Source organism: Microcebus murinus, chromosome 6 (genome assembly GCF_040939455.1).
Source record: "Microcebus murinus isolate Inina chromosome 6, M.murinus_Inina_mat1.0, whole genome shotgun sequence".
Lineage (NCBI taxonomy): Eukaryota > Metazoa > Chordata > Mammalia > Primates > Cheirogaleidae > Microcebus > Microcebus murinus.
Genome location: NC_134109.1, coordinates 83,677,974 through 83,816,617, shown reverse-complemented (window position 1 = coordinate 83,816,617; position 138,644 = coordinate 83,677,974). Strand labels below are relative to the sequence as shown.

The window sequence follows — 138,644 nt, the reverse complement described above, 5'->3', positions numbered from 1 at the left end:
CCAATTAATTTCTTTCTATTTTTAGTAGAGATAGGTCTCACTCTTGCTCAGGCTGGTTTCGAACTCCTGACTTTGAGTGATCCTCCCGCCTCGGCCTCCCAGAGTGCTAGGATTATAGGCGTGAGCCACCTCGCCCAGCCAATTCCTTATTGATTTATAGTTGGCTAATTATTTTATTTTCCATGACTAATTGTGAGGTGGGCAAAGTCTAAGAGTGTTGGCACTGGTCTGTTGGCTCGTGACCCTCCCCCAGATGCCCTAACCATATAGCGTTGGTGAAAGTCTACCCTTGTTTGGAAAACAAGCTATAAGGAAGTAATCTTTGGCCAAACTATTTGTTATTAAGCATTTCATGGCTTAATCTCTCTTGGGCTTTTTTTTTTTTTTTATCTTTAAGGCAGGAATGGAAAGATTTGGAGTCAGAAGCTCTGTGGACAAAGTTGCCTTATAACTTTGGGAAAAGAATTTAACTTCCAGACGGGCGTGGTGGCTCACTCCTATAATCCTAGCACTTTGGGAGGCCGAGGCGGAAGGATTGCTTGAGCTCAGGAGTTTGAGACCAGCCTGAGCAAGAGTGAGATCCTGTCTCTACTATAAATAGAAATAAATTAGCCAAACAACTAAAAATAGAAAAAATTAGCCGGGCATGGTGGCACATGCCTGTAGTCCCAGCTACTCGGGTTGCTGTGAGCTAGGCTGATGCCACGGCACTCTAGCCCAGGCAACCGAGTAAGACTCTGTCTCAAAAAAAAAAAAAAAAGAATTTAACTTCTTTGAGCTTTCATTTCCACATCTGCAAGAGGGAGGTGATGATAGTCATATCTGCCTATGAGATTGGTAGAGACATTAAATGAGAACAAAAAGAAAAGGAAAAGACCATTTGTATAAATTGTAAGGTACTCCAAAAATATTATTTTAATAACTAGTTAAAGTGTAAAGATCCTAATATAGATCCTTGGCTTTTGTTTTTCCTTAAGCTAGATTGTTTAGGCATGACTCAAAGAGTTTTACATGCAATTTCTCATTTAATCCTGACTACACACTTTTGAGGAAGGTACGACTGCTATCTCAGTCATCCAGATGCAGAAACTCGGGCTTAGAGAGGTGATATAATTTGCCAAAGTTACAAAGTGAGAAAAGGACAGAGCTGGGCTCGAGCCCAGAGTCCTTGCTGTTAACCATGACTGTCTTGCCATCCTGCCCTGGCCTTCCGTGCCTTCACCCTCTCTTCTGTTCCTGCACTACTCATCCTTTACGATCCAACCCAGGACATCCCTCTTCCCCTTTCCTGAAAGCCTTTGGACTCTAGTTCGGCTCCCAGTGAACTCACTGTCCTCTGTTATTCCCTGAGCTACTCATGTGTCAGTGCTGTGGCATCTTCAGTATTCCTCTAGAACATCGCTGTTTGTCATAATGTTGTCCTATATGGCAGCCTGGAGAAAAAAAAAAGTTTGTATAAAACTGACAATATAATTCCTCATCAAGAATTGCATTTAGCAAATTATCTTGATTGGCTCTTCGGTTATGAACCTTCATGGGAGCAGAGGCCCCAGGATCTAGTGTACGGAAGTTGTATAAAAATTATTTATTGAAAAGATAGAAGCTCCTGGGATATGTGCCTGGATCGTGTGGAGCAAAGGAAAGTGGGAATGTCCATTATTTGAGAGGTGTAAAGTACTTAGCATAGCGCCGGGTACAAAGTAAGCATTCACTGCATGGTGGCTGTGTGATCCTGCATAAGTAACACAGCAGGAGTTGTTGGAGCACCTTGGGTAGCAGGTAGAGAGGGCAGGAGGGAGAAATGGAGCAGCATAGTGGGGCCTCACGTGGAGGGCGGGCCAGTGAGTTCTTTTCAAAGGTATTAATGGCTTCGGGACGATGAAGGCAAGGGACCTCTAACATTTGCTGTGCTGAGCTACAACTTTAACCTCCTTCCCTGAAGTTTTCAGTAAAATCTGCTACACACACAGCTAGTTGTCAGTGGTATTTGGAGAGTTCAGGGTGCCAACTGGTATTTTACAGGGAGCCGGGGGGCATGTGGAAGGGAGACCAGGGGGATGACATTGAAAAAGGCAGCCCAGGCTGGCCGAGGTGGCTCACGCCTATAATCCTAGCACTCCGGGAGGCTGAGGCAGGCGGATCGCTCAAGGTCAGGAGTTCGAAACCAACCTTAGCAAGATCGAGACCCCCGTCTCTACCAAAAAATAGAAAGAAATTAATTGGTAGGCCGGGCGCGGTGGCTCACGCCTGTAATCCTAGCTCTCTGGGAGGCCGAGGCGGGAGGATTGCTCGAGGTCAGGAGTTCGAAACCAGCCTGAGCAAGAGCGAGACCCCGTCTCTACTATAAATAGAAAGAAATTAATTGGCCAACTAATATATATACAAAAAATTAGCCAGGCATGGTGGCGCATGCCTGTAGTCCCAGCTACTTGGGAGGCTGAGGCAGGAGGATTGCTTGAGCCAGGAGTTTGAGGTTGCTGTGAGCTAGGCTGACGCCATGGCACTCACTCTAGCCTAGGCAACAAAGCGAGACACTGTCTCAAAAAAAAAAATTAATTGGTCAACTAAAAATATATAGAAAAAAATTAGCCAGGCATGGTGGCGCATGCCTGTAGTCCCAGCTACTTGGGAGGCTGAGGCAGCAGGATTGCTTGAGACCAGGAGTTTGAGGTTGCTATGAGCTAGGCTGACGCCATGGCACTCTAGCCCAGGCAACAGATTGAGACTCTGTCTCAAAAAAGAAAAAAAAAGAAAAAGAAAAAGGCAGCCCACGTGGCACAGTTAGAGGATTCCGCAGAAACAAGCAGACAGAACGAGAGACGGCAAGGAGAGGGCCCACAAGGACCCTCAGCAATATTGGGAGTGATGGTGATATTTCTCATTATACAGGAGAGGAGAGTTCAAGAGAATTTATTTATTTTTATTTATTTATTTATTTTTTAAATGACATTAAGATATTCATACAGAATCAAGACGAATTTATTTAAATATTAAAGATGAGGTTTCCCCAGAAGGCCAGAGGACTTTGGGGACATCTAGCTGGCTAACACTTCAGTCACATGTGTACTGCTATCACTTGGGTTATGTTATGACCCCAAGCTATATTGCAATCTCCTTGGGATAGGAACCAAGACAAGGCGTTAAACTGAATTTGTATGGCTTTTTTGCCCCGCATGTATTTCATTCCCACACATTGACACACCAGATCCTTAGCTAACCCCCTAACGTGGTGTGGCATGCCATTTCGGGAGTGCCAGGTAAGGGAGGGCATCTGCGGCAGTCAGGCCGGAGGGGAGTGGAAAGATCCATTGGAGCATGAGCACTTGAGCCTCCACCCTTTTACCCTTGATTTCAAAATGCATCATGATTTCCTGTCCATTGGACTCTAAAGTTTATATAAGTAATCTTGAAAACAACGGCAACAAGACTGAATTGGAATGGACTTTTGGCTATTTATGGACCACTCTGAAGTGTGGGGGTTGCTAGAAACCCTCCCGGCTTTGCTTTGGTTGAATTTGAAGATCTCAGAGAAGCAGGTGATGCTGTGTGAGAGCTAGATGGAAGAACATCATGTGGCTGCCGTGTAAGAGTGGAACTGTCAAATGGTGAAAAAAGAAGTTGAAATTGTGGCCCACCACCCTCTTGGGGTCATCACGCTCAAGGTGATTATCATAGAAAGAGTCCTCCAACTCGCTACAGATCTCCGAGAAGGAGAAGCTTCTCTCGCAGCCAGGACAAGTCCCCTCCTAGAGATAGGAAAAGAGAGAGATCACTGTCTCAGGAAGGAATCACAAGCTGTCCAGATCTTTCTCTAGGTCAAATTAAAAGAAATAGAAGACTAGTTTGCAAAAGAAGTGGTATACAGGAAATAACTTCATTTGACAGGAGTATGTACAAAAAATTCAAGTTTTGTTTAAGACTTCATAACCTTGGTGCATTTTTAAGATATTTAAGCTGTTCAAATTTGTTTGTTTCTTGGAACAGGACACAAAAGGTATAATTCTCTGTGGTTTGAAATGGATCTTATGAAACATGTAATACCAAGAATTGTTACTTTACAATATTCCCTTAAGCAAAATTGAATTTGCTTTGAACTTTCGTTTTGCATGGACTGAAAATTAACCTCTAAATCCTGCCCAGCTAAAGTGTGATGTTTTTAAATATAGAAACAAAACTGGCAAAATTTGAACTAAGATTTACCGTTTTTTCCATATCTGGGATATAGTATGTAGCTATAGTTGAACAAGCAGACTTTAAAAGTTGCTGTGGGCAGGGCGTGGTAGCTCACGCCTGTAATCCTACCACTCCAGGAGGCCGAGGCAGGCAGATCACTCAAGGTCAGGAGTTTGAAACCAGCCTGAGCAAGAGTGAGACCCCGTCTCTACCAAAAAATAGAAAGAAATTAATTGACCAACTAAAAATGTATAGAAAAAAATTAGCCGGGCATGGTGGCACATGCCTGTAATCCCAGGTACTCGGGAGGCTGAGGCAGGAAGATCTCTTGAGCCCAGGAGTTTGAGGTTGCTGTGAGCTAGGCTGATGCCACAGCACTCTAGCCCAGGCAGCAGAGTAAGACTCTGCCTCAAAAAAAAAAAAAAAAGAGGCCGGGCATGGTGGCTCACGCCGGTAATCCTAGCACTCTGGGAGGCTGAGGTGGGCGGATTGCTCGAGGTCAGGAGTTCGAAACCAGCCTGACCCCGTCTCTACCATATGTCGCGCCCGCCTCGCCAGCAAAGAAGACGCGGCAACCGGAGTTCTTCTGACAGCGCTTTATTGGGGAATCTGAAGGTGACTAAAGCGGAAGACCCCGAGGAGCTCTCAGAGCGGGCTTATATAGGCACTAAGTACATTAGGCAGAATCTGATTGGCTCACGCAAGAGCCCTCATTAGCATACTTGATGAGAGACAGGAAAAAGCCCCTACACCTGCGCGGTTCACCCTGTTTATCAGTCTTGTGGTATGGGTGTGACCAGGAGGTCGGCGCCATCTTGCAATGGCGTTAACACCGCGCCCCACAACCATAAATAGAAAGAAATTAATTGGCCAACTAATATGTATAGAAAAAATTAGCCGGGCATGGTGGTGCATGCCTGTAGTCCCAGCTACTTGGGAGGCTGAGGCAGAAGGATCACTTGAGCCCAGGAGTGTGAGGTTGCTGTGAGCTAGGCTGACGCCACGGCACTCACTCTAGCCTGGGCAACAAAGTGAGACTCTGTCTCAAAAAAAAAAAAGAAAGTTGCTGTGATATAGAAGCCAGCAGGCAAAAATAAAAACTTTGCTTTTGTACTAAATTAGAGGTTTTTGAAAAATCCAACTAGTTTTTACCCTGGGCAGACTTTGCTAGTTGGTATAGAATCTGATAAATTCTAAGAAAGTTTACCTTTGCTTTAGGTCCTAAGGTAAGTTCCTTATGTGATTGCCATACATGAATAGATACCTGTTTGTAACATTCTTTATGTGGAAATTTGAGATATCAAAATACAAATGTCCTGCCAGTTTAAGGAAGGGTACATTGTAGAGGTGAACTTCGAGTTATTGTGCAAGATTTTTTTTTTTATGCTGTCATTTGTAATAAGTTTTATGAGAATCCTTGGAATTAAAGTTTTGGTTATAAAATAAAATAAAATAAAATAAAATAGTGTGGCAAGTATTCATGTGCTCCTCCATTTTCAAGATGTAGAAATGCAGCCTCAGATTGGTGAAGTCCTAGTCCCTGGGTTGTAGCACTAACAATTAGCCAAGCTGGCCTGGGACAGTGGCAAGAACCTAGGTGCAGGAGGTTCTTCATCATCAAGGTGAAACCTAGCTTTTCATGCCTATATCCTCTATGGCCCCATAGAGGTATTTGTCTTTCTTCAGAGAATCTCATATTTACCACTCAGGACAAAACCTTTGGACAAGCTATTTAACATTTAAAAGGGAGAAAACAATGTCATCTTCACGGAGCTGTGGGAATTAAATAAACTAAATGTGTTCAATAAATGTTCTTTCTGTTTTCTCTCCTCCTTTCTGTGGCTCTCCCTTCCTTCTCTATCCTTAAATTTAGCTTCCATGTTCATCCTACTGTGCCATGTTCCCTGTTTCTTTGTACTGTGTAGGCTCCTGACATATATGTGATCATCTAACCCTTTACGTGGGGGGCCAAAAGCAAACCCCGCAGTGTGAGACCAGGGATTGGGCTGGGCTTGGGCTGAGGGAACCGGAAAAGGAAACCCAAGGCCATGTTTAAGGCACAATGACAGAGGTCCAAACTGGTGGGGCCAAATCTGTTCTCAGTTCCAAGAGGGGACCTCTGAGCCAAGAACAAATGGGCAGTGTCAGCAAAATGACCATGAGATCTACAGAGGAAGGAAAAAAGGAGAAAACTTTATTTTCAGAGTAACAATCTGCAGATCCAGGAACAAAGCCTCCAGGGGAAGTGTAAGCACCTGCTCCGCAGAAGGGGAGGAAACAGTGGCATTTCAGCTTTCCAGGGTTTGTTTTACATGGATATTCTTCAGGTTTGGGGAAATCCCAGTGTATGCATAGTGAGTTAACATATATGTAACTTACATTCCATGTTCACTTTGGGGTAAGGTTTTAACATTAAAATGAGGCAGAATTCAGCTCTTTACATCAAAAGGTGAATTATAGGGTACAAAGGCGTTTTGTGTACAGTCTCTGTGAGCTGGCTGGAATTGGCTTAGGATCTGGAGCTGCTTATCAGGGAAGAATGTTTGTAAGGCTGGTCTGCTGTCCAATCAGTGGTACTGGCAAGACCCTCCAGGCAGGGGCATCCCAGTCAGCTGGCATCAAGCAGTCCACCCAGGTCAGCTGGGCCATGTTTCTCTGGAACAGGTTTCTGCCTAATTGCAGGAGGAAAACTTTATGGCAGTTGACTAACCTTATAGCAGTTACCAATGTAGGGGTATGCGACCAAGCCCTTTTCCCTGCTATGGCCACTTAATTTTCTCTTGAGGGTCACATCTTAGCCTCAGAGAATCCATCTTGTCTGTCAGCCAGGGGTATAGTGTTGAAAGCAGTCAGGTAATAGGATTTCAACACAAATACTATAATAATCACATATGAAAACATCTGCCAACAAAAGAGAAATGTAGTTTGGAAATTTTACTGATGTATTAATCTTCTCAGGCTGCCATATCAAAAGACTGAGTGGTTTAAACAACAAAAATTTATTTTCTTACAGTTCTGGAGGCTGGAAGTCTGGGATCAGGGTGCCACCTGGGTCAGGTTCTGGTGAGGGCTCTCTTCCTAGCTTTTAGAGGGCCCCCTTTTGACTGTGGCCTCACATGGTGGCAGAGAGAGCAAGCTCTCTGGTGTCTCCTCCTATACAGGCACACAATCCCATCATGGGGGCCTCACCTCGTGACCTCATCTAAACCTAATTACCTCCACTCCTAATGGAGGTAATTAGGAGTGGGGGTAAGGCCCTCACTCCTAATACCCTCACATTGGGAGTTAGGGATTCAACATATGTATTTTGGAGGGACACAAACATTCAGTACTTATTATAATAATTAATAACTACCATAGTATAGCTTTCATCTTATAATTTTAATTCATCTTATAATTTCATCTGTATAATTTTGACCATTAGCAACAGATCTTTTAGAAAATCAACTTTGTTCCCTAGCAAGTGAAATGTATACTTCACACACAGCAAAAAGTTCACCTTTTCACTTACACAAGGCTCTAGGACACTTCACTCATCAATTTATAGATTCCCATGGCTATATATATATATCCTCTCATGTATTTGATTTAGGAATTAAAATAGAATATTACATCCATTTTTTAGCAAATTTGGAGCAGCAAGTTCTTTGCTAAAACCATATTTCTTCTTGGCAAGAGCTGTTGTTTCCTCAAGGGGAGTGAACATTATGTCTGTGACATCGACTGTCTTAGAAAGAGAAATTAGAAAGAGCCCCTTCTTCCAAATGACAAGTCTCAGGTTTGAAGTCTTTGTCAAAACAAGATCTCTTTGTGACTGACAATAGTCACAGGATGGTATGGCACATTTTCCATGGAAAATTGCTGTTCAGATTTATTACATATAATACATTATATGCATTCAATAAAGTATATATTACATAATGAATTAATGGGGGCGTTTGGAGGCAAATTTATTGGCTATAAGTAACAAATAATCCTTTTGTCACATGACTGTAAACTTCAGACCAAAAAAATTACCAATTTATTCTTTAAGAATTACCCAGCCAGGCCGGGCGCTGTGGCTCACGCCTGTAATCCTAGCTCTTGGGAGGCCGAGGCGGGCGGATTGCTCAAGGTCAGGAGTTCGAAACCAGCCTGAGCAAGAGCGAGACCCCGTCTCTACTATAAATAGAAAGAAATCAATTGGCCAACTGATATATATATAAAAAAAAATTAGCCGGGCATGGTGGCGCATGCCTGTAGTCCCAGCTACCAGGGAGGCTGAGGCAGAAGGATCGCTCGAGCCCAGGAGTTTGAGGTTGCTGTGAGCTAGGCTGACACCACGGCACTCACTCTAGCCTGGGCAACAAAGCGAGACTCTGTCTCAAAAAAAAAAAAAAAAAAAAAAAAAAGAATTACCCAGCCAAATTAAAGGCTACATTTCCCCCACTTAAGATAACTAGGCTTTTTAAAAGAAAATTCATCTTCCAAAGATCTTGTACCTTTAAAAAGTTCTGCAGCACAAAGTAACCCTTAATAAGGGTTAAACTTATTAAAGGTTAACCCTTAATAAGTGTTAGATATTATTACTGTCTTTTAGGAACTCTGCTGGAGATGAGAAAGAAATGCTAGACAAAGAATAGCACCCTGAGAAGTTATGTTTTTGCAAAAAAAGAAAAAAACAGTCTGTGCACGGGCAGCTGGACGTTGCCTGCCTGGGAGGCCTGGTGCATGAGCTTGGCAGCCTGTGCACCATGGCCCAGCCCAGAGACCTGATGTGACAGCGAGATGCTGTCAAGCTCGGCAGCAGAGTACTGAATGGGCTCAGTGGAACTTGACAAGGCCTGTGGGAGGAGGGAGAAAACGCTCACAGAAACCATGTCTTAACATGATCACCCAAAACCTCAATTATGATCAATAATAACAGTCAACCTTCATTGAGAGCTCACTAGGTGCCAAGCTCTGAGCCAAGGGCCTTTCATGCAGTATCTTACTGAATCTTTCCAACTCCTGATGAAGTAGTTACTGCTTTTTTAAACCCCTATTTACAAAAACTGGGGCTTAGAGAGGTAAAGCAACTCGCCCAACTGCCGTTGTGTGGAAATCTTAGATATGAATCCAGACAGTCATTTTCTCAACTAGAGTCCCAAGCTCCAAGTGGGTAGGTTCCAGACTTGCCCCACACTCCTGATGCCCCAGCGGACAGTGGTAGGGGCCTGGCAGGTGGGGAACTGATTCCATCCCTTACTTCACAGCTCAGGAAGCTGCTCCAGTTCCTGAAAAAGCCTTGCACAAGCAGTGTTGTAATCAAGATAAGTGTCATTCGAAATTCTCCTGAAATGAATTAAGATAACTTTAATAATAGGCAAGGGCCACCAAGCTGCCGTGACCTTTGAAGTCTGCAAGTTCCACAGGCTGAATTCTCCAGAACTTCTCCGGGAGGCAGGTCTGCTGACTCTGGTATTTGAGACGGGAAAGCTGCCTGCGAGGAGATGGAATGGATGGTTGCTGCCATCTCCTCGCTTCATTCTTCTCCCCTCCACCTCTGCGAGCAGTCCCAACCCAATCCTTTCCACGGGAAACCACTGTCCAGAGGGAAGGAGGGAAAGGGCCCCATCTGGGTGGAATGGGGCACGGGGAGGAGGCGCCGAGCTGAGACGGCATCTGTAAAGGAGGAGGGTGGCACAGACAATTGGGAAGGCAACGCAGGGTTCTGAGCTACAGCTCCCTCTCTCTTTTCCCTTTGCTCTATCCTCTGTCTTTGTCTCTCCAGCCTGACCAACACCTATCCTTGAGAAAGAATCTGGGGGGCAGGCAAGGAGGGATCAAAAACTACCTCTAGGGTTACAATGTACACTCTTTGGGTGATGGGTACACTAAAAGCCCTGACTTCACTACTATACAATTCATTCATGCAACAACAAAAAAAACTGTACCCCCTAAATCGGTTGAAATGTTTTTAGAAAAGGATCTGATTCAAGCCTCACTTGAAACATCAAAAAAAAAGAGCGAGAGAGAGAAAAGAAAGAAAATAAAGGAAGAAAAGAAAGAAGAGAAAAAAAAGAAAGAGAAAAAAGAAAGAGAGAAAGAAAGAGAAGGGATCTGAGATTGGCTGTCTCACTGGAAACCAAATCAGAAAGTAGCCCATGTGGTTTCTGTACCCTGGTAAAGCACTTTTAAAAATCACAGAGCAAGTGTGGGAAGTAGACTTTGTCTTGTTCAAGATTGTTTCCCTAGCTCCTAGAGGGATCAGTGCCTGCCTCCTTAAAATTTATAGAATCAATGAATTTTGGCAGCCAGCAAGTCCTTCTAAGGACCCTAAAATTGTACGACGTATTGGCCTGGGCTGTTGACCAATGGGCCACAGGTGTTGGACAGAGCTTCTGGGGTGGGACTTCACGTGCTAAAAGATTTCAGGCCTGCGTGGGCCTTAGGCAGCAGAATGTATGAGGCCAACACTAGACACCACATCATGTTCTCAGGGCTCCCTCATAGCTCCTAGCAGTGATTCATAAGCCTTACCCCAACCTCCAACCCAGGTTCCAGAACAATAGAATTCTGGCTCTACCATTGGAGGGCATGCCTCCACTTTGTGGGCCACAGAGCAAGGGGTCTGGATTAAGCCTTCCCTGTTGCTAAGAACTGAATTTTGTCCCCCCAAAATTCATATGTTGAAGTCCTAACTCCCGATGTCACTGTATTTGGAATAAGAAAATGTTTAATATTAAATGAAGTCAAAAGGGCAGGACCCTAATCAGATAGGATTAATGTCTCTATAAGAGACATCAGAGAGCTTGTTCACTCTAGCTGTCTCTCTCAGCCATCTGAGGACACAGTGAGAAGGTGACCATCTGCAAGCCAGGAAGAGAGCCCTCACCAGAAGATGAATGGGCTGGCACCTTGATCTTTGACTTCCAGCCTCCAGAGCTATGAGAAACTAAATTTTGGTTGTTTAAGCCACCCAGTCTATGGTATTTTCTTATGGCAGCCTAAGCAGACTAAGGCATCTGCCTCCTCTCTGATGTTTCAGGATTTATACGTGGAGAGGTCAAATGAGTGGACATACCACCTAGGCCCACTCTTACTCAAGCCAAATTTTCTCCTGTTATATATCTTTTATTCGACACAATGGACACAACACTTCTTTTTCCCCATACTCTACTGCTCCTTTGCCATGTCTTGGATATGTTATGTCCAAATGAAACAGATTCTGTGTGACAAGAATATTTCAAAGATCTGGGTTCACCATGAGGCCTTGACGATTCCAGAGAATCTTCTTTTTTGATCAAACTTGGCCTCATCGTAAAGGAGGTTGGCTTGAGGGATCTCCATGAAAATGATCATGTTACTTTGGGGTCAGAGGATAATATTTTAACACCTTTCAACAAATTAGCAGGTTATCTGGCTGCCTCTGGGGAGAACTAGATAAAGAGATATATTAATATTTAAAGAGGGGAAAGAAGATTCAAGACACCTGGGTAGAACGGCTTGGGAGAAGAGCTGGTCTCTACAAGTAGACTGTGAAGCTGAGACCAGCAAACCAGGCTGGCTGACTTGACAGCTTTTCCTTATCTCCCCAAAGGTAGGAAACTACAAGGAAGTACTTGATGCTGGCACAGCATAAACCTTAGTAAGGTTAATAAACAATTATAAAAGCATTTAAGATAAAACCTTAAATGATTAACGGATCATCTTGGAAATTAAAGAACAAACCCCCAGGGTATGGGACCTGATGAGTTAAGTTATATATGTGTGAGGTGGGGCCAGATGGGGAGAGTTGCAGAAAGAGGCCATTGCAGGAGGGCACCCTGTGAGAATCTTCTGGGCACCAGAGGGTGGGTTTGGGGGGAGCGAGTGGCCAGGGATGGGAGGCTGGAGAACTCTGTCAATTGACAGCTGTACCTATATCACTGCCATGCCTTGGGGTGGCCATGGTGCCAGACATTAATTACAAAGACTATTTCCAAACTGGTACACAATCAGCTGCTTAGAAGAGGAGGCTAGAAAGAGACAATTGGAAACATAAGGGTCATTCTCTGAAACTGTTATGCAGTGTTATCAGATTGATTTTCCGTGTATTGTCCAATCTTAACCTTCTGCCTCATTAAAATGTTGGGAGTTTGGGAATATTTTAAGGAGGGTCACCATCTGTTCAGTAGAATTACAGATGGCTTTGTTGTCTAGTGGTTGAGACTTCATTGCCTTGGTGCTTTCCTACATCACTCAGCATAGATACAACAACTTTTTCTTTAGAGCCTACTGAAAATTGATAGGTTTTCCCCTGCCAAAAACAGCTATTCATATATATCTGAAAAACTTATGAATAAAGCATCCCAGTACATTTTATTTATTTTGAGACTCACTCTGTTGCCCAGGTTAGAGTGCCATGGTGTCAGCCTAGCTCACAGAAACCTCAGACTCCTGGGTTCCAGGGATCCTCCTGGCCTCAGCCTCCCTGAGTAGCTGGGACTACAGGCACATGCCACCACGCCCAGCTAATTTTTTCTGTTTTGTAAAGACGGGGTCTCACTCTTGCTCAGGCTGGTCTCAAACTCCTGATCTCAAGCGATTCTCCCACCTCAGCCTCTCAGAGTGCTAGGTTTACTGGCATAAGCCACCACGCCTGGCCTCCTTTCGAGAGGAATGAAATTTGCCCTGCGGCCTTTTGAGACCGAAACAAGTTAAAGGTAATAGGATGACACTGGCAATAAACACAAGGGCAGAGATTTGCAAAAGCCTTTGTTAAAGGATCAGAAATCCCTACTTCTTAGTGGGCATGTGGTTGTGAGCTGCTGAAGCAGAAATTAGATGCCTGTTAAAGTTACAGCCAATTTCATTTCCCTGAGCATGGAGCCAAGACTGCAGTTATGTTTATAAACACAGCACAATAGTCAGTAGCAGGACCTCTTATCTGTTATGGTGCTATGACATGAGGAACGATACAGTGATCAATTGTTCGTTGTCTCTTATAACTACTTTGTTTAGGGTGACATTATTTATATAAACTTGATTAGATGAAGTTAAAGATTAAGAGACTTTTAAAATATTTAGAGATTCATCCAGTCCAATCCTTTTATTTTACAGATGGGAAAACTGAGGCTCAGGGAAGGATGTGATTTAATGCGCCTGTAATGCGTTGAACAGTGCCCCCAAAAAGATATGTCCAAGTTCTAAGCCCTGGTACCTTGAACATGATATTATTTCAAAAAAGAGTCTTTGCAGATGTAAATTAAGCTAAGTATTTCATGATAAGATCATCCTAGATTTAGGATGGATCCTAAATCCAATGGCAAGGCTGGGCGCAGTGGCTCACGCCTGTAATCCTAACACTCTGGGAGGTCGAGGCAGGCGGATTACTCGAGGTCAGGAGTTTGAAACCAGCCTCAGCAAGAGCGAGACCCTGTCTCTACTATAAATAGAAAGAAATTAATTGGCCAATTAATACATATAGAAAAAATTGGCCAGGCATGGTGGCGCATGCCTGTAGTCCCAGCTACTTGGAGGCTGAGGCAGAAGGATTGCTTGAGCCCAGGAGTTTGAGGTTGCTGTGAGCTAGACTAACGCCACGGCACTCACTCTAGCCTGGGCAACAAAGCAAGACTCTGTCTCAAGAAAAAAACAAATATATAAATAAAAAATAATAAATCCAACGGCAGATGTCTTTGTAAGAGAAAGGCAAAGGGATATTGGCAATGCAGAGACACAGAAGAGGCAAAGTGATGTGAAGATGGAAGTGGAGATGGAATTAAGTAAGCCACACACCAAAGAATGCCTGGAGCCATGAGAAGCTAAAAGAGGCAGGAAAGGACTGCCTCCTAGAGCATTTGGAAGGAGGGTGACTCTGCTAACACCTTTATTTCAGACTTTTACCTTCCCGGACTGTTAGAGAACAAATTTTTGTTGTTCTGATACCTGTTCATGGAAATTTGTTACAGTAGCCCTAGGAAACTAATCTAGTGCACAAAGGACCAGAACCAGGCTAGACCCAAATCTCTGGACTCCCTCAGCCTTGTGTTTGTTTCCCCGCCACCATTTCATATCCTTTGAATTCAGATCTTGTCAGAGACATTACACGTTCACACTCCTCACTGCTAAGAATTCAACTGCTGAGACGGAAGCAAGGAAGAACACTGCAGATGCTGCTGCTTCCATGAGTTGATGCCTGGCGCATCCGACAACTAAGCTTTCTGGGCTTGGAAGTAATAAATCATTCTAAGATCTGGAAGAGAAAACAGATAAAATGTAGCCAAAAAGGTTAGCCAGTTGATTCCAACAAAATAGACAGAAAGCAGATAATACCCACCTCATAAGGTGTTCAAGCAGTCAGCAAGTATTTATTGAGCGCACACTAAGTGCCAGGCATTCTTCTGGGCTCCTTGATCTCAATGGGATCTCTAAGTAGCAGAAGCTAAATGGCAGCATATAAATGCCAGACAGCATGGTCATGATTATAGAAATGAGAATGTTTTGAGCTGCAGGCATCCTTGTCATTGGCATTTCTTAATTGAAAAAGGTCTAGGTCTGTGAGCAGAGATATTACTGGAGCCACTACAATGGAGAGAACACTGGGTAGCTTTGTTTCCTCCCCCAGATCCCGTCTGCATTGTTCTCCATCCTGCACTGACCCATGTGGACTGCATCACTGAGGCTGCCTTGCCCTCTGGCTTCTGAATGGGTTTAGCCAATGGGAAGCACTGGCAGGAGACTGGATGTCTTTCAGCCTATTCCCCTAGCTATCCCAGGGCTTATTCAATGGATTTATAAATGAAGTGGCCACGGTGGCAGGGGTGGAAGTATGCATGGGCTCTACAATAGGAACTTCTCACCAAGGCTAATCTGGCTAGTCCCGCTGGGGATTGCTGAATCTACCGGTAGCAAAGACCAATGATGAGTCCCTAATATGGCACCATTCCTCAGCAGCATCCAACAGCCAGGTGGATTACACTGCCCCAGCATGGAGGGGGCAGGAATTCCTCAGTGGACTTAACCCTTATTCTGGATATGGTGCTTCTTAGTACTCCAATGTTCCACGTCAAAAGGTAAAGGAAGACTATAGCAATACGGTTCAGTCAGGACCATTAAATAGTTCACACGTTTAAGAGTGAAGGTTTAAGTCATGCCATCAGGTAAAGAACCACAAGGAGCTGAATCCCTGGCTGAGAATGCAGAGAATGTGAAATGGGCAGGGGAAGAAGAAAATTATAAATCCCAACTACTGCCTCATCACCAATTAAGAAATGAGACTTTAGTAGATAAGCATATTTTTTCCTTGGTTTATTTTATATATATATATATATATATATATATATATATATGCCTATATTTTTAGTTAATTTCTCCTTCTCTTTCATAGAAGTTGAATTGATGGTAGTTAATCCTAATTTAGTTTTTAGGTTACAGGATATCAAAGGAATATTATGACTAAAAAAGAAAAAGAATGCCCATCATAAAGAGGAAGATAAATGACTGATAGGACTTTGGGTCTCGCCTTCTGAGAGAAGATGGTAAGGGCATTTTTATTTGTATGAGAGATAGTCACAGAACTTATGTTGATGCTATCGTTGTTTGGAAATAAGTGTGGGTAAAATGAATGGCATGTATAGATGCTGAGTACCTAAAGCAATGCACTGCACCAGACTATCTACTGGCAACTCAAGATCCCTCTTCTGTGTTCCTCCAAGAGTTAGGAAGTCTAGGAGAACTTTTTAGAATCGTTTGCTAGCCATTTTCTATGTTAGATTCCATAAATTAGAAGCATTTGTATGAAATTTAGAGAATGGGCCGGGCGTGGTGGCTCACGCCTGTAATCCTAGCACTCTGGGAGGTCGAGGCAGGCAGATTGCTCGAGGTCAGGAGTTTGAAACCAGCCTGAGCAAGAGCAAGACCCTGTCTCTACTATAAATAGAAAGAAATTAATTGGCCAACTAATATATATAGAAAAACTTAGCCGGGCATGGTGGCACACGCCTGTAGTCCCAGCTACTTGGGAGGCTGAGGCAGCAGGATTGCTTGAGGCCAGGAGTTTGAGGTTGCTGTGAGCTAGGCTGATGCCACGGCACTCATACTCTAGCCTGGGCAACAAAGCAAGACTCTGTCTCAAAAAAAAAAAAAAAAAAAAAAAAAAAAAAAGGCCGGGCGCTGTGGCTCACGCCTGTAATCCTAGCTCTTGGGAGGCCGAGGCGGGCGGATTGCTCAAGGTCAGGAGTTCAAAACCAGCCTGAGCGAGACCCCGTCTCTACTATAAATAGAAAGAAATTAATTGGCCAACTGATATATATATATAAAAAATTAGCCGGGCATGGTGGCGCATGCCTGTAGTCCCAGCTACCCGGGAGGCTGAGGCAGAAGGATCACTCGAGCCCAGGAGTTTGAGGTTGCTGTGAGCTAGGCTGATGCCACGGCACTCACTCTAGCCCGGGCAACAAAGCGAGACTCTGTCTCAAAAAAAAAAAAAAAAAAAAAAAAAAAAAAAAAAATGAAATTTAGAGAATGGAAAAGAGGCAGAGTATCATATTTCACCCCTGATAGCAGTGGGCAGATAGACAGGCTTAGGCAGATAGGAATAAAAATAGGAGCATAGCTATAGATAAAGCAGAGATTTAAAAGTTAATAAGATAAATTATATCAACAGTATTTAAAAGCGTGAAGAAAAAGACAAATTTCTAGGAAAATATATTAATAATTTAAAAAAATGGTTCTAAAAGAAACAGAAAGCCCCCCAAATCCTTTACCATTAATTAAATTAAAGAAATCATGAAAAATTGTCCCACAGACTTCTGTTTCTACCTGTGAAAAATAAGCTGTTATAATAATTTTCTTCCTGGAAAAAATATATGGAACAATGGTTTTCAGACACTGGACAACAGGCAACATATAGCTATGGTCCCTGAGAGAAAGAGAACAAATGAGGTGAGCCCTATGACTGCTCAGTTTACACACAGAGAGAACCCCAGAAATATGCAGAGGAATCTTTTTGAGTCTTTGGCTGAGTAATAATCTGTGCATGCATTGGGTAAAACACCATGAGGACAGGTGAAAAACCACCAGAATGTAGTAAGCCAAGCAATTTCTGGACCTCACACAGGACTGTGAATAGTTTGTGTTGTTATTAACCAGAGGATGATGCTTTAGAAGTAAGGATAAACTAGTCGTAGAGTACTGCGCTAGACTTGACTTAATGAAACTGAAAAGTAAAGCCTTGAACATATCAAACTAACTCCAAGTAATTTAACCACATGCCAGAATAATGTCAACACTGTAAAGAAATACAACAAAACCAACACCTAATGACATAAAATTAACAGAGTCTGGCATCCAATAAAAAATTACCAGATATGTAAAGAAGTAGAAAATATAACCCAAAACCAGAAGGAAAAAATCAATCAATAGAAGTGGATCTGAAAACTATAGGAAGATGGACTTAACAGACAAGAATCTTAAGAGAGCTAATATAATATAAATATAAATATTCTCAAGAATGTAAAAGAGGCCGGGCGTGGTGGCTCACGCCTGTAATCCTAGCTCTCTGGGAGGCCGAGGTGGGCGGATTGCTCAAGGTCAGGAGTTCAAAAAAACCAACCTGAGCAAGAGCGAGACCCCATCTCTACTATAAATAGAAAGAAATTAATTGGCCAACTAAAAATATATACAAAAAAAAATTAGCCGGGCATGGTGGCGCATGCCTGTAGTCCCAGCTACTCGGGAGGCTGAGGCAGTAGGATTGCTTGAGCCCAGGAGTTTGAGGTTGCTGTGAGCTAGGCTGACGCCATGGCATTCACTCTAGCCTGGACAACAAAGTGAGACTCTCTCAAAAAAAAAAAGGAATGTAAAAGAAAACATGAACATAACATAAGAAGGAGAGAAAGACAACATAAAAATGTACAAATGGAACTTCTAGAGATTAAAAATATAATATCTGGGCCAGGTGCGGTGGCTCACGCCTGTAATCCTAGCACTCTGGGAGGCCGAGGCGGGTGGATTGCTCGAGGTTGGGAGTTCGAAACCATCCTGAGCGAGACCCTGTCTCTACTAAAAATAGAAAGAACTTAATTGACCAACTAAAAATATATATACAAAAAATTAGCCGGGCATGGTGGCACATGCCTGTAGTCCCAGCTACTTGGGAGGCTGAGGCAGGAGGATTGCTTGAGCCCAGGAGTTTGAGGTTGCTGTGAGCTAGGCTGACGCCATGGCACTCACTCTAGCCTGGGCAACAAAAGTGAGACTCTGTCTCAAAAAAAAAAAAAAAAAATATATATATATATATGTATATATATAATATCTGATATGATAAACGGACTGGGTGGGATTAACAGTAAATCAGCCAGTTGCAGAACAAAATATCAGTGAACTTGAAGATAAAAGCAATATAAACTATCCTAAATGCAGCATAGAGAGAAAAATGACTTGAAAAAAATGACCTGCAGGACAATAACCTGCAGGACAATATCAAGCAGTGTAACATACATGTAGTATAGTCCAGAAGAAAAGGAGTGATAAGCTGGACAGGAAAAATATTTCAACAAATAACAGTATATAATTCCCCAAATTTAGTGGGGAAAAAAAAGGATACGAGAATCTCAACTAATCCCAGCAGAATAAACATACTGAAAACATGCACAGAGGTATATCACAATCAAATTGCAGGAAACAAGTGACAAAGAGAAAATTATCAAAGCAGCCTGAGGAAAAAGACATATTACATATAAAGGAACAAAGATAAGAATTACAGCAGGTTGTCACCTTTATGCTGCTCCATTACAACATCAGAAATTCATTACATTAAAAATGTGAAAATTTAAAAAAAAAAAAAGAATTACAGCAGACATTGATTATTTCACAGTTTCTTAACTCAGGAATTAGGAAGTGACTTAGCTGAGCAGTTCTGGTTTCAGGGTCTTCCATAAGGATGCTGCCAAGATGTTGGCCAAGGCCACAGTCATCTGAAGGTCTGACGTGAGGCTAAATGGTCTGCTTCCAAGATGGCTCCCTCACATAGCTATTAGCCAAAGATCTCATTTCCTTGACAATTGTTGGCAGGAAGCCTGTTTCTCAGCACATAGGTCTTAACCCCATGGGGTTGCTTGCGTCTCCTTGTGACATGGTGGCTGGCTTCCCCCAGAGCTAGTGATCCAAGAGAGTGAGCAAAGAGGAAGCTACAATGTCATTTATGATTTCCTCTCAGAGGTGACACATCATTATAATACTTCCACTTTATTTTTTTCCACATTTCCACATTATTTCCACATATAATACTTCCACATTACTTTTATAATACATCCACATTATTTTTTTCATTCAAAGAAGTCACTAAGTACAGTCTCACTTCAGTAAAGGAAATTAAGCTCTACTTATTTATTTATTTTTAAGAGACCAAGTCTTGCTGTGTTGCTCAGGCTGGAGTGCAGTGGCTATTCACAGGTGTGAACATAGTACATTACAGCCTTGAACTCATAGCCTCAAGCAATCCCTCCTACCTCAGCTTCTCCAGTAGCTGGACTGCAAGGGGCTACTCCTTGAAGTGGGGAGTATCAGAGAATTTGTGAACATATGAACTTGTGAATCACTACAAGTTCTCTTGGAGCATTTGACCTGAAGAGAATTAAGAGAGAAAGGAGTTCTTAGCAGCTTTAATTATAATATATAGTTAAAAAAGAAAAATGTATCAGCTGGGCATGGTAGCTCATGCCTATAATCCTAGCACTTTTGAAGGCCGAGGCAGGAGGACTGCTTGAGACTACATGTTTTTTTTTTTTTTGAGACAGAGTCTCGCTTTGTTGTCCAGGCTAGAGTGAGTGCCGTGGCGTCAGCCTAGCTCACAGCAACCTCAAACTCCTGGGCTTGAGCGATCCTTCTGCCTCAGCCTCCCGAGTAGCTGGGACTACAGTCATGTGCCACCATGCCCGGCTAATTTTATATATATATATCAGTTGGCCAATTAATTTCTTTCTATTTATAGTAGAGACGGGGTCTTGCTCTTGCTCAGGCTGGTTTTGAACTCCTGACCTTGAGCAATCCGCCCGCCTCGGCCTCCCAGAGAGCTAGGATTACAGGCGTGAGCCACCACGCCCGGCCGAGACTACATGTTTAAGACCAGCCTGAGCAACATAGCAGGACCCTCGCTTCCCATTTCTGCAAAAAAATAGAAAAATTAGCCAGGAGTGGTGGTGTGCACCTATAGTCCCAGCTACTCAGGAGAATGAGGCAGGAGGATCCCTTGAGCCCATGAGTTTGAGGTTGCAGTGAGCTAGACCTGCCTTAAAAAAAAAAAAAAAGGTATCTAGCAGGATGAAGCCAGTTAACCAGAATAGTGATGACACAGGAATAGTTTGACTCTGAAATTTAGAAGAAAGTTTGGAAACGTAAAAAAATCACGTTTGTCAATTTTTGAGCATGTATCTCCCTTTTAACTTAAAATTATGTTTGAAATTTGCACATTCTGCCATCATGTCATACTCCCAATACTAACAGTGATATCAGTGTAACGCGGATACATCTATTTTCGTGCTGTTTTGGCTCTAGGAAACATTTCACTCTTGATATTAGAGCTTCCTCTGAAGCCTCATATCCATTTCTTTCTTCCAATATGTTCATCCTTCCACCTCTGAGCTAAAGAGGAAACACCAGTGGGTGTGATTTGAGGGAAGAGTCCTTCCTCCTCCCCCAGATTAGTTCCCAATCCCCAACCTCAACAACTAAACCAGGGGGCTGAAATTCTCTTCTGCCTCTCCTTTCATTGAAGACTGTTATCAAAATATATTTATCCATTTACACCTCACTTTTCTAAAATATGTGACTATGTCCCTCTTCTGCTTAAAAATGGAGACAGGCTGGGCCTGGTGGCTCACGCCTGTAATCCTAGCACTCTGGGAGGCTGAGGCGGGTGTATCCTTTGAGCTCAGGAGTTTGAGACCAGCCTGAGCAAGAGCAAGACCCTATCTCTACTAAAAATAGAAAGAAATTAGCTGCACAACTAAAAATATATATATGAAAAAAATTAGCCGGGCATAGTGGCGCATGACTGTAGTCCCAGCTACTCGGGAGGCTGAGGCAGCAGGATTGCTTGAGCCCAGGTGTGTGAGGTTGTTGCAAGCTAGGCTGATGCTATGGCACTCACTCTAGCCTGGGCAACAAAGTGAGACTCTTTCTCAAAAATAAATAAATAAATAAAGTTTTTCCAAGTAAAGATGTTTTTAAAAATTATAAATTATCACCTACTTTTTTCATCATTTTATAAGAGAAAAGTCATTTTAACACCTCAAAAGTAAGAAGGACACAGTTTCAGCCTACAGGAGTCCTTTGAATTAAATGCATTTAGCATTTTGAAAAGCTTACCACATTGACCTTATTTTTTCATTCCATGATGAAAATTTCATTCTAGTTTATCAGTTCTAGAATGTTTGGAAACCATAAACTGATTTAGACCCTTTGCTTCTGAGAGGCAGCTCCTGTATTCTTCCTGACTCAGAAATCAGTTTCAGGACTCATGACCAGAATAAAGTCCTGCAGTCCCATGGTTTCTTTTGTGGGTATGGAGAGAAGCACCTAAAAACAAGAGACCAACTAATGCCTATTGAGCAGTCTGTGCTAGTCGCTGGCCATGTGTATGAGGTGCAAATCTCAGTTGACAAACTCAGCTAGAAAATAAAATACTTTGGGCAGGAAGTATCTTACACAGCTTTGTAGCTCCCCATGATATAAGAGCTAAAAGATGCTAATTTACAGAATGAAGAAATGAATGAGCAGATGGATAGATGAATAGACAATTGGGTGGATGGAACTTGAGCCCTGAGGAGTCCAGAGAATCCCTGTGGAATTGGCTCACTCACCTCAGGAGTGGTTTCCTACAAATTAAAGGAGTCTTTTCCAGCCTCAGTTTTTCACACCTACTTCCCGGTGTGCAGCGCCTCCTAGTGGAAATCCAAGTGTGCTGCCTCCTCCCTAGCCACCCCCAAACAGAGACTCTTTGGTGACTCCCTTTGGTGACAGTGAGAAGATCACTATATTCTCACTGTCAAAACCTTGATGTCATCCCCATTGATGAGGCTCAGTAGATTAGGGCAGATCCCTTCTAGTAACCACCCACAAGGTGAACAATGAAGGGCTCCATTAGAGTTCTAGACTACAGCAGCACTTCTCAAACTTTCAGGTACAAAAGAATCACATGGAGGAGATCTTGATAAAATGAAGATTTTGATTCAGTAATTCTAGGTTGTGGACCAAAATTCTGAATTTTAAGCAAGATTCCAGGTGATATGGAGGCTGCTGGTCCAGTAGCAGCCAGCTGCTACTGCAGCTGCTTGATACTGCACCCCTGTGGGCGCTGGCAGCTGCAGTAGCAGCTCCCAGATAAGTTAGGTGTAACCATGAAGCCATGGGGTTGTTTAGGCAAAGTATCTGAAGCTTATAAATTACTGTTTTCCCCTTCAAGATTTGCCCCTTGAAGTGTATACACTTATACCAAAAGAAAAATTTTCTGGAATCTTGCTTAAAATATTTTTGGAATTGTCACTGAAACTTTTTGCACATTAAAAGACTCAGTAGGCTGGGCGCGGTGGCTCACGCTTGTAATCCTAGCACTCTGGGAGGCCAAGGCGGGCGGATTGCTCAAGGTCAGGAGTTCAAAACCAGCCTGAGCGAGACCCCGTCTCTACTATAAAAATAGAAAGAAATTAATTGGCCATCTAATATATATATATATAAAAAATTAGCCGGGCATGGTGGCTCGTGCCTGTAGTCCCAGCAACTCGGGAGGCTGAGGCAGTAGGATTGCTTAAAGCCCAGGAGTTTGAGGTTGCTGTGAGCTAGGCTGACGCCACGGCACTCACTCTAGCCTAGGCAAGAAAGCGAGACTCTGTCTCAAAAAAAAAAAAAAAAAAAAAAGACTCAGTAGTGAGCGGCTTGAAAAGGCCGCTTGAAAAGCAGTCAAAAATATTTCAAAATAGAATGTGATTATAAATATTGAGGTGGATTTATTCATATAGCTTATAAATGAGTCCTGAAGATAATACCCAAACAAGAATTCCAAAAATATTTTGGCAGCTGATTGGAGAAAGTGGAATGCCTACTTTGAAACACAACACTCATTTGGATGCTTAAGGTCCACTGTGTTCATTTTTAAGGAGTTGATTTCATTATGTCATATTCCCACCTACTATTTTATTCAAGTAAAACTTCAATAGGGCTTAGTAAGTCCCAGGCACTATTGCTTTGCAAACATTAACTCTTTTCAGCCTAATAACAAGCCTGCTTCCCCACACCTCGCTCCATTTTACAAATGAGAAAATTGAGGCACAGAGACATGTTGCTTGCTCAAGGCCACCCAGCTTGTAAACTGAATAGTTAGGATTCAAACCCTTGGCAGCCTACTTCCTGGTGCCAGAGGCTTCATTACTAAGCTATGCTACCCCCTTAATTAGAGTTAGGATTAACCTAGAGGAAGGGTATCAGCTACTGTACCTCTGAATCTATCAGACAGAAGGAAAAAAAAGTTCAAGTGACTTAGAATGGAGGCCAGAAACCTGCAGGAAGTAACAAATCCAACCAAGATGGGAACAGCTGGAGCTGGAATGTGAGCAAAGAGCTCTTACATTGCCTCCCTCTCTTCCTAGCGCTGAGACCTAGAGAGACTTCAGACCTCAGGCTGGAAAGGGAGGAGGGAAAGACCACATCCCCAGAATCAGAAATCATAAAGAGTTTTATAAGCAACAGGCCAAGGGGAAGAGGGTGTTGACTGATTGCTCAGAGAGAGTGTCCCAGGGCAGCAGGATCTTGGTGAGGTCATCCCAGGCTAGGTTTTCCAGCTCTCAGCTTTGCCAGCCCAGAAACTCCATTTTGTCAGTGCACCTAGAGATAAGTAGGCTTAAGGGAGATGAATTATACCAACCAGACTCTTAAGAGTCTAAACCAAAGTACTCACAGTCAGGAGAACAAGTGCCAACAAATCAGAAGCTTGTACAAAGCAATGCTCTTTCCTGTAGGAAAGTCTAATGGGCAGTTAAATCATTATCAGTCTGTTTTGAGAGTCTGAAATCAGAGTAAGGGGAATTGACGGGGTGACCCCAGAAGAGGATTTCACGCAATGTTGATAGATGGATGTATCCATCTCTATGCAGTCTGGATGACTGCATAGCTGCCAAGAAGGCCAGCAGTTGAAAGTGCAAGAGAGCATCCTCCCTTCCTGTCATTCTTCCTGCAACCAGGTGACAACACGTTCAGTTCAGCTTGCTTTAGCATTCCTGGCCTCAGATAGGTGAGACATGAGTTGTCTCAGATGCTTGAATCTGTGGGTTTTATTTTCTTGGTTGACTCTTTTTTCCTTGTAATACTCTAAAAGAGTAACCACTCCTGACTTTCTCTCCAGGGTGTGGGAGCAGCTCATTGCCCACAGGAGCATCTGCAGGAGCGGGTGGGGCGATGTGGCCAGGGCCAACAGGGAAAAAGCCAGAGCTTTCCTTTCTTCCCACCCGAATATCTTATTCCAGCCCACAGATTTAAGAACCTTCAGTATAGTTATTTGGTGAGCGGTCTGAGGAATAGAAGTCATCATACTCTTATAGGCTGGTTCTTTTTTTTTTTTGTTGGTGGTAGTGATGTTGATTTTCTATATATATAAGTCTTTTTTTTAATTTCAGCATATCATGGGGGTACAAATGTTAAGGTTACGTATTTGCCCATACCCTGCCCTCAAGACAGAGCTTCAAGCGTGACCACCCCCCAAATGTTGCACATCTCACTCATTATGTTTGTATATACCCATCACTTCCCACCCGACCTACACTCGATTGATTTTCTATATATATAACTCTTAAAACAGTCATGGTAATTTCTCAGACTCACCTTCCCCCATTCTGTTCTGGTCAGAACACTTTTGCAGTCTGAGCCATCCTGTCATGTGGCTTTAAACTGGCCAAATTTAGGGAACTGGAAGCCAGGATACCCCAGGGAAATTACAGCCCACAGCAGCATCTGGCTTTTAAGCTTGTTGGGTCAATTTTGTTACAGATTATGGGTAAAGGGGGCCACCCCATTGCAATGTCCATCTCTCCCAGGAATTCTCCCAGACATGCTTTGCCACCCCCAGGTCCCCTGGGAGGAGCTGGAGAGGCTTATTACTTGCTGAGCCCTCTCTCATTTCCTCCATGACAGTAACACAGCCACCACTAGCCACCTGAAAGCCAAATCCAAAACTCCCATTTTGCCTAATGCCAAAGGACAGACCTGAATTTGTTGAGTTTGGGTTTTTTAGGTGCACATAAAACAAACTTGACAAAATTTGCTTTAAACTAGAGGTAGATTAGGAAAATAAAAACCCTCAGGAGAAAATACCCTCTCACCTAGGAGGCTATGGATATGGAGGTCACAAACCCCTCAGTAGCACCCTCATACTGGCTACAGGAACTAGCGTCCCTAAAGCAGTCATATTTTTCACTTGTCACAGAATCCAAACCAAGAATGGTTCAGTGTATTGTCTAATTTGCATTCTTCTTACCCTTAATCAATGTTTGCACACTGTTCCTATAAACCCCTACGCCCCCAAGGTATTGAAGTTTGAGCTAGTGTGAGGCTTTTTAGAGGAACCAATATATGATTTGAACATTGATAAGAGCCAAATAAGGAAACAGAAAGAATACCACATAGGGTATATACAAAAATAAAATAATCACACACTGGGGAAGATAAGGGGTGGGTGGCTGATTAATTGGCAGATTAAGAATTAAAAACAGAAAGGAAGGCTCCAGAGCGTACACAGAATTTTTTGTGCACACTTGACTGCTCTGTTATGATTTCTGCCCTGACCTAATCATATGTAGCAGCTCTCACAATTAGCCACGGAGAAGAACGGGGCTTCCCAAGTCTAAAAAGGCGCCCTTGCCGTGCCATTGTTCCCACAATGCCGTGACTCGGATTCGAACCGAGGTTGCTGCGGCCACAACGCAGAGTACTAACCACTATACGATCACGGCGAGCTACCGGGACGCCACATGAGCTGCGTGACCGAGTGTCGTCCTTCTTGTCTAGATGGCCCGGGTTCCAGCCTTCCTGAACTTCCCCTCCGGCACTCGCGCTCGCCCAGGAAAAGAACGCGGGCGCCGTGGACTCCCCAGCCGGGTTTCCGCTTGGCGCGCCGCACGGAGCGCAGGGGATGTGCAAGTGCTTTGCAGGCTAAAGGATTCCTGTGAGGCGCGTACTGAAGCGAAGCCCCAGAGTCTCCCTACGCCCGCTGCCACGCTATCTGAACGGACTCTGGTTGGGACTGGAGCTGTCTCTTAAATTCCACAAGAAGGAAACTCAAGTTTCCTCACGCTCACAACTTCCTTGAGGAGCAGAGGAAGGGGGGCCCCAGAGCGCAGCCTTCACGGTGGAGAAACCGGGGTGTCTGGCCCGCAGTCAAGAGAGGAACAAAAATCCAGAAAGTAGAGGAGACCAGTGCGCCTGCGTGGACGCAGAGCGCGGCTCGGTGGAAGATAGGCGGGAACAAACAATGACAAAATCAATGACATTGCAAAGGGGCGGGGCTTTCAACAGAGAAGAGTTCAGGCGAGGAAGTCAAACTCCAGGTCCCCAGTAGCTCGCCGTGATCGTATAGTGGTTAGTACTCTGCGTTGTGGCCGCAGCAACCTCGGTTCGAATCCGAGTCACGGCATTGTGAGGACAATGGCACGGCAGGGGAGCTCAATTTTGTCACACTCTCCCATTTTTATCCTGAGTTTGTAACATTCTGGGAAATGGATCCCGGTTCTCTAGTGACAGTTAGGAAGAACATTTATGCCAGCTCTGGCTAAATTGGACCTTCGAAAGATGGAGCCTTCAGGTTTCTCCGGGGCCAGGGGAGTTGTTGGAGACAAAGCGCAGAGCGCTCGGCAGGCTGAAAGGTGCTGTCACAGACTTAGGTGCCAACTTCCACAGAATCCCTGGGAGCGGACTCCTAACGATGGGAAGAGCAGGCTTCGCAGACGAAATGACCTCTGAGGTAGCTCTTAAAAGCAGAAGGGGAATTTGTCGAGCGGCCAGGGTAATTGCGTGTGCAAAGGCTTGAAGGAAGACTTGAAAAAGAAAGATCGTAATTCCTCTTTCTAAGTCTTCAGTCTCCTTTGTACGTCCCCTCCACCACAACGCCCAGAAGCTCTGGCCTGACAGTAGGCGCTTCTCAAGGACCAACGTTGACTGAACGAGTGCAAGTGATTAGGGAATGGGGAACGACACGAGGGAGGGCCAAGAGGTGAGCAGGAAAAGGCAGGCGAATTTCCTGCAGTCTGCGGGTGAAGCTGAGCGACGCCGGCGTGAAAGGATACAATTAGTGTTTAGCAGGATCCCTCTGGAGGCTCTGCGGAGGGTTGTTTGGAGTGGGTGACACTGGCGAGACTGGTCACTCTGGATACACTTCCCAGATACCAATGGCACGTTCTCAATTTAGCAAATAGCCATGGCCTACTGTGTACTCGGCCCGGTTCTAGGCGCCCTGGGGGCGGGAGCACTGATGGACGAGAAGAAAAACCGGAGCTGGTTCGGGCTGCCGCCCAGGGACACAACAGAGGTGGGCTCCTGGCCCAGCGGGAGCATAGCGGAGGGAGTGAGGGCTGTGGGGGGACTATGAGAGGCTGGAAGGAAGCGGGTGTTGGGAAGACAGAGGACCAGGAGGGTGAGATGCGTTCATTGAGTATCTTCTACATGGGAATCCGGTTCTGGGGGCGTCTACACCGTCCGCAAAGGCAGCGTTACGTCACTGCTGGAAGATCCAGCGGGGAGGGGAACACATGAGGAGCGCCCCCTGCAGGCTTGGGAACCCTGGAGGGTTCGCTGCAGGGGTCTCCAGGGCACAGGACATGGGCGACTCCAAGGACAGTCTGAGCTCCAGCCAGCCCCGTTCCTGGATGCCCAAGCGGTCTCCCCCAACTCCCACTGCGCTCACAGGGAGCCCACTTCATCGTCACCACTGCCCATGCCTAACAGCCCAAAACACAAGAGAGAACCCAAGACACTGGCGAGAATGCAATGCGCCTGCGCGTTCTCAGACTCAGCGTCAGGCCGGAACCCCGCCCCATAGGTGGGCCATTTAATGACGCGTAGACTGGGAAGGCCTATGACTGCTGAAGAGGACTACCAGAGAGGAAACTTGACAGGTCCCCGGTAGCTCGCCGTGATCGTATAGTGGTTAGTACTCTGCGTTGTGGCCGCAGCAACCTCGGTTCGAATCCGAGTCACGGCATTGTGGGAACAATGGCACGGCAAGGGGTACGCCTTACATTTTTCTCCTTCCAAGTCTGTAACATTTTGTGTAAATCATAACTCAATTTGTTGAAACGAACCGCTGCTTTTCTCTCTCTTGAAAATTGAGCCACCCCAAAGATCGGTGGCTCCAGTAATTCTCATTTAACGCCTCGAATACAGCTACAGATGAAAGAGTTGAAATGCCTTTCCTTTCAATATCAGTGTCTATATCATTCCACACCAGCAAAACAGCGCGCCCACGACCTTGGATTTTTCCCCGTTTTCATCTATTTTTTAAAATTAGAACGTTTATTTTTAAATAGAGAATACATGCACAGAAGTCTAGTGAAAAATGTCTCCTTCTCATTCTTCACCTTATCCACAATTATTGACAGTTTCCAGTCATACCTATCCGTGACAGTCCTTGTATAAACAAATAGTTGTGTAAGTATATATATGTATGTAAATATATTCCTCCTTGCTCCTTTCATAAAACTCAAATATTCCCTTCCTTGTACCCCTAAGTACTCCCCCTCCACCCCAAGGGATGGGATATGAACAGAACATGAGGCAATAGATTTGCATAAAGGGAGATTTGCACAAACTCTCTTTCTAGGGAAGAATTCGCCTACTCCAAAGCAACCTCTACTCATCTCCAGTTCTGTCCTTTTTCTCCCCAGGCCCTTCCTCCAGGCTAGGAAGGTGGAAGTCCTTAAGATAGAGGAAAGGGATTCTTTACTGTACCTATTAAAACCTCTGGATGGGAGCCTGGGAGGGAGACCAGCCCTATTTTGGTTTCACATTGGAAGGGCAGGAAAGCATCTTGAATTTGGAGTAAGGTAGAGGGACTTAACTTGGCAATCCCTTTGGAGACCCTCCACTCCCATCTCTCCCTTCTCTTATTGTCAGGATTCAACTTCAAAATTGCAAACCATTAAAGTTAGAAAATTCAAGTTTGTTGAAGGCAGGACTGAGTCTTATGCATGTTTGTGTTCCAAGCACACAGGCTCTCCATCAATATTTGAACAGAGGTTTCCTATGAAATCCATAAAAGTAAAGTAGCCAGGTTTTTGCTTTGTGGTTGCATCTTAAGTGGTGTTCTTTCAACACAAAACCATGTTATTTTCATATCAAATAGAAATAGCATGTGCTTCCACTAAAAAGAAAAATGTGTTCTCCCACCCATTTTTCTAGTAATTTGTAGCCCTTTTAGGTCTTTCTTCCTTTTTTCTTTTTTTCCTTTTCTTATCCTTGACAAGAACATGACCTGGAGAGATATTGCACTTTTCTCTTAACTCTACAATAAGAAAAAAAAGGGGAAAGTTGGTGGTAAAAGCAACAGACTTGGGGCTTCAATGAAATCCTAGAGCATAAGATGGTCTTTGGAGATGTGGCCTTATCTAAGGTCCTCCAGGCTACTTATCTTGCACCCTTGGTGCTTGATGAGGGTATAAGCCCAATGAACCAGATCTGATGTTTCAGGAGAAGCCAGCAGTCAGGAATTTTGCGTGAGAGCTTGCAAATTTTTAAATATTGGTAACTAATTCAATTATTTTTTAACACTGAGTTGACAGAAACTATATAGACCAAACAAAATTTGGCCCAGATGAAGCTCGATTTCAATATCCAGAATCCCAAAGAACAAAGTGCATATGTGACAGTATTAGGATGTGGTTGTCCTGTCAAGGTTATGGACATATATGAACCCAAGACAAGGGTGCAGACAAAAGGCAAAGAGCAGATTTAGAAGAGGGCAAAACTGGCTGGGCATAGTGGCTCACACCTGTGTTGGGAGGATCACTTAAGGCCAGGAGTTTGAGGTTGCAGTGAGCTGTGATCAGTCCACTGCACTCGAGCCTGGGCACACAGCAAGACTCTGTCAAAAAAAAATTAAAAAAAAAAATTTTAAATGAAGGCGAAAGAGATCAAAGTTCAGGACAGAAGTGGGCACCCAAAGTCAAGCAAACAGGAGGTAGGACACTGTACACAGTACCCTGTGGAAAAAGTGAGGGTTAAGGACTAGGCCTTGGGACATGCATGACTTTAGGAGGTTAAGGGCAGAATGTGGCCTAAGAGGAAAGAGAAAACCAGGAGATTGTCACTTAAATGAAAGTGTGGGGGAGGTTAGCTGGGGAGGTCAGCAGACTCAGGAGCTGCAAAGAAGTGAAGGTGAAAAAAAGACAAAATTATTGGGTTTGACACTTAGAAGTCATTGTAGACTTTTAAAATCTTCCATTTATACTTTGCCCCAATAATTCTACTTTTGAGAATCTCACCAAAGGAAATAATCCTAAACTAGGAAAAGTTATCCACATGAAGATGCTCATTATAGTGGTTTAGAAAAAGGAAGATTGGAAATAGCCTAAGTGCTCAACAAATAAGACAATGTTGAACTAAACTTAAGTGTGTTCATTTGATGATATATTAAATAAGCATTTTAAAGCAAAAAGTCATTTTTTAAATACCATTTCCAACTAAAAGGAGTAAGATTCCCTTAAAGAAATGACTGATTCTAGGTCTGCAGCAGGGGGGTACAAGGTGAATCTGGAACATCTTGTGTGAGAGAGTAAGTGCTTAAAAATTAATGGGACCAAGTCAAAAGGATGCAGTAGCCTCTTGAAAAGGCTCCCATTGGCCAAATTTGGGACAATTTGAGCATCAAAAGCAATAATAATATAATAATGGTAATGGATTATATCATGTTTAGTAAAAAAAGAAAAGAACTTTTCCCTCCATGGTGATGTGAGGTGTAGGGTGGGGAGGGAAGTAGAGGTGAGAAAGTTCTTTTTTTACAGAAGAATGCCAGCTAATAAATGCAGAAGGAATAATAGAATTAGAGAGTTCCTATTTTGCAATTCCCAGTGTAAGCATAGATGATAAATGGAGGCTAAAACCAACGGGTAAAACGGCTGCTGGAAACAGATAGCTAAAAAGTACTCAGGACATCACCCCACAGCTTATGTTAAATTGTAAAGTGGAGAGAGATCTGGTGAACTCCAACTTAACCAAGTCCTCAAGCCTAGCATCACTAATAAAGGGACAATTAGGCTTTATGGACCTGCTGATGTGACACACTATAAAGTCCATAATGTCTCCTAGATAGTGTTCTCTTCAGAAATGTTTAACCTGAATCTAATCATGAAGAAACTATGGAAGAATCCAGAATGCAGGACATTCTACATGTCAATTGGCCTGGACATTTCAAAACGATAAATGTCATGAAAAACAAACTAGCAACAAAAGTCGGGGGGACTGTTCAAAATTAAAATAGACTAAAGAAATTTAATAAATAAATGCAATGATTGAATCTAGAACCAGGAAAAAACCATAAAAGACATTTTTAGGAAAAATGGAAAAATCTAATGAGGATTGTATAATAGACAATATTATTAAATAAATGTTAAATTTCCAAAGTATGATAATGATCTTGTGGCCCTATAGAAGAATTCCTTATTGTTAGAAAATGCCTGCTGAAGTATTTACAGCTGAGTTGTCATGATATTTGCAATTTTCACCGAAAGAAAGGCAGGAAGGGAAAGGATAGAGCAAATATGGCAAAATGTTAAAAAGTAGTGAATCTAGGTGAAGGATATACAGGTTTCAGTATACTTTCTTTGAACTTTCCATGGGTTTGAATTTTTTCCTGAAGAAGTTGGAAAAAAATAAAGCCTATGTAACAAAAATGGGGAAATTATCATACAATGTTAAGTAAAAAATATAAGGATGTAAAATTGTTTGTAGACCACAATTATAGCTACACAAACTAAGGAGTAAGAGAAATTATCTTTATTCATTTCAACATTTGTTAAGCTGTTGTTTGGTGACAGGCTCTGCAGTAGATGATGGGAACACCCCTATTACCCTACAGAATCTTGATTCTATGCTGAAAAGACTAACATGCTGTGATGACCTCACTTCTGTATCCTTGGTTCCCATCAAGCTGCCTGGCCCCCTTGAGGTGATTGAGGTGATTAACACTGCCTGCTTCCAGGAGCAGCTCATACTCTGGTGAGGGAGGAAAGTACATTAACAGATCATTTAAAATAAGAGTAGGCCAGGTGAGGCCTATAATACTAACACTCTTGGAGGCTGAGGCAGGAGGGTCACTCAAGGTCAGGAGTTTGAAACCAGTCTGAGCAAGAGCGAGACACCATCTCTACTAAAAATAGAAAGCAATTAATCGGCCAACTAAAAATATATAGAAAAAATTAATCGGGCATGGTGGCACATGCCTGTAGTCCCAGCTACTCGGGAGGCTGAGGCAGAAGGATTGGTTGAGCCCAGGAGTTTGAGGTTGCTGTGAGCTAGGCTGACACCACGGCACTCTAGCCCGGGCAACAAAGTAAGACTCTGTCTCAAAATAAATAAATAAATAATAAAATAAGAGTAAATGCATGGTGCACACAAGGAATGATAATTTTTATTTCATTTTATTATTTTTTTATTTATTTATTTATTTATTTTTTTTTTGAGACAGAGTCTCGCTTTGTTGCCCAGGCTAGAGTGAGTGCCGTGGCATCAGCCTAGCTCACAGCAACCTCAAACTCCTGGGCTCGAGTGATCCATCTGCCTCAGCCTCCCGGGTAGCTGGGACTACAGGCATGCGCCACCATGCCCGGCTAATTTTTTATATATATATCAGTTGGCCAATTAATTTCTTTCTATTTATAGTAGAGACGGGGTCTCGCTCTTGCTCAGGCTGGTTTTGAACTCCTGACCTGGAGCAATCCGCCCGCCTCGGCCTCCCAAGAGCTAGGATTACAGGCGTGAGCCACAGCGCCCGGCCTATTTATTTTTTTTAATATATATATATATATATATTAGTTGGCCAATTAATTTCTTTCTATTTATAGTAGAGACGGGGTCTTGCTCTTGCTCAGGCTGGTTTCGAACTCCTGACCTCGAGCAATCGGCCCGCCTCGGCCTCCCAGAGTGCTAGGATTACAGGCTTGAGCCACCTCGCCCGGCCTATTATTTTTTTTAAATAAAGATAGGGTCTATCCTCTCTCTTTGGCCTGCCAAAGTTCTGGGATTACAGGCATGAGCCACCATGCCTGGCCCAGGAATTGTCATTTTAAAATTATCATTTAAACCCTACTTTCATGAGATCCTCCCTTCTTCCCACCTAACTTTATTCTTACTTTTTCCTGCCATGAATATTCCCCTTCTTTATGGTGTGCCAGTTCCAGTTCCCATCTCTGTGCCTTTGCCCAGCTCCTGCTGTCCTCCTGGCTTGGAATGACTTTTGCTTCATCTGTCCAAACCCTACCTGGCTCAGATCTACAGCCTGCATGAAGGGTGCAGACTTGATTGATTTCATTCCTCTGAGTTGTCAGCAGCTTCACTCCATACTTTTTGACCATGTGGCCTCTCATGTGACACCTTTCACTGTAAGCATTTTACAGGTTTCAAAACGTGTTCATATTCATCATCTCCCTTAATCCTCACACAATGATCACCATGCCCTTTCCAGAGATAAGGAAAGCAAGGATCAGTGGCATTGGAGTATCTTCCCCAAATATCTAGATAGAGCCCACAACCATTGGGCTCCTAGCCAGTGATCTTCCCACGGCCTCACACTTGGTTATTGTGGAGACCCTACCATATGGATTAACTGGACTGTTCTTTTTGTATTTATCACCTCTATGTCCAGCTTTGCACTGTTAGTCAATTTTTTAAATTACACATTTTAAAAATGTGCACGTGTTATGTTCTCTATTCTACTTCACAAAACCAGGCACAATATCAGATTTGTCAGTATCTCTTGCAGTCCTGTTACCCAAAGTAAGGTGGAGGGCCAGCAGCCCCTATCACCTGAGAGCCGGTCTGGGTCTAACCTCTAGGGAACAGGGCCTGAAAAAAGTGAAAAACTAAAAAGAACGAGAGAGTCTGGGACCCCACCTCGCTAGACCTACAGAATCAGAACCTGCAATTTAACAAGATCTCCAAAACCTTCTTGTTCACACTAAAGTTTGAAAAGCACTGTCCCATATATAACACTCACTAACATTTGTGCCAAGCAGGAATTCAACAATATTTTGAGACCTGGAGCCCTGGGAATCCTAGGAGATTCACAGTTTGGCCATCACATCCTCCTCTACTCCCCCAGCTTTGAACTCCCTTCCCTTTGGGGCCTCATTCCTCTCTTTGCTCCCTCAAAAGGCAGGTATAAGCCTGGGAGTAGGGAGGCACTAAAGCAGTCAGGGAGGGGAGGTGGTGGGGTGAGGCTGCTACCTTCCCAGCAGAGCCAAAAGTAAACGTTGGCCTTGGCTTCAGGGCTACAACATTTCTGGCGAGGGATTAGCTTTGTTTCTTAGACAAAAATGCCTAGCACTTGAGCATCCGAGCCTGGGGAGGATAAGGAGTGTGTGATAGACAACATTGGAACTGTTTCTAGACTTGATTTATTGACTTGTCTGTTTCCATTCTGTCACAAATCTGATTGACAATGAAACCCGGGCTGTGACTTGAAGGGATCTCTGCGTGTGTGCGTGCTGCCGTCAGGGCCGGGTGCGCCCGTGGGTGGGAGGTGTTTTCGCGAGAGCTGTTTGCGTATGAGGACAGCGTGTGTGAAAACGCCACGGGAGAAGTGGGTGTCTCCAGGGAGTTGTGTGTGATGTGAGATGTATTTGCATGGATTGGGAAGCAATGTAGGTTCGGGTATGTGCGGTGCACAGTTGGATGGGAGGAGGTAGGTGGGGTGGTAACACGGGGATGGGGTGGGCTGTTACAGACACATCTTCTTATAGAACAGCCCCTTCTTTTGCCCTCTCTAGATTTTTCTCCTAGAATATTGTTCCCCGGTTTTGAGGCCTTGGAGGAGGGGAGAGGAGAGGCGGACGGCGCGCCAGACCCAGGAATCTGGGAGCTACTCTCTCCGCGCCTCGCACGAGCTGAGAGACAGGGAACAGGAACAGATGGGGACTGGTGTGCGCCCCATAGGGGCACGCGTGGCGACACGTGGAGGATTCACCCTTCGTCCAGGAGTCGCATTCCCTGCCCCGGGGTCACCCACTTCACTTCGCGCGCGTCCACAAGGGCTGGGAGCCCTCGCCCCTTCTTCTCCTCCCGGGCGGGGGGCGGGAAGACCCGGTTAGGGAGCGGAGCCCCGCCCCTCCCTTGTTACCGACGAGCCCCGCCCCCTCCCGCCGCCCGGCGGAGATCCGCCCCCGCCCCCGCCCCCCACCGGGCCACTGCGCTCCCCTCGCTCAGTCTGGCGGGCCCCATGTTACTGAGCGGAGCTCCTCCGGCCGGCTCCCGCCCCGGGCCGCGGGCGCAGGGGAGTGCCGGGGGCGGCCCGGGGGGGTCCCGCCGGGGCACCGGGGGTGCGGGAGCCGGCCCCGGAGGAGGCGGCAGCGGTGGAGTAGCCAAGTGGCTCCGGGAGCACCTGGGCTTCCGCGGGGGGGGCGGCGGCGGAGGGGGCAGCAAGCCGACGCCCCCGGAGCCCGACTACCGCGCCCCCGCGCCCTCTCCGGCAGCGCCCCCCGCGCCGCCCCCAGACATCCTGGCAGCCTACAGGCTGCAGCGGGAGCGCGACTTCGAAGACCCCTACTCCGGGGGGTCGTCCGGCTCCTCAGCCCTCGCCACCCCTGCCGCCCCCGGCCCCACGCCGCCCCCGCGCCACGGCTCGCCCCCCCACCGCCTTATTCGGGTCGAGACCCCTGGGCCCCCGGCGCCCCCTGCCGACGAGCGGATCTCCGGACCCCCGGCCAGTAGCGACAGGGTGAGTGCCGCGCCGGGCGGGGGTGGCCAAGACGGGAGGTGGTCAGGGGTCTGGAGGTTGCAAGAGGGACAAAGGTGGCCTGGCCTTGGTGTCACGGCTACAGGCGGACACGAGCCCCTGACCCCAGGGCTGCGAGTCTTCATCCACCTTTGTTCAGATTCTCGACCAATCTCGGACAGGAGCCCCAAACTCTGCCCCTGTCCCCTGTTATGGCCTCAGGACTGATGACCCTCCCTCTCCCAGGTTCCGCTCTCCACTTCTTAGCCCCAGAGCCAGATCCGAGAGCCTTTTTCTAATGGGAATTGTGGCTCCCCCGGAGTTTTCCCCCCACCCCATTGGTTTATGGCCTTTCTGCTCTTCAGGGAGCTGCAGCTCACTGCCCTTTGATCTCTGACCCTTCCCCCAGGCCAAAGCCAGCACAAAGCTCTCCCTGCTGCTGCTGCTCTCCTCCCCTTCCCCTTCCTCCTCCTCCTCCTCGTCCTCCTCCTCTGAGAGCCCAAGCATCCTTTCAGGTGCTGAAGCCCCAGAAAGGAGGTGAAGGCTGGGGTTTCTCCCTGTGAGCACAGCAAGAGCTGGCCTTTGCCCTGCCCAGGGGGGCTGGAGCAGGGTGGGCTGTTGTTCTCAGGAGGCCAGGGCAGGCGGCTGGCAGCTCTTGCTGAGGATGCTGACCACTAGGGTCCAGGCCCACTCCTCACTCCTTCCCTTGTTCCCAGGTGTGAGGACAGTCAGTGCTCAGGACCTGTTGCCCAGATGGTGCTAAGTGACAGTCCATTCCACCTCTCCTCTTGGTGTCCTCCTCCCCAGTTCCATTCTGAGGGCAGCTGGGGCCTCTCCGGCGTCGGCAGGCACTGGGATAGGAAGGCGAGCAGGGCATTGACAGTGTACAGGACATCCAGTCAGCCTCATCCCTCTCTGACAGAGTGGCAGCTGAAAGCCATCCCTAGGCCCCCATAGCCCTAGATTCTATGATGACGATTCTGTGGACCACTCTGACTCTGTTGTCCTTCTTCCCTCACCCCTGGGAGCTCAGCTCTAGGGCTTACTACCCTCTCCTCAGCAAAGGAGAACATTTCTATTTGCTTGGAGAGCAAAGTTGCTGTCCGAATCTGTTGTCTGCAGGATCGAGGCTTTTAGCTGAGAGAGCGTGCTGTTTTGCCTGATTTCCTGGATGGGAGAGATGTCAGGGTCAGAGCAGAAGCCTCAGGAATGTGAATTATTTTTCTTAGTTCTTGCCATGGGGCATGGCTGCCCGTCCTGGGCCAGGATCCTTAGTCTGCAGAGGAAGGTTCAAGGGCATCTCTCCTAGATTGTGCTCTTCTGCTTCCTAACTGTCCCCTGCTATTGTGTGATATGATGGAGGTGGTGGCAGTGAGGCGGAGGGGAGTGCTTGGCCTGGTTCTCACCACTGACCAGTTAGTCTCCTCCTCTCTGACCACTGCCTGTTTGGCACGGGCAATACGAGCCTGAGCTGTCCTTGGCCCTTCTCCTCTCTGCAGTGGCTTGAAATGACCTCAGAGGCTGCCCACCAAGCTGTGGGCTGCTCCAGGACAAGGACTGTGTCTTCCTCCTGTCTGTGTTTCCCAAGTGCCTGATACAATGCTTGACATAAAGAAGAGTGCATAAATATGTCCTCAGTGGTAACTGTCCACTACCAGGGTGGCTCCTGAGGGTCAGGAACTTGCCTAGCCACAGCTCCCCTTGCCCATTTCCCCAGAGACGCCCCCAGGGAAGGGGCTCTACTCACAGAGCCATGCAGCGACTCACAGCCTCTTCTTGCCAAGGGCATCCGTGCCTCAGTTTGGGTCAGCTCTGTGATCTGTGTGCTATTCAGACTTGGGGGCCAAGAGATCTCTGACTCCTTTGTCAGCTACAGGGGCAGGAATGAAATACAGCAGGCTCTCCCAGGAGTCAGTCTGTGGTTTCTTTAATGGGTGTGATGAGGAGGACCCTGGATGCCATGTGAACTGGCCCAGGGGCAGGACAAGGACACCGTCTCTGTGGGCCCCGACCTGGGGCCTCCCATTGTTCAGAGAGAGCAGCTCCCCACCCCAGGTTTGGAGTCCGTCTTCCCCTAGGAAGAGCCCAGACAAGGTGCCTGAGCCCCTTACTCTAAACCCAAGTGTCTGGGCAGCCCTCAGATCTCCTGAGTGACACATGCCTCCAGAATTCATAGAGACATGCTGCCCCTGGATGGTGAGCTGGCCCTTCCCCTGTGGCCCTGCTGAACTTGTCTTTCTGTACCATGTGGCTGCTTTCCCCCTGTTCTCTGTTCCTGCTTCTGTCAGCTCTGCAGGGCCCCTTGGCTTGTTGCTTTGAGGTCTCCTCCTGAGGAGGGGGACTGGGGACAGGGTTGTGCCTTGGACTGGCCTAACTTCTCTCCTTTCCTGGAGCCCAGTGGCTGGTGCTGGGGTGGGGTGGTTAGAACTCTCTGAGAAGGGCTGGGTTATGAGATTTGATGAAGTGGGTGGAGGGGTTGGAGAGAAACCCAGTGAGTATGGGGCAGGAGAGAATGGGGACCTGGACAGGACCCTGAGAGGCCCAGCAGGCTCAGGACCATTAGCCTTCTCCCCATGCAGGGTTCTGGCTGCCAGCCACCCTCAGACCCACTGCTGCAGTTGGCAGGGGTGCAAGGGTGGCCATCTGGGCATGCCTGGCAGGGCAGGTGTGGGAGCAGCAGGAGTCGTGCCCTGCAACGGGCAGGCAGAGGCCTTGCCATCTGGCCGCAGGAAAAGCTCCCCTGTGGTGCTCGGTCCTTGTCTGGCCTCCAGGCCATACTCTGGCAGAGGGGCCAGAGAGCTGGGGCTTCCCTTGCTTTGCTCGCTTTTCTCAGACCCTCAACAGGAAAAACCTGGTCTAATTTGGGAAGGGGATGGATATAGGCACAGGGCCTGATTGGATGAAGCTCTGAGCTGCCTGTGATTGTCTGCATGTGTCCTTTGCTTTTGTCATGCCAATATGTGTGTGTGTTGTGGATATGTGTGTGTGTGACAGAGAGAGAGAGAGAGGTGTGACATGGACAATAAGATGGGTAGGTCTCCTGTATTGAAACCAGAGCTCTTCTTCTTAGCTTGTGGAGGGGTTCCTGAGGTTCATGAACCTCTAGAAATTGTGTGCAGAGATTTCCCATTTTTCTGGGGAAAGGCTCATAGCTCTCAGATTCTCATAAGCGTTCCCAGGCCCGCAGATATTAAGAACTTTTCAAAATAGAGCAGGGCATGGTGGCATGTACTTGTAGTCCCAGCTACTCGGGAGGCTGAGGCAGGAGGATCACCTGAGCCCTGGAGTGTGAGACTGCATCGAGCTTTGGTCATACTGCTTCACTCCAGCCTGGGCAACAGAGCAAGACCCTGTCTCTTAAAAAAAAAAAAAAAAATAGATGTACCTCACAGACGATTTCCACATGGACTTGTGGATCCTCCAGGCCCAAATTCCTCCAGGAAAGGAGTGAACAGATAGGGTGTTTGAGGTTGAACAAGACATTCCTGCCCTGAGGTTAGGAGGGTGCATAGGGGATGCTAAGGTAGGACCATGCCCCAGCCAGTGTTCACTGAGTGTTTGTGTGTCCTTAGGTGACACGGCCTAGGCACTGAAAGGGCCCCAGCACCTGAAAGACCTGGTCCTTGCCTTTTTTAGTTTGTATACTTGTTTACTTTAATGTTCCTCCTCAAGACTTCCAGAGTCTGGGGTGTGATCTGCTTGTCTTGCATGTGTTCCCTGATGGAGACAGAGGGAGGAGGAAAGTCCCAGAGAAGCTGGGGAGGTGTGTAGGTGAAGGGGCCTTTGTGAGCTGGTTAGATCTCTCAACTCGCTGGCCCGGGCTGGCTGTCTCTGCCACCATTGGCGCTTGGAGGGTGGCTGAGGCCCACGGCTCTGAGGTGTGGCAGGTCCGTCTACTCTACCCAGTGCCATTGTCGAACACTGTGGCACTCACTCTGTCTGGAAGACATCTGTGCTTGCTGGCTTGGCCAGTGAGTGACTCAGTGACACCTCAGCCCTGGCACTCTGCCTGTGGGCAGCCAGGAACAGCTGGGACCTAGAGCACCGTGGAGGGAGGAGATGGCTGGGCTGAGCAAGTCGTGGCTGGGGCCTGGGACTGAAGGGGACCCTGCCGCCCACTCCAGTTGCCCTCACCACAAGCCAGTATGATTATTATGTGAGAGCAAAGGTGGGGCCTCAGCCCTGCATGCAGTGGACCTATCTTGCCCCCCAGCCTGGTGCTCTAGCCTTGGGGCTTCACGGCACCTCAAGATGCTTCACTCTCTTGGAACTTATTTTGTGTCTGTCCCTGTGAGCTCCTGGAGGACCCAGAAATATGGGTTTCTTTGTCTTTAAGGCTGGTTTCAAACTCCTGAGCTCAAACGATCCACCCGCCTCAGCCTCCCAGAGAGCTAAGATTACAGGCGTGAGCCACCGTGCCAGGCCAGAACAGTTGATCCTTACAACAACCCTATGAGGAACATTCTGTTACCATCTCCAGGTTATAACTGGGGAAATGGGCTGGGTGTGGTGGGTCACGCCTGTAATCCTAGCACTCTGGGAGGCCAAGGCAGGAGGATGGCTCAAGGTTAGGAGTCTGAAACCAGCCTGAGCAAGAGGGAGACCCTGTCTCTACTAAAAATAGAAGGAAATTAATTGGCCAACTAAAATATATAGAAAAAGTTAGTCAGGCATGGTGGCACAGGCCTGTAGTCTCAGCTACTCAGGAGGCTGAGGCAAGGCAGGAGGATTGCTTGAGCCCAGGAGTTTGAGGTTGCTGTGAGCTAGGCTGATGCCACGGCACTGTAGCCTGGGCAACAGAGTGAGAATCTGTCTCAAAAAAAAAAAAAAAATGGGGAAACCAAGGCACAGGAATGTTGAGTCACGCTTGCACGGTTCCTCAGCTAGCAAGTAGTGGAGCTGGGGTTCATAGCCAGGCCCCTGACTCTAGACTTGGTGCTGGTGTGCAGCATGCTTAGGACCTCAGCATCTACCAGGTGCCTGACAGAGAGGAAGTATGCTAAGGATCAAGAGGAGGGCGACTCTTAGAGAAGGAATGAGGGGCATGTTCTGTGCTGAGTTCACCACATGGCTGGGGACCACCATTTGCCACCCAATCCTGAGGTGACTGCAGACATACCCAAGGGTCTTTTGAGGGTTGGAAGGATCAGTTGCATATCTGTGATGTTTGACTGTTTTATAACAGTTTGCTTTTTATAAAAACATTTATAAACACATAAAGCATATAATGTTTTTATAAAAACAAAAAAATTAAAAACCCCAAAAATTATAAAAGCATACAAATTTCTCTTGTAATTAGAAAAGGAAAATAAATATATTTCTTGGGAAGGATTTTCCCAGGCAGATAAAATAGGAGAAGGGCATTCCAATAAGCAAGAACAGTGGGTACAAAAGCTTGTTCTTGGGGAAGATAAGTAGTGTACCGTTTCCCAAACTGTGACAGGTTAATAGGTTTTCAGTAAGAAAGGGCTTCCATTCCTGTGCCTCAGTTTCCCCATTTTTATAACCTGGGGATGGTAACAAAATCTTCCTCATAGAGTTGTTGTGAGGATCAGCTGTTCTAATACATGTCAGCTGCTTAAATACTTTGGGGAATTACTGAATTAAACAAAATTAGATTTCTTTGCCACAGGACTTTTCAGATTTAAAGTATATTTTAAATCTACAAGCGGAGGAGAGAAGATGCCACATTTTCCAAATTTTTGGATAATGTGATTAGGCACTAAGAGTCAGGAGACCTGGATCCCAGTCTCTGTTGCTGACGACCTGCATACCCTGGACAAGCACCTGAACTCTGGGCCCTCAGTACCTGAACGTAAAAGATTATCCTCAGAGCTGACATTTATTGAGCACTGACTCCATGCCAGCCTCTGGGCTAAAAACTTTTCAAATTCATTTTCCTCCTCCCAACCCTATGAAATGACTATTACCATCCTCATTCTATAGATAAAAAAGACTGACATTTCCATTTCCAGACATTAAATGTAAACTAAAGAAGCAGAGGGAAGGGGGCGTGGTAGGTGTGGGGACCTTGCAGAGCCAGCATCCTGTAACATGTGCCCCTTGCTCCTCCTGGACTTGCCCCCCTTGGAGCCCACGCTGGGGTGAGGAACGTGTTGCATGGCCCAGCTGCAGAGTGGAACACGAACCAGATGGTGGGCCTGTGAGCTACCTCCAGAGAGGCTTGGGCAGGAAGGAGATTCAAAGTATGACAGCTGCTCTGGGAGGGGCACTGCCCAGTTGGAACAGACACAATCGCAGCGTCCTGGGGCACCCTGTTGGATGTCAGGAGGGAGGGGAACAGAGGTCCCTCTGGGTAGCAGCCGCTTTACCTACTAGTTTGGAAATATTTCAGCCTTTCAACAGCATTCTGGCTGTATGCCTAAAATATCAGCCTTGGTTTTATGTACTTTCTCCAAAGGACTTTTGTGGACAATCCCTTGTGCCAGAGACTTTGATCTCTATTCAAATGTAGAGTCTCCTGAGAGCCTGATCCTACAGCCACCAGTGGTCAGTCAGAGGTCAGGGCGAATGGGGATCTGAAAATTGGTGTCACTCCAGATGATAGAGTCTGGGGAGAAGGCCTTTGGAGCATCCAGTAAATGTACATAGAGCACCTACTGTGTGCCAGGCCCTGTGATGGGTGCAGGATATCGCAGTGAGCACCTCAGAGTGGGGCACAGCGACCATAAGCAAAATAACAAATCGTGGTAGCCTAGAAGGGTAGCTTCTCCCACTGAGTAGTTTCTTCGCAGGACCTAGAAGCCACTGGGAAAGCAGGCCTGGGCTCTGCCTGAGATCCTCTGTGCCCAGGGTGGACACCTGTCCTGCCAGCCTTCCCAGCTGCTGCTTCCGACTCCCAGTCCTGTGGGCGGTTCATCTGGGCACCCCAGCCCAGGGCGCTGGGCCTGGGCTTCCTGGAACAGGGTGTGGAGCCAGGAATGGAACAGAGGAGCCATTGAGCTGCCCGCAGAGTTGCCACCTGGGCGCCCACGGGCATTGCAGGCTGGGGCTCGGAAGCCCACGCCAGCCTGGGAGGGGTCGCGGCTCCGGGCATGGGCCCAGGACTCTGGTGGGAAGGGTACTGTGTGCAGTTCTGACCAGGCTTGGTGAGGCAGGGCCTGAAAGGGGGTGGGAAGGGCACTGGGGACAACTCTGCTCACCAAGCAGCTTCTGGGGACACAGTTTCACTTGCAAAGACTCAGTCTCCCCATATGACCCCACCCAACCCAGATTTGTGCTTCCTGTCTCTTCTGAATGAACAGGAAAACGTGCTTCCTTTGTCCATTCTTCCTGTTTTATATGAATGGATTTAACAAATATTTGCTGAGAGCTTTCAGGAATGTATCAGTAAACATGGTTCCTGCCCTCAGGAAGCTCACAGTCTGCAGGAAGACACAGAATAGAACAAATATTTATGGCACAGTGTAATGATAGCCCAGCATATAGGCACCTAACAGGCCCTGGGGTGGGGGGGAGTATGGAAAAGCTTTCTAAAGAAATACAGTAATCAATAAGAGGTAACCAGTCCAGGAGGAACAGGAGAGCCTTTGAGGTAAGAAAGAGCATAGAGCTTTCAGGTAACAAAGTGATCCAAGGTGAGTAGAGAGAAACCAAAGAGGAAAGTGGAATCTTTTAGATCTCTTTAACTTCAGACTTTTTCTTAAGGCACTGGAGAGTCATTGTAAGGTTTAAGGATAATGTGTCCGTTGATTCAGACACTGTCAAGTAGTCTTGCCACATATGGGTGTGAGGCTGGGTGCTGACTGTCAGAATCACCAGCAGTGGGCGGGCTGCAGAACCCCCTTGGTCAAGGGTGGGGGCGTGGGTGCCGGTTGGCTGGGAGGAAACAGCTTGAGTAGGGTAGGGGTGAGTAGATTTCTTTTCTCTGCTTCTTGGAGGAAGGAGGACTAGGTGTAAAGGGCTCCCAGGGGTGATAGGGGATGATCTGGTAGAGAGAGACATTTTTCTAGTGCCTACTGTATGCCAGGTGCTTATTGGAGCTGGAGAGACAAAAGTGACACAGAGCTCCAGGCTAGTGGGTGCCTGGTGGTGGTGATAGGATGATCTGAGGTGGCCATCCCACCAGCAGGCAAAGGTGCAAGGGAGCTGAGGCTTGCCTGGGACAGGGGGACCTTGAAGACCTGAGAGCGAGATGCTAGGAGCCATTGGGACATGCCTCAGAGGCCCCCAGAGGGGCTGGCAGGGTTGAAGGAACATGCAGAAGGGGTCTCTGAGGTGGGGAGGCTCCTTTCTCCATGTCTGTCTTCCTAGTGGTCCCCATTCCCAGATCCTCTAACCTAGGGCAGGGTGGTCCCCCCCAGCCTCCCAGCCCAGCTGACTCCTATATCCTGGCTCAAACCAGAGCCTGGCCTGAGATTTGGAGAAAGGTGAGGGTGGCCTCTCCCCATGCCTCAGGCCCCAAAGCCACTCCTGTCATCACCTGTCAACACAGTCGTGCAGTGCCCTCAGGGTGCTGGCAGTCCTGGGTGGGCTGGGCTCTGTCTCTCCTTCAGCTGCACCCCCAGGAGAAGCCCATGCCCAGCTTGGAGAAAGGCTCTATTATCCTCAGCTGCGCCCCGCCCTGAGCGCCTTGGGTGCCTCTGCATGCTGTGTGGTTTGCAGTGTGCTCTACATAGGGTGGGGGCAGGGACAGAGGAGTGGCCGTGAGCCACTGTGTGGGAGGAAGGGGCAGCATGGGGAGTGGAGGGCCAAGGTGAGGCCTTTCCTGTTCCTGTCCTCCAGCAGCCAGTGAATTTCAGCAGAGCCTCAGGGCTGCCCCCAAAGCCTGACTCCAGCATTCTCTCTGTCAGGACAGCCAGGATGCCCTCTGGTGGCAGGTTGACAGCCTTTTACACAAAGGGCATGGGTTCCAATCCTGATTCTTCCACTTGTGCAGAATGGTCTTGGGCATATTGTTCCCTAACTGCACTCAGCCTCCAGTTGCTTGAAATGGGGATAATAATAACCACATGACAGGGTGGTTGTGAGGATAGTGAGTGAACTTAAAAAGTGAGTACTCCGCCCAGTCGCAGTGGCTCACGCCTGTAATCCTAGCTCTCTGGGAGGCCGAGGCGGGTGGACCGTTTGAGCTCAGGAGTTCGAAACCAACCTGAGCAAGAGCAAGACCCCATCTCTACTATAAATAGAAAGAAATTAATTGGCCAACTAATATATATAGAAAAAAATTAGCTGGGCATGGTGGTGCATGCCTGTAGTCCCAGCTACTTGGGAGGCTGAGGCAGCAGGATTGCTTGAGCCCAGGAGATTGAGGTTGCTGTGAGCTAGGCTGATGCCACGGCACTCACTCTAGCCTGGGCAACAAAGTGAGACTCTGTCTCAGAAAAAAAAAAAAAAAGTGAGTACTCAGCCTTTCTTTCCTTGATGGTGAACAACTTATTATTTGTTCAGCATCTGGAAGTGCCCCGGTAGGCATAGACCATGCTAATCTCTGAGTTGCCTCCATTCCCTGCATTTTCTTTGAACTCTTCCAACCTCTTTGTAACCAGTTCTTTGAATTAATTCCCTCTCTTAAACCACCTGGCGTAGGCGCTTATCCTGTTGGACCTTGGCTGAGGCAGGCACTAAGACTCAGTAGCCTCATTCTGGCCATTTAGCCTAGAAGATGGCCCAGAGGCACCAAATTAGCAGAAAAGACAGCTATACCACCTGGTTGGTGGCCTACTAGGAGAACCCTGCAAAGGAAGAGCCAGGGCTTGTCCCCATCCAAACTCAGAGCCTGCCCTTGGGTACCTGGGTTCCGGGTCTAAGGCAGCCTACCCAAGACTCTTGCTCCCGTGGGCAGAGCATCTGGGGGGAAGCAGAGCTGCCTCTCAGCGGTCTGAAGCCCACTTTCTTCACTCCCACAGTTGGCAATCCTAGAAGACTATGCAGACCCATTCGATGTTCAGGAGTCTGGTGAAGGCTCAGCAGGAGCTTCAGGAGTCCCAGAAAAGGTCTCTGAAAATGACGGCTACATGGAGCCCTATGAGGCTCAAAAGATGATGGCTGGTGAGTGAGGGGCAGGGGCTTCTGGGATCTGCAGAACAGGCCTGGGGGGGAGGAGCCACAAGTCTGAGGACTGATTCCTTGGTCCCTAGAAAATATACTGTCTTTGCCAGGTCCTTGGGGAGGGTGGTCACTGTCTCAAGATAGTCATTTTGGAGAAGAAGCTGTGACTTATGAGCCCTGTGGTCCTAGAAGCCATGTGACCAAAGGTCAGATAGAAGCATGTGAGATAGGAAGGGCAAGATAGTGAGGGCTAGGGGTCAAGGGTCCCCAAAAGAGAATCACTTGCTTTGGGGAAGGTGATGAATTTGGAATGACAGGATGTCAAAGTGAAACATCTCTATGGCAATTGGAAAAGCATGACTCTAAAACTATAGATGCCGTGGGTGCCATGAGGCTGGGCAAGTAATTCAAGAAGTTAGGTAGATACTGTTTCTGGATACTCTCAATAAAAAAAAAAAAAAAAAAAAAAAAAAAAGAAGTTAGGTAGGGAGAGATGAATAGACCTGGCCCTGGGGAACAGAGGCCAAGAGAAGATCCAGGGAATAAGAAGACCAAGTCGTGATCAAAGAGGAGGACAGGGTGGGTCAGTCTAAGCCGAGACCCCAAGGCAGGACTAGAGGAAGTTTGTTCAGGGGCCAATAATGTTAGTGCTGGGTATACATGGGAGTTAAGATGAGAGAGAGGATCCACACGAGTAGAGTTTATAAAAAAAAAAAAAAAAAAAAAAAGATGAGAGAGAGGGGCAGTGAAGTGCTTTGAAGGCTGAAATGAGGTGTTTGGACTTGCTCCAAGAAGGGGAGTGAAGCCATTATGAATTCTTGAGCAATAAAGGAATAGGACGAGTATGGCATTTTAAGAGGATTACTGAGGCTCTGGTGTGCACAATGGACTGGAAGAACTGAGTATCAGAAAGTTAGCAGGCTATTGTATAAAAATTATTGGGGTTTTCAGGGGTCAATAATTAACCTCTCTTTCTTCCTCTCCCAAGCTTGGAAATAATTGAGAAATAAGATTAAGGAAACAGACTGATGGAGATTAAAATGTCAACTTTATTACTGATAAAGTTGATTGGAGAACATTACTTAGCTATGTCACCACAATGGGCTTTTTAATACTTCATCATAGAATTAAACTTGCCCACTCAGGCTTGGGCAATGCAGGACAGCTGTGGGCCACTGCACAGAGGCAGGCCATTCACTGCATGGAGGAGAAAGAGCCAGAATGTTCTCTCTCTGCAAGAAGGCAGATCTGAGAAGGAGAGTGGGCATTCACTGGCTAATCAGATAAGCTGTTCTTCCTCCTTGGGAGAGGTGGCAAGGGAGGCAGAGAGTGGTCAGGGTGATATCCTAGTAGTATTATTCCATGGAGCCCATAGAAACATGAGCCTTTGGCATGGAGGGTCACCCCCTCAGTAATCTAGATATGGAGAGATGTGGTGAAAGTCATCAGGTCTTGGCAGTGAATAGATGGGATTTGCAGAATGAAGGAGGGCCAGGTTCAAGGAGAGCAGTGTAGTAGACAGAAGTTGAGAAAGTGAGAGGCTGACTACCATTTTTAGGTCAGAGGGGTGTAGACCCTCAGGAGGTCCATGAGTGCCCTGGAATTCTATGTGAAAGTTTAAGTGCATGTTTTTCTGGGGAGCAGCACGATAGCTTTTATCAGATTTTCTCTGGGGTCAATGATGCCAAGAGAAGATCACTAGCTTTGGAGAAGGTGGTCAGTTTGGAACATTTGGATGTCAGAGTGAAAGATCTTTATGGTAATAGAAACACAAGCCTGGAAATACAGATGTAATGAGTACCATGAGGCTGGGAAAGTAGTTCAAAGAGTTAGGGTAGGGAGAGACGAATGAGACCTGGCCTTGGGGAACAGAGGCCAAGAGAGGATCCCGGAAAAGAGACCAAATCAGGGATCAGAGGGACAGTCCATGAAAATGAGTGTCCAAAGGGCAAGTTTCAGAAAGGGGTGGTCAGTAGTGTCTGAGTGGTGAAGAAGAAATTTATGATTGTGAAATGATATTACTTGAGATACAGGGAAATAGAGTTTGGCAACAAGGAGGAGATGGACAGGGAAGACCATGCCTCCACTTCCTACACACGTAAATGTCAGCTACCTGTTCCTTGCTGGCCATTGTGGGATCCTTTTCCTGTCTTTCACTCCCCTGCCTCCATTGGCTCCCGTGCTTTTGGAGACCTGGAAGTGTTTGGAGGGTGAGGGACCCAGGCTGTGTGGCTGCTGAGTTCCCTGCAGAGCCAGGGCATCTCCTCTGAGGGGAGCCCGGCTCATTGCTGAGTGCTGCCACCGGAGGAGCCAGATGGCCAGGGCTGAGCTCACACCTCTCCCCTCCCTCTTGTCCTGTCAGAGATCCGGGGCTCCAAAGAGACAGCAGCCCAGCCCTTGCCTCTGTACGACACACCCTATGAGCCGGAGGAGGAAGGGGCTACCCCAGAGGGTGAGGGGGCCCCCTGGCCCCGGGAGTCCCGCCTGCCGGAAGATGATGAGAGGCCCCCCGAGGAGTATGACCAGCCCTGGGAGTGGAAGAAGGAGCGCATTTCCAAAGCCTTTGCAGGTTAGTCCTGGTGGAGAGGGCAGGTCCACTGGGCCTCTGAGCAGCCTTCCAGGCTCAGGAGAAGGGAAGGAGTGGACCCCAGGAACCCAAGGAGGCCCAGGAGCGAAGTGTAGTTGAGCTCTGTAGCACTGAGAGTGGGGAGGTGGGTGTGTGCACACAGCGTTGTGTGCAGAGTCAGGGAATGGGCACAGGAGCAGGACAAAGGCGTTTCTCTGCACCAACCACCTCTCGGAGGCCAAGAGGCTTGGGCTACTTCCGTCTTTTGGAGGGCTGGGTATGTTTAAAAATAAAGAATTCCAAAACAAAATTATAAAACTTGTGGCATATGTTAAACACTGACATTTAACACTTGAAACAATGAAAACAGCTGTGTGTGTAACCTGAATTCTGGGGCTGTGTCTCCCAATGGGGGACTCTGCCAGACCAGGGGAGTCTTGCCCCAGGGGGATTTCCGAGGAGCAGAGAGAGGCTGTGAGAAATCCCTGATTGCTGACCGAGGATCAGGTTTCTCCTGTCCCAGCCACACCACTGTCCATCCCATGCCCCAGCCCACCATGGAAAAGTGCGTGTTGGTGGTCTGAGGTGGGTGGGTCAAGAGCCTGCAGTGAGGAGGGGGCTTTCCCTCCTGGATCCTGGATACAGGGAGAACATAAAGGGCTTAGACGCCATTAGACTTCACTCCTGCTCCCAGGGGCCCCTCACCCCTCCTTGGGCATGGGGCGCATCCCGCAGCTGGAGCCAGTCCTCTCCACCCTGGCAGCCAGACTGGGAAGCCGCGGGTTTCTGGTTCGCTTCCTGTAAAGCACACACCGTTGAGGATGGGCCGTTTATCTCCAGAAGTCTCCTTGGAGAATCGATACTGTTTGGATTGCTTAATGGGAAAATCTATGCTCGTCATTAGGAAACCTTGTTAGCAGTCCTGCAGCCACTGGTGGCATCACTCTTCCCAGGATGGGGGGCAGCTAAATTTCAATAAAGCATCTGCCCCCAGGTCTGCATATTCCTGACAACCCGAGGTTAGGTTGTCCTACTCAGCTACCTGCCAGTTCCCAGGCTCTGGGGAAAGAGGAGAAAGGGTGGCAAGGCTGGGGGTGCCAGGAAGCTGTGGGAACCTGGGTGTGGTGTGGGGAGGCGTGGGAAGCTCCTCGTCCCGCTTTTCCTCTGTTCCTGGTGGCTTTGGGCCCTGGAGGCTTGTGAGAGGTCACATGAAAGGGAGCCATGGGGCTGGCAGAGCAAGACCCTGCATCCTGCTGCTTGCCACCCGAGCCCCCCACCCTTTGGCCAGGCCAGCCTGGTATGGTCTGTGTTGGCTCTGCCCAGCCCTCTGAGAGTCTTGCTACCTCCCCTGCCTCTGCCCCCTCCTTTCTAGGCTGTCCTGTGTCCTGGCTCTGGGTTTTGGTGTCTCAACCTTTGCCTCTTTCTGTCTCTGTCTCTGTCACTGTCTGTCTCTCTCCTTCTGCTACTGGCTCCAGTTGACATTAAGGTCATCAAAGACCTACCTTGGCCTCCGCCTGTGGGACAGCTGGACAGCAGCCCCTCCCTGCCTGACGGGGACAGGGACATCTCCGGTCCAGCCTCACCCCTCCCTGAGCCCAGCATGGAGGACAGCAGCGGTGGGTCCTGTGGGGGCTTCTGGCCAGGGTGACATGTCCTCTCACCCCCAGGCCCTGTGGGCTTGGGTTGGAGGAGTTGAGAGGTGGGGCAGGGTTTGGAGACCCCAGGAAGAATCCTTCTCATCCTGGAGGAAGAAGGAAGAAACAAAATGCACATTCCTCCCTTCCCCAAAACGGTGGGGAAGGTGTCTGCTAAGAGAGGCCCGTTCCTAATATGTTTTTCAGCACCCTACAAAGATCCACTATCAAATTTTTATTTATTTAATTTTTTTTCTGTTTCAAAAGTAAGGGAAGGAAAGATGCACTATGTTAAATTCACTTCTTTGGGAAAAGCTTTGCCTGGCTGGATCCTTCAGCAAGGAGAATACTCTCGTAGGGGTGGCGCCAGCACAGGAAGTGTTAACTTGGGGTAAAGGATCGGATCTGATCTTGCATCTGGTGACTGAACAACAATAAGGGCTTGAAAGTACTACAAGGAAAAATAGAGTCCAAATGGGAAGAAAGAAAGCACTAAATTCTTTCTCTACATTCAGTTTTTCCCAGAATGGGCACCCAAGGGTGTGGGTTGTGGGTGCACAGGTGCGAGCACCTGTTTGTACATTTGTGCCTGAGTGTTGTGGGTATTTTATAAATACAGGAGGAGGGAGGTGTCCATCACCTATGCATGTGTGCCTGTGGCCAGGTGACCCACTGCGGTGCAGTCCTCCCGTGTGTAGGCTGTCAGGCTGCCCTGGCCTCTGCTGGGCTTCTGGGGGTGGGGGAGGGGAGCCAGTGGGCAGCAACCTTGTGTGCAGGGGGAGGGGTGAGTGGGCTGGCGGCTGGCGGCTTTGGGCAGGATTAGCCTGTCAGGATGGCACCAGGGGGAATCAGATAATTGTTCTCAGATCGATAAGTCATTTCTACAGAATGGCTTGGCAGGGTGATTTGGAGAACAGTAATGAACTCTGAGGAGGAGAAAGAAACAATATTATCAGCGCTGAAGCCACCCTGAGGGGGATGGAATAGGGGAAGGCAGTCAGCTGCTCTAGGGGGAGAAGCTTAAGTGGTTTCTCATGTTGTTCTTCTCTCCTCTCCTCCCCCAGGGTGGGGACTGGGAGGCCTGTGTGGCATAGGAGGCTGAGCCCCGCCCCCACCAGGGACCAAACCCAGGGTTATGTCCCAAGAGCCCTTCAGGCCCATGAGCATGGCCTGCCCCCCAAGAACATTCCTTTAACTCTTTTGGGAGCTGGAGGAGATACGGGTGGGGCACCAGCTATTTAGCAGAGCTGTAACTCTAGGGTCCTCAGAGTCCATGATTGGTATGTTCCCCACAGCCCAGTTTGAAGGATCCGAGAAGAGCTGCCTGTCACCTGGCCGGGAGGAGAAGGAGCGGCTACCTCCCAGACTCTCTGCAGGGAACCCTAAGTCAGCCAAGCCCCTAAGCATGGAGCCCAGCAGCCCCCTGGGGGAGTGGACAGATCCAGCACTGCCTCTGGAAAACCAGGTGTGAGTGTCTGTGTCCACCTGGGAACTCCCTCCCCTCTCCTCCCCTCTCGGCACTGGCTTCCCTGCAAGGGACACCCAGAACGGGTGGGCCTAGACAGTGAGGGACCCAGCAGAGATGCCCGCCTTCCTCTCTCTCATCCTCAGCTGGTATCACGGGGCCATCAGCCGAACAGACGCCGAGAACCTGCTTCGGCTGTGCAAAGAGGCCAGCTACCTGGTGCGCAACAGCGAGACCAGCAAGAATGACTTCTCCCTCTCTCTCAAGTGAGTGCAGAGGGCTGTGGGTGGGGGCACAACCAGCAGGACAGGAGTCCCCTCCCATAGTCCCCTCATGCCCAGCCATGCCAGGAGGTCCCCATCCCCTGTGAACACTCTCCAGGGACTAGATCCTGAGATATGTGAGACTCAGCCAGCCCCTGCTCTCAAGGAGCTCACAGTCCACTGGGGGAAATAAGAGTTGGGCTAGGGCATCCAGCTCAGAAGGGTTCTGTTCTTCAAGCTGTGTTGGTCTGGGGCCCCCGTAACCTCTCTAGGCCTCAGTTTCCTTACCAATAAAATGGGGAAATACTAACACAGGGAAGGATTAAATAAAATAATATATAGAAAGCACACTTAGCATGGTGCTGAGTGTTCAATAAATTATCACAATCATGAATGGAAGTCCAAAATGTTCTAGAAGCACAAGCAAGGAGATAGGGGCTTTACCTGAGGGAGTCTACTGGGTGAGATGCTGGGCAGGGTCCTGGGAGGGGGCTGGGCAGTGGACACAAGCTATTCCTGTTGACTCCGAGAAGTGTGTGAGTGTGTGTGGGGTGGTCTGAGCTCTGAAGGGTTCTGGAAGAGGTGGGGGAGGCAGGGCCCTCCCTTCCCATCAGCCCCTCTGCCTCCCCTCCCACTGGCAACCAGGAGTTCTGCCTGGTAGAGCCTGCACCCCACGTAGGCAGCCAGTTGGGGTGGTGTGTCCATTTACCCACCCCCTTCACTACTGAGGCATCTGTACCATGTCCTACCACGTTCTCTAGGGGCATTCAAGTCCAGTTATACCCTTCACTTCAAACAAATCCAATCTATGAAAATATAGAGTTACTAAACCAGGTACATTTGGGGGATAATTATTCAACTCCACTAAAAGATTATAGAAAAAGCACCAGACTGCAGTCAGGTAACCTGAGTTCTATTTTGGAGTTTGATAAAACTAGGCAAATCACTTAATGTCTCTGGCCTCAGTTCTTCCCTTTGCAGAGTGGGTTGACAGATATCACTTAGATTTCTTTCAGCTGTCACACTCTAGGAGTCCACAATTTATAAAATCAAAAGAGCATTTCAGAAAAATTCACTTGTCAAAAAATTAATTTATATAACTTCCAGAATGTGTATTGCTTTAAAAATTATAGTTAAAATTCATGGGGCATACCAAACAGTATATATGCCATCTCCAGACGAACTACCATTCTGCATCACAGATCTCTTCTTTTTTTTTTTTTTTTTTTTTTTTTTTTTTTGAGACAGAGTCTCGCTTTCTTGCCCAGGCTAGAGTGAGTGCCATGGCGTCAGCCTAGCTCACAGCAACCTCAAACTCCTGGGCTCGAGTGATCCTTCTGCCTCAGCCTCCCGGGTAGCTGGGACTACAGGCATGCGCCACCATGCCCGGCTAATTTTTTTTTTTTTTATATATATATCAGTTGGCCAATTAATTTCTTTCTATTTTTATAGTAGAGACGGGGTCTCGCTCTTGCTCAGGCTGGTTTCGAACTCCTGACCTTGAGCAATCCGCCCGCCTCGGCCTCCCAAGAGCTAGGATTACAGGCGTGAGCCACAGCGCCCGGCCCAGATCTCTTCTTTTATAGACAGAAAATAGATGGAAAGAGGTTTGTGACTTGATCAAGGCCACCAGCTAATAAAGTCCCAGAGTTAGGATTTGAAACCAGCTCAGTCTGACTCTACAAACTGGGCTGTTCCATTGCAGGGCTCCACCCCTCAGGAAGAGCCTTAGCATTTGCTAGTGGCCAAGCGGGGAGGCAGGCCTGGATGTCTGTTCCTGCCCTGGCTGATCTAGCCCGCCAGCTTCAGGCTGCCAGAGCCTCGTTTGCATATAAATGGTTTCTCTGAAATACAATTATGGTTTCTCTTTTCTCCCTAATGGAAGGGCTTTCACTGGTAATTAAACAACTTCCTCAAAAAGCCAGGCTGGCCTGGCCCTGCAGCCCTGCTGGTCCCACCCCAGCCCCCTGAGGGTCTGAGGCTCTCGCAAGGGCTTTCCTGGATCCTAATGGGCCCTTGAGACTTTGTCCCACGAGGTTGGAAAGCACAGCTACCCTCCTCCCCTCAAGGTTGGTTGTGCAGATGGAGGCTGGCCTCTCTGACCACTTGTTGCCCTTCTTGGACATAGCTTTCAGGAGAGGCGATCCCGCAAGTGGGGAGCGGGGGTCATCCCCAAACTGGCAGAAGGTGAGGGAAGGCAGGGCCCGCCCACAGCCTTGGGCCTGGGCTCACTACCTCCCCTCTGCACTGCCAACAGGGGCTGTACCTTTGCCTAGGGCCCTTGGCTCCACCCCCGCCCCGCCCTACAGCCATGGTCCCTGTCAGCCCCATTTATCTCAGACCTACAGATGGCCCCATACCCTGGCACACCCAGCCATGGGGTCTCCAGGCCTTTTCCCAGAAGGCCACTGGGCTCCTGACTAAGGCTTCAGGACACCATGCCCTGAGGAGAGGCAGAGGACTGGAGTTAGGGGCCTGTCTTTTCCTCCCATCCCTCTCTTCCCTTCAGCCTCCCCACTCTCCGCGTTCTCACTTGGGGTCCTTCTGACATGGGTCCAGGCAGAGCCTTCTGTGTACCCAGGCAGGGGAGGCAAATGATGAGGTTTACCAGCCTCATTTCCAGGGGTGGGGGCCTCAGGATGGAGGCAGCACCCCCCCATTCCTGCTTCCCACACTATCCTCTGAGTCCTGTCCTTGTCCCCAAGTGGGCTCTGGCCAGCAGCAGACTCAGGCTTCAGGGACCCACCAAACATGCCTTACCTCTTGCCTGTGGGTAAGTCCCAGACCTGGGGCCTGGCAGACTAAGCCTGTGGTAGTTTGGACAAACATTCTTGCCAGGTGCCTCACCTCTTGCCCCGTCTCTAAGGCTGAGGGTGCCTGGACATTTAGGAGCTGGCCAGAACTCTGAGCAGGGGGGCCCTTGTCTTGAGGGCAGGGCCAGCCACTAATGCTGATATCCTGGGTGTGGCAGGGAGTTGCAAGAGGCTGTGGAGCATGAGCAAGTCCTCTCTCAGGAAAGGAATGATGTCATTCTCGGCGGAAGGGCCGGGTAGATGAGCTGGGGGCTTGGCCCCAGGCCCAGACAGCAAGAGGGTGAAGGGATGTCATCAGGAGGAGGCAGCTGAGCATTCCCAGATTTTGGGCGGGCTTCCAGATTAGCTTGTCTCTTCCCCTAGTCTTTGTAGAGGGAGAGCCCCAACCAAGACTAGCTTGGTTGTTACATTTGCCCCCCCAACCTCCTTCCTGCCAAGGGTATCTGTGGCTTCACAGGAGTCACCAGCAGCCCCTCACAGGTGTCCTACCCCATAGCTAGGAAGGGTGAGGTCAAACTGGCCCCAGCCACATAGGCAGAAGGGCAGGGGTGCCTGGACCCCCAGGGTTGGGGCCTGCTGGTTTGCTCCATTTTCCATCAGCACACACCCTGTATACTCACTATACATACATTTTTGGCACACCCAGTGCCCTCACCACAAACCCAATGCCTAATGGTACCTACTCATACCACGGCCGCCGCCACCACCCTGCATTCTGGACTGACCGCCACCTTCCCTATTCACCACCTCTTCTCAGCTGGCTTGGAACCACCACACTTGCTGCGGGGGTGGGGAGGGTGACTGGATGAGTGAGTTGGGGACTGAGGAGCGCCCCCACTCACCAGGGTTTCCTCTCCTCTTCCCAGGAGCAGTCAGGGCTTCATGCACATGAAGCTGTCCCGGACCAAGGAACACAAATACGTGCTGGGCCAGAACAGCCCGCCCTTCAGCAGTGTCCCAGAAATTGTGCACCACTATGCCAGCCGCAAGCTGCCCATTAAGGGGGCCGAACACATGTCCCTGCTCTACCCCGTGGCCATCCGGACTCTTTAGATGTGAAACCGGGGCACTGTGACAGACCTGGACCCCGCCCTGTGCCGGTGACCCAGCTGAGGGCTGTGGTTCTTCGCAGGGACAAACCTTTCTTGACCTTTCTCTCAAACCTTTCTTCCCCTTTCCCTGGGATCGAATAGAAGCTGGAGATTCCTTAATTTATTCTAAAGGGGAAGGGCTACTGGGGCCTTGGAGTTACCCTGGAGAGAAAGGAGAGCCCCTGGGGAGTTTAAGATTGGCAGCTCCAGCCTCTTTCCAACCCTAAGGGGGAGGCAGCGACCGGCTTCACCACCCTCTCCCTACTGGGTCAGTGCGGTGTAGGGCTGGACGCGGCCCTGCGGGGCGCCCTGACCGTCTCTCGGCCTCCATCCCCGCCCTCCATCCCCAAGCCGCCGGAGGGCTCCGCCCAGAGTCTGCAGACCCCTGGGATGGAGACGGCCCTGGGGGCTGGGGGAGGGCTCGGGCCCGAGGGGAGTGAGCGGTCCCCAGGCCGCCCGGCTGCGGGCCAGAGGCAATAAATAAACCCAATCCTGCCGGGCACTGCAGCGTCCGCGCCTCGGGCGCCGCCCCCAGACTGACGGGGGAGGGGCGCGAGGCGAGCACTGATTCTGTTTATAAATCAGCTCCCGAGCAGACACAGGCCGCCTGCGAAAAGCACTTTCGAAGCTTCAAGTTCCTTTCTTTGATGAGATGTCAAAACACCCCCCGCCGCTCCCGCCCGGGCTGGGGGCACCCGAGGCCCGCCGGCCGCTGCGGCGTCCCCTCCCCGCCACCGCCGCCGCGGAGCGCATCCCCCCAAGAACGCGCCCGGTTTCCTGCCTACAGCCATTTGTCTGGGAGGAGGGGAGGCGCGGGGAGACAAAGAGGCGGCGCGCCAGGCGGGAGGGAGCGGGCCGGCAGTGCCACGCGGAAGCCGCGCGCCTGGGAGGGCGGGAAGGCTGGCGAGGCGGACTGCGGGGGTCCCAGCTCGTTTCCTCAGCGGAGTAAGCCGGGCCGGCCGCGCCCCGCTCGGGCCCTGACAGAAGGGTCGGTCCCCTGGAGATCTGCGGCCGGGGCTGGCCGTGCGCGCCCCCTGGGGGCCGCGCCTCTAACCGCAGGCCCGGCGCGCGGGGCCACGCCCGCCTGCGGCCCCTGGCGGCGTCCCTGCGGGCGCCCACAGCTGGAGCCCGCCGTGCCTGTGGGCTCAGCCCAGGAGTACGCGCTGGGCCGCCTGGCAGAGCTGCTGTCTGGCCGCTCCAGCTCGCCCTCCTGCTCCCACGGGCCAGCTAATCTGAACCCACTCGGGGACGGCTGCCCTGGGAGTGCAGTCTGAGGGCCTGTTCCAAGACCTAAAGGTGCAACTCCCAGGTGTGGTGCGAATCACAGGACTTGGGAGTTTCTAATCCAGTGGCTATTTTCTCGAAATTGAGAGTGTATGACTGACAAGTGTAGGCATTTTGTGGGGACAATAGAAAGGCTCACTTCAAATCGGGGGCTCTTTCGGAAATTCCCTCCTAGGGCCCGGAGGTGTGGCCTAAGCCTGTAATCCTAGCACTCTGGGAGGCCGAGGCAGGTGGATTGCTCAAAGTCAGGAGTTCCGAAACCAGCCTGAGAAAGAACAAGACCCCGTCTCTACTAAAAATAGAAAGAAATTAATTAGCCAGCTAAAAATATATAGAAAAAATTAGCCGGGCATGGTGGCGCATGCCTGTATTCCCAGCTACTCAGGAGGCTGAGGTAGAAGTATCGCTTAAGCCCAGGAGTTTGAGGTTGCTGTGAGCTAGGCTGATGCCACGGCACTCTGGCCCGGGCAACAGAGTGAGACTCTGTCTGAAAAGAAAGAAAGAAAGAGAGAGGAAGAGAAAGAGAGAAAGGAAAGAAAGGAAGGAAGGAAGGGAGGGAGGGAAAGGAAGGAAGGGAGGAAAGGAAGGAAGGGAGGGAAAGGAAGGAAGGGAGGGAGGAGAAAGAAAGAAAAGAAATTCCCTCTAGAGCGTTGTCCTATTTTTAAGTAGACGGGGAGAAATCCAGCCATTTTGCAGATGAGGAAAACAGGCTCAAAGAGGGTAGGTGATGTACTCATCTGTGTCCTCATTGCTTGGAAGAGCCATCTAGGTACAAGTGCCCACTTGTCCCATTGCTCAGAGAAGGGCTGGGAGTCACAGCAGTCCTGGAGGGAGTCAGGCTCTCTATAAGCTCTAGCTGTGCCCCACCCCCTCCCCTCTTCTCTTTGCCCAGCCCACCTCCTTCAGAAACCCCCACACTCTCTCTCTGCCCCTCCGGATCAGGCTTTCAGGCTTTGGAGGCCTCACACTAGGGTCCTCACAGAGAGGCCCACAGTCAGGAAGGACACCCCTGGGTCAGGGAAGGTGTCGTCAGCTGGGGCACCTGGCCTTGGTCTGGTTCCTTTACTTAGTGGATACTGGCAAGCTCAGAGAGGCGTCTGGACCAGCCTGGTGAGCCAGTTGGGTGAGTGGTTTCCTCTGTTGGTTCCCCACCCTGTCCTAGGGCAGAATAAAGAAACCCTGAAGGCAGAAAAGTGATTTATTTGTAAAGGAGACTACTGGAGCAGAGGGTGGAGGAGCACTGCATAGATAGGTCCCAGGCCAGGGTCTGACTACAGTACATGTCTAAAAACTTGGGAGAGAAGATAAATTGTGCTGTTAGATTGGGGTGCTGGGGGCATCTGTAAATTGCATGCCATTGGTCCAGCCTCTACCTCCTCAAGGCATTTGCTTATGACAGTGGGGAGGGGGTGTGGGGATACAGAGGGTTCTAAGATGCCAGCATCTGTGTTCCTACTTGATCCTTAGGCTCACAGCCCCCTACACACACAGGCACACACACATATACACGCACACACACACATGCACTACTTGGCAACTTGTCTTTTGGGGTTTTTCTTTTTAGCCTGGAAGAAGAGGCTGCACTTTGCCCCAAACCAATAACTTCCTTGCTTCCCAACCTCTAGTCCCTAGACAGTGCCCCCATTTCTCCAGGCTGAGACACATTCTGGACCTGGACCCTGAGCCCACACACAGTGACTAAACATGGCCGCCAGGACCAAGTTTGGGAGGTGGGAAGGGGCAGAAGGCTGATGCAGCCAGAAACAGGAAGTACAGTGGTGAGGTATGGCCCCAAACCTTTGCTCAGCGTGGCAGTGAGCAGAGCCCCTGGGCAGGGGGCCTAGAAGTTCTCATAATGATGGGAGAAATGAGTCCGGTCCTGCTTGTTGATGACCTGACAGGCCTTTTCCACATTCTTGGTCATGCCAGGGGGGCCGCAGCTAAACACCCCGATCTTCCGGACCTGTTGCAGGAGGAAGATATGAAGGCTAGCTTGTTGTTCAGAGGCAGAGCTAGCTCAGTGTTTATGTTAAAGACCAGCAAGAGCCCATGGTGAGGGCTCATTCAGTGCTCCCTACGGAGCTTGCTTTGTGCCATGCTTGGTAAGGGCTGGTTCAGTGTTTATAAGTCTAGCTCAGTTTGGTAAAGTGCTAGATCAGCATCTTCTAATAGAGGCTGGGTCAATCAATGTTCAAGTTGAGGGCTAGCCCAGTCTTTATGAGAGTAGTGCCTAGCCAAGTGCTCTGGTGAAGGTTAGCTCAGAGTCTAGGGGAGGGCTGGCTCAGTATTAATGGTGAGGGTAGCCCTCGGTTTTATTGAGCTCTTCCTTCTGGATGATGCATCGTGGCTCCAGAGGGGGCAAGTGCCTATTGCCTGCCTCCTCCCTGAGCACCTCTGGATGACCCCAACCTATCCTTCTCCATTCCATCACCTCACCAATCTCCCAGAGCATGGGTTCTCATCAGCAGCCGACTCCTTCCCTGATGGAGCAGGTTTGGGAGATTTGCTCAGACCCCAGGTGATAAAGGTGAACAGAACCTTGATTAGGGTGGGACTGACCTGTGGGTGGACCTCCTGCAGGGAGTTGAAGAAGGCCTCAAAGGGGGGGCGGCCAAAGTGGGTAACAGAGCGCAGGCCCGTGAACAGACTCCGGTTCAGCACCTTCTGGAAGTGCCGCTCGCAGATGTACTAGGGAAAGGGGGTGGAAGATAGTCCAGCCAGGTACAGCCAGGGTCAACTCCTAGTACAGACGGTGGCCCCCCTGCCCTGCCTGGCCAGCCCCGACATACCAGCATGGTGGTCCTGAGGTCGAACTTCTCGGCCAGCTGGGTGATGTAGATGTGCACAGACACCAGGTCCTGGCGGTCATTCTCCTCCACCTCCCGGATGATGTCAGCCAGCCACTCGAACTGCCGCTGGGTCCGAGTCACCCAGATGAAGTAGATCTGGGGACACACAGCTGGAGCTCAAGACCTATTCGACTCAGTCCTCCTAGGTCCCAGGGGTCCCCATAGCAACAGAACTCTTCTGACCTCAACCAGCTCGTGCCCCTCCCCAGAGAGCCCACGGAGATGGAGTGTGTGGGCCACAGGGCCAGGCTCTGAGGCCAGAGGCACTTCCAGGTGGAAGTGACAGCCCAAGGCTGTGTGAAAGGAAAGAGCTGAGGGGCCCTCGGGTGGGAAGCAGCTTTCCCTAGCTGGGCCTGTCCTGCCACTCCAGTGGGCCCTGCTCAGGCTGTGAGGACCAAGAGGCCGAGGGACATTTCACAGAGCAGCCTCAGGGAAGACCCAGCCAGCTGCCTGGGGCAGATGGGAATGGGCTCTAGAGAGACCAGGGGTTGGAAGCTGCCTTGTGGGGGAGCCCTCTCCCACTTCTGAGGGGGAGAAGCAGGGCTGTGTGGGTTAAGAAGCAGAGGCAGAGCTGGTGTGGGCAGAGGAGAGGAGGGGAGCTGTCACCCTCTGAGTGCTGACACCACATGGGCTGGGCCTCTGCCCGCCGCATTCCGGCACCCCTGACTCACCTACCAGGCCCAGGGAGGCGAGCAGGGGCCTGCCACCAGGTCTAGGCTGGGGTGAAGGGACCCAGTGTGGAGGGGCCTGCGGGCTTGGGCTGTGTTCCTGGGGCCAGCCCGGCCCACCGGCCCTGCCTTGTCACTTCCCCTCCTCTTCCACTTGGAAGGTGAGCCAGTTTCACCTGTGCCCCACCCCAAGTGTGCCCTTCCCTCTCCCAGCCCAATATGCTCCAAGTGCTGCTGGCCTGCTCTATAAGAGGGAATGGGTTTCTCATCCCCCTCCAACCCTGCCTGCAGGGACTCCCAGAAGCAAATCCTACATGGAACACCCCATAACTGAGGGAAGTGCCTTTGTAAACGAGGCAGGAGGCTGGAAGCATCAGCAAGCCACTTCTGTCCTTCGGGGTCTGGGGATATCCTGACACTTTCTCACCTGCCACCCACCTGGGTTTCAGGCCAACTTGCCCTTGCCCGGATCTGGGAGGCCAGGAACAGAGATAGGAGAGAGGGGCACGGATGGCACCGTGATCAGTAGGAAGGGGCCACGGGCTGGGGGAAGGGGATACTCACCTTCTTACAGAACACATGGCAGCTGACTGATGACTTGAAGACCAGGTCTTTGAGGATGGAGGCAAAGGGGGTGACTCCAATGCCCCCTCCCACCAGCACTGACACTTCAAACTTATGCCACTCCTGGTGGCCCTCTCCAAAGGGTCCATCGAGGTACAGCTGTAGGGAGGGCAGTGGGTTTGGGTTAAGCTTGGCCACCACCATAGTTCTGAAACCAGAAATGAGAGGCAGGGAAAGGTTTGTGGGGTGACGGGGAAAGGGGGGCTGTGGCATTATCTGGAACAACCAATCTCCAGATGGGGGAGGGGAGGAACACCGTGGGGAGTCTGGTGCTGCAGGGCCAAAGCCTGCTAAGGGGCAGTGCGAGCAGGTGGCACAGGTGGCCTGGGTCTGGGCACCTTCGGGTATCTGGCACATCTGTCACCCGTTGGGGGTGAGTAGATTTCCCTGAGGCGAGTGGTCCAGGGCCCTGCCGCCCGGATGTGCAGGCTGAGCGTGTCCTCATGGGGCGCGGAGGTCAGCGTGAAGGGGTGGTACTCGGTGGTCCCCAGAGCCAGGCAGGCGATCCGCACCCACTGCCCCGACTTGTACTCAAAGCCCTGGGGCCGCTGGAACCGCAGGTAAGTCACCCCTGGGGAGGGATGGTGGGTGGGAAGCTGCTGCCCTGAACCCAGCAACAATGTGGGTTGTTCCCACAATGCTCCAGAGAGTCCCCCCCCCCCACACACACACAGCCTCAGCTCTGCTTCTGGAATATGACAAGGGAAGGCTCCCCCCATCAGAAGCTCACCCTGAGGAGGGCTGGGCAGCCCTGGGGCTGGTGGCCAGCAGGGCAAGGGGCAGCCTGGCCTGGGCTTCCCCACTTTCTGTGATGAGAGCCTCAAGTCTCCTGACAAAGAGCTCTTATTGCCAGCTTCCTCGTCCCTACCACCTCAGGCCCAGCCACCTCACTGGGCCAGGCTCTGCCCCTGCCCTGTCATCTCCCTCAGTGCCACCAAGCTGGTCCCCTGACAGCCTCCAGGCTGGTACCTGACGGCAGCAGCTCCGCCTTCACCACGCTGATCTCTACCTTCTTCCGACTCAGGCTCACCAGCTTGTCCCCACCATAGATGAGTGCCGGGACCAGGAAGAAGATGTGGAAACGTGGCAGCTGGATCAGGGCAAAGCTGCCGTGGATGATGAGCTGGATAGAGGAGAGAGTTCGGCTCAGACACAGTGGCACCCACAACAGGGTATGAGGCCAGCTCAGGCTTTAGGCCCTGCATCCTTCCCTTCTGGTATAGCCAACCCCACCTCATTAAGGGACTATGCTCCTTCCAGGTTCCCAGACCTCGCTACTCCCAACTCCACCCTCCAAAGCATTCTACAAGGAATGAGACTATTTGCCAGCTCCTGACACCACCCTAGACCAAGCCATGTTGCCTCTCACCTGGACTCATGCAGCAAGACCTACTTCCACTGTTTAAAGTTCATTTTATCATGTCATCCCCAGCTTAAAAGGGTTAAGTGGCCTTCCCACTGCAGTACAATGCAGCACTCTGACCTCTTCCTGCCAGCCATCTCCCCGTCCCTGTCCCTGTTCCTCGAGCTTGGCAAGTCCTTTCTACTCCCAGACCTTTGCCCTTGCTGTTCCCCCTGCCTGGGATGCCCTTCCCCTGGTTGCTCCAGCTCATTTCTCAGGTCTCAGCAGAAACACCACCTCCACAGGCCTTCCCTCAGTCCTGTCCGTCACATCTGCCTGCTAACTCCCTCAGAGCATTTGTCATCATCCATAATTATTTGCTTGAAATAATTGTTATTATTTATTTACATGTAATAAATGCAATGTAAATTATTTATTTACATGTTTACTGTTGTCTCCCCCACTGGGCTGAAGAGGTGGGGACTATTTGCCACTATACTCCCAGCTGCTAGCAGTTTCCACCTGACACATGGTAGGCACTCAGTAACTGTTGGGGAAAGGAGTTTTTCCCAGCTGATCTCTCCCTTTGGAGGCTAAGAACACCTAACTTGTCCCCCCTTTCCATGAAATAACTGACAGGTATCATCCAGCTCTGGACCTTTCCCTAAAAAGCTTGTCTAATGTGGTCAGACACTACTTGGTCCCTTCTTCCCACTTGATTGCTCCTGAGTCTGGGTCAGTCTGGCTCCCACCTCCACCTCTCCTTAGGACCAGCCCACTGAAGGCTCACCCCAGCCCCACAAATGGCCAAACCCCAAGGTCTCCTTTCAGACTGTGTTCCCTTTCACTCTTGGCAGCCTGCGGCACTAGTGACCGCCCCATCTCGGCTACTTCTGCAACAGTGCTCTACTGGTTCTCCCTCTTTGTCTCTTGAGCCACTTGCTTTCCACCTCTTCCACTCACTCCATTCCTTCTGCCACCCCCAGTCATGGGTGTTGCCCAAGCCTGCTCTTCTCTTTCTATGCTCTGCCATGTGCTGTGGCCTCTCCACCGAGCCACACAGCTCCTCAGCATGTCCTGCCACCACCTGATGCCCTGTGGCCATCCATAGCTAGGACTGTCCCCTCTGCCCTGAGTATTGTATCACCATTCCCACCCCTGCACTGGTGCCCGCACCCTTCCTTCTACCTGGGTTGCTCTTCAGTTTCCACTCTGCCCTGTCAAAGCTTAGCTTATCCCTCCCAAAGTCTTGGCCCAAGTCCCATCTTCTCCCCGAAGTCTACCCTAACCAGTTTAGCCCAAGTGAAACACCTTTCGATAAGCTCCTATAACTTACTGTTTGGCACATCCCACTCAGCAATTACTCGTGTATTGCGTGTTAACTTGGTCATTTAATGCATGCGGCACTTATCTCTGCAGCAGATCCTAAGTTCCTGAGGTAGGGGTTAGAGTCTCCCCTTCCACTGCTGGGGCTCACACAGAGCTAGTATATAGTAGACCCTAATAGATATGTGTTAAACTGAACTCTTGTCCCTCATTCAGAAATGCCTTCCTCCAGCTGAGTATTCCCAAATTCTTGAAACTTTCCCCATGAGACTGACATAAACCTCTAAACCTCTCTGAGCTCTTCTCTGAACTGGCTCTGCTTTCCCCAAGCTCCTCTTTCATTGTGGAGTACACGCCCACCCCCAAGGCTTTCTGAGCATCCAACCAGGCTGAGTACAATGCCAGGGTGACCTCACACTTCTCTGTTTATACACCCCATTTTGTGTTGGCTTTAGTTTTAAACCACAAAGCTGCTGCAGATTCCTGGTTGGCTGAGGGGCCAGGGTGGTGGAGGCAGCCAGCCAGCTCAGCCTCTGGTGTGCTAGCCCTGCCCTCTGCAGCCTGGATCAGGGCCCTGGACATCCTTCCCCAGGGTCCGCTCTACACTGGGGTCCTTGTAACTTGTGCCCAAAGTCAACGGCCACACCTGGGATAAGTGGGAAGGAAGAGGATGCTTTTGCCCTGATCTCTCCTGAGGACAGATGCCCCCAAGCTGCCAGGCGAGGACCACCCAGCATAGAGGCCTGCGCCTCTCTGAGCCACTGACTTTCCTGCTGGCAGGAAGGGCAGCTTGGAATCCCAGTGATGCCCACAACCCAGAGCTAAGTCAGAAAGGGCTCGTGGTCTCAGGGAGCCAGGCTGGCGACTCTTCTGGGTGTCCCATCTCGTTCAAAGAAGCTGCTTTATCACACCAGGAAGAGGAACATCATCTCCACCCTGAACAGAAGCAGCATCCCAGGATGCTAGGGCTCCACCCATGACTGGGAGGATGAGGAGGGAGGGGTAAATTAGCCACAGCTTCCAAAGAAGGGAGAGATTTCTTTGGAAACAAACATCATCAGTGCTAGAAAACATCCTAAGCCAAAGCTGAGTAGTCATCTTCAGAACCGTGAAATGCTGAGCCACAGGCAAGATGAAATAGACCTTCTTACTTCTCAGTGAGGACAGAACTGCGCCTGAGAGGAAGCAGGTCAGACCACAGGAGCCAGCCTGACTAGGGCAAAGGTGTACTCTTTCTTTGTCTCAGGACAAAGGAGACACCTGTGTGCAGTTCTGCCTGCAGCCTGGAAATCAAAAGGGCAGCCATACAGGCTCTGGGCTCCTTGAATGCTGGCAGCCAAGCCATCAACTGGTGGAGGCAGCTGGGGCCTTGGGACATAGTTTAGCTTCCCAGCAAGGCCCTCAGAGTGCCCCTTGGGAAGCTGTGTTCATGAGTAAGGAAGGCAGACAGAGCCTTAACACAGGGACAGTGTCAGCTCAGGATGAGAAACCCAGGGGAGGGTGAAGGGAACAGGAGCAAGGAGGGAATGGGAAGGAAGGGAGGGAGGAGCCAAAGTTAAAGGAGAAGGGGTTAAGTAAAGTCATAAAAAGCCATTTCATCAGCAATCCAACTGAACACATTTTAGACAAGCTCATTTACTGTATAGATAGCACTTAGCTGGGTGGTGTGGCTAATGCCCCCCAAAGCAAGAGCAGAACAAAAGTGGTAGATAAGTTTTAAGATTTAAGATAAGTTTCTCTAAAGAAATTTTCATTTAGTTTCTCTAAAGAAACTTTCATTTCATTTAAGATAAGTTTCTCTAAAAAGGGTGATGCTCCCTTAGGTGCAGGCAGTCCACTCAGGAGCCAAAACCAGCCATCCAAAGTTGGGAAAGACTGGTTGGGCAGAGTGACGTGGGGGTGTCTGTGAGGATGCAGATCAGCCTTGCAGTGTTGCTACTGCAAAACCCACGCCGGGGAGGCAGTCTCCCGAGGGCGGCATGCTGGGGTTAGCCTACTGGAGAGCCCCTATATAATCTCTGTCTTCAAAGAGGGATGTCAAGAGGTGAAGACGATATTTGAAATAACTAAGGGGATGGAGAATTCGGGTCTCAACCTCCATGGCCTCCCTGGGAACGAGCTGCCTGTACCCTGCTGGCCTGGCTCACAGCCAGAGCCCTCACCAGGATGTAGAGCACGATGTAGAGGTGGTGGGTCAGCCAGAAGCCCCGGAAGCTGCAGCGGCGAAAGTGGTGGGAGGCGAAGACGTACATGATGGCCAGGACCAGGAGCAGCAGCACCCCCGTGAGGCCTGCAGAGTGAACATGGAAGGGGAGGGGCAGAGGAGCAGGGCCTTGTAGAGAGGCCTGTCCTGAGGCTTCCGGGGTCAGGGCCCGCCCTCCATTGCACTGCCCAAAGTGGGGGCAAGAAAGTCCCAGCATCCTCCTCTGTTCCTCGCCCCCCACACCTCTGATCACAGTACCTTTATTTCAACAGATCCTACTCATCCTTCATAGCCCTTGTCACCACGGTCATTTTTTACCTGTGTCATCATTTGTTTTGTGTCTGTCACTTTCCTGACTCTCAGGTCCACGAGAACAGGGACAGGGCTAGGTTAGTTCACCACTGAATCCCAGTGCCTAGTGCAAGGACCTGGCATACCAGCGCCCTTATATAAATGTGTGCTGAATGAATGAATGCACAGGGCATCCACTCTGGGTCCTTTGGGCCAGGCACTGGGAATTGCAGGTCCTGCCCTCATGGAGTCAAGGCTTGGTCCCTGCACTGCTCCACTTGCTGCCACGCCACACAGCATGAGTATTGGCACTGGCAGTGAGTTGGCAGGACTACACTGTCCCTGCTATCACCAGAGCCCCTGGGGTATAACCCCAAGTTGGTGGGAGGCTCCTCTTCTCACAGGGGATCCCAGGCTGCAGGTATACAGGAGGATACTACTGGAGCCAGGGCAGGGTGGGAGGACAGAGAATGGTCCCTCGGGTGATCAAGGAGAAAGGCAGAAATTAGGAAGATTAGAGCCCAGCAGTATGAAAACGCAAAGGTTAAGAAGGGATCTAACCAAAGCCTGTAAAGTCCTGAACGGAGAGGAGAGCATAAACACAGCCTTATCCACTAAATCCCAGTGTGCAGGAATTAGCAAGCACCCTCTGAAGTTCAAAGCAGATCGTTTTAGGATTAAAAAAAATAAAAAACCTATGTTGTGTTTCACAGAGAGGAGCTAGTATAGAAACTGTGTTACCCCAAGGAGGGAACAGACTGAAAATATAAATAGGTTCAAGAAGAGTTTGAATAGATTCACAGCTAATAGCTCTAAAAAGGGTGATTATAGGGAGTTAGGAATATGCCCCTAAACAGCCCTTGTCAAGACATGCTACAAGGAGCAGAGGCTTCTATCTGGCTTGACTAAGAACCTGATCCCTCCCCCATGCAGCTGGGGCACAATGTTCCTCAAAGCTACTGTCATGGCAGGGGTGTGTGTGCGTGTGTTGGGGCGAGCATGGAATGGAGGGTTCCCATTCCACCGGACTAGTCCAGAGTAGGCCAGGAACAAGCTAAGCTCCTGAGAGGAGGATTGGAATGCAGAGTAGCCGAAGTCTCCCACTGCCCAGGAGTGTCCAGGGCCAGAAGGCAGAGCCTGGCTCACTGTGAGAGCTAAGTGTATGTGTCTGGGCTGAGGCATGGCAGACAGAACCAGAGCCTTGAGCTCAGAGTCAGGCCTAGAGATTCACAGAGCAGGGAGGGCTCTCACCTGGTATGGTCTGGAAGAACCACCAGTAATACTTCTGGGGGAACTCAGATCTGTGTGGGAGGGACAGCAAGGAAGGATCCTGAGAGGAGTTCTCTGGGACTTCCAGAGAGGACTCTCCAGGGGAGGTACCCCAACCTAGCCACCAGTCTCTCCTTCTGCTGACTTGGGGTTGGGGGCCCAGGCTACACACTGTCTGCACCATAACCTGGAAGGTGACACTTTCCTCTGGGCCAAAAGAATTTGTTTCTTTCCACTCACAAGGAATCCTCCCATGACACACACATGCTCGTGCTCACACTCACGCTCACCCATCGTCATGGAAGAGGCCGGGGAAGAGGCAGGAGAGGACGCTGAGTGGGCTGATGGAAAACAGGAACACATTCACCACATGGCCCGCACTGTGCAAGACTGAAGAAGAGCAGATGGGGTGGTGAGCTGGGGACATCCCAGTGGGGTGCTTAACCTGTTTGGCCCAAGGTGGGGGACCCTGGCCAGATAGGGTTGGGGGCCTGAAGAAGGACCCTAGTGGGCTGGACTTCTGACCTCTAATCAACACCCTGGTCCTTCCCCAGGCCCCATTTAAACACCATCCATAACACAAGCACATGAGTCTGAAATCAATACCATTAGAAGTTCATTCCTTTGGTTTCTCTCACAGAGCCATATTTTAAAACACAAACACTGGGGAAAGATAACACATTATGTGCACCCTTTCTGGGGTGTTAGTAACTTGTCGGTATAGGCTGGTGAGGTACCCTGGCCAGTGTGGGAAGAGGCACCTGTGGGGCCGTCAGGGGCTCCCAGGCTCACTTCATGCCACTGCCCCGGCCAACTCCATCCTTACAAGGAAGACATCCAGACTCACATTAAAGTTAAGTGTAGACTGGGTGCGGTGACTCATGCCTGTGATCCTAGCACTCTGGGAGGCAGAGGCGGGAGGATTGCTCAAGGTCAGGAGTTTGAGACCAGCCTGAGCAAGAGCGAGACCCTGTCTCTACTATAAATAGAAATAAATTAGCCAAACAACTAAAAATAGAAAAAATTAGCCGGGCATGGTGGCACATGCCTGTAGTCCTAGCTACTCAGGAGGCTGAGGCAGGAGGATCGCTTGAGCCCAGGAGTTTGAGGTTGCTGTGAGCTAGGCTGACGCCACAGCACTCTAGCCCGGGCAACAGAGTGAGACCCTGTCTCACACACACACACAAAAAGTTAAGTGCAGGCGCAGAGGAGGGGCTCTCAGAGGAGGGGAAGCCAGCAGCGGGTGGGAGGACACGGAGAGAATCCCGGGGACACCCGGGCCCTGCCTGTGAGGACGACGGCAGTGGCGGCGATGAGGCGGTGGAAGTCCACGGCGGCGTCGAAGGGTATGTAGCGGTTGAGGAAGGTCTCCCGCAGGAAGGTGATGAGGTTGCGGCACATGGTGAGCAGGATGTAGGAGAACATGAAGGAGATGCTGGCGGCCGTGCCCCGCGACAGGATGATGCCCACGCGGGTGGTGTCCGTGATGCCCTGGTGGTGCGCCGCAAAGGCGTAGTCTGCGGAGGGCCCGGGCAGGCGAGGGGGTCAGCGCAGGGGCAGGAGCGCCGGCCACCAACCGCAGGCCTGGCCGGCCGCCGCCCACCACAGGCCTCCCCGCACGGTCTTCACTCAAGCAGGCTCCGCTCACCCGGTCGCCGGAGCAGCCCCCCGTAGGCCCCGCCCCCGAGACTGTCACTCATCGCAGGCCCCGCCCCGTGGCTGTCCTTCACTCCCAGTAGGCCCCGCACCGCCAGGACTACCGCTTATGCCCGGGCTTGCGGTAAGTGCTGTCACTCACAGTAGGCCCTCTCCAGGAACAAGCCCCCGGCGACGGCGTAGAACACGGCCACGCAGCCGATGTGGCGCCGGTGGTTCTCCACGAAACGCTTGAACTGCTGGACCGTCTGGTGGCGACGGCTGCGCTGAAACTTCTCGCGGTGCGCCTCGGTGAACAGCAGGGGCTGGAACGATGTCACCCTGGGAGACAGGAAGCCTTAGGTCTGGGCTTCTGTGGGACCCAAAGCTTAGGAACAGCGAGAGAAGGGCACTGCTTCCAAGGAAGGGGTGCCAAGTGACTCAGGGTAAAGCAGGGTTCAGACCCCAAAGGCTGTACTGCACTCCATAAGGGGACTGTCAACGGAGGGACGGAGGAATGACCTGCTGAGGGGTCATTTCACCCCAGGGAATGCATTCCATCTACCCCAGTCTCCATTCACACTCAGATAGCCCCTCCCCTCCCAGTGTGTAGCTCTCAACTCACACTGGGCCCCTTATTCAGCCTTTAATGGAAATTCAAGGGACACCTCCTCCACGAAGGCTTCTGTGACCTCCCAGGCACAGGTGACAGTTCCTTGAGTTCGGAAGCCCACTGCTCTTACCAGTATTATAACATTCATCAGTGGGACATTGTGATTATCCGTGTGCCAGACTATCTATCAGACTGTGATGTGCTTAGGCAGGAACTCTTCATCCTGCCTGCACCTGCAGTGCTCAGCATAGTTCCAAGTGACGGATGTGTGTCGCTGAAGGGTTGGATGAAAGGGCTTAAGGGAAAGGGCAGGCATACTTCTTGCCAAACCGCCGCCGAATCTCCTGGGGAGGGTCTGTGTCCATGAGGCACTTCGGTGTTGGTGGTGTCCACTCAGTCTCAACCTTGCTGCGGGAACAGCGGGCACTCACCCTGGGAGAGGGACTAGGACAGGAATGGCAAGAAATAGCACATTGGCCATCCCAGCCACTTGGTCCCCCACTGCCCCTGGTCTGCCTCCAAACCCACTCTGCCACGGAAGGATCAGAGCTCTCAGCAAGGAGATGGCTGGATCCTCACAGAGACCCAGTGAGAGAGTGAGCCAGATCCTGGGGGTCCCAGCCAAGGCCACTGAACATGCCTGTGCCCTTCACCAGGGCGTGTGGCCCAGGCAGGGAATGAATGCTGAAATCCTGCAGGCCCTCTGCTTACCCTGGTGCGGGGATGTGTCTGCCTGGGGGAGGGGGGGCTTTTTCTAATTTGTATGAAGGCACTGCATGGGTTAGTGGTGGCCCCGATCCCAGACATTCCGGGGAGAGAAATGGCAACTCCCCATCCACTCCTTCCAATATTCCCAGACAGAGGATTACCAGATCTTCTCCTGGCTGATATAGGAGGCTCGCCGGCAGAGGTCCTTGATGACTTCAGGCACTTCTACACCTGCAACGCAGAGCTGAGCTAGGGAGAAGCTCAGGGCCCAGATGCACAAGACCCCCACCTTCCCATGTTCAGACACTGTAGAGGGTCCCAGTCCAGTGCAGGCTCTGCCTCTGTGTGCCCCAGCCTCAGCCCTTATCCCCAGTGAAAGCTAGAGCCAGCCATAGGTGGGCAGGGAGAAGGCCTGAAACAAAGTTGGCCAAGCAGTCTTCCCTAAGAATGCCTTCAGTCCCACCCCTGGACTCAGGCTTACAGGGGGTAGAGTTCAGGAACTATATGTTCCCTGCCTGCTAAGCCAGTTCTGCCACAAAATCTCTGCTTAACATCCTTCAGCTTAAAACCTCCAAGAATTAAATGTAGAATCTAGGTGGTAGATCTATGGAAGATCACACCAAAATTCTTTTTACTTTTCTGTGTTTGAAAATGTTCATAGGAAAATATTGTGGAGGGGGGGGGACCCTCCCAGGAGCCACCCTGTTGTTCCTGTCAGGCTGAGCATGGAGGGCAGGGCAGGACTGAGCTGCACATCCAGGTTCGTACAGGTGGACTGGGAATCTCCAGGTTACTTTCAAGTGCCAGACCAAGCCTGAAGACGACCCTAGTCTATAGCCAAGGCCAAAAGTAAGTTGAACTGAATGAAATCAGAGTGTTTAAAACAAAGAATAGACTTCTGTACTATCAAATGGTTCAGCAAACAGCAAATGTGGCAAAGTGGGAACAAACGGCAAATCTATGTGAAAGATGAAAGGATGTTTCTTTGTACTATTCTTGTTCCTTTTCTGCAGACTTAAAATCTTTCAAAATAAAATCTGGAGGAAACAATGAAGTACAACAACATTTAAAAGCAAAATGAAACAATTCTCCATGCTAACTTTCTACTTAATCCTTAAAATCCCCAAGCCTGGTCCTACCCTCCACCCCAGGTGCTGGATGTCCCTGGCACTCTGTGGCCTGGACTTACTTCCAGGCACCTCCCTTGCCCCTGCCCTCAGGCCCAAGTGCCTGCTGCCCAGGCTGCCTGGGAAAGACAAAGAGTACTGGGTCTCCTCTCCACAGCCCTACTTAACCCCAGGGGAAGCTCTGATCAGAGGCTCACCTGCATCTCGTCTAACTTGCCCCTCTTGCCACTGAGGCTGCTCAGCCCACCCCTGCTTATAATCCTGGGAGGGGCTGGGTTTGGTCTCAACATGCCCCAGGAACAATCCATACCAGCTGAGAGCAGGCCACAGACAGACCCCCTCCCTGCCCTCCTGCCCCTTTTTCACTTTGATACCAGCCCCCACCCACTGGAGTCAGCCATGGGCCTGGCAGGAAGTAGGGGAAAGGGCAACAGTACTGAGTCTTCATGTACTCAGCAAATGCTTACTGAGCACTCAGCCAGCAAACAGAGTGGCAACATAACACGAGAGCTATCACCCCACCCGCCACAACCAGATGGCCCAACTGGTGGAGCTGTGGCCTAGGAGACACTGTCTCCCCCCTGCCTGGGCACCAGGCACAGGTGGTTTTGGCAGGGAGCCAGGGGCAGTAGAGTTCCAGCCACCATCCCCTACCCCATCCCGATCCTACATGCCCCACCAGCAGGGCTGCATTATGACTTTCATAGGCCCTAGGTATTTTCGCCTTCTTGGGCCCCTTCCTTCATAAAAATAAAATAATAATTAAAAAATTATATTTTATAATTGTTATGAAAAATATAATTCAGGTTGGATATATTATTACATATTCATTATTATTATATTCTTTTTTACTTCTGATTTTAAAAGAAACGAAAACATTTCTGTGGACACCTAAAAGTATGTGGGCATTGTGCCTACTGTGCCTAACAGATGAGTCAGCCCTGCCTACCGGGCTGCCCCACCTTTGACGCAGAGCTGTGTGAAGCGGAGCTCACTGTCGTGGTCCCGCAGCATGAAGTGAAAGTCCTCCCACGTCAGCTCCTCCTTGTCCTGGAAGCCCGACTCCCGGAACAGGGATTCCACCACCTCGGCCAGCTGGGCCTTGGGCAGGCAGTTGTTAGAGATCTCTATGAAGGACCTGGGATTGGGGCAGGGTTGCCATCAGGCCCTGACACAGGGCCCACTGACCATCCCACTAGGCCTTGAGTGCCTAGGTGGAAGGGCCCCAGCTGGCCAAACCCCAAGCTCCCTGCTGATTATAACAGTCTCTGGGCATGTGGGTAAGGAGGAGGCCCCTGATTACCTTTATCCTTCTGCTCGCTCCTTCACATCCCCCTGTTTCCCCTGGCAGTCCCTGGCCTGGCCCACTCTCCTGGCTGTCCCAGAGACCAACCTCAGCATCCTGATGAACTCGTCCTTGGAAATGAGACCGTTCCCATCGAAGTCATACATGCGGAACATAAGGCGAGACTTCTCCTCAGGGGAGCCTAGGAGATGGATGATTCCATGAGGAAAGCCCCAGCCTGACTGCCCAAAACCCCAGGCTGGCCAGAAGGGGCCCCACACCCGTGTGATGACCCACTGCTAGACACAGCAAGAGGTCGCTCTGCTTCCTGACCCCTGCCTGGGCACTCCCACATGTCTGCCAAGGCTGGAGACCTGGCCCCAGTGCTTCCCCACCTCTGGCAGGTTAACCAGACTCCAAGCCTCAGTCCCCACCCCTGTCCAACCTCTCATATCTGGACGATCATTCCCTCCTCCCTCACCTTTCATGAAGACCACCAGGATGTCCAGGAACTCCCGGAAGGACAGGTAGCCATTGCCATCCTTGTCGGCCAGAGAGAACATGGACTCCACAAACATGTCTTGGGGCTTGAGGCCCAGGGACTCGGCAAACTCAGCCCTGCTCAGCTCGCACGTCAGGGCCTCCTGCACCTTCTGGGACGAGTCCAGGGGCAGGGTCCCTGCGTCCGCCTGGTTGATGTCCAGCACCTGCACTTGGGCAGCAGCAGAGGGAGAAAGAAAAGGAGACAAGGCTTCCTTGACTTGAAGGCCAGTTGAGCCTTGTAGGAGCCATCTTTTGAGGTGTCTGCCCAAGAAGCCCCTCCTCTAGGCAGCCCCATGGTGGTCCCTGGGGCCATGTTTGTTCTACAGAGTCCTGGCCCTCTGCCTTAGCTGACTGGATAGGGAGCACACTTGGAACTAAGAGGTCCTGAGTCTGTCTTGACCTGAGCACACGAAAACTCAGAAGGTGTGGACCACCCTGTTCCTCCAAGTGCTCAGAGATACAGAGACAGCGTAAGGCAGAGGCACAGGGAAAACAGAGGTAGCCTAAGAAAGGAATGGTCTTGTTTGCTGACAGCTTTCCCTTTCCCAGTCCCTCCCAGGCCAAGCTGAAGTCCTCCCTTAGGAATTCCTAAAATATCTCTGTATCCTGATTGTTGACTGACACTTTGTTAATGCTAGCTTAAGCAGGTTCCTCTTACTTACATCTAAAAGGGCTGTAACTAAGACAAAGCTTCAGCTGGGTTGAGGAAAAGTTGGGTTTGGGAAAGGCGAGTTCTCTTTATTTTTACTTATTTATTTTATCTTTTTTTTTTTTTTTTTTTTTGAGACAGAGTCTCACTCTGTTGCCTGGGCTAGGGTGCCATGGCATCAGCCTAGCTCACAGCAACCTCAAACTCCTGGGTTCAAGCGATCCTTCTGCCTCAGCCTCCTGAGTAGCTGGGACTACAGGCATGCGCCACCATGCCCGGCTAATTTTTTCCATATATGTTTAACTGTCCAATTAACTTCTTTCTATTTTTGGTAGAGATGGGGTCTCGCTCTTGCTCAGGCTGGTCTCGAACTCCTGAGCTCAAACGATCCTCCCGCCTTGGGCTCCCAATGTGCTAGGATTACAGGCATGAGCCACCGTGCCTGGCTGGGAGTTCACTTTACAGCCATCTCCAGCCAACCGAAGGGCGGCCCCAGCCTAAGAGAGGAGACCTCGAGGAAGCAGGCAGGCCACAGGCCACAGTACTCGTTTTTCCTGCATGTCAACTGGGGTGCCTAGTCCAAGCCTGGTGATGGTGTCATGAGGTAAACCTTGCAGCTTCAAACAAGATGCTTTATCGGAAAGAGCCTGGGGCTGGAGGCAAGAGACCTGGGTTCATGTCCCAACCCTGCCACCTGCTTGCTGCATGACCTCAGGCAAGTCTCTTCAGTTGTCTGGGATTCATTTCCTCACCTGCCCTACTTATCTCACGGGGTTATTGTGAGATCAACAAGAGAGGCTGTGTGGAAAATATTCTGGAGGCTGAATGCACTGTGCAAACATGAGGGACTGACAGCCACCCCAAGATATAGCAGCCCCCTCATCTCCCAGAACAGGGAGTCCCTTAACCCTGATGGATCCTGAACTGAGTCTTGCCTGGGCCAGGGGCAAGGAGTCAACCCAGCTGACAGTTCCTCTCTTCTTGTACATACTCAAGTTCAACTTGTAAAGAGGATTAATTGACTTTAAAATGAAATGCCTTAAATGTCAGAGGACATAGTAGCTTCCCTCATGAATCCTCCCTCCAGCCAGCCAACCCCTGCTTCTTCTCAAATATTTTTTGCCCTTCCATGGAGCACCTCTGTTTAGTTCTTCCTATTCCTTTCTTCTGAGCCAGAACTTTCCAACTTCGAGTCATTGCCAAATCTCACCTCCATCACAGCCTTACGCCAGGCTGAAGGCTCACAATCTTTTCTGAGCTCCTAGACCACCTATATCCTGGATCACTTTGGTAGCTCTCATTCCTCACCAGTTATCTTCCTTTCTATCTTTCTCTCCATGTCCCACTGTCTTCCCAGTGAGGGCACCATACTTTCTCTTTCTTTCTTTCCTTTTATTTAGAGGTGGGGTCGCTCTGCCGCCCAGGCTGGAGTGCAGTGGTGTGATCATAGCTCACTGCAGCCTTGAATTCCTGGGCTCAAGTGATTCTCCTGCCTGGGCCTCCTGAGTCACTGTGTGTTTATCTTTTGTCTACCGTGTTTCTCCACTCTACTGTTCTGCTCCCAGGCTGCCTTTATTTTCATGCCAAATGTGGACACAAGTCTCTGCATTTTTCTTCCTATCTTGTTTCCCCACATCTGCCAATAGCTCTCAGAAGTCTGCAAGGTGGACATCAATTGTCCCATGGAGGCCTCTGGCAGCCGCACTCCCGCAGGGAGGGGTGAACATGACTCTCACAGCGCCCACACTGCCTGTCTCGCCCGGGGTCCCTGCAACCTTTCGAGGAGGTTGAGAAGAGTGAGGGCGGAAAGCCTGGGCAGCCCCGAGGAGAGCAAGCAGTGGCACACACAGACGAGCCCGTTCCTGGGCATCGCCACCCTGAAGTCTCACAGCCAGGGGCAGGATTGGGATGGGAGCAGGGCCATCTCCTCACAGTAAGGTCTGGTGACTTGCCCCAAATTGCGATTGAGTTGATTATTAGCTGAGAACACTGGGCCTCTGCCGTCCCCTGGAGTCACCCCATGGCCTCACGCAAGTAAGGCCACCAGAGCACAAGGACAGATCTGGTCCCCTGTACACACCTGGGAGAAAAGGTGCCTGAAAAAGGTCTCCAGGAGGTGGCTCCGCTGCTCCCGGGTCACAGCTGCCCTCATCAGCTCCTGCTCGCGCAGCTCCCACTCCTGGAAGCCCAGCCCACTCTCCTTCAGAGCAGCCCGGATGCTTTCCACCAGCGCCTGCCGCTCCTCCTCCAGGTTAAACAGCAGCACCTGCCAGGGCAGTGGGAGCAAGAGCAACCTTTGCTGAGGTCTCCCAAGGCCAGGCGCTTTACATGGATCATGTGAAAGGGGCTGCCCGAATGGCCTTGCAGAAGACACTGTATCTCCTTTGACAGAAGAGGAAAGGGGCTCAGTGTGCAAAGTCAGTCTTTCCTCGATTCCGTATGGAGAAAGGAAGGGAAGGCAGGGAGGCCAAAAGACGGAGGGAACTGTGAGCCAGGCAGAGTCAGAGCCCAAGATCAGCCTCTGATGTAGCTTGCTTCCAGAATCTCTAAAAATTCACTAGATCCTGAAATAAGGGGACAGGGAAGAGAGCCTAGGTTTTTCCAAGGATGCCTAGCTAGGACCTGCCAGGTGTCCTTGGAAAAGGAGGAGACAGAGAGGCTGTGTCTGCAGAGTAAGGAGAGACTGGAGGGCATGGCATCCTGCAGGCCCAGAGTGGGACAGAGATGTCTGAGCCTCTCTCTCTATCAGGTGCTCCAGCAGCCAGGGAGTAGACGCCAGAAACCCTGTCTCCTGGCCCAGTGCTCTTTCCCCTCCTCCTGGCTGCCTCCCTGGCTATGGCTGTGGACAAGAAGCCAGGGGCCAGCTGGGACATACCAGGTCATACTCCTTGGGGATTTTGAGCAGCAGTGTGCGGCGTCCACGGTTGTTGGACAGGATGAGGTTGACCTGCTGTGGTGGCCGTAGCTGGATGGTGCGGAGCTCAGTGAGCCTGCCATCTAACACCCGGATCTGCCCAGGCTGTAGGTGCACAAGCACGGGCCGACATGGCTCCTTGCGGCCCTGCCATTCCAAAGCTGGGGAGAGAGAAATGGGGCCGGGTCAACTGGGGCCTGCCACAGGCACACTGGGAGGAAGAGGGCTGGCTCAGGGCTGAAATTAGATCAAGGCCTCTACCACTCATTGTCCCCTTCTGGGGTACTGAGGGTCTTCCCCTCCCAGACAGTCCTGCTGTGCCTCTAGCCCATGAGAAGAAGAGTAACTATCATTTCCTGAATGTTTACTATGTGTTCTCCACCATACACCAAGTGCTTTGCATGAACTATTTCATTTAGTCATAAACCTAGGAGGTAGGTGGGATTATTATTCCTATTATACAGATAAGAAGAAATAGGTTTAAAGAAATTAAAAAATCTGGCCAGGCGCGGTGGCTCACACCTGTAATCCTAGCACTCTGGGAGGCCAAGGCAGGCGTATCACTCAAGGTCAGGAGTCCAAAACCAGCCTGAGCAAGAGTGAGACCCTGTCTCTACTAAAAATGGAAACAAATTAATTGGCCAACTAAAAATATATAGAAAAAAAATATTAGCCGGACATGGTGGCGCATGCCTGTAGTCTCAGCTACTCGGGAGGCTGAGGCATGAGGATTGTTTGAGCCCAGGAGTTTGAGGTTTCTGTGAGCTAGGCTGATGCCACGGCACTCTAGCCCAGGCAACAGAGTGAGACTCTGTCTCAAAAAAAAAAAGAAAGAAAAGAAAGAAATTAAAAAATCTGCCTAAGGCCCAGTGGTCCATAGTGCTAGAACCAAGATTCCAATCTCAGTTTAACTTTGGACCTTCATTAGCTACTTCTCTGTTGCCTGGAATTCCACAAATCAGCAGTTCTCGGGGATTCTCCAGTTCAAGCAACTCTATGAAATCCAGGCAGGGTCTCATGACTCCTCATGAGGAGCTATGGGGGTTGGAGCACAGCAGGCTCGACTTCTACCTAAAGCTGCTGTGCTCTTCCCACCCGCCCTGGCCTTGCCTACCGCCCTGGGAAAGGCTGCTGGGATGGAGGTGGTGGCTGCAGTCCTGAGCCATGTCCTCTCCACCACCACCCTGCCAGCCTCAGGCCCACCTTCCACGCCCTCCACCAGCTTCTCGCACATGATGCTCTGGCGATCCTGGCTCTGGAGCCTCTTGAAATTCCTCATCCGGAGCCGGGCAACAATCCAGGCACTGAGCAGGCTCACTGGGAGGGCAGAGACAGGAGGGTACTCAGGGGGAAGTGGGAGACCGGGGGGATGGAAGCAGCTCCTTTCTCAGCTCCATTCCTTGGAAAGACCCTCTGTTTTCCCCACCTCCCAAGTCTGTCTGCTCAATTGTTTCAAATTCTGAAGGTGCCTGGGGGACTGCTTTGCATCCTCTGGGGAGCTTTGGGTAGCATCTAAGATGCCTGCCCTGCCTCCCCTGCTTCTACCACTAAGGTCCCTTCCCAGCCAGAGATTAAGTCCCTTGTGCCAGACTCACCCTGCCAGGCTGCCGGTCAATGCACATACAACCTTGCCAAAGACTAAGTCCCAACCAACCAAGCCCTTGCCCCAGTGCCTACATCTGCCCCAGTCCTGGTTCTCAAGCAAGGATTTGCCTCTGACAGTCCCTCGGGCCCAGGTTCCTGCAAATGGCTATGGATTGTGAACTCTCCATGGCTCTTGGCTCTTGGCCAACCTGAGCCCTGGGGAATCCCAGGAGAACAGGGAGGCAATTCTCCCTGGGGCTGACATCTCTGCAGGTCAGACATTTTTCCTGTCCCTTCCTTATTAACATTTCTTTCATCTACCCCAGGAGACAGTAGTACTCTGTGTGGTTTGTTGTCATAAATGGGACCACCCCAAACCCTAGCTTGCACTGCTCACCCAGCCCCACTCTGCCCATCACTTTTACCCAGAGGGAAGCAGCAGAGGACCACGATGGTAACCCCAAAGCCAAATCCACTGCCCTCAAAATAGTTCCGGATGACAAGGGGAGCACAGGTTGGCAGGCCCTCAGTGCTGAGCTGTCTTGGCTGTGGGCAGGGGTCTCCTGGGGAGGCAGAGGAAGCCAGAGTCCTGGGTGCTGGGCCACAGGCTCTGGCACAGGATCACTGAGGAGGATAGAGTAGCAGAAAGGGACTGGGGGTGCTTGGGTAGCAGAGGGAAAGGAGCTGCCTTGAGTAACAAGCAGGATCATAAATGAGCCTCAACCTCCATCTCTCCTTCTCATGCACATGTGCACACCACCCAGAGCACTCCCCTCATCACCGCTATGAAGCTGGGACAGCTCACTGCACTCAGCCCTCCTAATGTTGCACTCAGCCCCAACAACATGCCAGCCGAATTCGAACCTCTTCACCAGGTCTGTCTGAGTCTTAGTCCTGCCCTCACTTGGGCACCTCCTGGAGTTGTGTAGAGGAGGACCTACACAGCTGCAAGTGGCAGCCCTGGCATGCAGAACCAAAGTTCCCAAGGGCAGAACCACAGCTCGCTCCCCCCTTGGAGGCTGCCATCCAGCCACACTGAGCCAAGCCCATGGCTGAGGAAGGACGCAGCTCCTGACCCAGCACCCCTCCAGCCCCCACTTGGTCACTCACCTGCAAGCCAGTAAAAGACATTGGGCTGCAGTGCACTGGGGTTCGTGTTGGTAACAGCCACTAGAACGTCCCATAGGGAAGTGTTTCTGATCTCTGCGATCTCCTGCTCAGAGAACAGCCTGGGGTGGGAGAGGTGGGGAGCAGTTGTGGCGGGAGAGAGATGCAGGCCACCAAGCCCAGGGGCCCAGATGAAGAAAGAGACCCAGAGAGCTTGGGGAGAGAATTACGGGCCCCTGGGGTCTGTCTAAGGCCAGGAAGAAGGTCTGGGCCCAGGCTGCGGTGGAGTCTGAGGTGGGGGCAGGGGCCCAGGCAGGCCTCACCCATTCCTGGTGTTCTCAAACCAGTAACGGTCACCATCTCGCAGCCGCACAAACTGGTCAAGGACAATGGTGCTGAACAGGGCTCCAGGGTCCCCATGGCTCTCCAGGAGGCCCCCTGGGAGCAGCTCTAGCCGGGACAGGTCCTGATTGTACAGGGCAGCTGTGGCTTTCAGCACCTGGAACCAAGAAGGGGCAGGAGTGAGTGAGAGGATCTGGCACACCCCCCCCCCCCCCGTTGGGCAAAGAGGTTGCTCCCAGGGATTAGCCCCAGGGATAATAATAATAAGTGACAGTAACAATAACTCACTCCTATATAGTGCTTACTATGCCCCAGGCACTGCTCTGAGCACTTTACATGCATTAACTCATTTACAGGAACCCTCTCGCAGATTCAGTTGTCTATTTTATAAGGTTGGAGTAAAACAGCCAATCCTCTTTGTAACTTGTTCTTGAAAAGGTATGAAGTTGAAGGGGCAAAATCGGAATGTGCAGAAGTTGAATGTGGAGTGATGTGTTATAAAAGGTTTCTATTCTTTAGAGCTAAAAAAAAGTCTTAAAAAGTCAAATCCCTGACTATACATTGCCTTTTAGAGACAATCTTCAACAATTTTCTACCTGACCTTTACTTTAGTTCTTTTCTCCACAATCTAAATAAGCACTTGACCAGCTTAATTCCACTGAGGCCCAGTTAAAGCTAAAGATTTGCTACTTTTCGTATGCCTGGTGATTCCTATCTTTATATTGACTTTATTTTTCTTTTTTTTTTTTTTTTTTTTTTTTTTTTTGAGACAGAGTCTCACTCTGTTGCCCAGGCTAGAGTGCCATGGCATCAGCTTAGCTTACAGCAACCTCATACTCCTGGGCTCAAGCAATCCCCTTCTGCCTCAGCCTCCCAAGTAGCTGGGACTACAGGCATGCCCTACGCTCTTGCTCAGGCTGGTTTCTAACTCCTGACCTTGAGCGATCCACCCCTGCCTCGGCCTCCCAGAGTGCTAAGATTACAGGCGTCAACCACTGCTCCCAGCTTTTATATTGACTTTATAAAGTTTACAAGCCCCTTGCACATATCATTTATTTATTGGCCTTCCAATTCTCCACTTTCCAATAATTTTATGAAATAGTAAAGTCAAAATGCAATAAAATAGGCACACAATTGTAGAAACACTGCTGTGCCAAGATGGTGAGGCAGCCCAAACTGGTCTGCTGGCTAGCAGGCAATGCCACCTGCCCAGGTGATGGTTCAGGATGTAACAGCTGATTCCTGAAAGGCAGCTTGAACATCAGTGCAAAAAAGCACAATTTGTTCCTAAGTCGAGGACCTTCAGTACCCTCTTGGGGGTGTTGGAAAGAGTAAATAAGATAGTTTAGTAAGTGCCTGGCATGCAACAGATGCTCAATAAATGTTGCTGGAGCTGAAAGATCAGAGTCCGAAGCCAAATCCTGTTGGTCTGGTAATCTCCATCCTGGTGTGTAATTTGAGAAAAGCAGCCCAGGTGAGCTCTGCCCCTCTCGTTAGGTGCTTGTCTCTGGTGCTCATGTCTCACTGCCCCTCTTCCATGTCTCGGGACTATGTGCCCTGGTCCTCCCACCCTGCCCTTAGGTCCTGAGCCCTCCTCACAGTGTCATCGCTCCAGGAGAGTGCAGGGTTGATGTCCTGCCAGCGGGTAATGGGAGGCAGGCCCAGCGCTGCCCTGGCCTTGGTGTAAGAGGGCAGGCCCAGATCACGGCCTCGCTGCAGGCAGCTGGCCAGGTGGTCTGTGCGGGAAAACTTCAGTGGCCCAGGCCAGAAATCTGGGGATGAGATACCAGAGAGTCTGAGGGAGCTCAGGGCCACCATAGCAGTCTGTAACCTAGGCAGGCCCCAGGCTCTAACCAGCCTCAGGGGACTTGAGCCACACAGAGGGAGCCATGGTCAGTGGGTCAGAAGCTCTCTCAGCAGTGAGTACAGTGCAGGCTCCCAGCCCTGGGCACCCCTCCATGCCTGGCTGTGGATAATGTCCCATTGAACCTCCTCCTAGGGGCCAGGGATCCACAACCTGCAGGGACAGCCTCAGCCTCACCTCGAACATCCTCAACCACCACATGGTCCTCTCGCTCGGCAATCTGGGAGGCCATGCCCAGCAGCAGTGCATCCACATCTTCGGCGCTCTGTAGGTTTGGGTGCTTTGGGAGTTGGGAGGGGGGAGCAGTGTGGCTAATGGGGCCGGAAGTTGGGCAGCCAGACTCCCTCTATCCCATTGTCCATGTCCCCTGAGCCCACCCAGGCCTGCTATTTGCTCCCAAACTGACGGGCCATTCCTCCCCTGCAGGTCGATTCCCCACACAGGGTGAGTGACGTCCCCACCCAAAGTCCACGCTGCCTGAGACAGAACTCTACAAGCACAAGAGACCTTAAAATTTTGTTTCTCACTTAGGAGACTTGGCAATGCGTTTGACAAAGGCACTAGAAGATCTAGGTCTTGGTCCTTGCTCTGTTACTGACCAGCCGTGTGACCTTGGGCAAGTCATAGGACCTCTCTGGACTCAGTTTCCTCCCCTTAATAACAAGGGACTCAGATTAGAAAGACCAGGAGGCTTCTTTCACCTCAGCTCCCTGATTCTTATTCTATGCCTTCCTCTTTTCTCTTCCTCCTCCCTCCCTTCCCTTCTCATAAACACTCTACACAAAGTATCTGATTTTGATTTAAATTAATGGTCAGTACTCTTCACCTATGTTGGCCTGGTTTGGATGGACAGACAACCCCTGATAATCTCTCAGAATCCCTCTCTCTCCTCCCGCCCCCCTTACACATTTACATGCTGCCCTCCTGCATGTGTCTAACTGGGAAGTTTCCTTGGGAGTGGGGGATGACTGGGATATTCCAAGGCCTACAGGTAACCCAGGGCTGTCAAGAGAGAGGAAAAACCTACGAGGGAGCAATGAATACAGAACTACACCTGCACAGGCCCCACTGTCTCTCCCACAGCCCTGACGAAGGGGTGGCAGATTGACTTTTGACCATGTACAGCTAGCTGGTCATCTCAGACATTTGTCAGGGACGTGCCTGAGGTGTCCCAGGCTGCCCCCATCACCCCAGCCCCCCATTCCAGCTGCCTACCTTTACCACACACTCTCGGACACACACACACACACACGCACACGCACACACACGTGCACCTAGCCCTGACCTCTCGGCTCCAGTAGCTATTGCAGACTCGGAGAGCTCTGGAGATGCTTGAGTTCTGATTGATGATCCCCTGGAAGTGGCAGCTGGCATTTCTGAAATGCAAGGAGCAGGGGAGTGTTGGCTGAGGCCACAGGGTCCTAATGTCAGGCATCAGCTCTGGTCCCCGAGGCTGTAGCCAGGGGCCCCAGGCCATCACCTCTCTGAGGTGGTGTGTGGTCAGGCCACCTGACCTTCGTAGATCCTAGACAATCTGACTTTCCATAGCTAGTGCACTCTCTGGTGCATGAGCTAGAGCTCTCTCTCTCTCTCTAAATATATAAATATAATTTATATATATATAAATTTTAAACGATTTTTAAATTGTTCTTTTGAAAGTACTTGTCTATGGATGACTCAATTCTCTATTATTTCTTGGCCATCATCAGGCATACCTAGAGATTACTCCAGAGTAAGAAAAACTAATCTATGAGTAATTTCACATTATAAAGCAATTGTAGGCTGGGCGTGGTGTCTCATGCCTGTAATTCTAGCACTCTGGGAGGCTGAGGCGGTTGAATAGCTCAAGGTCAAGAGTTCAAGACCAGCCTGAGCAAGAGCAAGACCCCATCTCTACTAAAAGTAGAAAGAAATTAATTGGACAACTGAAAAATATATAGAAAAAATTAGCTGGGCATGGTGGCACATGCCTGTAGTCTCAGCTACTCAGGAGGCTGAGGCAGAAGGATTGCTTGAGCCCAGGAGTTTGAGGTTGCTGTGAGCTAGGCTGATGCCATGGCACTCTAGCTGGGGCAACAAAGTGAGACTCTGTCTCAAAAAATAAATAAACAAATAAATAAATAAAGCAATTGTAAAAAATTACTTTGGAGCCAATATTTTTCTTCAGATTGCATGCATTTGTAGAACTGTTCCCAAAAGCTTATAAGCCCCAGGCCCTGTGTTTATGGCTAAAATGCTCCCAGTGCAATGTCAAGATCTGAGCTTTAGACCTGTGGGTTTTGTGACACCCTCTGAACCTTAATTACTTGGTCTTTAATTGGGGGATAATATCAACATTGTCTTAAGGAGAATGGATGTAAAAGTGCTTAAAAACCAAAATAATGTATCTTTTAAAAACAATGATTGTTTTTCTTCACGACTCTATTCACAGTTCCCCCAGGGGAATAGGGACACTCTTGACTGATAATTCAGTCCTGAGGGCTCCTGAGGGCAGATTTTTCTCAATAGACTACCACATCCCTCCCAACACGCATTTGAGCCCCTCCGGCACCTCATGTAGACGCCAGGGGGCACCATGGTGGAGAGGAACTGCTCAGAGGCCACCACGAACTCCGGGGAGATGCTGGGGTCCAGAAACGGCCGGTATCCTGGGGGAAGCGGAGAACACAGGACAGAAGAATTCAGCCTTTAAACCACCCAACCTACTCCCCACCGCACACCCCAAAAAAACCCTCCCGAAAGCCCTCACATCCTCCCTGCCCATCCCCGCACCTGCGTACGCCGGGGGCGTTTTCGTTTTCGGCAGGAAGCTGGGCAGCCACTCATACAGAGCGATGTTCTGAGGGTCAGAGAGGGGGACGCGAGGCGCACGTTGGAGCCGGCGGGGCCTCCATGGATCTGAGCCCAAGGAGGACTCAGGCGCAGAGATGAGGACCAGAAGGGAGTGGGGGGGTGGGGAGGGTGTCACTGGAGAAGCACCTTAAACAGGAGCAGCGAGGCCTGTCCCCCCTTGGAACCAGGGGATTTGGAGGGGGCCAGGGAAGGTAGATAACAATGCCAAGCAAAATCTCCCCTGGGAAGAGCGCTCGCCTCCTTACCCTTTACAGGGGCTTTTCCTAGACCTCCGCTCTCTGGGGAGGGGTTTCTGGGCGGAGGTTGTCCGAGGAGGGGGAGCTCTGCGGGGGAGCCGAGTCTCCTGTGGACCTGCAGGTGTGTGTGGGTCACGGGCGCGGGGGCCGGCTGACCTGGTAGGTGGCGACGACCCTCTTGCGCGCGTGCTGGAACAGCTCCTCGTCCCCCCAGTCGGGGTGCTGGCGGGCCAGCCTCTGAGCGCACAGGTTGTGGTAGCGGAACCAGAGCAGGCCCAGCGCCTGCAGGAAGGGCTCGCGGTTCCCTCTCTCGGCCCCGAAGGCTGCACCGGCGTGGGGACACAGGGTAGGAGATGAGAGGCGTGACCAAGGGGAGCCCGATGTCGCAGAGCCCGAGCCAGCACCCCCGCGTCCCCGTGGTGTCCCCGCGGCCTCACCGTACAGGCCCTGGTGCCCGCGCCGCCCGGTGGCGGGGTCGGGCGCGGCCCACATGAGCAGGGGGCTCTGCGAGAGTCGAGGGAAGGCGGGGTCTGGCCCCGACGCCAGCTGTCCCCCGGAGAAGCTCCGCAGCGCGTCGCTCCAGGAGTGTGAGGAGCCATAGATGGAGCTGCCGTCCAGCCAGCCCGTCACCCCGTTGGTCTGCGGGGGCACCGGCGGGTGAGGCGGGGGTCAGGGGGAGCGGAGCAGGGAAGCGAAGGCCGGGCCAGGCGGGTGTCCGCGGGCGGGAGCGGGCGCTGCCAGGCGGGGAGCCCAGGGCCGCACCTGCCTCGGTCCCGCCCCCTTGCCGGCGCCTGCCAGCCTCACCGGGTCCCGCGGGTTGCTGGGGCTGCGTCCGGTCTGGGGGTGCCAGCGGCTCCTCTGGAAGGGCAGCACCACGTCCCCGCGCTGGTCGGGATCGAACACGGGGTCTCCGGGCGGGATGGGGATGTTGAGGAACTCGGCCGGGCAGCCGGGCGTCTCCACGCTCACCAGGTCCGAGAGCACGTGGTAGCCTGCCCGGAATGAGAGGATGCTAGGGCCCAAGGCCACTCTCGTCCTACTCTAGGTATCTAGTCTCCCTCCCTCCCTTTAAGCTTCAAAAGATTCAACAGCCATTATAGGGAAGTCCAAGCCTTGACCTCGGGCAGTCCCTCCCAATCCTTTGTCTCTCTGGGACCGTCTGTGCCTATACCTGGTCCAAGCTGTTGTCATTGACAGTTTGGCTTTCTCCTTGGTAACTGGGAGGTGCCCAGTGAGTGTACCTAGGCAAACAGGCCTGCAGCACCAGCTCCAACATGCAGCTGGAAGCCTTCCCGCAGGGCCTGCCCGCCTCAGAAGGATATGGGATACTGGGGAACAAGCATGGGCCTCCTGAGTGGCCAGCAGGAGCCAGGCATTCCTGAAGGGCTAGCCACCAATCCTCAGTCACTGGAGTCAGGACACCCTAGCACCCCCATTTTGACCTCCACTCAACCTGCTCTAGGAGGCATGGGGGCAAAGAGTGAGAACAGGTCCCACAGAGGATCCTTACTAGATTATTTTCACACTCCTGCCTCTATTCTCACCCCCACCAAACAGCCCAACATGGAGGGATGCCCCTTTTCCCTAACTCCAACCCTCATTTTTCTGCCTCCTCTAGCCAGACTTCACCTCAGTATGGATATTCCCCCCTGCTGCATCTACCAGACCCTATCCTATTGCCTCCTCCTCCAACTCTCACCCTCCTGTCTCAGACACTCCATCACTTCTCTCCTCATTCCTTGGCCCCTCTTCTACATAGCGGTATCCAGCTGACCCACTGGCTTCCCCTCCTCCCTTCAGAGTTGAGGTCCTCACCAAAGAAGACCCCCAACACTGTGCGGTTTTGCAGGGAGGCCTGCCCTGCAGGGCCCCTCGTGGCGATGTTGCTGAGGTCTCTGGGGTTGGGCAGGTAGGGTTCTCCCAAGGGTTGATACACGCCATCTGCATAGCTGCCTGGAACTAGACGCTGCAGCCGAGAGCCTGGGGTAGGAGGGAAAAGGAAAAGGAGGAATCCTCAGGGGACATTCTTGACCTCTTCCCTGCCAGGATTCCCTCCACCCCATAGATCCTACAACCTTGGAAATGGATGGCCTTTCCTGGGAACTGCCAGCTCTTGCCCCCTAGCGGTGGGTACCATCCTGGCCTGGGGACTGTCTCCACTTGGCTCTCACCTACCTTTGCTGCCCCATCTGTGTTCCATGAGGTTGTTGTACCACCCATCAAATCGCTGCACCTCCCATGAAATGGGGTTCTGAGCTCCTGTGTGAGAAGAGAGGGAAGGGGGCAGCTAGACAAGCCAGCATGTGAGAGGACAGGTGGGCTTGCCGGGTATGGGTCCTTTGTGCCTGGCACATAGAAAGGCAGAAAGTGGACACCCAGCACAGGTATGGGTGGCAGGGTGCAGAGGGAGAGACCAGGACAAAGTCATGTCCAAACTCAAGCCCAATCTTTAAGCTGCTCAGTGGGGGAGACATGGCAGAGGGTACTAAAGTACTAAAGTAGTGTACCAGGGTGCAGTGCGTGCTGACAAATGGCATCAAAGAGAAAGTGGGGACTGGAGGATAAAAGAAAACAGTGGTGCTGGGGACAGGGATGTAGGAGCCTTCTACTCCCCTCACACCTTAGCTCCCTAGGAGGACACAGCAGGACAAGAACCATCCCCAGCCCTAAGACACCACACAGAGCAAGAGCCAGCCACACCCCATACCTGGGAAGGACATGTCATTCTGTGACCCATCCCTGGGCAGGGGCAGTGTGGAGAGGGGCCTAGCCCTCTCTGGCTAAGCAGAGCCCAAGGCAGGGATGTGGTGTTGCTACTCTGGTTTTTTTCTAGTTTCTTGGGTGGGACCAGGGACTTGACTGGTCATGTGAATGACCTTGCCCCTTCCTGCTTTGGGACAGTTTGTCCCCCATATAATTCCTCCTCTTTTTTTTTTTTTTTTTTTTCGAGACAGAGTCTTGCTTTGTTGTCCAGGCTAGAGTGAGTGCGTGGCATCAGCCTAGCTCACAGCAACCTCAAACTCCTGGGCTCAAGCAATCCTACTGCCTCAGCCTCCCGAGTAGCTGGGACTATAGGCATGCGCCACCATGCCTGGCTAATTTTTTCTATATATTAGTTGGCCAATTAATTTCTTTCTATTTTTAGTAGAGACAGGGTCTCGCTCTTGCTCAGGCTGATTTGGAACTTCTAACCTCGAGCAATCCGCCCGCCTCGGCCTCCCAGAGTGCTAGGATTACAGGTGTGAGCCACCTCGCCTGGCCATAATTCCTCCTCTTTACACTACTGTACTTTCCCAAAACTGGCGTCCAGGAAGAAGCAAGCACTCAGCTGCTGGAGGAAGAGCTAAGGAAATGGGGGGACAGAGGGAAGGGCCCAGAATCATGGGTGGAACACAAATTTTTCTGGTCAGCAGGTCAAATGACCAGCCAGATTCTTTCCCCCAAACTAGGAGGCTATAGGGCTGAGGCTCCTCTCTGTTCACCTCAGAGAACAAAGGAAAGAAAAGGACTCTTGCCAGCCAGAGAGAGACCTAGTCAGTCCTCTGATCGTCTCCCAACCCAGACCAAGGACAGGATGTATGAGCTACTCTTGCCCCACATGCACTCAAATAGACACACACACACATTCACCTGGGGGTCAGGGAGGGAAAATGACTCATCCTGATGTTTGAGCAAAGAACCCAGCTAAGGGCTCAGGACTTGGGGCAGGGACTAGGACAGCCACATACAAGGGATCTCTAAAATAAAATGAACTAGTGGCACAACAAGGAGGGAGCCTTTGGGGTGGGTACAGGGAGAGTGCTTCTTAGAGACAAGAGGCAAGAGCTGGGGGAGAAAAGAAAGGCCAAGGAAAGAAGAGAGCTGGAAGCATTGTGAATGTGAGCAGCTCTGGCAAGGGAGAAGCTACAGGGGCTGTGCCACCATTCTGTAATTTCCAGCCAAGACAGATCATTCCAGAGGTTTTCTCTGCTTCCTGCTTTTGTTATTTCCCATCCCTAATGATCCAGGACTTGCTCTTTTTAACCTAACTTGTGGCACGTTAAGCCCACTTCCCTTCCCAGAGGCCCAGATTACAGAGAGCAGCCTCAGATTCTAGTAAGAAACCATCCAAAGCTGAAGATAGTAAGATGAAACTCTTGTGGATCATATTATTTTTGGTTTTGATCATATCGTTTTAAAACACTGGTGAAAAATTAAAATATTGAGTCCAATCTGACCCTAAGATCCCTTGTTGTCTTGTACGTCTAATCAATCTTTTTCTATTTTGATCAGGAGCCCTTACTTTATAGAAAAAGAGAGAAGATAGAGGAAAGAGAAAGGGCCTCCAAACTGTAAGGAATGAGATAGGAAGTGCTGACACAGTAGTTGAAGACTCCCTAATTTTGTGTATTTGGGGATAATTTTCATTGCATTATTCATCCATTTATTCAAAATCTAGAAATGAGCACCTAACATATCCAGGCACTGTGTTAGCCAGGGACTCAGGATACAGAGATAAATATGACACAGATCCTATCTTGGGGGAGCCCAGAGGACGCTGGGTCCTCTGCTCTTAGTTATGTTTCTCCTCTAATCTGTACTCACCCATGGGTGTCCAAGGACCAACCAGGAGTGTCCATGCCAGAGCCAGGCAGAAGCCCATGACGAAAATGATAATAGGGACTTGGGTGTTCAAATCCCTCAAACTGGAGACTCTAGAAAAAAACAGGGCAGAGAATGAGTACCAGCTGTGCAGAAGAATCAGGCCAAGGCCTCTGCAGGGCCCTATGAATCAAAGCCTAGAGCTGGGCCAAGGCCATAGTGGGTAGCAAAGTGCAAGGGACTCACTCTCTCCCAAGATATTTTCATTCACCCAACAGACACTTGATGAGCACCTACTGTGTACCAGGCACCGACCTAGGCACTGTAGATTAAGTGATGAACAAAACAAACAAATCCCTGCCTTAATGAACTCTACCTTCTAAGGTTAGTTGGAAAACCTTGCTTTGGCCCAGCTTCCCATGGAGTGTGTTCCTTGGACAGAGCCTTGCTTGGGGATCAGGAGACGGGGCTGAGGTCTCACTGCTGCTGCCAGTCCACTGTGGGATCTTAGCTGATCTGATCCTTGGTTTCCTCTTCTGCCTATGGGAGTAAATAGGCCTGAACTGTTTACTTCCCAGAGTGGTTGCCGGAATCAGATGTGAGGGTCTGGTTGAATTCAAAGCAAGAAAAGTGACAGGTGTTTTGCAAATGTGATATAGAGAGGTTAGGCTAGAGCTTGGCTCCTCTGGATGGATTCAGAAGGGTTGCAGTGCTAGGTGCTCAAATGTTTAGGGCTGGCTTCCCGTGTTATACCCTATGCCAACAAACCACCCAGGGACAAAAGGGAAACAGAGGCAGCAGGGGACTCAGGCTGGGCACACAGAGTACCTAAGGCTAGTGAGCACCTCCTAAAGGCCACCTGGAGATTAGGTGTGGGGTAGAGGAAGTAGGGGGCTCAGGGACAGCCTCATCTCCAGCCAAACCTCAGGGCTCCTGGATCAGTTGTCTAATCATAGAGGAGAGAACCCAGAAAGTGACTTTATCACAACTCCCCATCTCTGACAAAACAAAAGAGAAAACCTAGGCCTTGCTGTAACTCAAAAGCTCAGTGTTCTACCCACTCCATCCTACAAAGTCTGTCTAGATGCTGGCCTTTGATAGTGTATGAAGAGCTGGGCTCTGGATAGTTAAGGCTGCAAGGCTGGACATGCTCAAGTGGCCATAGTGGTCCTTCCCTAATCCAAGATGTCCTGTCCCTTCTCCCCTACCACTGTGTCTTCAGGATCCTGGGCTCCAAATACTAAATATACCACCCAACCTCTAAAGGCATGTGGTGGGCTTTCAGGCCAGGCTGTGGAAACAACCTGAAGAGGAAGGTGGGCATGCTTAATAACTTCTCCTTGTGGGTGGGTAACCCCTTAACGACTTACATAGCAACATGGAGCAGTAATTTCCCAACAACCTTGAAAGGAAGACATAACCCCAGGACAGGGCAGTGAAGCCCCAGGCAGTGGCAGAACCAGGGAGAGAACATAGGCCTCCTTGGTTCTTACCCAAATGGCCGCTTTCCCAGTGTCAACTCCCAGAGTGGTGACTCTGGTGGACCTAGGGTGGGGTAAGGATGAGTCAAAGCCATAGAGAGTCCAACGTGGTCCCAAAGGAGGACTGAGGGAGAAAGCCTGGATCCTAAAAGCCCAAAGTTCCCTCCCTGGCATGTGTGCTGGTGCCAGAAGGAGGTCCCCTAGGCCCAAGCAAACTAGGCCACCCAACGTTCCTAGGTCCCTAAGAACCCAGTTACCCAAAACCTTAGTAGCGCAAAGGACAGGCCCTAACAGGGCCTATTTTAGCCTTAGGACAAGATCGGAGGTGCATGATGGCTAGAATTTCCCTTCTCTCAAAAACGCGGCGGAGCTGGGGCTCCTCTGACCCGGCCCTGCACTTGGAGCTCCCTCCCCCGGAGCGCCCAGGCCCGCGGGCCGGGAGAAGCCCTCCCAGATCTGACCTGCTTCCGCGGCGTCCCTAGAGCCGGAGACTGCGGCTTGGCTCCCGCTTGGCTCCCAGCTGGGCGCGCGAAGCCTGCGCTCGCTCGTCTGGCTGCCTCTCCAGCTCTGCGCCAGGGCGGGCGGGGCTGGGGGGTGAGGAGGGGATGGCGCGCCCGGCTTTAAGGCGGGGCAGGGCGGAATGGGGCGGGATAGAAGTTGGCGCTCGGGGACCCGCCGAGGTGCTTCCAGGGGACCCGAGCGCGAGTGCGCAAGGTGAGACGGCGTGGGCTTGCAGGGCCCAGGTGGAGATGTCCCGTCTGTAGCGAGCGCTCTGCTAGTGCGGCCCATGGTAGCACTAGGGCAGCGAGAAGGGCAAGGCTGCTTCCACAAGTCTGATGGGGCTGGGGAGAGGGTGGGAGACGGAGAGGGTGTGAGGAGGAGGACTCTCCCCAGATGCTCTCCATCGTCGTCGGGTCTGGGCTCTAAGACCAAGTCCATCGGCCAACGCCCACCCAGGGATCAGGCCAGGCGTCAAAGCAAGTAAGTCATCCATCCATTCTAAAACCCTGTAAGAGCCTGTGGTAACCCCTCCCTCCGGGGAGCCCCGCGTGAGATCTCGGGGGTCTCACTGCCCTGCGGGCCGCGCGGGCTCCCGGCCAGACCCGGAACAGAATCCCTAGGTTTGCGCGGGAGCTGCCCCGGGTGCTGGGCACGGGGCGGGGTTTGGGGAGGGGTGGGAAGAGACGGAAGGATTGAGGGATGGCTGCGGAGCGGGCAGGCACGGGGTAGCAGGGGTCTAGCGCACCTGCCTCTCCTCCGTCCGCGGCAGGGAGAGGGAGGCAGCGCCGCAGAGCCTCGGATGCAGTCTGAGAAGGTCGGGGATGGCTCGAAGTGGGTGGCGGGGAAACGCCCAAGACCTGGTTTGTCCGGTCACAACCTGGTCCTTAAGTGTGTTAAGAAAGGAGTAGGGGTTGGAAGGGAGCCTCGTCGAGAGAAAGGGCGCGCGCTTTTGTTGACAGAGCGTGGGGATCTTGTTCCCTCCCTACTCCCAGCCCGGGAGCGCTGCGAGTGAGGTTCCACAGGAGGCGGTGAGCCGCGCAGGCCGCTACGCACGCGCTCTTTGCAAGAGGCGCAGGTAGGGAGCGGTGGTCCCGTGTGGGTAGCGCGGGATGTGGCTGCTGGGGTCTCTGCGGTCTAGGTGGGTGGGGAGGGAGTCTTGAAGTGCTGCTCCCGCCTCGGCCCCTAGGGGCGTACTTCCTGCTTCTGCCCAGACCAAGTTCAGATCAAGTGGGAGTTCTTCAAAGAGAAAGTTTGGTAAGAAACTAAGGCGTCAAGGAAAACCTCATAAGCCCATAAACGCCACAAGATTTACAGGTATTGTCCTGGAGTCTGGGTAGTTTGCATGATTCTGCACCCCTGAACGCCTTACCCACACCAGCCCTTATTGGGGAATCCTGCCCCAACCCTATTTTCCAGATTTTGTTCTATTTCTCCACTTTTTTACGTTTATTTTTATTTTTTTCATCTATGATTGTGAATTAATGGCAGAAAATATTTCTCCGCTTAACTACTACTTTTGTGCAACAATACACATATACATTCACATGCAGACACACCCAGAAATACACACACACACACAAACACACACACACACACACACAGACGCCTTCCTGGAAAAGGTTAAGTCTAGGACAGGAGTTGCTGACAGCGTCCCCTTAGCCAGCACAGCTGTAAACTTTTAATGGGGTCTACCTCAACCAGAGAAATAAACCATCACATTCCGGTAGCAATGTCTCACCAATCAGAGCTCTTGGCAACTCCAGGCATGTCACCCACTCCCCCTTTGTAGAGAATTAGTAGTCCGTGCACTATGGGTTCCAGCAGATGGGGGAGGTGGGCAAGGGCAAGACATCGGGATTCCCTGTCGAGCTATGAGAGAGGCAACAGAGCACTAACAAAGCACACAACTGAATGGTGAAGGCTGGAGCTTGTACAAGGCTAAGTTTTCTTTTCTTTTCTTTTCTTTTTTGAGACAGAGTCTCACTTTGTTGCCCAGGCTAGAGTGAGTGCCATGGCGTCAGCCTAGCTCACAGCAACCTCAAACTCCTGGGCTCAAGCAATCCTCCTGCCTCAGCCTCCTGAGTAGCTGGGACTACAGGCATGCGCCACCATGCCCGGCTAATTTTTTCTATATATATTAGTTGGCCAATTAATTCTTTCTATTTATAGTAGAGACGGGGGTCTCGCTCTTGCTCAGGCTGGTTTCGAACTCCTGACCTCAAGCAATCCGCCCACCTCAGCCTCCCAGAGTGCTAGGTTTACAGGTGTGAGCCACCGCGCCTGGCCCAAGGCTAAGTTTTCTTAAAGACTGTAACTTTAGATATTTTACCCACCCATCATACACACAAAAAAACTCCACTTCATCCTGTGGCAGATAAGGGTTGGGTATCTGTGTCTATAAAACAACTGAGCACAAGGAAAGGCTTCAGTGCTTAAAGGGAGTCCAGAAAGGGAGATGGAGCTCCCTCTTCCCCAGGTCAGATGAGATAGGAAGACCCCAAATTAGAGAAAGCCCCTAATTTTGGCACAGGGGCCTCTGATGGAGTAATATAGGTGTCTGTATTACTGAGAATGATGGTCTGGGTGCTTCCTTCTTGTGTTTGTGTCTCTGGTTATATAAGTCTGTAGATGTATGTGTGACTGTATCTTGTGTTTGCTTATTTATATCAATATACATTATGTATATTACATACCGGTCATGGTGGTGAGCTAAGAGAGAAGGGAGTCAAGTTAACATTGACATGAGACTTTCTCATATGAGAACTAATTCACTGTCAGATGCTGCTTGTCAAGCCAGGGAGAAAGGTGTTCCTGAGGGAAACACAGGCTGTGTAGGAAAAGCAGCATTGCTGAATGTGGGGACCTTTAACTTCAGTCCCATCTCTTCATGCTGGAGCCCTGTTAGCTTAATACAGAAGACCAAATTAGGATCAGGGTCATGAAAAATTAACTTTAAATTAAGCAATGTAGGCCAGGTGCAGTGGCTCACGCCTGTAATCCTAGCACTCTGGGAGGCCAAGGCACGCGGATCCTTTGAGCTCAGGAGTTAGAGACCAGCCTGAGCAAGAGCGAGACCCCATCTCTATTAAAAATAGAAAAAATCAGCCAGGCATGGTGGTGTGTGCCTGTAATCCCAACTACTCAGGAGGCTGAGGCAGAAGAATCACTTGAGACCAGGAGTTTGAGGTTGCTGTGAGCTAGGCTGACACCATGGCCCTCTAGCCTGGGCAACAGAGTGAGACTCTGTCTCAAAAAAAAAAAAAAAAAAAATTAGGCAATGTAGACTAAGGAAAACTTAAGTCATGAAATTGAACAAGAAAAAAATAAGCAAAGCAAATTTTTTCACCAACTTTCATTTTAGTCATCTTAAATAAATATTTTGGAGAATTGGAAATAAGTTAACATTGCTCTATTGTACTTAAGATACAGAAAGCCCTTTGTTAGTGTTTCTTTGAAGTACATTTTAATAGAGATGAGCCATTCTTATAAAATTTTTATACACTTCCTTTAAAATAAATGCAGAAATACTAATATGTGATCCTGACAAAAATATATTACATTATTTATTATTTGCATATATTAGAAATATTTGTTTTTGAAATTGCAACATATAATGTGTTCTTGCTACTAACAGCTTCACTTTATTTTCCTTATTAGCCAAGATAATTTACATTTTATAGCTCTTTCTGTTATAACCTTTCATAAATAATGGCTTCAGTCTAGGTGTCATAAATGAAAAATTCTTAGGTCAATAAACATCTACTTTAGAATAAATATCATTTTGATTCCATCTTCTATGGTGAAGAAAAGAAAGAAAAAAATCACTATCACATAGTTTACAAAAATTTAATCCAAAAATTCTTAGTTACTTGTCTTCTACTTGGATTGAAATGTTTTAGATTCAATTAAACATGAACATTCACGCTTAGGTCTTTGCAGTTTTAGAGAGTCCAACTATTGGAAAAGGATTTCTGAAAATTTTGTGAAATCACTAAAAATTGACAGGAATTGTCAAATCCCTTCTTACCCAGTCCTTAGCCCTCTGTTGGCGATACTCAGTTAATGTTGAATTATAAGCATAGCATAGAGCAATGAGGGAGCAGAGCTCCCTCTTGTGTGGGAAATCAGAAGAAGCCATTCATATTCACGTTTGATCCAGAACCTCATTAGTATATTCCACATGCAGGGGATGGAAAGATAAAGACCCTGCCCTCAAGGAGATTAGAGTCTAATGGGGAGAAGGATGGTCAGACAATTAGAATGCAATGTAATTATTATTATTGTGGAGGTATGTTTAACATGCAATCAGAATGTTTGAGGTGGAAATATTGGCACTAGTGGCGTCAGAGGAAACTTCACAGTAGGTAACACGAGCTGAGACTTGAAGAGTGGAGAGACGTTTGCCAAGGGTGTGAGAGCATTCCAGGCAGAGGAAATAACTCACACAAAGGGATGAAGGCTTGAAAGAGCATGTCAGATTCAGGCAGAGGCGAGTGGCTCAGTATGGCTATAGATTAGGCTGGACAAAATATGGAGATGCAGAGATAGGTGGGCCCAGACCACAAAGCACTTTATATGTGACAGTAAGAAGATTAGATTTTACCCAGAGCAGAGAAGTGAAATGGTTGTATTCACTTATTATAAAAATTATTCTGGAGCCAGGCAAAGGAGGATGAGGCTGAGTTAGGGCAGAGGTAGTAGGGGAGGGAATGCATGGATAGTTTCAAGAAAGATTTAGGAGGTAAGATGGTCCAGGTCTCTGGCTTATTAGATTGACCAAGTGGTGATGCTGTCAAAGAGACGAAGACAACAGAATGAAAAACAGGGTAGAGACAGTGAATTCTGTTTGGAGCCATGTTAAATTCGAGCCATGAAGGGAACATCCAAGTGAAAATGTCCATGGGGTGGCTGGCCCTCTTGAGTTTGGAGCCCATGGAAGGTCTACCTGGAGACATTTGAGAACCATTAGCCATTGGAATGGATGAGATTGCCTGGAAATCTTGAATAGTGCTAAAGGGAAAAAGCCAAGACAGATTCCTGAGGAGCATAAACATTTAATAGAGAGGAAAAAGAAGTAGCAGAGGAGCCAGCAAGGGATGGCCAAAGGCAAGAGACCCAGGGACCATGGTGTCATGGACGTCCAAGAAGAAAAAGTTTGAAGAAAGAGAGCGTGGTTCGCATTATCAAAACCACGGGGAGGTCAAGATGGATGAAAAGTGAAAGCTTCCCTTTGGATTTAACTTTTAGTGACCTAATGAAGAAGGCAGGGATGAGGAAAAGTCAGATTGCAATAGGATGAAGAGATAGGCAGTGGAAATATAGGCTATTCTTTCAAAGAGCCTGGCTGTGAAGGGGAGAGATTAGGATGGGAATGTAGCTGGAGAGGACCCAGAAGATCAAGGGGGAAGCTTCCTTTTCACTGTGTTTTTAGGATAGGAGAAATTTAATTTTTAGGCAGAGAAAGAGAAGCTGAAAAGCTATGAAGGGGAAGGGGATAGCTGATGATAAAAGTAGTAAAGAAGGCGGGCCTGGTGCCTCATGCCTATAATCTTAGCACTCTGGGAGGCTAAGCTGGGAGGATTGCTTAAGGTCAGGAGTTCGAGACCAGCCTGAGCAAGAGTTAGACCCCTCTTTACAAAAAATAGAAAAATTAGCTGAGCATAGTGGTACAAGCCTATATAGTCCCAGCTACTTGGGAGGCAGGAGGATCACTTGAGCCCAGGAGTTTGAGGTTGCTGTGAGCTAGGCTGACACCACGGCGCTCTAGCCCGGGCAACAGAGTGAGTGTCTGTCAAAAAAAAAGAAGAAAAAAAAAAAAAAAAGAAGAAGAAGACAATGCATGATCAGACTAAATTATGGAGCCTCCTGGACAAACCAACACCCCAGTACAGATCATACTTAGGGAAATAAGCAAGACTGGATCATTGATCCTACGATGCATTTTCTTTTTCACATTTTGATATTTCTGATATTGGGTGTGTCTTACCAGTTAATTGGCAGTAGTTTTATTTTTCTTTCTTTGTGGTACCAAAAATAATAGTGTGTCTTCTACCCCATTCTGTCTGAGATATAGCTAAACTCAGTGAATTCAGGTACCATTTTCCCAATATCCTAACTAGAAGATATCGACAAAGAGACAAACTAGAGTCAAACAAGCTCTAAGATCAGGCGACGGGCAGAGAAGACCACAGCTAGGATTTGAGCTGAAACGTGGCCTGGGAATTTGAAACAAACAGAAGGGCCAATGTTGACGATGTGTGGAATAGCACGACATCTGGCCCCAGCACTGGGCCTGGCACAGGGCAGGGGCCCCTTCAGTGCTTTTGCATTCAGGTGACTCACTTAAGCTCCACTGTTCTGCAGTTGCCAGAACAGGAGCCAGAGTGCTTGAGAAAGAAAGCTAGACAGAACAATGTGGACACTGCCGGGCCTGGAAACTAGTCCTCTGATGATATAGTTCAATTATACATTTAGCAGAGCTGTCTGGCCTTAGTTCCTTTGGGGACAGAGGAAGAAAGCCAGTCTTTTTATATCTGTACCATCTTTCACCCTTATGCCTTCACTTGACAGTAAATATAGCTCTTCTTATGTTCTGTCATCTATCTGCTTGTGCAGATAGAGGCCTGAAGGAGATAAAAGAGAATTATATTTATTGAGACAGTCCCAGCAGAAACAGAGAAGCCTCAAGGGTGACTGCACTGATTTAGGGGACTTGGGGTTAGGAAAGGAGCATGGGACAACAGAGACTGTTGCCGAGACCCTCGTCTGCCATAGCCGGCTGGTGGGGAGAGGGACGGCTGAGGGGCACTGGGATGGTGGCAACAGTGGAGTCTAGGGAGGCACAAAATGTGAGGTTCAGGCAGGGTGTGGTGGCTCATGCCTGTAAACCTAGCACTCTAGGAGGCTGAGGTGGGAGGATCATTTGAGCTTGGGAGTTCGAGACCAGCCTGAGCAAGAGCAAGACTCTGTCTCGACTAAAAAAATAGAAAGAAATTAGCTGGACAACTAAAAAAAAAAAAATATATATATATATATAATAAAATAAATATATAAAATATATAAAATAAAATATATAATAAAATAAAATTAAAAATATATATAATATATAAAATAAAAAATATATATACATATATATATAAAATTAGCTGGGCATGGTAGTGCATGCCTGTAGTCCCAGCTACTCAGGAGGCTGAGGCAGGAGGATTGCTTGAGCCCAGGAGTTTGAGGTTGCTGTGAGCTAGGCTGATGCCATGGCACTCTAGCCCGGGCAACAGAGTGAGACTCTGTCTCAGGAAAAAAAAAAAATGTGAGGTCCAGAGAAGAGGGGCCTGGTGTTGCTTATCCTTTGTCATTTCTCCAGCACCAAGAACAGTGCCAGGTCCTCAGAAAGACACTCAATATCTATTGTTCTTGTACAGCATTGCCTCTCCCGGCACCCTCCCACCAAAATGGCTGCTTTCGGACGCACATTCCCCTTCTATACTGGCCCCAAACCAACCTTCCCAATGGACACCACCTCAGCCGTCATCATCATCATCTTTTTGACTGCACTGGTCACCTTCATCGTCATCCTGCCTGGCATTCGGGGCAAGATGGTGAGAAACAAACCCAACCCCGGAGACCCCAGCCCCAGAGAGACCCCAGCCTCAGTATGAGGGGTCCAGATTCAGAAAAGAGACTCTGGTGCTGAGAAAGCATCACCAACACGCCAGGCAGAGAGCGCCCCGCTCTCTGATTCAACAGACAGTATTGAGCGTGTATATTACGTGCCAGACACTCTGATCTCAGTTTTAGAGCCCCTGCCCCTCCCCCAAGTCTGGAAAGAGGAAGGGTGGACTTGGAAGGAGGGCACTCCTTACTGAACCCACCCACCCTATGACTCAGAGGCTGTTCTGGCTGCTTCGGGTGGTGACCAGCTTATTCATCGGGGCTGTGATCCTAGGTAAGTGTGAAGTGCAGCTAGTGTGGGCAGCCACCTCCATCCCATCGACTCCCCTTAGCAACCCACCTGTCCTCCTCTTGTTTCCCCACAGCTTCAGGTGGCTTCAAGACCACCTTAGCCCCTTGCACTGTGGCCTCAGCCCCTCACTCTTATACTTGCCCAGAGAGGTGTGGCCTCAGGAAACATCTCCTCAACCTTCCTAACCTTATTATTCAGGGGAAAGCAGGTCAATGTGAATGTCTGTGGGCAGAGGACTTCCGGAGAGAGAAGCAGAGAGAATGGGGGAGGGCTGCTTGCTTTGCTTGGGGGATTAGGCAAACAGGAGAGAGAGAAGGTCTCTGTGTTGAGCTGTGTTTGCCCATCATGGTTTATGTTAATGCTTTCTCCCCCAAGTCCGAGTGACTCACACTAAAATGGGGAGAAAGGGAAGGAAGGATAAACAGAGTGTGACCATGGGAAATCTTGGACTCTAACCCATCTACTCATCCTACACATGTGGTTGGCAGACTTCCCATGAGCCAGTCCCTGGGTTAGTTAATGAGTATACGATTATAACCAGAACAGGCATGGCCCCCTCATAGCTTTCCTTCTGACTCTAACCAAGTAATGCCCAGACCTAAGTTCCCATATGTCCAACTCCCCAACCCTAGCTGTGAATTTCAGTTCTGAGTGGTCTGTGGGCCAGGTCAACACCAACACATCATACAAGGCCTTCAGTTCTTCATGGATCAGCGCTGATATTGGGTTGCAGGTTGGACTGGGAGGAGTCAACATCACGATCACAGGTAAGAGAGGACTCTTACCTAGGAGGGAGAGGGAGGCTCTGCTGTCTTTAGGATCTATGTCTGGTGTGATCCAGAGAACTACAGGATGCCTGGCACTGGGGCTAGGAGGATGTGTGGGTGTTGGAGGGATGGTAGGAAGGGAAGTTCAGAGCCTTGGAAGCTGCCTTCTCACAAGTGAGACCAGCTGTGGTCCCTCTGCCCCATGTGAGTCACTGGGCTTCTACCCAGGCAAATGCTCCACTCTGGCCCTTGGGTTCCTGCTGAACACAGATGCCCTGTTCCCCAGGGACCCCTGTGCAGCAGCTAAACGAGACCATCAATTACAATGAGGAGTTCATCTGGCGCCTGGGCGAGAACTATGCTGAGGAGTATGCCAAGGCACTGGAGAAGGGGCTGCCAGACCCTGTGCTCTACCTGGCCGAGAAGTTCACCCCGAGAAGCCCATGTGGCCTGCACCGCCAGTACCGTCTGGCGGGACACTATGCCTCAGCCACGTTGTGGTGAGGGTGGGAAGGGGATGGGGGGAGGCCCTGGTGGCTTAGACTCAGGAACAGGGTTTCTATTCATCTCTCCTCCACTCATGTGGATATCCGGGGGTGGGATGGTTGGCACCAGTCACCCCAGTGCTGGGTTGGGAAGCCCATGGGCAGTATTCCCTACCTCACATCTTTGGGTCATTCCTTTGTCCCTAAGCCTCCACCTGGGTCCCTTCAGCTTTGTCAGCAAGCAGAGGTGCCTGGGCCAGTCCTCACTGGGTCCTGGCTCTTCAGGGTGGCATTCCTCTGCTGGCTGCTGACCAACGTGATGTTCTCCATGCCTGTGCTGGTCTATGGTGGCCACATGCTGCTGGCCACGGGCATCTTCCAACTGTTGGCACTGCTCTTCTTCTCTGTGGGCACATCGCTCACCCCACCCTGTCCCCTGCGTCTGGGCACTGCTGTGCTGCTCACTCACCATGGGCCTGCCTTCTGGATCACACTGATCACAGGTGAGACCGAGTCCCAAAGACAGGCACCAGAGAGGCCTCGGGGCCAAGGAGGGTGGGCCAGGGGCCATTGTGTTGGTGGAGTCAAGAGTCTGCTGGTGGGGGTCAGAATGCCTTTGCCCTCTTTAAAGTCCCATCCCTCCTGTATCCCTTATTTCCTGGCACTGACTCTTTCAGTGCCACTTCTCCTCCTTCTTCATAGATGCCCACTTCCCTGTATCTTTTCTTTTCTTTTTTTTTGAGACAGAGTCTCACTCTGTTGCCCGGGCTAGAGTGCCATGGCATCAGCCTAGCTCACAGCAACCTCAAACTCCTGGGCTCAAGCGATCCTCCTGCCTCAGCCTCCCAGGTAGCTGGGACTACAGGCATGTGCCACCATGCCCGGCTAATTTTTTCTGTATATTTTTAGTTGTCCAGCTAATTTCTTTCTATTTTTTGTAGAGACGGGGTCTTGCTCTAGCTCAGGCTGGTGCCCTGTATCTTTTCTTGGTCACTGACATGTTTCCTCATCCCCTAACTCTCTTCACCCAGCTCCTTCCTAAATTTTCCATCCCCATGTTCCCTCCGACTTCCTCCAAACACCCTTCTCTGTGTCCCTATTCCTAGACTCCTTCTCTGTCCCTGCCCCACACAGCCCTAAATTATTCTACAGTTTTATTCTCCTCTCCTATCCCACTATGCCTACCCCTCATGCCTCCTCCTCTGTGCCCTGCTCTCCCACTAGGTCTTCTCTTTTCTCCAGTTTCAGAGTATGTGTTCTCTCTCTCTCTCTCTCTCTCTCTCTCTCTCTCTCTCTATCTTCTGGGCTATAACTGAAAGAGCACTGGGCTTGGAGTCTGGAAACTCAGGATAACAGAGCTGCACGTGCCATATGACCCTAAGCCAGTCACCTCTCTGAGCAGAAGTTGCCCTGAAGCAGGGACTCCAGGCCTCCCTTAGAGTTGTTCTGATGTTCCTGAGCAAAGATGTCCTTGGGAGGGTGTTGCTAGCACTAAGGCAGGACACCTGTTGCCCTTGTCCCCAGGACTGCTGTGTGTGCTGCTGGGCCTGGCTATGGGAGTGGCCCACAGGATGCAGCCCCACAGGGTGAAGGCTTTCTTCAACCAGAGTGTGGAGGAGGACCACATGCTGGACTGGAGTCCTGAGGAAGGCGGAGTCCTGAGTCCCCGCTACCGGTCCATGGCTGACAGTCCCGAGCCCCAGGACATTCCTCTGTCAGAGGCTGCCTCCCCCGAGCCATGCTGTAAGGAGGAGCACTGCGGAGAGTCTGGCTGTGCTCTATAACGTTCCTCTCCAGCAGACACCTGGACTTCCAGTCTGGCTCCAGACCTCATTGGAGCCCCATAAAACCATCAGAACTGCCCTCAGGGTGGGTGGGTTGTATCAGACCCCCAGCACCAATCGGTAGGGGTGGAGTACAAAAAGGAGGCTCTACCTACTGATGTTAAAAAACAAAAAGCCCTACAGTGCTGAAGAGATGTTGTGCCTGCCCATAAACCCTACTGCCATGGTAAGGCCAAGCAGGGCTGTCCTATTTCTGCACAGCAACCCTGCCTCTTCTTGGTGCTTGGCTGCTTCCGTGTGCCATTTGATGAAACCCAACTTCACCCACAAAACGGATGTGGGTGGAGGGACTACAGTGTGATTCTCATAAGGTCCCTCTCATCCCTCGGGAGCTCTTGTTTTCCTTTTTCCTGGGTCTCTTTAGTTCTTCCTTTACTTCCCCAGATTTTGTGACCTCTTGGGACAATGAAAGACAGAACTGGAAGGGAGAAGAGACCAAACTTCTCATCCCTGGTCACATATTAACCAGCTATTCCACATTCTCTTTGAGCTTCAGTTCCCAAATTTACTAAATAAGATTATAGGACTTGCCAAGGACCTAAGAAAAGAATCTCAGGATTTATATTTTTATGCCTTACTGACATCTACCTTGGCACTCAGACACCACCCCAAAGGGAGCCAGGTGGGAGGAATTAATGAATCAATTCGTTGGTCCAAAACGCCAGCCCACTCAGCGGGCCCTCCGGGTGGGAGGGTGACCTGCGAGGTCACTGCGACGGACCATCCACCTGGGGCAGCTCAGGAAGATGCTGGCTCGGTCGCTTTCCCTCAGGTCTCACTAGAGGGCGCTCCTCCCCCAGACCCTTTTCTGGTTTACTCTGGATTCTCCAGACTGAGAGAATCCCGTTTGGCAGCAGGATAGAGTGTTCCAGGCTGTCTCCAGCCCAAGGAAACCTCTCTCGAGGCCCTGTGTCCCCAAGAGTCAGAGAAGCCATGAAAATTAATGGGGGGAAAAAGCCTCTTAAAAAAAAAAAGAAAAAAAAAACTTTATTTACATCTCGCCCCAGGGGACTTTCCCTGGTGCCTGCCGCAGGTCAGAGGCCGCCCGGCCATTCTCCATTCTCCCCGGGCAGCAGCGCAGTGCCCTCCCAGAGCGGGCCAGGGGCACTGCTTCCTGGCCTGCGGGGTGCCAGGGCGGGGAAGGGTTCCGGAGTCGGGTCCCCATCACAGGTGAGTGGTGATCTTTAAGTCCGGGAGTCCGGACTGCTTGTGCAGCGGGTTCTTCAGGACGAGAGGCGAGCCCTCTCTCCCCTGGCTACTGCTGTCCTTCAGGCTTTGGTCCAGAAAGGCTCGAAGAGCGCTGGGCTGAGCGTAGTGGAGACTCACCACGGCCCCTCCGAGGAGGAGGCACAAGATCCCTGTGGCAGCGCGGACGGAAAGAAGCAGGGGAGCGGGGAGTCAGGGCGCCAGGCCAGAAGGCGGCCTGCCCTCCTCTATCTTTTTTTTTTTTTTGAGACAGAATCTCGCTCTGTTGCCCGGGCTAGAGTGAGTGCAGTGGCGTCAGCCTAGCTCACAGCAACCTCAAACTCCTAACCTCAAGCAATCCTGCTGCCTCAGCCTCCCGAATAGCTGGGACTACAGGCATGTGCCACCATGCCCGGCTAATTTTTTCTATAGGTTTTCTATAGTTGTCCAATTAATTTTTTTCTATTTTTAGTGGAGACCGGGTCTCGCTCTTGCTCAGGCTGGTTTCGAACTCCTGATCTTGAGCCATCCTCCCGCCTCGGCCTCCCGGAGTGCTAGGATTACAGGCGTGAGCCACCGCGCCCGGCGCCTCCTCCATCTTTCTATGCCCGCCCCTCGCGTCCGCTCCCCAGACGCGCACCCGCGTGGCGGAAAGACCTCTGGCCTAGATTACAGGATGCGCGGGTTCCCGCGCTAACGGGAGCCAGACCCCAAACGCTTCCAACCCCGCTCTCTCCTCATCTCCAAAATGGGCACAACGATGCCTGTCTGCCTCTACGAACTCTCGAGAGGGGCAAATTAGATAATAGATATGGATTCATTTTGTAAAGTGGAAAGCGCACACCCGTCATAAATCCTGTCCGCACTCCCGGGCGCGTGCCCGCAGTCCTCACCGGTGGCCAGCGTGACCCAAAAGGCGGCGCCGTAGTGGGCGGTGAGCGCGGCGGCGCCCAGGCGGAGCGGGCAGAGCCGCACGCTGGAGACCGAGGCGAAGGCAAAGACGGCGAAGAGCGCGAAGGCGCCGGTGGCCAGCAGCGCCAAGCCTCCGTACAGCGGGGCCGGCATGGAGAGCAGCACGTTGGAGAGCAGCCAGAAGCAGAACGCCACCCTGCGGGGGTGGGAGGGGGGCCCGCCAGCCGTGAGCTGAGTTCTCCCAGTCGGTCGGTCGGGGTTCCCAGAGCCTCGATCCCCTGCGTCCCCGCCCCAGCGCGGAAGCGGGGATGGCGGAGGCGCCGGGGATCCTCCGAGCGGGAAGCGGAGGGCGGTTGCTGGGTGTCTCGGGGTTCCGTCTGTCTGTGCGGATCTCGTGGCCTTCTGCCCCGCGAGGCTAGAAGTCTCCGCGCGAGCGGTTCGCGCTGTAGTGGCAGATCACCTCGGAGGCCTCCACCCTCCCTTTCCCACGCCCGCGCGCGCGCGCGCACACACACACACACACACACACGAACGCACGCACGCACGCACGCACGCCCTTCCCTCCAGCGCTCACCACAGCGTGGCCGAGGCATAGTGTCCCGCCAGGTGGTACTGGTAGTACAGCCCGCAAGGGCTGCTCGGCGTGAACTTCTCCGCCAGGTAGAGCAGCGGGTCCGGCAACCCCTTCTCCAGTGCGCCCGCGTACTCGGCGGCGAAGTCCTCGTGCAGGCGCCAGGTGAACTGCTCATTGTAATCAATGGTCTCGTTCAGCTGATGCACTGGGGTCCCTGCGGAGAGCAGGGGGTGGGGGAAGGGTGTCATGGGGCTGCGTCCAGCCAGGGACCTCGAAAGTAAGCGGATTCAGATAAAAAAGGGGGTACAGCGGCCACGGCCGGGAGAAATGGGTTTGCTGGTGGTTGAGGGAAAATGCAAATCCATGAGGACCAAAAGCTGTTTGGGGCTTTAGGGTGTGAGAGGTCCTCCAGCTGCCCTTGCCACTCTCCCCTAACCGTGGGGTCTGCCAGCCCCAGGAATTCACTTCGCCCCAGCCTCCTCACCTGTGAGTGTAATGTTAACGCCCGCCAGGCCCACGCGCAGACCGACGTGTGCTCTAATGCGCTCGGCACTGAAGGCTTTGTAGGATGTGCTGGTGTTCACTGTACCCACGAACCATTCTGCACTGAAGTGCACCGCTGTGGGAAAGGCACACGGTGGGGGGACAGATGGAATTAGGAGATTGGTGATGGGGGCGGTGGGACACTGAGCAGAGACATGGGGATCTAGAGGTCCAATGTGGTTGCATGGTAAGGGCCAAAGAATGGACACTAGAAAGAGCTGGAGAGTGGAAAGAGGAAATCAACTCCAATTCCCCATTTTCCCAGGTGCCCTCCACCCACCTCCTTTCTCACCCCACTCCTCTCCCCATGGGCTGCACCACACACTCACCTACAATTTCTGCGCCTATGAACAGACTGAGAAGAACTCTCACCAACCAGAACCAGCGCTGCAGAAACAGGCACCTGGGTCAGGTCTGGGCACTGCCCAACCAGAGTCCCCAACACCTTCCTTGACCCCACTCCACCTTGATCTTTAGTTACATTCCTGACCTTTGAGGTGGTTGTCAGGCATGCCTCTCTTGCAGTCCTTCTGGGCTACTGGCATTTCTGATGTTTTCTGGCCATGTGCTTCCGTCTCCCCAGCCCTATTTCCCTGTCCACCCTACAGCCTGAGGTGCCTCTGCCTGGCACTCTCCAGCCACCTTCACTCCCCCAGCTCTCTGGCGCCTGGTCCTGGTCCCGCCTCCTGGTCCAGTCGCTGCTTGGTGAGGCTCAGTGAGTCCAGAAGTGCTAGGCAGGCAGGGATCACCTCCCTCAGAAGAGGGAGGCCCCAGGGCCTGGTCTCCAAGTAGAGGAGGTGGGAATGCAGATACTTCTAGGTGCACCAGTTCCCAGGGAAACCAACACAGATCAAGAGGTGGAAAGGCTGGATCCTCCCAGACTTGAAAAATGCACAGTCTAGATTCTGGGGGAGGGGGAAAGTCTAAGGAAATGCACCCAGTCTGCTACAACTTCAAATCCTGTGTGAGATTCTCTGAGTCCTTAGGATGGGACACCCATACACATGCGTCTCAAAGGGGAAACACAGCAGTCTCAGCTGCTGACGTTGGTCCTCTTGGCCTGAAGGTCATCACCCAGGGGATAGGATGAGAGTGCAGCTGCAGTCCAGGGAGAGGTGGGAGGCCCTGGCAACACGTGAAACTTAGAATCGGTCCTAGGATTACTGGACTGGGCGTCCACTCTCTGCAGCAGCCTTCCAAATGACCCAGCTAGGGTCCCTGTCCAGGAAGTCTTGGACGGGGAGCTCTCTCTGTCCTTGGGAAGGGGGGCTTGCTGCACCATACTCCCGAATTTGCTCTACCTGAGCCTCAGTTCGACTATTCAATTCATGGAGGCCCTTGAGCAGTCTTACCTGTCCTGGGTCGCCTGAGAGAGAAACTGCCCATGTGACCGCTCATCCCCCAACCGAGCTACTAGGACCTCCTTACCGAGTGGCCTCGGATCCCAGGCAAGATGAGCAGAAAACTGGCGGCCAAGGCCAAGAACACCAGAATGACGATAAGCAGCGGGACGCAGAAGCCGGCGGCATGCCGGGGCTGCGGGTAAAAAGGCAGCACGCCGTTCCACAGGGTCATGCCGCAAGCCCGCCGCGCGCGGCGCGTAGGTGGGCGAGCAGGTAAACCGGGGCAGCCTGGCGGCGGGAGAGCACGTCTTTGGCGTCTTTTCGGGTCGAGAGACGGAGTGGGCTGGTCAAGTCTGAGTCCCGCGGCTCCCCGCTAAGGAAGCGTGGCGGGTTGGGCCGGACAGAGTTGGCTTTGGCAGCCAGCAAGCGGAATTATTTCTCACTGGCTGTGGCCAGTTACTTTCTCAGCCCTGCGGGTTCGTGCTGCGTTTGGAAGTTGCGCGGGACGCGGCCCCCTTTTTATAGGAGTGTAGGGAGCTCGCCGCGCGGGAGTCCCGGCCCTGCAGCGGGATAGGAGCGGCGAGACATCATGCAAATGAGGGGCGGAGGATGTTATGCAAATGAGAGCCCAGCCTCCAAGCAGGAGGGTGAGCACCGGGTCCAGATGCTCACACCCGGCGCGAGTCTGAGCCGAACGGACACCCGCGCAGCGGCGAGACTGAGAACCCAGAGAAGAGGGTGAGAGTGCAGCAGGGGAGACTGAGGATCGGTGGAGCTGGGGGGTGAGGAGGAGGCAGGAAGCAGTGCAGAGAAGCAAAGATTTTAAGAGGAAAGAATACGTCTGAGCCCGACGGGAGCCCTAAACTAGAGGGTTGGACCGGAGTTTGGGGCCTGACCTTCCAAGTCCTCGTCAATCATGCACAGGCGTTCATTACCGGGGACGAGGAGGGGCTGCAGGGGAGGCCTTCGGGCCCCAGGCTCCCGGCTCAGTAGCCTCTTTCCCTTCCCTACCTCCTCTAGGAGAAGCAGTACCTGAGGGATTTGGGAGGAGGGTGAGGGATTTGAGCGTTCGGCATCTCTGGGAGACTGGACCGGTCCTGCTAGGGACTGGCATGTCCCAGAGGATTCGTGCTCAGTGGGTTCCTGTGGTCGGGGTTAGCCCTCCGATGGGAAGGAGGATGGGGAACAGTGTCAATGCCACCAGAGCTGCCAATAGTCGGGGAAAGAACGGCGTGCGATTCGGGTCTTTGGTGATGCTTCTAACAGCTCCGCTCCAGAAGCGGAAATAGTTGGCGCTCTTCCTCCAGTGCCGGCTGTAAGGATGTGTATGGGGAGCGGGACTTAGGTTCTGTGCCCCTCACGTGCCACCTACCGCCGCCCAGGCTGCAGGGTCGGCATGCTCTGCGCAAGACCAGAGGCACTGGTGCTCCTGGGAGCTCTGCTGACTGGATCCCTGGATCCGGCGGGTAAGTATCCGGCTCCCCCAGCCGCGGGGTGTCACCCGATATCCGGGGGAGTGGGGGAAAGAGAAATGTAGGCAATCGGCTCCCAGAGGCTGGAAAATTCGATCAGATCACCGCGCAGTTCAGCGGGATGGGAAACTTCCCTGCGCCGCCTCTACTTGGCGCAGGTATCACCCTTTGGGTCCGATGGGGGCGCTCGGCGAGTTGGGGAGCGGCCGGCCGGCCGTGGCCGTCCCGTGCAGGAGAGGTCGCCGGGAGGCTAGAACTGATTAGGGCGGCTGTCTGTGCCCACAGGCGCTCAGGACGCACTCTCGCTGCCCTGGGAAGTGCAGCGCTATGACGGCTGGTTCAACAACCTGAGGCACCACGAGCGTGGCGCTGCAGGTGCGTCCTGGGGCCCGGGCGGGAGCAGACGGCGGCTCGCGAAGGGAGCTGGAGCGGAGAACCGACGCCAGCAGGCCGGCTGCCTCCGAGGCGCAATCTTACACACTTTTCTGGGACCAAGAGATCCTTGGGAGAAAGGGTTCTGTTGGTGGTCGGGGGACAGGTGGGAGGTTTGAGGGAGGAGCCGGGCGAGGTTTGGGGATTTCTTGGGGATGGAGTGTTCCATCAGAGCCCGGCTTCCTGCCTCCCCCAGGCTGCCGGCTGCAGCGCCTCGTACCAGCCAACTACGCGGACGGAGTGTACGAGGCTCTGGAGGAGCCGCTGCTCCCCAACCCGCGCCGTCTCAGCAACGCGGCCACGCAGGGTGTCGCCGGGCTGGCGTCACTCCGCAACCGCACTGTGCTGGGGGTCTTCTTCGGTGAGCGCAAAAGGGGAGACCAGTGGGGTTGACCTGGCGCTGGGCTCAGCGCCTGGAGAGAGGGTCCCTAAGGTCACCCTGCAAGTCCGCAGGAGACTTCCCAGACTCCCGACCACTTCCTCCCCTCTAAGCAGCTCTTCAAGCTTGCTTTCATCTCGGAGGGATTTGGGGAGTCTGTACAGGGATTTTTGCTCCCCTAATCTTTCTCGTACACCTCCCACACCTCACTCCAAACCCAGGAGTAGCATTGGGTTTCTATTGTCGCTCTCGGGCACCCAGTGCCTCCAGCCACTGCTCTCACCATATGATCATAACCACCCTCCCCTGCAGAGGGGGGAACACTGGCTTGGGGAGCCCTTACTTTAATTATATTATTTTTATTCTCACACCAACATTTTGAATTAGATGGGAAGGGTACTATTTTCTCCCTTTGCAGATTAGAAAATTGAGGTTTTCTGAGTCTAAGCCGCAGACCTGGTGGCGGAGCTTGCAATGGAATCGATCTTTTGGCTCCCGAGAACACTGCAGGCCACGCTGACTGTGAGGGGGGCGATGCGGACAGTTTGCTCACCTGTTTTGCGCCCCATGCCCGCAGGCTACCACGTGCTCTCGGACCTGGTGAGCGTGGAGACGCCCGGCTGCCCGGCCGAGTTCCTCAACATCCACATCCCGCCCGGAGACCCCGTGTTCGACCCCGACCAGCGCGGGGACGTGGTGCTGCCCTTCCAGAGGAGCCGCTGGCACCCCCAGACCGGACGCAGCCCCAGCAACCCGCGGGACCCGGTGAGGCGAGCAGGCGCCGGCAAGGGGGCGGGACCGAGGCAGGTGCGGCCCTGGGCTCCCCGCCTGGCAGCGCCCGCTCCCGCCCGCGGACACCCGCCTGGCCCGGCCTTCGCTTCCCTGCTCCGCTCCCCCTGACCCCCGCCTCACCCGCCGGTGCCCCCGCAGACCAACGGGGTGACGGGCTGGCTGGACGGCAGCTCCATCTATGGCTCCTCACACTCCTGGAGCGACTCGCTGCGGAGCTTCTCCGGGGGACAGCTGGCGTCGGGGCCAGACCCGGCCTTCCCTCGACTCTCGCAGAGCCCCCTGCTCATGTGGGCCGCGCCCGACCCCGCCACCGGGCGGCGCGGGCACCAGGGCCTGTACGGTGAGGCCGCGGGGACACCACGGGGACGCGGGGGTGCTGGCTCGGGCTCTGCGACATCGGGCTCCCCTTGGTCACGCCTCTCATCTCCTACCCTGTGTCCCCACGCCGGTGCAGCCTTCGGGGCCGAGAGAGGGAACCGCGAGCCCTTCCTGCAGGCGCTGGGCCTGCTCTGGTTCCGCTACCACAACCTGTGCGCTCAGAGGCTGGCCCGCCAGCACCCCGACTGGGGGGACGAGGAGCTGTTCCAGCACGCGCGCAAGAGGGTCGTCGCCACCTACCAGGTCAGCCGGCCCCCACGCCCATGACCCACACACACCTGCAGGTCCACAGGAGACTCGGCTCCCCCGCAGAGCTCCCCCTCCTCGGACAACCTCCGCCCAGAAACCCCTCCCCAGAGAGCGGAGGTCTAGGAAAAGCCCCTGTAAAGGGTAAGGAGGCGAGCGCTCTTCCCAGGGGAGATTTTGCTTGGCATTGTTATCTACCTTCCCTGGCCCCCTCCAAATCCCCTGGTTCCAAGGGGGGACAGGCCTCGCTGCTCTTGTTTAAGGTGCTTCTCCAGTGACACCCTCCCCACCCCCCCACTCCCTTCTGGTCCTCATCTCTGCGCCTGAGTCCTCCTTGGGCTCAGATCCATGGAGGCCCCGCCGGCTCCAACGTGCGCCTCGCGTCCCCCTCTCTGACCCTCAGAACATCGCTCTGTATGAGTGGCTGCCCAGCTTCCTGCCGAAAACGAAAACGCCCCCGGCGTACGCAGGTGCGGGGATGGGCAGGGAGGACGTGAGGGCTTGCGGGAGGGTTTTTTTGGGGTGTGTGTGTGCGGTGGGGAGTAGGTTGGGTGGTTTAAAGGCTGAATTCTTCTGTCCTGTGTTCTCTGCTTCCCCCAGGATACCGGCCGTTTCTGGACCCCAGCATCTCCCCGGAGTTCGTGGTGGCCTCTGAGCAGTTCCTCTCCACCATGGTGCCCCCTGGCGTCTACATGAGGTGCGCGAGGGGCACAGCACACTGGCAGAAGTGCAGAATGAGCCCCAGTGGGGTCTGGGGCCTTTTACACTGGGGAAGGGAAGCAGAATTTGCTTGTAACTGTGACCCTGGGCTAAGAGGTTTGGTCTTAGTAGGGAAATCTCTCCCTCTTTCCTAATAGCTGAACTTTGGTGGCTGAGTGTAGGCCTTGTCCAGCAGTTGGGTCATCCTTCTCCTCCTCCCCTCCCCACCCTATGTAGACTAAGAGCTCACTCTACCTTCAATAAACACACCTTGCTAAATCTGTGCTATGTCCAAGAAGTTCATGGGCCACCCTTAATCCTAGTCATCCTCCACGGCGTCCTTTACTCTACTCAACCTTGTCTTAGCTGCTTCCCAGAATTCCCTCACCACATCCTTGATTCTTCATTTCAGAAATGCCAGCTGTCATTTCCGGAAGGTCCTGAACAGGAGTTTTGGCAGCTCCCCAGCTCTCAGGGTCTGCAACAGCTACTGGATTCGAGAGGTCAGACTGGGGTCAACCTCAGGGGATGATAGGCAAGGTCAGTGTCTTCACACAGGCTGGGAAAAGCAAGCATTCTGGTTTTGGGGTTTTGCTGCTCCAGGTTGGTAGGAGATGAAGCATTGAGAAAATTATCTGGGGACAACAGCTCAACAGAGTTTGGCCCTGGCCAAGGGCCCTTTGTCCTGAGCTGCTGCAGTGGTCCAGGCTGAGAGGGACTGAGCTCTGGGTGGGGGCCCTTGAACCTATATTGAGTGTATTGTTTACTTCTAGAACCCCAATCTGAACAGCACCCAAGAGGTGAATCAGCTGCTGCTGGGAATGGCCTCCCAGATTTCGGAGCTGGAAGACAGGATAGTGGTTGAAGATCTGAGAGGTGAGTTCAGAGCCAGAAGTCCTGGGGGCCAGAGGCCAGGGAACCCAGGGATCCTTCTAGGTTAAGAAATAGGCAAACCTAGGGTACTCAAGATGCAGGAACACAGAGGCACACACAGACTTAAAGCAGCCATTAGAAAGAAATGATTTTTTTTTTTGCTTAATTTACAGTTTTGTGTTACTTTTATTTTAAATTAACTATGTCTGAATATGGTGTGTGTTTGTGTGTGTGTGTGGGGGTGACACCACAATCTCTCTAGTGCTTCGTTAGGTGTCTAAACGTTTTCATCCAGCCCTGTCTTGAAGTTAGGGAGGGATAGGACAGAGAATGTACTGCTTGTTGACTCGAACAATCTTGAGTCTTAGAGGAAGTATCTTATCAAAAAAATGGCCCCTGATGACACAGGGTGACATTGGCTCCACAGCAAGACAAGGTCAATATGGGTGCAGGTCTCATGTAGAGGAGTGCTGGGGGCCAGAGGAGGGAAGGGCTACAGTGCCAACAGCTGGATGCAAGGATGCAGGGCAAACAAGGGTTGGGAGAACTGAGCCTGGTCTTCTCTCCTCCTCAGATTACTGGCCTGGTCCTGGCAAGTTCTCCCGCACAGACTACGTAGCCAGCAGCATCCAACGTGGCCGAGATATGGGGCTACCCAGCTACATCCAGGCCCTGCGGGCATTGGGGCTAGAGACCCCAAAGAACTGGAGTGACCTCAACCCTAATGTGGACCCCCAGGTCAGGAATAGTAATGGTAATAATAGCGGCTAAAGCTTTTCTTTGGTAATACTGCTCCAAATCCTTTGCATATGTTGACTTAATCTACATGTTATAAGATAGATACTGTCATTGTCCCCATTTTACTGATGACACAGTTGGTAAATTGTAGAGGCAGGATTTAAATTCAGCCATCTGACTCCAGAGTATGTTCCTAACCACTACATTGTACCATTCCTACAGGGTGGCCCCTGGGTTGGGTGCCATTGTCCTGTTCTTGCGGGGTCCCACCCCATGGGTTGGGTAACCCTGAAGCTGCTAGTCATTGAGACCAGGCAGTCTGGGTAGCGATGGTCATAGGATATAGTCTTCAGGTACCTCATAGTGGTCTCACCATAGGTAGGGACACGCTGGTCCTTCCACCAGACTTGTCACTCCCTGAGGGGGGCTGCCTAGGAAAAAGAGACCAGGCTTGAGCAACAGCTGCTGGATCCTGTGACTAACGGATGGGGCAGCAGTGGCTGCCTTCACCAATGCCAACACACACAGTCACTCCTTACTTCCTGTGGTCCCCAGGTGCTGGAGGCCACAGCCGCCTTGTATAACCAGGACCTGTCCCGGCTAGAGCTGCTCCTGGGGGGCCTCCTGGAGAGCCATGGGGACCCTGGACCTCTGTTCAGCACCATTGTCCTTGATCAGTTTGTGCGGCTGCGGGATGGTGATCGTTACTGGTTTGAGAACACCAAGAATGGGTGAGGCCTGCCTGGGCCCCTGCCCCTGCCTCAGACTCCACTGCAGCCTGGGCCCAGACCCTCAGCCTGGCCTCAGACAGACCCCAGGGGCCCTTGATTCTCATCTCATCCTCACTGCTCCTCCCAACCCCTCTGGGTCTCTTTTCTCATCTGGGTCCTTGTGCTTTCGTCCCCGGGGATGGGCCACCACGCCAGAGAAAAGCAGACTCACTGAAGGGGATCGGAGGGGGCTGGTGGGCAGGGAGCCCCTCACCTGCAGCTTCACTGAGGCCTGGGCTGCCGCCCCTTCCCTGCTCAAGGCTCCCTGCACCTAGCCTCAAACTGCACCGGGGAGCTAACCCTGCAGGCCAGCAGGTTTGCTGGAGGCCGAGGATTGCTGGAGGACTGCATCCCCTTCCCATCCCAACATCTCCTACCTTTCCCCATCTTAGGCTGTTCTCCACGGAGGAGATTGCGGAAATCAGAAATACCACCCTGCGGGACGTGCTGGTAGCTGTCACCAACGTCAACCCCAGTGCCCTGCAGCCCAATGTCTTTGTCTGGCATGAGGGTGAGCGGCCTGGTAGAACATAAGTAACAGTGGCCAGAGAAAGACCGAGGCTGAGGGTTGGGAGGGAATCCCTCGGTGCTGTCCAGGGAGCCAGGCACCTTCTGCGCCGGGCAGGGAGGCCCTCGTTAGGCCGGCTCCCTCGGTAGGGACTGAACTGGCACACAGGCTGCACGCTCTGGTCAAGCAGGGGCGGTGGGGAGGGGATGCTAAGGGATGGGATATGGAAGGGGACTTTTTGAGGGGAATAAGCTCCAGGGAAGTGGGCCTGGGAGGATACCTTGGTCCTTTATAGGACAGAGGGGAAGGAGGCCTGGCCAAGGAGTGGGATCTTCAGACTCTGAGGTCTTCTGTGTGCTCCCCCGCAGGCGCGCCCTGCCCCCAGCCCCGGCAGCTCACAGCTGAAGGCTTGCCCTCCTGTGTGCCCCTTACGGTGCTCAACTTCTTCGAGGGCAGTGGTCCTGGCTTTGGCATCACCATCGTGGCCCTCTGCTGCCTTCCGTTAGGTGAGCTCTCCCCCCCACCCCACAGCCTGGCCCTGCCCCGTTACCTGCTGGCCTGCAGGGTTAGCTCCCCGGTGCAGTTTGAGGCTAGGTGCAGGGAGCCTTGTGCAGGGAAGGGGCGGCAGCCCAGGCCTCAGTGAAGCTGCAGGTGAGGGGCTCCCTGCCCACCAGCCCCCTCCAATCCCCTTCAGTGAGTCTGCTTTTCTCTGGCGTGGTGGCCCATCTCCGGGGACGAGAGCGCAAGAAACTACAAAAGAAAGGCAAAGAGAGTATGAAGAAGGAAGCAGCCAAAGACGGAGTGCCAGGTGAGATGGGGCTGGTGGGAGGAGGGGGCGATGGTGACCCTGGGAGAAAGCCAGGCTTCAGGGTACCTGCCCAGACTGAAGGTGAGGGCCTGGGGACTTCTGCTGAACCACTGTGCCCAATCTTCCCTTCCCCAGCGATGGAGTGGCCAGGCCCCAAGGAGAGGAACTACCCCGTCACCATCCAGCTGCTCCCAGACAGGCTGCAGGTCCTGGACAGGCGTCTCACTGTGCTCCGCACGGTCCAGCTGCGGCCCTCGCAGCAGGTCAATCTCATCCTGTCCAGCAACCGAGGCTGCCGCACGCTGCTGCTCAAGATCCCCAAGGAGTATGACCTGGTGCGGCTCACCCTGCCCCCTGCCTGGGCTGCCCCCTTGCACCTGCCCTCTCACAAGTGAGCGCTTTCAGGCCACCCTGCCCTCAGCTGCGCAGCTTACTTGTGAAGGCTGCTGTTGGGACGAGGGACTCCTTTCAGAGCCCCCCCTCGCCCCGCACTCACCCTGAACCCCTCAGGCCTCCACTGGCCCCAGCCAGGATGGACAGAGGTGGGGGGAAGCTCTTTTCTCCTTCCCTCGCCTCAAGGCCCCCTGAGGGGAGGCTGAGCAGGAGCTCCAGTGAGCTCTGAGGGCGGCCTTCCTCCCACGCAGGTGCTGCTGTTCAACTCTGAAGAGGAGCGAGGCAGCTTTGTGCAGCAACTGAAGGGCTGGGCTCCGGGCCTCCATGTGGCGCAGATGGGCGAGAAGGAGCTGTTCAGGCGGGCTGTGACCAAGCAGCAGCGGGCACGCATCCTGGAGATCTTCTTCAGACACCTTTTTGCTCAGGTGCCATAACCTGCCATAACCTGTGCCTTTTGGAGATGGGCCCGGCCCAGGAGATAGAGGAAACCTGGGCCCCGAGAGAACCCGCTGTGGGTGAACTTAAGCTTCCACTCTCTGACATGGAGACACACAGCCTTGTTTGAATCCTGGCTTTGCCACTTACTTAGCTGTGTGACCTTAGGCAAGTCACATCATCTCTGCTTTGTATCTCCGTTTCCTAATCTATAAAACAGTGATTAAAATTGTATCCATCTATTGCATTGTCCTGGGTGTGCAGTGAGACAGTCTACATGAGTGGTTCTCAAAGGTTGGCCCCAGGACCCAGAGCATTGGCCTCACCTGGGAACTTGTTAGAAATCGAAATTCTTTTTTTTTTTTTTTTTTTTTTTGAGACAGAGTCTCGCTCTGTTGCCCAGGCTAGACTGCCGTGGTGTCAGCCTAGCTCACTGCAACTCAAACTCCTGGGCTCAAGCGATCCTCCTGCCTCAGCCTCCTGAGCAGCTGGGACTATAGGCATGCACCACGACACCTGGCTAATTTTTCTATTTTTAGTAGAGATGGGGTCTTGCTCTTGCTCAGGCTGGTCTCAAACTCCTGACCTCAAGCTATCCCCCCACCTCAGCCTCCCAGAGTGCTAGGATTACAGGTGTGAGCCACCATGCCCGGCTTAGAAATACAAATTCTAGGCCCCTCCCTAGACAGACTCTGGGGGTGGGGCCCAGCTGCCTGTGTATTAACAAGCCCTGATTCTGATGCACTCTAATGTTTGAAAAACACCATTTTATGTACAGTGCTTAGCACAAGTGCTCAGTACATCATAGGCATTTAACAAATGGTAATTCCATGTGACTTTTGAACTCTTCGCACAACAGAACCCAAATGATAGGCACATGGCAGTCCTATCTGAATTGGCATGAGAACATAGCCCTAGCCCCTTCCTGCTTGTCCACTGTGTCTACTACATCTTTTTACACTGTCCCCAGTGTAAGTTTTCTCACTTTGCATTTCCCAACTTTGCCCCTCTCGTCACTCTCCCCTTCCCCGACCCAACACCATTCCTACTGCATAAAGTTCTTGGTTCTTTGGGTCCAGGGAGAAATGGGCCAGCTGCTAGAGATTCCATTCACCCCCTCTAGGAGAGCACAGGCCCCGGTCAGTATATCTGAGGATCAGGAGCAGCCACCAGCCCTCAACCTTTCTGATTTGGATTTTGGGGGAGTATGAAGGGTCACTGAACTGCTTCCATCCCAGGCCTCACCTCCTTTTCTCCCTCTGCTGCTGCCCAAGTGCAGGTGCTGGACATCAACCAGGCGGACGCAGGGACCCTGCCCCTGGACTCGTCCCAGAAGGTGCGAGAGGCCCTGACGTGCGAGCTGAGCAGGGCTGAGTTTGCCGAGTCCCTGGGCCTCAAGCCCCAAGACATGTTTGTGGAGTCCATGTTCTCTCTGGCCGACAAGGATGGCAATGGCTACCTGTCCTTCCGGGAGTTCCTGGACATCCTGGTGGTCTTCATGAAAGGTAGGGGGCTTTCAGAAGGTGGTGGGCCATCGAGCAGCCAGGGGTCTTTCAACAGGAAGATGACTTAGTTCCCCTTCCTATTCCCAGGCTCCCCAGAGGATAAGTCCCGCCTGATGTTTACCATGTATGACCTGGACGAGAATGGCTTCCTCTCCAAGGAGGAATTCTTCACCATGATGCGGTATGGGGTGGGCCCTTCCAATCCTCATATGTCCTGATGTTTTAAGCAAGAAAACAAGTCAGGTCATAGGAGGCTTGGTGAGGAGGCTTTGTGGCCATCTGTGTTGAGTGAAGGCCTAGATACTGCATCCTAGACCCTTAGAGCATCCGGCTTCAAAAGTTTACCTGCCCAGGCCCCTGCCTCAAGGGAGGTCTATAATCTGTACTGTCAGCACCAGCCAGAAAAGTCTCCCAAGTTAAAAACAAAAATGAAAATATCAAACAAATAAACAAAGACACCCCAACACCAATATGACCAACAGAAAAGTCCACTAACCCTTTTTGGATACCTTTGGACCTTTGTAAACTCTCTCACAGCACAACTAGCCCGACACCGTGCTTCCACAAAGAAACAATGGATGGATGACCTTGGTTGCTCTTCCAATATCAATCACCATGACAGGCAGGAGGAGAAACTTGGAAAGTTTCTCTATGTTCCAACCCTTCTATCATCTTGCTTTTTAAGCCCTTACTGGTTTTGGGGTGCCAATAAAGACCAGCTTTGAGCATCCTAAACTTCTCATTTCTGAAGACAGTGCTAACACAGCCCCCTTTCATGCCATAAGGCAGGACTCACGTCTCTCTTTGTTCCCTGTTGAATCCACCTCCTCCTCAATGTGACTGGCACACACTGGGCATTCGATATGTAGCTAACTGAATAAGACAAAATTAAATAAATGAGCAAATGAATACACAGAGTGAGTAAAACAGCCCAGATTCTTTTAACTTATCTGTCCCTGTAAGCCGTTCCATTGCAGTAAGTGTGTCACTTAATTGCCACATCCCTCTTACAGTCCAGATACCCCAGCTGGATGTGGGCTTCTAAATGGGCAAAGCTGATTGTAGTCTGTACCAGACTAGGGGTGTCATTGTAGGCCTAGCCCTGGGGGTGGGGGGTGGGGGGAAATGTAAGAGATCTAGGAGACGGTCCATGCTATCAACAGATGAGCTCCCTCTTTCCCATCCTATAACTCTGTGGATCTTCCTTAGTCTTGGTGGGGTGATGTTTTTACTTATTTTATTTATTTTTATTTGTTTTTGAGACAGAGTCTCACTCTGTTGCCCGGGCTAGAGTGAATGCTGTGATGTCAGCCTAGCTCACAGCAACCTCAAACTCCTGGGCTCAAGCAATCCTTCTGCCTCAGCCTCCCGAGTAGCTAGGACTACAGGCAAGCGCCACCATGCCCGGCTAATTTTTTCTATATATTTTTAGTTGGCCAATTTGTTTCCTTCTATTTTTAGTAGAGATGGGGTCTCGCTCTTGCTCAGGCTGGTTTTGAACTCCTGACTTTGAGCGATCCGCCCACCTCAGCTTCCCAGAGTGCTAGGATTATAGGCGTGAGCCACCGCGCCCAGCCGGGATGATGTTTTTAACGTGACGGCTGTGCTTGCTGTGCTATCCGGGCCCAGGTTTTTTTTCTGCTGGCCTCACACAGATTTGCATGGTCTGTTTGTTTTTGTCCCAAAGCACAGCCTAAGAAAAGAGTTTGGCCACCATAGCTGCCACTGTGGGTGCCATCAGATTGGGCGTGGAGACACTGCTGCCCGTGCCCCAGGGTGTTGGCACAAGGAAGCAACAGCAGTGCAGCTACACCCCTTCCCCACCGCCCTGCTGTCTGGTGCCCCCGCCAGACTGTGAAAACAGGACCCGAGGGGTGGTCTGGCAGGCATCGACAAAAGAGAGGCAGAAAGCCTGCCACAAGAGAGAGCCCTGCCATACCAAGGACATATCCCTGCACTAAGTGGACATTCGTCCCACTTGTAGATGCCCTCCTGTTTGAAGGCTGCTTTCTTTCATTTTTCAAGGTCACTTTCAGTTCTATTCTGCCTTTTGAGCCCATGGCTACCCCACCCAGCTTAGTGTCAGCTGCAGGCTGGATGAACACCTTCTCAGTGACATTTCCCAGGTCACCAGTAACCACATTAGATAATCGCGGGCCTGCCCCACCCTGCATCTGCCCGAGCCTGACCTCAGTGGGTGACAGGCTGCTCTGCCTCTGGTCCTCTCTCAGGTCCTTCATTGAGATCTCCAACAACTGCCTGTCCAAGGCCCAGCTGGCCGAGGTGGTGGAGTCCATGTTCCGGGAGTCGGGCTTCCAGGACAAGGAGGAGCTGACGTGGGAGGACTTCCACTTCATGCTGCGGGACCACGACAGCGAGCTCCGAAGCACACAGCTGTGCGTCAAAGGTGGCCGTGGAGGTGCGTGAGTGTGTGAGGATGGTTGGAGTCAGGGAGGGCTGTGTTTTCAAAATGAGAGCTCCTGGTGGACAAGACCCAGGTCTTATTCTTCTGAGTCCTTGGTGCTGAGTAGAGAGCCAGGCATGAGTAATCGGGGCAGCAGGTACAGGTGTGCAAGTTGTGTACTGCACAAAGATGACCACTGAGGTTAAGGAGCAGGCTGAAATTCAGCCTACCCACTGCTCAGAGCCATGGGCATTGGTCTGGGATGTATCTGGCCTGAGGAAGAGGCACTATGTTCTTTACACAAAGGACCTGCAGGGTTGACCTTACCTGGAGGGCTCCCTTTTTCTAACTGCACAAAGTTGCTACGCTGTCTGCCCTGTATACAGTGGGTGCTTAGCGTGGGGAGGGTGGGGAATAAGGCTGGAACCAAAAATCTGGACACAACCAAGTCACTGCCAAGTAAGTGCCCTGCAGCCTTCTCACAGATGGGGGAGGGGCAGCCTCCCACCCCACCCCACTGCCCGGGTGGGAACGCCAGTCTAGCTGCTTGTTCTCCTCTCTAGGTTCTGGAGACATCTTTAAACAAAACATCAGCTGTCGAGTCTCATTCATCACTCGGACTCCTGGGGGACGGTGAGCAGGCAGGAGCGGGGCATTGTGAGGTCTCCTTGGCCAGGTCCCCTGCAGAGAAATGAAGGAAGATGTTTGCCCTCTGAAATGAACTCTTAGCCCACATTCCATCCTAGCCCAAATTTCACCCCGTGCTGCTCCAGAGCCTGGCTCTCTCTCCCTGCCACTCCAGGCCGGAATCTTTCTACAAAACAGAAGACCAGATCATATTCATTCATTCTGCCTTGCTCCCTGTCTGGTCGCAGAAGCACCCCCCGCCCTCACCCCAAGCTCTGACCTGGCAGTTCTCCTGGCTGCAAAGATAAGGGGGAGAACAGGCCCTATTTTCTTTTCCTCAGCTCCTGTCCCGAGGGACTGGGGCTCCCGGCCTCAGAAGCCCCTGTGCTGAAGAAGAGGTTTGGCAAAAAGTGAGTGTTTTCCTGATCCCACCCCTGGGCCCAAGGAGACATAGAGAGAAGCCTCGGGTCTCTAGGCCCTGCCCATCCCTCCTTGACTTATAAGGAAATATGTTATAAAGAACCATCGTTCTATTTGTTCCTAAGCTGACTGGGGAACTATAATGTCGAATGATTTTCATCCTCTCCCAACTTCTGCACCCCATTCTCCAAGCAAGGGACCTGGCTCAGAAGCAACACCAGGGTGGTAGTAAGGGGTCCCCTGGCTCTTGCTGCGTTGGCCACAGCAGTGAGGCCTGTACAGGGAGCAAGAAGAGGGAAGGACAGAACAACTAGGAGGAGGTGGAGTAGTGGGAGAGAGAGCAGGGGGTGGGCAGAGCAAGTAGAGACAGAGGTAAAGGCAGGGATGCGAGGCCTCCCAAAATGCTTTTATTCCTTGGTCAGTTATGGCCCATCCTGGCCCCCTCACTCCCAGATCACCAGGTCGGCTTTCACGGGCTGGCATTTAGGGAAGCCCTTCCCTTGCTGCAGGACGGTGGGGCCCCCTTCCCGGCTGTACACGGAGGCGCTGCAGGAGAAGATGCACAGAGGCCTCCTGGCCCGGAAGCTGCAGCAGTTCAAGCGCTTCGTGGAGAACTACCGGAGGCACATCATGTGCGTGGCCGTGTTCTCAGCCATCTGCGTCGGCCTGTTTGCAGACCGTGCTTACTGTAAGAGTTCCAGGTCATGGGCAGCGGGCAGGGAGCAGGCCCCGACCCTCGGGGAGGAGCGGAGAGCCCTCCGATTGCTCTTCCCCGGTCCTCGGCACGTGATGTGGGCTCAGCACCCCGGCCTGTCACGCCGAGCTGATCGACCCCCACTCCGGCCCCAGACTATGCCTTTGCCTCGCCACCCACGGACATTGCAGAGACCACCTATGTGGGCATCATCCTGTCGCGGGGCACGGCCGCCAGCGTCTCCTTCATGTTCTCCTACATCTTGCTCACCATGTGCCGCAACCTCATCACCTTCCTGCGGGAGACCTTCCTCAACCGCTACATACCCTTCGACGCCGCCGTGGACTTCCACCGCTGGATCGCCATGGCTGCTGTTGTCCTGGCCAGTACGTGGCCAGGGCATCCTCCCCTTTGCTGCAGCCCCCTGGGTGTAGCTCCTTGGGCTCTTACCCTTCCTCACACTTCCATCTCGCCTCCCCACGCCTCCTCTTTCCCTTGGGCTGGAGGTAGAGTGGGCTCTGGTTGGCGTCTCCAACAAGGTCTGTCTCTTTCAGTTTTGCACAGCGCTGGGCACGCAGTCAATGTCTACATCTTCTCCATCAGCCCCCTCAGCCTGCTGGCCTGCGTATTCCCCAACGTCTTCGTGAACGATGGGTCAGTTCTGGGGAAGGTCTCTCCCGGGACTAACAGTGGGCCAAAGGGTCTGGTAGAAAAGAAACAGATGGCCGCAGACGCTCCGCTCCTCACTGAGTGAACGTGCACAGCTAGTGCCCTTGGGAAGCTGAAAGGTGACCTCCTTGCCCTTAGGAAGGAAGCTGGCTCTGATTTGCCAGAAAAAGTGTTTGGGAGCTGAAGTCAGAGACTCCGTTACACAACTTGCCGTCTCTGCCTTCCATCCGTTCACTGGGCACTTATGGAGCATGTCCCATGTGTCCATCCAGATGCCAGAGAGTGGAGATGTCAAGATACATGCAGTCATTCAACAACTGCTTATCGAGCATTTGCTATGTGCCTGATATTTTTCTAATCCTAGGGGTAGAACAATGAACAAAACAAAAACCCCTGCCGTCATGGAGCTTCCAGGATAATGAGCTGATCACTCGGGGAAGCAAGGGCCAACTGTAGAGAGAGAGTTCAGGATAACACAGGAGGAAAAGTTGCTGACAGTGCAGAGGGTGGAACCGTGGGAGGCTGAGTGCTGTGTCCCTGGGAAGGGTTTCTGGTCACCTGAGTGAAGGCCCGGTAACCTCAGCAGGCAGGGCCAGCAGGAATGGTGTCATATTGTGGAAGACCGAGGCGGAGCCCCTCCTGCCCCAGCCAGAAGCTCAATGTGTCTTTGCCCTACAGGTCCAAGCTTCCCTGGAAGTTCTACGTGTGGTTCTTCCAGACCGTCCCAGGTAGGGAGTGGGGCCGTGGGCGGGATCTGGGGGTTCTGTCTGAGGACTTCTGCTTTTACCTCCATCTCCCCATGAGTACACGGTTGTCTATAGTGGCCATGGGGCTCCTTTCTAGCCTGCAGGACAAGTCATAGCTCTAGCCCCTCCAGGAAAGCTGTTCTGGGGGCCCCAGAGGGATGAGAGAGGAAGGTGGGCAGAATAGGGGGATGCTCTGTCATGTTTTCAGCCTGGGCTGAAGTCCTGAGAGACTACTCGCTGCCCCTGTCCTCCTGCCCCCAGGTATGACAGGGGTGCTGCTGCTCCTGGTCCTGGCCATCATGTACGTCTTCGCCTCCCACCACTTCCGCCGCCGCAGCTTCCGGGGCTTCTGGCTGACCCACCATCTCTACATCGTGCTCTACATCCTGGTGAGGGACTTCTCTGGGCCGGGCCAGCCTGTGGAGCAGGGCACTCAGGATGGGGGGCAGGGGTGGGGGCAGTGAAGGAGGGAGCAGGGAGAATTGGACCCAAGATCTCAGACTGAGACCCTGAGATCTGATGCCCAGACCCTGGAGCCTATACCAGCCAAATCCATCCTGCCCAGGCCTAATGCCTCGGGAAGAGGGTACAGGGGGTGTAGGGGGTGCAGGGGGAGGCCTGGCTGGGTCTGACAGTACCACTGACCACGTCTCTAGCTCATCATCCACGGCAGCTACGCCCTGATCCAGCTGCCGAGTTTCCACATCTACTTCCTGGTCCCGGCACTCATCTATGGGGGGGACAAGCTGGTGAGCCTGAGCCGGAAGAAGGTGGAGATCAGTGTGGTGAAGGCGGAGCTGCTGCCGTCAGGTACCAGCCTGGCCCAGCTGGGGAGCACCAGAGGTGGACCCCTCAGATGGGGGAGATAGCTCACCAGGCCCCTGAGCCCCCTCACTGCCTCTGACACCCCCTCGGGGACTCTTGGAGCTTTCCCGATGGAAATGCAGACCCAGGAAGGGTTGTGCTTGGCTCGCAGGAGACTTGCAGACAGTAAGAAGAGGCAGCTGAAAGTGCATTCAGAAGGGTTAGAGGATGAGAAAGACCCCCACATGTGTGGCCTGGGGACAGGGGAAGTGCAGGCCAGGAGGCCATATATCCCTCTCCCATCCCTTCTCTCAGAGAAAGGCAAATGGCCTAGATTGCCAGTCTGTGGTTGAGAGTCAGTGTTGGCCAAAATGGGGATTGGTCTCACCGTGGAGGCTGGCAAAGAAGATTTGAGGTGTCACAAGACTCACATTGTAAGACAACTCATCTCAATCAGTTTTATTTCAATCAAGGCTACTTAAGAGCAAGGTCTCAGAGTGGTGTTGGGATGCCTTTCTATGCTCCAGCATTTGCTAATCTTTTTCAACAAAGAGAGGGCAGGTCTGAGGCCAAGCTGTGGCCAGGCAACAATCAGAATCCAGCTAAAATTTGGTGACAAAACATGTTGCTTTCCACTTAGAGCACATGAAAACTGGTTTTCTACTTACTTTAGTGATAAAGTTTTCTGTCAAGATAAATTGAATTTAAAGAGTAAGTCAATTTAGAGAAAAACATTAGATAAGTGATGGTGCAGGAGGTGTGCAGATATGACCCATCACAAGGGTGACCCTCAAATGGTGGCGGTTTGGTGAGCCCTGACATCGTCCCTGGGGAGCCCAGGGCTCCTTCATCCAGGAGGTTGGCATTCAGGGCACTGGAATGAGGCCTGGACCTTTGGTGGGAAGAGGAAGGAGAGACGAGGAAAGGGGCTGGAACAGGGGAGCAGAAAAGCCTAGATCCTGAGTTACTCAGGAAACAGGGAAAGGGACCCTCCTACTCCCAGCCCCAGGAGCCCCACTTGGTCAGACCATGTGACCACTCCTGGGCCTCAGGAGTGTGGAGAGTCCTCAGGTCCCAGGAGCAGGCCTTCTGATCTCTGCTGTTCCCTGCCTGTGACCCTCAGGAGTGACCCGCCTGCAGTTCCAGCGGCCCCAGGGCTTTGAGTACAAGTCGGGGCAGTGGGTGCGGATCGCCTGCCTGGCTCTGGGGACCACCGAGTACCACCCCTTCACGCTGACCTCCGCGCCCCATGAGGACACGCTCAGCCTGCACATCCGGGCAGTGGGGCCCTGGACCATTCGCCTCAGGGAGATCTACTCAAACCCGCAGAGCAACGGCTGTGCCACATACCCAAAGGTGCCCATCATTGGGAACCCACTTTGGGGCCTCTGACATGGCAGAGGGTCCCTGCCTTCCTCCATCCTGAGTCTAGAAGCTCTAAGCACTCCTAGGGCAGGCTGGGAAAGAGCTGGAGTGCTCAGAAGAGGCTACAGTGCTCTGTATCCTCCCTCTGCCTGTCCCCCCCATTTCTGGCCTCAGAGCTGGGGCAGGGCTGGGCTCATCTCATCTCCCCCTCTCTTGGCAGCTGTACCTTGATGGACCCTTTGGAGAGGGCCACCAGGAGTGGCATAAGTTTGAGGTGTCAGTGTTGGTGGGAGGAGGCATTGGGGTCACCCCCTTTGCCTCCATCCTCAAAGACCTGGTCTTCAAGTCATCCTTGGGCAGCCAAATGCTCTGTAAAAAGGTGAGCATCCTTCCCCCATTCTTCAAATTGGGGACAGGCAGCCTGACCATGTTCTGACATCACAGCAGAGGAGAATGAGAGGAAGCTCCTGGCTCCAGGCCTGGGTGTGAAGGGGCCATTCACACGCAGTGATTGAGAGGCCAAACTTTGAGGGAGGGTTGGAGGTGCAGCCAGAGGAGCCTCTGCTTTGGGACCTGCCAGTTGGAAGCCTGGGGTCAGGCTGGTGGGTCCTGCCAGAGCTTTGGTGTCTGTGGGTGGTCTGGGGCTTCCCAGCTTCTCAGGGGAAGGCACCTGGGATGTAGGGAGCGTAAGTTGAGCTGGGTCTCGAGCTCCAGCTGTGTGTCCCCAGATCTACTTCATCTGGGTCACACGGACTCAGCGGCAGTTCGAGTGGCTGGCTGACATCATCCGGGAGGTGGAGGAGAATGACCACCAGGACCTGGTGTCCGTGCACATCTACATCACCCAGCTGGCCGAGAAGTTTGACCTCAGGACCACCATGCTGGTATGTCAGGGCTGGCCAGGCAGGGCAGGTTAGCAGGTAGGTGGGTTGGCAGAGTAAGGCCAGATGGCCAGGGCAGGTGGGTGGACAGCCAGCCTCAGCTGGCAGGAGGCACAGAGCTGGTGGCCCCGACTCTCAGCCTCCAGCTCCAAGCCCATCCTAGTCTCTGTCTCCTGGGCCGTGTGTGGGCTGGTCGGGCTGGGCACTGCACCTGGGGGTCCTGCGCCTGACCTGCCCTGTGCCCTCAGTACATCTGCGAGCGGCACTTCCAGAAGGTGCTGAACCGGAGTCTGTTCACGGGCCTGCGCTCCGTCACCCACTTTGGCCGCCCCCCTTTCGAGCCCTTCTTCAACTCCCTGCAGGAGGTCCACCCACAGGTCAGTCCCACCCCTCCCACCCCAGGACTCTCGCCTTCCCCCACCAGGATATCCCTGCCCTCTCCTGGGCAGAAAGCCCCCAACCCGATGCTGGCCCAGGCTGGGGTCAAGTGTTGGAGGTGAACATCAATGCCCTTCCCGCCCCCCCAGCTCAAGCCTCCTTCTCAGGCAGGGTCTGGGCTCGAAGCCCTGATCATTCTAGCCAGGCTGCAGAAGCAGCTTTGCCCATGGAGTGAGCGTCCCAAGGCGGCAGGCCTGTCCTCACTCCAATCCCCTGACAGGTGCGTAAGATCGGGGTGTTCAGCTGCGGCCCACCAGGAATGACCAAGAACGTAGAGAAGGCCTGTCAGCTCATCAACAAGCAGGACCAAGCCCGCTTCGTGCACCACTATGAGAACTTCTGAGCCTGCCCTCCTCAGCTCCTGCTTCCAGCCTCCTGCCTGGTCCCCTGTGGCCCTGAGTCACCGAGCCCTGCTGGCAATTTCCCTGTCAGAATCCACCTAGGGCCTTAGCTAGAGGCTGGAGAGCCCCTCACTCGTTGCCCCATCTGTCCCTGCTCTGAGAAGATAGACCAGGCCAACCCCCACCCCAGCTCAAACCATGGCAGGTGTGGCAAGCACAGTGGGGAGGGGACAGTGCCTGCTTGCGACCACTGTGAGGGTGGAGAGATATACTGGCATTTGTCTCCAGTAGGTCCTCTTGTTTCTGTTTGACTTCCACAAAATCAATGTATTGCTTTGGTATTTTCTTGGATCAGGCGTTTGAGGAAGGAGGGGGTGGGGATACCGAGGAGTGAGAATTTCCTCAGAGCCCAGCACAGAAGCTGTGACGGTCAGAACCTCAATGTCCCAACTGCCTCAACTCAGCCTCTGGGCCTTTTCCCTCCAGCTCCAAGAAGGAGCAGTGCTACCCCTACCCCTTCCTGCTCCTAGAGGGTCAGGAACCTTGAGGGGGCACCAGGGACCAAAGTAGCCTCCCCAGCCCTGATGTTCCTAAAGTCGGTGATGCCCTCACCCCTTGGCAGGCCCCTGTCTGACCCCACTGGAGCAGTTCCTGGGCTCTGGGACTGAGGCAGTCCAGCCCCTCTGCCAGACAGTCAAAGCTCCCTCTCAGTTCCCCACTTCTGCAGGGGTTGGGTGACCGACTGCCCCAGTTTTAGCACTGAAATCTCCACTTCCAGGAAATGCCTCAGTTCCAGGCAGATTAGGACAACTGGTCACCTTACGCAGGAGCCAAGCTGGGCCATCACCTCCATACTTGGCTCTTTAAGATCCTTCCTTTTCCTTCTTCATCTGGCTCTCTCCTAAAAAGCTGAGCTGTAAAGTATTTTAGATTGAGGTACAATTTATATATGGTAAAGTGTACAGATCTTAAAGTAATTGTGTATATGTGTCATCATTACCCAGGTTGAGATATAGAACATTTTAACATTTCCATCACCCCAGAGACTTCCATTGTACCCCCTTCCAACCAGTCTCCCCCAACTCCTAGGAGCAACCTCTGATATGATTTCTGTCACTCCAGTTTTGGTCACATTGAATGTGCTCTTTTGAGACTGGCCTTTTTCGTTTACCATAATGCCTTTGTGATTTATCCATGCTGCTGTGTGTGTCAGTGGTTCCTTGTTATTACTGAGTAGTATTCACTGTGGAGATGTACCATAGTGTGTCATTTCTTCTGTTGATGGACACTTGGGGTGTTTCTGGTTCAGGGTGAATATGAATAAAAATGCTATGAACATTCTTGTGCCTATCTTTTGATGGCCATAATGCATTTATTTCTCTTGGGTGTATATCTAGGAGTGGAATCGCTAGGTCCACAGTCCCCAACCCCTGGGCCTGTTAGGAACTGGGCCACACAATAGAAGATGAGGAGTGGGCAAGTGAGCGAAGCTTCATCTGTATTTACAGCTGCTCCCCATTGCTCACATCACTGTCTGAGCTCCACCTCCTGTCAGATCAGCAGTGGCATTAGATTCTCATAGGAACATAAACCCTACTGTAAATTGCCTATGTGAGGGATCTCGGTTGCACACTGCTTATGAGAATGTAATGCCTGAGGATCTGAGGTGGGGCTGAGGCGGTGATGCTAGCGCTGGGGAGTGGCTGCAAATACAGATTATCATCAGCAAAGAGGTTTGACTATACGGAGACCATAACAAATCAATTGCTTGCAGACTCATATCAAAACCCTATCAGTGGCCAGGCGCAGTGGCTCATGCCTGTAATCCTAGCACTCTGGGAGGCCGAGGCGGGCGGATCACTCAAGGTCAGGAGTTCAAAACCAGCCTGAGCAAGAGTGAGACCCTGTCTCTACTAAAAGTAGACGAAATTAATTGGCCAACTAAAAATATATAGAAAAAATTAGCCGGGCATGGTGGCACATGCCTGTGGTCCCAGCTACTCGGGAGGCTGAGGCAGAAGGATCACTTGAGCACAGGAGTTTGAGGTTGCTGTGAGCTAGGCTGATGCCACAGCATGCTAGCCTGGGCAACAGAGTGAGACTGTCTCAAAAACAAAAACAAAAACAAAACAAAACCCTATCAGTGAGTGGTGAGTGACAACATAATAATAATAGCAATAAAGTACATACTAAATGTAATGCACTTGAAGCATCCCAAACCCCATCCCAGCCAGTCTGTGGAAAAATTGTCTTCCATGAGACCTGTTTTCTGCCAAAAGGTTGGGGACCGCTGTCCTAGGTCATAGAGTTCTTTCTTTAGTAGGACCTGTGGAGGGAGAGTTTCAGGCCATCTCCACATCCCTGCACCAGGGGGAGAAGGGGATGAGAATACACAAACCTAACGGGTGCGGCTCATGCAGTCTGGGGCATGGACACACTTGAAGCTCTGATTTCGGTGGGGCAAGGGCAATATACATAACCTAAACATTCTTACCCCCATAATATGCTGAAATAAATAAGTTTTTTTTAAAAAAAGAAGTGAGTTATGAAGGAGAAAGCAACATCCTCTAGGCTGATAATCAGAAACAGTGAGAGCTCTGTTGGCTCCCTTCTCTTGCTGTGGAATAGGCTCTTTAGTCGGCCTATCTGGATGCTCCCAGAGTCTTTCTGCTGGGAGGATCTCCCTTGTCTTTATTTTTTTTTTCCTGAGACAGAGTCTTGCTTTGTTGCCCAAGCTAGAGTGAGTGCCGTGGCATCAGCCTAGCTCACAGCAACCTCAAACTCCTGGGCTCAAGCAATCCTCCTGCCTCAGCCTCCCGAGTAGCTGGGACTACAGGCGTGCACCACCCTGCCCGGCTAATTTTTTCTATATATATTAGTTGGCCAATTAATTTATTTCTGTTTATAGTAGAGACGGGGTCTCGCTCTTGCTCAGGGTGGTTTTGAACTCCTGACCTCAAGCAATCCGCCCACCTTGGCCTCCCAGAGTGCTAGGATTACATGTGTGAGCCACTGCGCCCGGCCCTCCCTTGTCCTTTGATTGCCACCATGCCTAAGGATGGTTGGAAGACTTCCTCTGGTGGTGTTTCTACTGCATTAGCAACCCACTTTCTGCTGTGGGGACTTGGAGGGCCACCTTAAGAACTGAACAATTGTAATCTTTGTTTGCTGAGGGAGCAATGAAGTTTGCTTGAAATGCTCAGTAAAGAAAGAAAGAAAGAAAGAAAGAAAGAAAGAAAGAAAGAAAAGAAGAAAGAAAAGAAAGAAAGAAAAAGGTATGAGAATGCATTATACAATTGCAGTGTGCAGAATTAGTCCACTTATTTATCAATAGCATCAGGCCTCCAGGCTTCCAGTCCTCCTGCCCCTCACCAAGTACACAACCAGTGAATAATCCTGAATTCCAGCCCCTTTAGTCTTAGCTTTAGGTTTATTCCCAAATATGACCCATCAGTGCCTTCCTATTCCTTTCTAAAAACTGCTCAAAGCATTTATCTGTCCCATCCTAATCCATCTATCCTTGCTAGACTGGAGAATGGCATTCATATTGCTGTCATGATTATTATCCATGGCACTCCTTCCTTAACCCTGACCTCCCTGCCCCTGTAGTGCCCAAGGGAGGGTCTCCTGAAGACCGAGTGATCACTGAAGATGTATCTCCAGCTGACTCTTGCCCAGACCCCAGGCAATGAATGCCACGCTGGACAGAGGCACATGCCGTCATGATCTTGAGTAGCCTCAGGTAGCACTCAGCCTGCCTGGCCTCAGCCCTGACTCCACACCCCAGCCAGGCTCTAGGTATCAGCCCTAGGCACGTATTCATGTGATCTGGCTGCTTTGTTCAACCCTGTACAGATTCCCAGGAAGTCACTGAATAAGTGGGATAAAAGTCAATGACTTGCAGAGAGGGCAAATTGTCTTTAGCATGGGCATTTGCCAGGACCCTATACTGGTCCCACCCTTCCTGTGGCCTTGTGACCAACTCTCTCAGGGAAGTGGGCTGGAAGGCAGGATCATGCAGACATCCAGCAACACGCCCTTGGGTTGAGAAACTGAGGTCATCAAATGCTTCAGTGTGTGCTGGTGAGAGATTAGACTCTGCAAAATATGTAAACAAGGGAGGCTACAAACATGTTCCAGAGAAAGAGGACTGGGGGAAGATGACTCAGAAAAGTCATGGAAATTTTAATATACGAACAGTGTAAAAGAAAGCAAACCTTCTCTAATCTGGGTCACAGAGATGTTGGACTTAGGCCCTGGGACAAAACTCAGTGACAAACCCTGCTGCACAGGGAGGGGGATGAGGATGAGAATAAAACAAGATTATAGAAGAAATCAAGTGGGATTGATGGTCATGGGGCTAGGGATGGAGAAGATGAGGATGAAGATGAGATTGGACGGAAGGGCTTTGGGGCCATGCAGGAACGGAAGGGATCAGGATAGGAGGTGAGCTCTGCAGAAGAGGAAGAAAGGCTTGATCATTGTCTTTTTTTCTATTATCACTTTCCGGCCCCAACTTCTGCTCCAACTGAGAGGGAGAAAGTTGATGAGATGTGGCATCCTTCCCACCGACTTACTTAAGAGTGAGGGCTCTTGGGTCAAATTGGGTTTGAGTCCTGGCTGGGTGACCTTGAGCAAAGAATGAAAACTTGATGCCTCAGCTTGTTCCTCTGCAAAATAAGAATAATGTGAGTATCTGCTTCATAGGGTTTGGGAAGATCCAGTGATATAATTCAGTCCAATTCAACAACTATGTGCTGAGCATCTGTTATTATGTACCAGGCACAGGCACAGTTGCTATGGAAACTTCCATGTTAGTGGAGGCAAACAGACAATAAACAAGTTAGCAGGAGAAAGAGGAGGAAGATGAGAAGGGGGTCTTAGATCATAAGTGTTTTGAAGATGATCAACAATGAAATAATAGTGAGTGACTCAGGGGGACTTTTTAGATATGATGATTAAGGGAAGGGCCCTAAGAAGATGACAATGAGATTATAACACCTAACACACACTGAACTTGCTGTGTGCCCCATGCTATTGTGTTCAAAACGTATTAACTCATGTAATCCTGAGGCCAACCATTATCCCCATTTTACAGATAAGGAAACTGAAGCACAAAGAGCTTACACAACTTGCTCAAAGTTACCCAGGCTGTAAGTGAGACTAGATTTGAACGCAGAATGTTTAACCAGAGACCATGCCCTTAACTACCATTTTATCCTGCCTCTCAAAAGCAGGTTGCAAGGGTTCGGGCAAAGTTAATGTATGGAAAGCCTTAAACCGCACCTGGCTCCTAGCAATATTGTTATTAGCATTACTGTTGGTAAGAGAAGTTGAGGCTCTGAAAGTAGCGCTCCATATTCTGAGGAGTTTTGGATATGTGGGCTTGAGAGATAGTAAGTGGCTTGTTCCTAGTCCATACCTGTCCCCTGTTTGACTTCTAACCATAACCTTCTCAGGGATGAGGCCTCCCCTGCCCACCCCAGAGAAACCTCCTCCTCCAACCACCATAATCCTCTGGAAGTCAACCCATCCCAGCCTTGCCTGGAATGGGATGTGATAAGATGAGCTGACCACCTCCCCATCTGGTCTCCAGGAAGCGGGAAAGGGCTCAGGAACCTCTCCAGTTGACTTCACAGGAATTCTATCTTCCTTGGACAGTGACCATAGATGAACTAAACATGAGGGTCCCCCCTTTTTGAGAGGGAAAGTCTGGGAGTGAGATTCTAGGAATGGCTGCCCAAAAATGCACTGTATGCTGGAATCAGGGGACTTGGGTTCTGTTGCCAGCCCTGTTACTAAAATCACTGTGTGTCCTGAGGGAAGTCACCAGAGTTTTCTGGGCCTCAATTTTCTCACCAAGAAAACAAAAGGATTAGGCTAATACCCCTTCCAGACCTGAAATTTCATAGCTCCCTTTTGCACTCATTGTCTCAAATGGGTGGAAGTCCTATATTTGGAAAACAGCTTCCTTGGCCTTTTATCCAAAGTTAAATGATCTAGAGAAAGGAAACAAACATTTGTAGGTTTGTTTGCTTTGTGTCAGGTCCTACAACGCATTTACATAATCTGCCTGCTTACTCCTCACAACTCTTTGGAGCAGATATTTCCTCCATGTTATAGAGGAGGCACTGAGACTCAGAGTGAATGGCCCACAGGCATCCAGCTAGTAACAGGCAAAGTCAGGGTTTGAACTCGGGTTCTGTAGTATCTTGGACTCCCTGCTCTTTCCATCCTGATGCCCATGAAGGTATAAAAAGGAGAATAAGAAGCAATCAGGCATTTTCATAATTTATTTCCATTGTTGATTGTTCTGAGGGTATTTTATTGAACAACTGCTATGAACACAGATGATACGAGGTCCATTTCTCCACTGCCTATTACAGTGCCAGGCATCATCATAGCTCACTGCAGCCTCAAACTCCTGGACTCAAGTGGTCCTCCTGCCTCCCCCAGCTTCTTCAGTAGCTGGGATTACAGGACTACAGGTTCTTGCCACCACGCCTGGCTAACTTTATTTTTTTTATAGAGATGGGGTCTCCTTATGTTGCCCAGGCTTGTCTTGAACTCCCGGGCTCAAGTGAAACTCTTGCCTCAGACTCCTGAGTAGCTGGAACTACAGGCATTTGCCACCATGCCAGCCTAATTTTTCTATTTTTTTGTTTTTTTTCTATGTTGCCCAGGCTGGTCTTGAACTCCTGGCCTCAAGTGATCCTCCCGCCTTGGCTTCCCAAAGTGCTGAGTTTACAGGTGTGAGCTACTGCACCTAGCCTAAAAGTAGAGATTACATTATATATAATTATAGTAATAATTACACATGTACAAGGATTGGAGGCCATCACAGAAAAATCCAAAATTGATGTGTAATAGTGGTGACTGCTATCAAATTCAATTTTTTATTACTTTTTAATTTTGGCTGATTGTGTCAAAACTTTTTTTTTTTTATTATTTAGAATCTGGCTCTGTTGCCTGGCTAGAGTGTCATGGTGTCAGCCTACCTCACAGCAACCTCAAATTCTTGGGTTCAAGTGATTCTCCTGCCTCAGCCTCTGAGTAACTGGGACTATAGGCATGCGCAACCATGCCTGGCTAAGTCTGTCTATTTTTAGTAGAGACAGGGTCATCTCATTCTTGCTGAGGCTGGTCTTGAACTTCTGAGCTCAAATGATCCTCCTGCCTTGACCTCCCTGAGTGCTAGGATTACAGGCATGAATCACCATGCCTGGCCAAAACTTAAAAATTTTAAAAAATCAATATTTTGCCACCAAAAGAAAAAAGGAACCTGAAAAAGGAAGAAACAATGGGAGAGATACTAAAGAATTACAGATGTCCACTGATTTAGTAACATTTACTCTGAAAGAAAAAGAGAAAAATATTTTTGCCCCCTTACCAAAAAATCATAAGAGTGATGCTGATAATTGTGTTAATAGCCTTCAGCATGGTATTCCCACTTCTAAGAATTCTACAGAAATATTTGCACTTATACAGAAAGATATATGTATAATCTTATATTTATATTAATAAATACAATGAATTCTTCCAAAATATTGGAAGAAACAGGAGAATGATAAATGATACATGATGATATATGGTGCATCCATACAATGGATGATATGTGCAGTGGATGTTATATACATCAATTTAGTGGATGTTATGATAATATGTCATCATTAAAAAGAATAAATATGATGTACATGCACAGACATGGAAATATATATAGTCATCCCTCAGTATCCATAGGGGATTGGTTCTAGGACCCCCACACACAAGGATACTAAAATCTGTGAGTGCTCAAGTCCCTGACATAAAATGGCATAGTATTTGCATATAACCTGCACATCCTCCAGTATACTTTACATTATCTGTAGATTACTTATATACTTAATACAATGCCTACGCATCACTTCATTTGCATGGATTCAATGCAGTACTTGGTGCATGGCAAATTCTAGCTTTGCTTTTTGGAATTTTGTGGAATTTTTTTTTCCTGACTATTTTCAATCTTCAGTTGGTTGAATCCATGGCTGTGGAACCCACAGACATAGAGAGCTGACTGTGTAACTAGGATATGATCCCATTTTTGTAAAATTAAATCTATGTGTATGTATGTGTGTGTGTGTGTTGTTTGTGTGTGTGTATATATATACACCAAAACACAGTGTTTGGTGTATATAGTTGCAAGGATATACTCCAAACTATTAACCACGGAGGCCTCTAGGAAAAGGGGGGTCAAGGTAAGGTAGGGATGTTTTATTTTTCAGCTGAGTTAAAACTCCATTAGAGAAAAGAGCAAATAATTGGCAATGTCAAGAATACTAGCACAGAAGATCTAAATAGAGCCAAATTAAACAAAAAGTTGATCATAATGTAAAAAGAAAAAAATCCCTGATGGGTCCAGCAACTACACAAAGAGCATGACTAGGTACAAGGGCAACAGAGTGATGCCAAATATCGTGAAGAAAACGCAGTGTCATCGTGGTTGAGGGAATGGCGTTTGGAGCCACTAGTGTGGAGCTCAGATCCTGACGTGCCAGTTATCTTTATTTAGGTTCCATTACTGCTCCGAGCCTCAATTTCCTGCTGAATGTGAGGGTAAAATGATACAATGTTTGTAAAGCTCAGAGACCAGCATGATCCTTCATGACCCTTCTCTCCACACCCACTTGCCAACTCTGTGAATCCAGAGGTGAGATCAAATAGTACCATATAGATGTGAGTGTAGTACTTAGCAGTGACAGGGGTTGGAAAGGGACCTTTTAAAAGGCTAGAATAAAATGTCTTTGGACATCACTTCTCAAGCCTGGGAGAAGAGAGTAGTGTGAAAGAAAAGCCCATAACCTGAAGGAAAAGAAATGAGCAACATAAGGTAAGTACCTGTGTTGATTTTTCCCCTTTGGAAGAGTATTTGAAGAAATGGAAGCCTTGAAAGAATTCATCAACAAAAGTCTGCAGGTGCAGGAATCATCATTAGGAAAAGTGGGGACAAGAACTCAGAGAAGTGATTGGAAAGACTAGCTGAGGACTTGTCTTATGGCCTGAGGTCGAATTAAATGGCAGATCGGATGCAAGCCTGTGACAACTACTACAGGAGCAAACAGGGAGCGCCCACAGGTCATTAGACGGGTTAACTCCAAAGGGTGAGTAAGGCTGGAGGAGGAAACACGTAAATCCACATTTCCCTAAAACACGATTCAAAGATAATTGTGAGTAGAAATTCATAGTAGGAATGATAAAAGATATTCTGTTAAAGCTTCATGGTGGCCGGTGGCTCACCCTTGTAATCCTAGCACTCTGGGAGGCCGAGGTGGGAGGATCACTCAAGGTCAGGAGTTCGAGACCAGCCTGAGCAAGAGTGAGACCTGTCTCTACTATAAATAGAAACAAATTAATTGGCCAACTAAAAATATATAGAAAAAATTAGCCGAGTACTGTGGCGCATGCCTGTAGTCCCAGTTACTCAGGAGGCTGAGGCAGAAGGATTGCTTGGGCCCAGGAGTTTGAGGTTGCTGTGAGCTAGGCTGACTACACAGCACTCTAGCCTGGGCAACAGAGTGAGACTCTGTCTCAAAAAAAAAAAAAAAAAAAAAACAAAGAAAAAGAAAAAGAAAAACCTTCTTATGGTAAAAACCAGTTTAAACACTAGAGAGAAAAAAAATCAATAAAAAATAAAAACTAGAAAGATGAGGTAATGTTTTCTTCTGACCTAATTTAAAGGGACCCAGCAAAGAAAGTCCTCTACAGAAATCACATACGGGGGAAAGAAGGCAAAATAAGGAAGTAATAAAAGTAATAAAAGCCAAGAGATGGTGGAGGTGCAGATATCGTAATAACAGCCTTGAACGAGTACCAGCTGAATTCCTCTGGCTTGATTCAAAAACAAAACTCACTGACACAGAGTCCACAAAACACGGCTAAGGCCCACAATGCAGACACACTAACCTCAAGGGAGGTGCCAAGGTCTGCCTGCTGTGAGTATTAATAGTTTACCTGCTGGTCATCAGGTAAAGTGGAAAACTAGGTAAAAAGGCTGAGAGCCAGTGAAAAGATGCAGCTGACTTCCCGGAACCAGTGGTTTTGCAGGGTCTGTTTTACTGTCCCCACATGGTCCTTGTGGCCTCACAAGGGACCTGTGAAGTCCCTGATCTAACAGAGCGCCCTGTCCCTCCCTCCCACTGTTCCTGGGAAGTGGCTACACACAAAAGCGCCCTGTCCCTCCCTCCCACTGTTCCTGGGAAGTGGCTACACCAAAAGTCATTCTGGGAATGAAAAGTGTCATCTCCCTTGGGAGCTGGTGTCACCACTGAAAGTCTTCTGCATTCGAGCCTGAAAGCCGCAGCGAGTTGTGACTTCCTTATTAATTTTATTAACTTATAAAAGTGATACATGATCATGGTGAAAAAATAGTTTTGAATGTTAGAGAAATTTATACTGTAAAAAATGAAAGCCCTCCTGTTTCGCTTCCCTCAAACAACATGAAACCACTAAATCCTTTCCTCAGAGTTAACCACTGGTAACACTTTGGTGTTCATCCTTCTAGACATGATCTTCCACACATTTTCAAACATATGTATGTTGTCGGGCGTGGCATCTGGGGCACATTTTTAATCCCTCTGTACCTCAGTTTTCTCAGCCCTAAAATAGGAGCAATAGGCCGGGCGCGGTGGCTCACACCTATAATTCTAGCACTCTGAGAGGCCGAGGCGGGTGGATCGCTCAAGATCAGGAGTTTGAAACCAGTCTGAGCAAGAGTGAGACCCTCTCTCTACTAAAAATAGAAAGAAATTAATTGGCCAACTAAAAATATATAGAAAAAGTTAGCCAGGCATGGTGGCGCATGCCTGTAGTCCCAGCTACTTGAAAGGCTGAAGCAGAAGGATTGCCTGGGCCCAGGAGTTTGAGGTTGCTGTGAGCTAGGCTGACACCATGGCACTCTAGCCCAGGCAACAGAGTGAGACTATGTCTCAAAAAAAAAAAAAAAAAAAAAAAAAAAAAGGAGCAATGATATTACTCTCACAGGGTTACTGGGAGGGTGAAATGAGGTAAGATGTCTACGTTCTCACAAGTGTGTCTGGCCCATTTTAGGCACTTGGGGTTAGCTGTTATGACTGTTGCCTCATTCAGTCCCACAGAAGCTTGGTATTCTACTGTGTAAACAGGCAACAACAATTCTGAGAGAGGTTTTACGGACTCCCATTGCAGATGCTGAAGAACATACACAAATTAAATAGCTCCCCTGAAACTAATGGGAGGGGGGCCTGGCCCAGAACTCAGAGCTCTGCCTCTGGCCTGGCATTATTCTTACCACACCCCAGCGTCCCCCACAATTCGCCTCACAAGCCAGAGAGGTGTTGGGGGAGCAGCTGGCCCCACTCCTTGCTCCTCAGGGGGATCCAGCTCTGTTGCCCCATCT

General features: G+C 51.0%; 5 protein-coding genes and 3 non-coding genes across 10 annotated transcripts; 5 read left to right on the top strand and 3 right to left on the bottom strand.

The window, feature by feature from the left end:
- Positions 1–26,045: 26,045 nt before the first annotated feature.
- TRNAH-GUG (transfer RNA histidin (anticodon GUG)) lies at positions 26,046–26,117 on the bottom strand. Its single transcript has one exon. It is a non-coding gene; the product is annotated as a tRNA-His (tRNA).
- Positions 26,118–26,725: 608 nt separating this feature from the next.
- On the top strand, positions 26,726–26,797 carry TRNAH-GUG (transfer RNA histidin (anticodon GUG)). The gene has a single exon. It is a non-coding gene; the product is annotated as a tRNA-His (tRNA).
- Positions 26,798–28,288: 1,491 nt separating this feature from the next.
- Positions 28,289–28,360, top strand: TRNAH-GUG (transfer RNA histidin (anticodon GUG)). The gene has a single exon. It is a non-coding gene; the product is annotated as a tRNA-His (tRNA).
- A 7,210-nt stretch (positions 28,361–35,570) lies between these two features.
- Positions 35,571–56,427, top strand: SHF (Src homology 2 domain containing F). Of its 2 annotated transcripts, XM_012766709.2 has the most exons (7): positions 35,571–36,085; positions 45,952–46,093; positions 48,456–48,662; positions 50,135–50,275; positions 51,589–51,760; positions 51,905–52,024; positions 55,701–56,427. In XM_012766709.2, the coding sequence occupies exons 1-7, from the start codon at positions 35,588–35,590 to the stop codon at positions 55,885–55,887; spliced, it is 1,467 nt and encodes a 488-aa protein (XP_012622163.1). In that variant the 5' UTR covers positions 35,571–35,587; the 3' UTR covers positions 55,888–56,427. The 2 variants fall into 2 exon arrangements, with proteins under 2 accessions (XP_012622163.1, XP_012622164.1); XM_012766710.2 differs by lacking the exon at positions 50,135–50,275.
- A 1,968-nt stretch (positions 56,428–58,395) lies between these two features.
- On the bottom strand, positions 58,396–91,874 carry DUOX1 (dual oxidase 1). The gene is made up of 34 exons (XM_012766708.3): positions 91,765–91,874; positions 89,826–89,935; positions 87,417–87,500; positions 87,057–87,221; positions 86,046–86,233; positions 85,679–85,880; positions 85,398–85,564; positions 84,925–84,991; positions 84,704–84,800; positions 83,438–83,528; positions 82,330–82,432; positions 81,888–82,060; positions 80,270–80,445; positions 79,950–80,068; positions 79,265–79,402; positions 78,459–78,572; positions 77,217–77,416; positions 76,422–76,607; positions 73,631–73,856; positions 73,258–73,351; positions 72,827–73,002; positions 70,899–70,968; positions 70,348–70,473; positions 69,580–69,758; positions 69,068–69,298; positions 68,072–68,171; positions 67,764–67,813; positions 66,181–66,308; positions 62,320–62,473; positions 61,689–61,921; positions 61,291–61,449; positions 59,999–60,154; positions 59,769–59,897; positions 58,396–59,172 (listed from the first exon to the last, which is right to left on the bottom strand). The coding sequence occupies exons 2-34, from the start codon at positions 89,881–89,883 to the stop codon at positions 59,050–59,052; spliced, it is 4,662 nt and encodes a 1,553-aa protein (XP_012622162.1). The 5' UTR covers positions 89,884–89,935; positions 91,765–91,874; the 3' UTR covers positions 58,396–59,049.
- A 79-nt stretch (positions 91,875–91,953) lies between these two features.
- DUOXA1 (dual oxidase maturation factor 1) lies at positions 91,954–103,398 on the top strand. 2 transcript variants are annotated; one of them, XM_076004318.1, is made up of 8 exons: positions 91,954–92,284; positions 92,764–92,879; positions 99,223–99,399; positions 99,689–99,746; positions 100,397–100,531; positions 100,818–101,031; positions 101,302–101,519; positions 102,541–103,398. In XM_076004318.1, exons 3-8 carry the CDS (start codon positions 99,253–99,255, stop codon positions 102,798–102,800), a joined length of 1,032 nt encoding a protein of 343 aa, XP_075860433.1. In that variant the 5' UTR covers positions 91,954–92,284; positions 92,764–92,879; positions 99,223–99,252; the 3' UTR covers positions 102,801–103,398. The 2 variants fall into 2 exon arrangements, with proteins under 2 accessions (XP_075860433.1, XP_012622160.1); XM_012766706.2 differs by lacking the exon at positions 92,764–92,879.
- A 422-nt stretch (positions 103,399–103,820) lies between these two features.
- Positions 103,821–107,903, bottom strand: DUOXA2 (dual oxidase maturation factor 2). The gene is made up of 6 exons (XM_076004319.1): positions 107,503–107,903; positions 106,404–106,461; positions 106,016–106,150; positions 105,532–105,745; positions 104,939–105,153; positions 103,821–104,218 (listed from the first exon to the last, which is right to left on the bottom strand). Exons 1-6 carry the CDS (start codon positions 107,647–107,649, stop codon positions 104,025–104,027), a joined length of 963 nt encoding a protein of 320 aa, XP_075860434.1. The 5' UTR covers positions 107,650–107,903; the 3' UTR covers positions 103,821–104,024.
- Positions 107,904–108,049: 146 nt separating this feature from the next.
- On the top strand, positions 108,050–128,570 carry DUOX2 (dual oxidase 2). Its single transcript, XM_076004317.1, is given in 34 exon segments — positions 108,050–108,155; positions 108,800–108,883; positions 109,175–109,264; positions 109,518–109,682; positions 110,278–110,465; positions 110,631–110,832; positions 110,947–111,113; positions 111,520–111,586; positions 111,717–111,813; positions 112,228–112,318; positions 112,589–112,691; positions 113,263–113,426; positions 113,982–114,157; positions 114,589–114,707; positions 115,073–115,210; positions 115,399–115,512; positions 115,648–115,847; positions 116,157–116,330; positions 117,620–117,845; positions 117,933–118,026; positions 120,077–120,285; positions 120,813–120,882; positions 121,218–121,286; positions 121,806–121,984; positions 122,146–122,376; positions 122,545–122,644; positions 123,338–123,387; positions 123,667–123,794; positions 124,062–124,215; positions 125,333–125,565; positions 125,795–125,953; positions 126,303–126,458; positions 126,704–126,832; positions 127,114–128,570. Coding segments are annotated over 33 exon segments (4,635 nt in total). The 5' UTR covers positions 108,050–108,155; positions 108,800–108,813; the 3' UTR covers positions 127,237–128,570.
- The last annotated feature ends 10,074 nt before the right edge of the window (positions 128,571–138,644 follow it).

Excerpts from the sequence above, each read along its gene's own strand:
- SHF (XM_012766709.2), top strand. The coding sequence starts at position 35,588 with ATGTTACTGAGCGGAGCTCCTCCGGCCGGCTCCCGCCCCGGGCCGCGG. Across the intron at positions 36,086-45,951 it reads CCCCGGCCAGTAGCGACAGG|TTGGCAATCCTAGAAGACTA; the intron begins GTGAGTGCCGCG and ends TCACTCCCACAG. Across the intron at positions 51,761-51,904 it reads CTGCCTCTGGAAAACCAGGT|CTGGTATCACGGGGCCATCA; the intron begins GTGAGTGTCTGT and ends TCTCATCCTCAG.
- DUOX1 (XM_012766708.3), bottom strand. The coding sequence starts at position 89,883 with ATGGGCTTCTGCCTGGCTCTGGCATGGACACTCCTGGTTGGTCCTTGG. Across the intron at positions 83,529-84,703 it reads CCCCCTGGCGTCTACATGAG|AAATGCCAGCTGCCACTTCC; the intron begins GTGCCGGAGGGG and ends CTTGCATTTCAG. Across the intron at positions 70,474-70,898 it reads ATCAGCCAGGAGAAGATCTG|TCCCTCTCCCAGGGTGAGTG; the intron begins GTAATCCTCTGT and ends TTCCTGTCCTAG.
- DUOXA1 (XM_012766706.2), top strand. The coding sequence starts at position 99,253 with ATGGCTGCTTTCGGACGCACATTCCCCTTCTATACTGGCCCCAAACCA. Across the intron at positions 99,400-99,688 it reads CTGGCATTCGGGGCAAGATG|AGGCTGTTCTGGCTGCTTCG; the intron begins GTGAGAAACAAA and ends CCTATGACTCAG. Across the intron at positions 99,747-100,396 it reads CATCGGGGCTGTGATCCTAG|CTGTGAATTTCAGTTCTGAG; the intron begins GTAAGTGTGAAG and ends CCCCAACCCTAG.
- DUOXA2 (XM_076004319.1), bottom strand. The coding sequence starts at position 107,649 with ATGACCCTGTGGAACGGCGTGCTGCCTTTTTACCCGCAGCCCCGGCAT. Across the intron at positions 105,746-106,015 it reads CGTTAACATTACACTCACAG|GGACCCCAGTGCATCAGCTG; the intron begins GTGAGGAGGCTG and ends TGCTCTCCGCAG. Across the intron at positions 104,219-104,938 it reads TTGGGTCACGCTGGCCACCG|GGATCTTGTGCCTCCTCCTC; the intron begins GTGAGGACTGCG and ends GCGCTGCCACAG.